At 48.8% G+C, this 139,680-nt stretch overlaps 4 protein-coding genes across 8 annotated transcripts; 2 read left to right on the plus strand and 2 right to left on the minus strand.

The window, feature by feature from the left end:
* Window positions 1–13,040: 13,040 nt before the first annotated feature.
* On the minus strand, window positions 13,041–33,954 carry AARS2 (alanyl-tRNA synthetase 2, mitochondrial). The gene is made up of 22 exons (XM_075412790.1): window positions 33,692–33,954; window positions 33,233–33,421; window positions 32,410–32,555; window positions 30,293–30,487; window positions 29,615–29,759; window positions 29,021–29,166; window positions 28,627–28,735; window positions 27,995–28,033; window positions 27,161–27,272; window positions 26,477–26,604; window positions 25,609–25,759; window positions 23,591–23,760; window positions 22,485–22,598; window positions 21,937–22,077; window positions 21,162–21,299; window positions 20,654–20,763; window positions 19,429–19,537; window positions 15,692–15,814; window positions 15,162–15,272; window positions 14,226–14,309; window positions 13,976–14,086; window positions 13,041–13,594 (listed from the first exon to the last, which is right to left on the minus strand). Exons 1-22 carry the CDS (start codon window positions 33,914–33,916, stop codon window positions 13,430–13,432), a joined length of 2,961 nt encoding a protein of 986 aa, XP_075268905.1. The 5' UTR covers window positions 33,917–33,954; the 3' UTR covers window positions 13,041–13,429.
* Window positions 33,955–34,090: 136 nt separating this feature from the next.
* Window positions 34,091–47,028, plus strand: RNF8 (ring finger protein 8). Its single transcript, XM_075412795.1, has 8 exons — window positions 34,091–34,270; window positions 37,245–37,373; window positions 38,894–39,634; window positions 40,784–40,846; window positions 41,686–41,775; window positions 42,884–42,991; window positions 43,603–43,807; window positions 45,692–47,028. The coding sequence occupies exons 1-8, from the start codon at window positions 34,181–34,183 to the stop codon at window positions 45,835–45,837; spliced, it is 1,572 nt and encodes a 523-aa protein (XP_075268910.1). The 5' UTR covers window positions 34,091–34,180; the 3' UTR covers window positions 45,838–47,028.
* Window positions 47,029–47,104: 76 nt separating this feature from the next.
* Window positions 47,105–77,942, plus strand: CMTR1 (cap methyltransferase 1). Of its 3 annotated transcripts, XM_075412791.1 has the most exons (25): window positions 47,105–47,376; window positions 47,749–48,146; window positions 50,279–50,413; window positions 53,777–53,919; window positions 56,281–56,439; window positions 57,809–57,901; window positions 58,614–58,685; window positions 59,338–59,432; window positions 59,537–59,609; window positions 59,823–60,021; window positions 62,471–62,589; window positions 62,846–62,942; window positions 64,177–64,309; window positions 64,853–65,032; window positions 65,453–65,509; window positions 66,429–66,486; window positions 67,145–67,213; window positions 67,388–67,519; window positions 68,662–68,784; window positions 69,487–69,578; window positions 70,216–70,284; window positions 71,726–71,773; window positions 72,364–72,476; window positions 73,026–73,134; window positions 74,924–77,942. In XM_075412791.1, the coding sequence occupies exons 2-25, from the start codon at window positions 48,134–48,136 to the stop codon at window positions 75,054–75,056; spliced, it is 2,514 nt and encodes an 837-aa protein (XP_075268906.1). In that variant the 5' UTR covers window positions 47,105–47,376; window positions 47,749–48,133; the 3' UTR covers window positions 75,057–77,942. The 3 variants fall into 3 exon arrangements, with proteins under 3 accessions (XP_075268906.1, XP_075268909.1, XP_075268908.1); XM_075412793.1 differs by lacking the exons at window positions 47,105–47,376; window positions 47,749–48,146 and adding an exon at window positions 49,050–49,179; XM_075412794.1 differs by lacking the exons at window positions 71,726–71,773; window positions 72,364–72,476; window positions 73,026–73,134; window positions 74,924–77,942 and adding an exon at window positions 70,688–71,708 and having other exon boundaries at window positions 47,105–48,146.
* A 432-nt stretch (window positions 77,943–78,374) lies between these two features.
* Window positions 78,375–91,710, minus strand: CCDC167 (coiled-coil domain containing 167). 3 transcript variants are annotated; one of them, XM_075412796.1, is made up of 4 exons: window positions 91,608–91,710; window positions 84,295–84,389; window positions 81,341–81,393; window positions 78,375–78,555 (listed from the first exon to the last, which is right to left on the minus strand). In XM_075412796.1, exons 1-4 carry the CDS (start codon window positions 91,644–91,646, stop codon window positions 78,389–78,391), a joined length of 354 nt encoding a protein of 117 aa, XP_075268911.1. In that variant the 5' UTR covers window positions 91,647–91,710; the 3' UTR covers window positions 78,375–78,388. The 3 variants fall into 3 exon arrangements, with proteins under 3 accessions (XP_075268911.1, XP_075268912.1, XP_075268913.1); XM_075412797.1 differs by having other exon boundaries at window positions 78,375–79,243; XM_075412798.1 differs by lacking the exon at window positions 91,608–91,710 and adding an exon at window positions 85,886–86,059.
* Window positions 91,711–139,680: the final 47,970 nt, after the last annotated feature.

Here is a 139,680-nt window from a genome sequence, read left to right on the forward strand (position 1 = left end):
CAGCAGTGGAACTGTGCTGGGTGTTGCTGGGACAGGGGCTGTGGCCAGGCAAGGCCCAGTGCCAGAGCAGGGGATGACAGTGCCCAGGCGCAGAAAGATGCCCTTCCCTCCTGCAGCCTGCTGTGCCCAGCCACCAAGACACCCTGCAGCCAAGCAGCTCTCCTCTTCTCTAATCTGCTTCTTGGTTTCTCCCTGGTGGGGTGGCACCAGCGCCAGCTGTCTCCTCGGGGACTGCACAAACACATCTGTTGAGGTTTTTGCCCACGGCAAGCAGCAGACTGTTCGCAGTGGCAGCTGGAAGTAGCAGGAGTGGAAGGGGAAAAAACCCACAACCCCTCTGTGCATGTGTCCACCTGGCCAGCTCTGCTAGTGCATCTCCTGCAGCCCCCTTTGTCCTCACGTTCTTCGGCAGCCAGGAGCCACCACACCCGTTGCCATTTGATTTGAGTCCTTTACGCCGTGTGGGGGGGCTTCTCGCCGATGCGCTCAGCGAGGCAACCCCCATCTGTCAGACGCGGTTGATCTCTCCGGGGGGAAGAGCTGCGGGCGCAGCTGAAGGTCAGGTTTGAGAGGAGGCAGACAGTGTTTGATGTCTGCCTGACACCGAAGGGATTCACTAGGGCAGGAGCAGAGAGGTTTGTCCTTGGTGCCGGTGGAGTCCTCTTGCAAAGGTGGCTTCTACCCTTTCAATGAGGAGCACAGAAAGTTGCCAAACCTGGGGGTACTCAGCAAATTGAGGATGCTGAGGAGCAAGGACTGGCTCCAAAGCCCTGTCTCCAGGCCCTCCTCTGCCTGGCTCCCTGCAGCTGCTGCTGGAAAACACTGCTTAAAAGCAGCTGGCATCTCCTGGAGTCCTGGGGGAAGCGGCGAAAGAAAGCGGCATCCTGGAAGGAGGAAAAAGCCCCCTGTGCAGCCAGCACTGAAGGACGGGGGAGCGGAGCGGGATGCTGCTGCTCCTCCCAGAGCTTTCCGCTCTTCCCGGGTCCCAGCAGGAACCGTGCAGCTGCTGACAGCTATTAACAGATGGGGAGAACGTTGTCTGTGTCTCCTACTGCTTCCCGGGATGAATGGTAATTACCCTTAATTAGGCTGGATTTGGTTCTACCTCCTACCTTCCAGCCCCCTTGCCTGCACTGGCAGGGAGAGACCGGCCAGCTCTCTGCGGGGAGCCGGGCTCAGCAGCGGGAGCGGAGGCTCACCCGTCTCCCTGGGACGTCCCGCGGGCCTTGCCCGTGGGTGCTGGGCACAGGAGAGGAGGCAGAGCCAGCCGGGGAGCTGCGGGAGCTCCTCTCTCCCTGGCCTTCCCAATGGCACACTGGAGCCCTGCGGAGGGGCGAGACGAATGACCCCACCAAAGCCTGAGGGTGCTGGTGGCTTGGACGCACTCTCTTTGAAATTAATTAAAGAAACAATACAGGGGAAGAAATAGTCAGGGGATCTGACTTGTCGTTATGGTTGGCATCCCTACCACCACTCATGGCACCAAGGTCTGTGAAGAGGGGCATTCTTCCTCCGCTGCTGGTGAAACCCAGTCCCAGGATACGCCTGGACTTGTCCCCCATCTCCCACAGGGCACAGCCCCGCTGCCCTGGAGTTAGTCAGGATACGACCTGCCCAACGGGGGTGGTTTTTTTCCTTCTTACACCACTCCACCTCTGGCCTGAACTCTGAAGCAGGAAGGCTTCTTTCACCCAGGTTACTTCAGATGCAAAAATAGCGTGGGAGGTGTTCTTCATCCACTGAGGCTGTGCCTCCCAGGAATCACACCACAAGAAGATGGAGGCAAAAGTGGGTGGCTGTTAAATCCTTCCTGTACATCCCAGACACCCTCTTCCCCGGTGTCTGCCCAAGATGCTTGGTAAGGCTGCGCTTTGCTAACCCCACCTCAGTGCCGTCCTGCCCACCTGAACAGCCACGGTGTCTCGACAAATCCTTGCTGCTCCCCCAGAACCTGGATTTGTCCCTGCTTGGTTCAGCTCAGCAGCTGGCAACAATTTCCACCGTGGGAACCCTTTTCTCCAGCGACCCTTGCTGCATGTAGTAGGGTGTGAGTAAAAGGGCAGACACGCTGCCTCATCCTGCCAAGCTGAAGCTCCCCAGGCAAGACAGTTCATTTGCCTCTTCTTATTGTTTAAATTTTTTTTTCCAGATCGTATGTTTTCTTGACCGAATCATAAGAACCTTCCTGCAGGCAGGATCTGTGCCCAGGGACCTCCTGGCTCCCGTCTGCAAACGCCCCTCTCCTTGCTGCTGGAGCCCCCTCTCCTTCCCTCTCTGCGAGATCCCTCCAACGTCAGCCGGCAGGCTCAGGTCCCTCTGCTGCCTCCCACTCAGCCCCTCGCCTTGCATCCAAATGCCAGATGGCACACGAGGAGCTGTGCCAGGCTCCCCTCCCTTTCTCGCCACACTTCGGTCTACGGAGAAGAGACGGAGAGCCAGCACAGCCAGATTTCAGGCTGCCGTGGTTGCCCCAGCTTCCCTGCTCTTCAGCCCCAGCCGCGGTGGGATTGGGTGGGAGGCGTTGGCAGAACCCCAGACCGAGGGGTGCCAGGGATGAGAGGACGGGCGCTGGAGCTCTCCCCTGTGCTAGAATTAATAAGCAACACCTAGGACATGACCACAGCTGCTGCCCCCTCCGTGCTCCCTCACCCCGCTTCCTTCCTTACTGGTTGGAAAATCTCCTGTTTGGCCGGGGCTGCTCCCTGCCGCTGGGTAACTGCCTGCAAAGGCAGCTGCAGGTCTGAAGGTCCGAGGGTTCAGCAAGCTGCTCTCGGGCAGGACAACCCCTCAGTGTCCCCTTATTGAAATGAGCAGGAGGAGGGGAAAAGCAGAGCAACCGTCCCGCCCGAAAGCGTGTCTTGGAGGCTGTGCGCAGCAGAAACGTCCTGTTTGTGGGCACTGCGGGGAGCACGGGGCTGTGTTTGGGCAGCAAAAGGAACTCAGGGAGGATTTGCTCGGATACTGCCAGTCTTTGTGCTTCAGACGGCTCAGAACCGGGTGGCCTCTTGAGCAACCCCTCCTTTCCTGGAGGGCTCTGACACTTTCTGCGGGCTCTTCTGGATGCCCAGGGATGGGCATCTCCATTAGCACTGCCTGAGCCCTAGGCTCTCCACTGTCACTACTGCGTCGCAGCAACCCCCATGGCTCCTGTCCCTGGAGCACGTGTCCCCTCACTGCCAGGTCGCTGCCACTCAGCTCCTTGGAGGGGACAGGGAAGACATCACCCTCAGCCCCTCAGAGTCCAGGAGGAGACATGCTCCAAAGCAGGGCTAGCTGCAGCAGGTCAGGCCTTGAAGGAGGCAGTTAATGTAACGCCGGTCGCTGAACACTGTTGATAGCCCTCCTCCTCTGCACTTCTACTCCTGTGAAGCGGGGTGCTGTCACGTCCTTGCCGAGGGTGCCAGCCGCCGCCAGTTCCCCTCGGCCACGCTGGCCACGCTCTCCCTGCTGCGGGGCTCTCCGGCGTGGACGGCGTCACCTCACCCGGCAAACCTGGCGGCGGGCACGAGAGCTGGCTGCATTTCACTTGGGGGAGGGAAACCAGCTAGTTAGTGACTTCTATTCCTGTCTGGGCTCGTTGCAGCCTTCGCGACATTCAGAGCAGGTGTGAAGCTTTTCCCTTCCCAGGCTGGGGATGAGAGTTAGTGGGAGGCTGTTTTTCAGCACTCTCATGGAGATGCTCTGTTGGTTTTTTGTGGTCTCTTTTTTCTCTGCTTTGCATTTTAGCTTGTGCCTCTGTGTCTTTCCCTTCCAAGCCCCAATTTCCATCTCTCCGTGCTGTGCTATATTTTGATAAATCCAAGGTGCTTGCAACAGGGGTAAGTGCCTTAGAGGGACACGGAGGGGATCAGGTCCTACAGCACAGGTGAGATTTTGAAAAGCCCAAGGCAGGCAGTGCAGCATCTTTCCCTCGTGTGGCCACCAGAAGGCAGCTCAGAGGTCCAGGGACTTTGTCATATTTGAAATGAGGCCATTGTCTGTTCTTGCCTTCTTTGCCTTCAAGGCCAGCTCGGCTGGGATACCCCTTGCAGAGGGACACCCGACACCCCTTGCAGGGGGCCACTCCTTCCCTTGAAGGCTGGGGATGCTCCCCAGAGCCTGACCCACAGAAAAGGGACAGCAGCAGGGAGGGGGTGAGCTCTTCCAGCACCCCTGAGCCAGCTGGGCTGTGTGTGGGCTGGGGAGGTGGGGGTACCTGGGGAGCCTTTTCTATCTCGCAGACTCTGGTGTCCCCCAGCAGCAGCTCTGTACATCCTGCACCGACAGTTGCAGGGTCCAGTGTGGGACAACTTGGAGGGCGGAGAGGGGGCCCTGTCCACCCCGTCGCACAAGGACAATGTCGGGGCGGTCGCCATGGCGGGAGTCGGATGCTGATGGGGTAGGACAGGCTGGGAGCTTGCGCGCCAAGGGCTGCTGAGTTGACACTGTCCTTTGGTGCCCTCTTCCCACCCCAGAGGAGCCCGGCTCTGACAGGGCTGGGGAGCTGCCAGCTGCCATCACCATCCTTCCAGAGCCACGCTCTCTGACAGATCCGCTCCCCGCCGCTGCTGTGCGCGGCTCCCGGGCTCTCCCCAGCCCTGCAGCGGGCTGCGGGGGCTCCGGCAGAGCCCCGTCCCCCTGCGCGTTCCCTTTCAGGGCCCGGCCGGTGGAGCAGGGGAGCCGAAGACATCGTGCTGCCTGCTGGGGGGAGCGGGGTGCACGCTGCCAAACCCCTCCGGCTGCAGCGATCTGCCACTGCTCGCCTGAGTGTCTCTGCCGTGTCCGGCGGCATCGCAGGCTGGCGCAGGGAGAACCACTGGGCTTCCCTCTTGTGCCCCATCACCGTGTCGGGATCACGCTGGCGAAGGGACCTGGGCTCAGCCCTGGCACACTGCAGGCTCTGCTCGCAGATGTCAAGCCGGGCTGCCTGGAAACCGCACGCTTGAGGGTCTGTTCAAGGGTCAGAGCTTGCCTGGTGCCTGCAGGGTCCCTCTGAACCCATGAGGAGTGACCCAGAGTGTTCCCAAGGACTTCTGCAGTGCCAGTGACGTGCCAAGCCTGGCTGCTGCCTCTGTGCCTGGCCTGTCCCCAGGTTAAGCCCTGTGGTGCTTCCTCCAGCCCAGCGTAAAGCCTTCCATCCCTGATTTATAAGCCCAACTGTAGCCCTCTACTGTAAGGCTCCAGCTCTGCCAGCTAGGGCCAACTCATCCCGCTTGGCTGGGCTTTTTGGCTGCACTGCCTGGTGGGTCTCTCCTTCTTCCATCTCCCTGGCTGGGTGCCCCGGGGCTCGGTGTCCAGGGTGATGCTGCTCCCCTGGGGCTGGAGGCTCCAGCCACAGAGCCCTCGCGTCCGGATTTGTCAGCACGGAGCCACCAGCGTGGGAGCTCCCCAGCCCTCAGATGTGGACAAGGGGGTCTCTTCTCCCTGCGCCTGTCTCTGGCAGGGAGCAGCGGTGCCCGTAGCGGGGATGCCCCAGACATCCCACCCCGTGCTGCTGCTGCGGGGCTGTAAGAGCCGGCAGCTCTCAGCTCGCTCTCAGGGTGACCAGCCCGCTGCAGGGAGCTCTCCTGGCTCTCCGGACCTCCGGTCCATTCCAGGTGGGTGATTCCTGTGTTTCCAACAAGGCAGGGGAAGAAAATTAAAAGCCCAAGTGAGCAACGCAGCCAGGCTGAGCCAGGAAGCATCAGAGCTGTCTCCGTCAACACGGCAGCCGAGGCAAGCAGGCAGGCAGGCGGCTTCTTAATTATTGATAGTGCTTATAAATAAATGCTGGGACAGGGAGGAGAAGGTTACAGCGGAGCACAGGAGTCGCTTCTGGGTGGGGGAAGGAACCTGAGAGCTCTGTTGTTTTAAAGGTCATTTACTTTTGCATCTCTTCCCCCCTTTCTCCATAAAACTCGGTGATATTTGAGTGGATGGATTATCTTCCTTGTGTGTCTTTCTTGGTCCTGCCTAACCGGGCCAGCTGGGAAGAGGAGGAGGAAGAGGAGGAGGGAGGAAAGGCACCCGCAAGTGGGGCCAGTGAGGGAAGGAAGGGGGAGGGAGGGAACGCCGTCTGAAATGTGGGACAAACAGGCAAACGAGGAGACAACAAAATTAGTAGAGCAGCAAATCCCAACCGGAGTGTAAATAATTTCACACCATGTGAAAAGAAGGTCTACATAGGCTCGTATTCATCTTCCCCTTCCCAGAGCTGAAGCCCAGGCAACCTCTGATGCAAAGCACGAGGGAAGTTTGTGAAACAAGGCTGGGCAAGGACTAGAAGGAGATGCAGGGATCTTGGTCAGGGACTTCAGTAGTAATCCAGTGTCTGCGGAGCCTCAGGGGCTTTCACAGCAGGCTCGGGGTGGAGCTTCTCAGGAAGAACAGGCTGGTGATGATAATCGCTCTGGAGCAGGGATGCCGCAGCCAGCTGAAAACACAGGAAAGGTTTTGGACTGGAATCGCAGCAGGACTTCAAGCTGACGGTCTGCATGGGAGTCTTAAGTGACTGTGGATGGTAGGACTTCACAACTTATTCTGAAGCCCTCAGCTTGCGAAAGCGACATACAGGCGCTGGGTGCAGTACGGACCCAGGTGAGGTGGAGCTCCTTCCACACTCCTCCACAGCAGACCCTGCATGACAGGGTCTCCTTCCACCCCCTCTCCAGTCTCAGGGGAGCCATTACCCGTGGTGGGCAGCAGCACCCCAATGCCTGGGACTGGTTGTGGGTGAAGCTTTGCCCACCCTCCCGCTGGGAGCCTGCTCTGGTTGCATGATGGCAGGGCGAGCGGCTCTGCTGTGCGCGGCAGATGCAGCAGCGCGTGGCTCTCTGGATGGTGGGTCTGGATGCAGAATGGGTAACACCATGACAGCCTCACTGGCACATGCTCGGTGCTGATATCCCTGGCCCCCAGCAGCCCCACTCTGGTAGACCAAGATCCAGAATGGCATAAATCAATCAAAATTCATCCGGTCAGTAGCAGGGTGCTCCTGATGGTGGTCAGGATGATGGTGGGGCTGGCAGTGGGGAGGATGGTGGGGGGGAGCGGGGCCCTTCTCCCAGCCCTGTGGGTTTTTCCGGCGCTTTCTGGAAGAGAGAGGAGCTCAGGTTGCAGCTGAGCAAATCGCATCTCTCAGCAAGCGGCAGGGAAACGCCAGCTGCAATCCAAGCTGGAGAGCTGACTGCAAGGCGCCAGCGCTCTGGTGCAGGGAACCGGCTGGCTGCGAAGGGCACGCAGCAAAGGTGAGCTGCTGGGATTCCCCGTGAAATGCCTCTCCTGCCTCCGCGGGCTCTCGGCACGCCGCTGCGGATGGCTTTCTGCTGTGGTGGGAGCATGGCTCCTTCCCCAGAAACGCTCCCCAGGAGCCGGGGACCCAGGGCTAGAGGGGTGATTCGACCATGGGGCTGCTCCTGCCCTGCCCACACGCCCTAGGTGCTGCCTGCCCCTCAGCTGAGTGTCTCTAGTGCAGAGCCATCCCCTCCTTCCCCAGGCAGCTGGCACGCAGAAGGTGAGCGGCAGCACCAGCTCAAGGTGGCCCTGAGCTGCTCCCGAGGGACGGGATGACCTGCCTCGCCACTGGTGCTCTGGGTCCGTGGTTCATCACCTCAGCCTTGTGCGTGCTGTGCAACAGCTGCTTGGCGTGTGGCTGCTCGGTGTGGGCGCTGCTCAGCGTGGGACTGCTCAGTGTGGTCGCTGCTTGGTGTGGGCACTGCTCAGCATGGGCACTGCTCGGCGTGGGTACCCGGCTGCTGTGGGAGCGGGGAGCCGATGTAGGCCATGGTGTGATGCTGAGAGCCTGCTGGTGTAACCCAGAAACCCACGCATAGGTGGATGTGTGGGTTTCTGGATTACACACGTGTACATATGTGACGTGACTAGCTCGGTGCTCACTATCACTATGCACCCAGAATCATAGAATGGTTTGGGTTGGAAGAGACCTTTAAAGGTCATCTAGCCCAACACCCCTGCAGTGAGGAGGGATGTCTTCAACTAGATCAGGTTGCTCAGAGCCCCAGCCTGACCTTGAAGGTTTCCAGGGATGGGGCATCTACCACCTCTCTGGGCAACCTGTTCCAGGGTTTCCAGGCGACGTGAGGGAAACCGCACCTGAAATGATGTGACGGAAGATCTGTGCAAGTGCGGCTGCGAATCCTTGCAGCGGCTGCTTGCGAGGGTGTCCCCGCACACATGGGATCTGCTGCTTCTACCTGCTGGTGGGTTGGTCCCCAGGTGTACCACACTTGGTTGTGAGCTAGGAGAGCACACACTGCACAAACTGCCCAGCGGAGGGGCAGCAAGGCAGGGACAGCAAGCAGCACAGCGATGTTGCTACAGGTGATTCGGGAGGAGCTCTAGTTCCTCAGAGCACAGCCCTTGTGGGGAGGCTGCGACGGCTAGTGGCAGAAAGCAGGGGTCCCAGCCACAGGGCTTTTCGCTGAGTCTTAGTGTCCCCGTTGTGAAATAAGGGATGGCTCATTGAAAAGTTTTGAGATCTAAGGAAGAAAAGGCCCAGACAGATGTTAGTTCTGCCCTGCTGGAGCTGAGATGCAGTTGGGGAAACTGAGGCACCCTGAAGGGATGTGCCTGCTGCTCTGCCTTCAGCAGAGGTGGCACGGCTGTTGCTGGTGAGCAGTACCAGCCCCTGGGAAGCCAGGGAAAGCTGAGGGCTGCTACCTCACAGAGGAGAGTTTACACAGAGAGCTGAGGACTGGCCAGGTCATCTCACCCATGGCTGATGCACCTCCCCTCCCCTTTCTTCTGAAGATTGCCTCTTGAACCAGCCCCAAGCTGCGCTCCCTCCCTGCAGGCCTTGGCTCGGGCATGCTGCGTTACATTCATCAGCTCCAGGAGATGCTCAGCTCCAGCCACGAGGGACCAAGCCCCATGGCTTTGAGCCTGTGGCTCAGCACATGTTCACCACCCTCCGCAGGGCTCGGCTCTGCTACCACCGCTGGGATCCCAGCACCTTCCTGGAGCGTGTCCCATGGGATCCAGGGTGCAGCACCCCAGGTCCCCACGGCAGCCAGACCCAGGGCTGGGGGTGACAGGGGCACCTAGGGCGAGCTGGGCTTCTCACCAGCGCTGTGTGCTAGCCTCTCGCATGGCAGCCCAGGCTATCAAAAGCAAAGCTCCTGAAGCAAAGCGGGCAAGAAGAGACAAGCAAGTACTTTCTGCTCCCCTTTTGCCGACGTCAGGTATTTGCTTGGGATTGGGGCTGGCAAACCCTGGCATTGCACGTGCCCTTAAGGGACCTCGGGGTCCATCTGGACTTACGGAGGTGTTGCCAACGTGACAGCACCTGCTCAGAGCAAAAAAACCCACCAGCTCTTTAATTAGTTTCCCGCTTCCTGCCGTCCCTTCTGCATGTGTGTGTTTGGAGTTGCAAACGTGTGCCCATGGTACTGCTCACACCTTAGGTCCCTGATGAATGGAACGTAGGCTGTGATTTTGGCCAGAGAACTGTATTTAAAACTCGTGTTTCTTTGCCCCAAGCCCTCCCAGCTGAGCATTGCTTCACCCGCAACTGAAACGCAGGGCGACCCAGGCAGAAACGTGGCAGCTACTGTGGCTGCAGCATGGGACCTGAATGCATTGTCCTTCTGCGGCCAGGAAAGGGGAGGACGGGACGTGAGGCTGTGCACTGGGCCTTTGCCAGGAGAACGGCAGGAAAGGCTCTCTCCTAGGATCAGTGATGGCCTGGCATGGCCACGGCTCAAACCCAGCATTCCTACTGCAGTAACCCCCTCCACCAGCCTGGGCGGACGCGGGCACCACAGACACCTGCACAAAACTACTCTCTGAATGAGAAAAAAGGATCTCCTACCAATTACAGAGCACATTTAGTGCTACTGAACTTCTGAGATCTAGTAAGATCACGACTTGGTTATGCTGTGACCTCACTGGTGACCCACTTAAATCCTTGCAAGCTCAGAAAGAGGAAAGGAAATACTGAGTTTTATGGCCAGAAATGCCAAGAGCAGCAAAGGAGGAGAAAGCAAACAGGCTCCAAGCTGGAAGGTGCCCTGGCTGAGGCAGGAGAAGAGCCAGTGCCATGGCAGCAGGCTGCAGCCCTGCTCGCTGACCAGGTGGTTTTTAACATTTATAGGAAGGCAGTGCAGGAGATAGAGCACCCCCAGCTGCTAGTGCTGCTGCAGATGCAGAGAAGGGGCCGCAGTTCCAGCCGGAGGTGCAGAAGGTGAGGAACATGGATACCAAATTGGTGTGGAGATGGTGTAGGACTGGCCTGATGGCACATGGTGCATGGCTGTTGCACAGCAACTCCCCCCAGCCTGAGCAGGTCTTTGGGCTGACCCTGCAGGTAGCTATGGCCATGGAGAATCTCGGAAGGGCTGTGCAGGTGGCCGAGTGCTCCCTGCTCAAAGATATGCAGCTACCACTTCCACAACTGTTTGATGAACTGTGGGACTCAGTCCTCAGCAGGCTCCTGCCACTCTAGGGTGCCTTCTAGAATGCCCAGCTGCAGAGGTCACCCGAGATACCCCCAGACCCCATGTAGGATGGCCAGACTGACAACCCTAGCCCCTGTTAGGGGCTCTGTGATCCTTGCTGGCTGTTATGTGTGCAGTGTAAGGCTATGGTGGACCTTTCTAATCACCTTCCACCATTGCTTGGCTAAGCTATAACTTCTGTCATGTAACCAACACCTTTGGGTTCCCCAGAGGGCCTGGAATTGGCTGCAGGATCTTCAAGCCTTCCCTTAACGCCCCTGCTTGTGGGGCTTACGTCTCACTCTAGGGCTGGGTCTGTCACCCTGAGAGCAGGGAGCTGCTTTTCCCATGGGACATGGGAGAAGAGCAGAGTTGGGGTGCTGAGCCATCAGGCCTTCGCTGCTCGCTCACCGCACAGCGCTGAGCCCGACAGCTCCGGCAGCAGAGATGGACCTCCTTCCAACGGCCCCAAAGGCCACCACTCTGGTTGCCTTTGCAGCAGCAGCCCTTGGCCCTTCACGAGAACGACGAGGGGGGCTCAAGTGCACCGTCAGTAAAGGCATTACCTTGAAGGTCAGCACACAGACCCCCACCCCTCAAGGGGCTGGGCAAAAGTTTCCAAGAGGTCAGTGGTTTTTAAGCTAAACAGTCAGGCAGGAGGGGGTTAATTTCTTAAGGCTGCTGCTGGCAAGCTCAGGCTCTGCTTTTGGAGCATGGTGCAGGAACAGCTTAACCTAGCATTCCTCTCCTCCTCCTCACACCTACTCTCCAACACTGAAAGGAGGCATCATCTCCTGCAGCAGCTATTAATACAGTAGCACAAAAGCACCCCGAAAAAGAGCTTTCCTAGTAAGACAGAGCACCCATTCCCATCCCTGCTCGTGGTACTGCTGTGGCCCAGGTGAAACTCAGGAGCTGTGCATCACCGGGCACTAACGCTGCTTTCAGCTGACGGCCCCCTGCGACCCCACGCACCCTCTCCAGCACCCTACCAGCCTCGGCACACGGTCCCCGATGGTGGATGTTCCAGGTCTCCCCTGTGCTCAGGTTCCTTGCAGAGATGTTATGAGCACCAGCACCATCTCTGCATCCAGAAATGGAAACAAATCTGAGACAGCACCAAGTTGCTCTGCTGCAACCAACGTATGGGAAGGCAGGCAGAGTGATGTCAGGAAGGGGCCTGTGCACCCCTCTGATGGCTGAGCTGTTGGCAGTAGGGGCAGATGCCCAGGGACCTTGGTTCATAGCACTGTTTGCAACAAGCCCTGCTTTAAGCTCTCTGGCTGGAAGTAGCATTTACTGAGTAAGGGCTGCAGTCCTGCCGCAACTGCAGCTGTCACTGCTTTGGGGGAGCACAGGAGGATAGGGGGAAGCACCACCAGCCCCTAAAGGCTCCCCACTCCTTCTGCCTCCAAGTCCTCATTTATATCAGGCACTTGGCCAAGCACAAAACCAGCTTCCTGGCACTTTGCAAAGGTGAGGAGCCTTAGGGACCACATACGAGACACTGGGCTGGACAGCCACTCAGGGAAGAAAACCTCTTGTCCTCTACTGATGCCTGTAAGTCCACCTCCCTTTCTCCCCCCAGGTGAGCTGCTTACTGGAGAGAAAGCAGAGGAGGCTTGGCTCACAGCAGCCATTCACCCGCTCACGCAGACAGCTAAGGAAAGTGGAGGAAGTCTCTCCTTAGCAGACTGGTCCACTCCCCACTACATCCTCTTCACCAGTCCTTACCTCTGTGACAGCCATTTCCTACTCCCCATCCATCACCACTGTGCTTCCATCCCTCCGCCCCCTCTCCCCAAAAGCATGCAGCTCCTCCACCTCCCTCCACACTGCCAGACAACCCTACCTGCTGGTGAAATCCATCCCTGTCAGGCTGCAGTTGTTGCTCACAGCGTGAAGCCTGCTTGCATCACTATCCTGTTGCACTTTCGCATCAGTTACCATTTGTGATCTCTCTTTATTTAGGTCAATACAGTAGCCAAAGCACCATTATTTCAGGTAAGAGCTCTAGACATCACTAACAATAAAGTCTAAAACATCTTTATGAGCTGAGTTTGCTGGATCTGCTAGCACTTGTGAAGAGCGGCCAGTTTAGAAGGGAGACCTGCTCACCTCAAGGCTAAGTGTTCAGCTGCAGGGAGTTCCACGCTGCAACACAGCAATAGTTCCTGTTCACCCCAACTCGCCAAATCCAGGGTGGTTTTTAGGTAGGTGCTGGTAAGAAGCCAGGAGGCAGTGCGAGAAAGGAGGAGTTACAAGGACGCGGCAGGAGGAAACAAGGCTAAGAATATTCATCCAAAGCAAAGAGGTAGAGGCTGGGATGATTTTGTTCCCTCCGTGCTTCAGTACCGAGGACTGGCTTTAGCACTACTCGTTGCACTGCCTAAAAGCCTAGGCTGAAAAAGCTCAGCCTGCAGGTGGGGACAGGACTTCTCTCCCCTTCTCTGAACTGTAGTAGCATTTTTAATCAGATGGGTGTCCTGAGCTCTGCAGTAGGACTGGGCTGGTTACAAGAGCACATGCTGGCTTGTGGGGCTGCAGGGACAGAATAAACCCCTTTGCCAGAACAGAGCCGCAGGGGAGGGGGAAGATGCAGCTAACAAGAAGCATCAGAGGATCAAACACTCTCTACCATTTAATGGCTTTAGGATAACACGGTACCATCTTCCCACGCTCTGACGGAGCCTCTGGGTGCTGGTCTTGTGGCAAGAACTGCACTGTTCCAAAAGCAGGATCTGCTGCTGCAACTGGTGCTTGCTGAAGCTCAATCCCCGGATCTCCACGCTGAGAACAGGCAGCGTCATTCTGGCAGTGGGATCAGGAGCGGGGTCTCTGCTGATCCCTGATGGCCAAAAGCCAAATGATCAATGCAGTGGTTGCAGCAATGTTCAGTGTGGGAGCGGCTAAACCTTCAGATCAGCAGAGTATAACACGTGCTCTGCATCAAGTGCCCACACAGCTTGCAGCTGGGCTGCACACAGCTGTCCTGCCACCAAGGCATCACAGTTACTTCAGAGTTTACTCTGAGCGAACTCCAGTGCAGTAGTCAGGGCTCCCTGCATGCCCTTGGCATTTCCACTGCCCTTAGCGACGACAGGAGAGCCTCCTGCCTTCCCTTCCATCTGCGTACAGACAGCCATGGCCCAGTCAGCAGCGGAGAACACCGGGAGGCAACTCTGCAGAAGAGACAGAGCAAAGTAATTCGGACTGTGGAGCACTCGGGAGGCAGAAAGGTAACAATGTTCTCTCCTCACCCAGACTGCGCCCTCACGAACCTGAGGCAGTCGTGACTGCGAGGATGGCAAAGGCTGAGCTCACATTTTAATGGCGTGTCCTGCCCCGCGGCAAACACGGCCTGGAGGATCCAGGGATATCTATGCCCAAAGACTGAAAGCATATCTGGTCCCAGTATGGTTATCTTGGGTCCTACCCCTGCATGGTTAACCACCAACACTGGGCAGAATCCCAGGAAAAGCCTCAGCTGGGACCTGCTGAGCAGTAGGTCCTGTTCCCCTTTGCAGGCAGGTTCCCTGCATCTCCACCAGGGTTTTGCTCACCTTGGACACCTGACAGGCACAGAGCACCTCACCAGAAGCCTGAGGGCTGAGCAGCAGGGCTGATGTGCCAGGAGACTTGTCACACAGCTGGTTCACTACCTTCATCAGGATCTAGGTGAGGCAGGGAGAAGAGGGGTCAGGCTACAGCAGAGGAGGCTGGCATGTAGCAGAAAACGTGCCCAGCAGCTCCCTCCTGCTGTATGCAGCACCTGAGGTACCGCTGAGCCAACAAGTAATGTGGATTACTCACAGAGAGGGAGTCAGCTGGGACGGTATCAATGATGACAGGTTGGTTGCAATGTTTTGCTAGCAGGTTTCGTGCCTTCTCTTCAGCCTGGAGGAGGAAACACACAGCACTTGAAGGGCTACAGGTGACACAGGGTGGGCTGGGCGGGGATATATGCATGCGACATACATACACAGGGAATGGAAGTGCTGCTCTGTGGGACAGAGGGGAGATGTATGGTAGCAGAAATCAAACTAAGACTGGTAGACTGAAATCTCCACATGGAGACCTGTACAGCCCTCCTTTCGCAAAAGCAAGCAGAGATGAACCCTGTCAAAAGTGACCGGACAGCCACCTGTTTGGTCCCTGCCTCTCTCCTGGAGCTACACACTGGCACCTGTCTCAGCAAGGCTCCTAGGGTGAGATGTTTTTAAGAAAAGGATAGCTCTTGCTGAGAATACCAAGTCACCAATAAGCATTTCCAAAGGGCTTTTAATGTAAATTGGCAGAACACAAATGCAGCGGGAAGCCACAGCAATATCCGTAAGGCTGGGAAAGGGGCTCTGCCCTACCGCTGTCTTACTGTACAACCTTGTAAAGCCCACCGTCAGGGGCATCTCACCTTCTCCATGTATAAACAGGGAGGTGATGCCTGCCTGCTGGTGCCTGCAAAAAATGCTGGTATGGGGCTCTCCATCCTCACAGGCAGATACACATGGGGATTCTGCAGGTGCCAAAAGCCCAGTCACTTCATTTGACATGATGGCCCTCATTAATGCCAGTGAAATCAACCCAACACAAGATTTGTGTTGCACCGTGTGGGATTGTACCCGCTTTCTTCTGCTTCCTAACAGGACCCTAGTGACTGAGTGGTTGTGAAGTGCGACAGACACCACGTCCACTGGTGTACGTCACACAGCTATCAGCAGGCTGCACATGAGTGTGGTGCTACCACAGTACCTGCTGCACCTCCAGCTTCTTGATGGCCGTGTTGGCTGTTCGCTGTAGTGCTTTGAGGATGGTTTGTAGTTGTTTTCTTTGCCACTGGGGCATTGCAATGCTAGCCACCACCTGCAAGACATTTTCCTGCATTAATGACACTGAATTGTACCTAGACACAAACTGCTAGTTGTCTGGGAGGTCAGGCTGGAGCCTGGCCTCTTCCCAAACCCTCCTGTACCCCTATGTGATCAGGCCAGCCAGTCACTGTGTCGCGTAGCTTTCTCTTTTCAGCTGGGCATCTAAAGCCTGAGGAAAAGCCTGTGAACCCTTTTTCACTGCTTTACCTTCCCCACCACTGCCTTCTCCCACATTCCATCTGGCAGCAGGTCATCTGCAACAGAGGTACCTAGACACTGGCAGAAATCTTTGTGACCAGAGGCAAGAGCAGGTAGCAACTTCCCCTTGCTGTTGACCACGGTAAGATGTTCTGTGCCTCAACTGTATAGCGCTCATGAGGAGATCTTTCTGTACAAGCATGTAATCCTTACTTTGGTCATCTGTCCCACTTCTTTGGAGAGGTTCTGCATCTCAGGAATGGAAGTGCTCCTCTGCTTCACTCGTAGGGAGAGAGAGTCCACTTCCATAGCCAAGCACTGGCCTACTTCCCGGGCCTGGAGAGACAAAGAAAATGCTTCAAATGCAGCAACAGAAAAAATGAGCAGAGATGGAGGAAGCAGGGAGGCAGTACGGTCATAAACACTGAAGTGCTGCTCAGGATCCAGTGGAAACACACCTACAGAGGCTTTAAGAACAACTGTCCCAAAGAGACTCTGAAAGAGAATGTTCCTCTCTCAATCTGCAACCAATGCTAGATGGTCACACCCAGGGGACCAAGCTGTCGAGCATTTATGTTTCCTCAGTATCTTGCACCAAATCATCAGGATTTCAATGAAAAAGAATAAGGAGCCCTGCTTACTTCTTAGTGCTCTTTTGTCATTAGCAAATGCAACCTTGAAACTACTGACTGACAAAAGAAACACCAAAACTAAAGAAACCTCATCAGCTGTTCAAGCACATTTCCTGAGTTCAGCTGATCTTAGTGTATTTCTTACTGCTTTCCCAAACACTAATGCTACTATTAATAAAAAAAGCTAATACAAGCTTTTTTCATCACTGACAATCCTTATGGTTTGGAGCGTTTTGTCTGTGCTGGATCTTTGTGTCCATGATGGCCCTGCAAGATTTTCGACCAGGACAGCAGAGAATATATACAAAAACATCACAGAATGGTAGGGGTTGGAAGGGACCTCTGTGGGTCATCTAGTCCAACCCTCCTGCCGAAGCAGGGTCACCTACAGCAGGCTGCACAGGACCGCATCCAGGCAGTTTTTGAATATCGCCAGAGAAGGAGACTCCACAACCCCTCTGGGCAGCCTGTTCCAGTACTCTGTCACCCTCAGAGTGAAGGAGTTCTTCCTCATGTTCAGACGGAACTTCCTATGCTTCCATTTGTGCCCGCTGTCCCTTGTCCTGTTGCTGGGCACTACTGAAAAGAGTCTGCCCTCATCCTCTTGACACCCACCCTTAAGATATTTATAAGCATTTATAAGGTCCCCTCTCGACCTTCTCTACTTCAGGCTGAACAAGCCCAGCTCCCTCAGCCTTTCCTTGTAGGAGAGATGCTCCAGTCCCCTCATTATCTTCATAGCCCTCTGCTGGACTCTCTCCAGTAGCTCCTCATCTTTCTTGAAGTGGGGAGCCCAGAACTGGACAGAGTACTCCACATGGGGCCTCACTAGGGCAAGGCAGAGGGGGAGGAGAACCTCCCTCGACCTACTGGCCACACTCAGCTTAACGCACCCCAGGATACCATCGGCCTTCTTGGCAACAAGGGCACACTGCTGGCTCATGGTTAACTTGCCCCCCAGGACTCCCAGGTCCCTGTCTGCAGAGCTGCTCTCCAGAAGGTCTGCCCCAAGCCTGTAATGGAGCATGGGGTTGTTCCTCCCCAGATGAAGGACCCTGCACTTGCCCTTGTTGAACTTCATCAGGTTCCTCTCTGCCCAACTCTCCAGCTTGTCCATGTCTCACAGAACAGCAGCACAGCCTTCTGGTGTATCAGCCACTCCTTCCAGTTTTCTGCCATCAGCAAACTTGCTGAGGGTACACTCTATCCCTTCATCTAGGTCACGGATGAGTAAGTTGAACATGACTGGGCTGAGTGCTGACCCCTGGGGAACTCAACTAGTTACAGGCCTTCAACTAGACTCTGCACTGCTGATGACAACCCTCTGAGCTCTGCGATTCAGCCAGTTCTCAGTCTACCTCACTGTCAACTCATCCAGCCCACACTTCCTGAGCTTCCCTAGGAGGATGTTACGGGAGACAGTGTCAAAAGCCTTGCTGAAGTCGAGGTAGACAACATCCACTGCTCTCCCCTCATCTACCCAGCCAGTCATACCATCATAGAAAGCTATCAGATTGGTCAAGCATGATTTCCTCTTGGTGAATCCATGTTGACTACTCCCAATAACCTTTGTTTCCTCCACTTGCCTAATGGTGACCTCCAGAATGAGCTGTTCCATCACCTTTCCAGGGATGGAGGTGAGGCTGACTGGCCTTCCTGGGTCCTCCTTCTTGCCCTTTTTGAAGGCTAGAGTGACACTGGCTTTCCTCCAGTCCTCTGGCACCTCTCCTGTTCTTCAGGACCTTTCAAAGATGGAGAGTGGCTCAGCAATGACATCTGCCAGCTCCCTCAGCACTCGTCCATGCATCCCATCGGGACCCATGGATTTGTGGATGTCCAGTTTGCTTAGATGATCTCTCACACAATCCCCCTCAACCAAGGAAAGGTCTTCCTTTCTCCAGGCTTCCTCTCTCACCTCCAGGGACTGGGATGCCTGAGGGCCAGCCTTGGCAGTAAAGACTGAAGCAAAGAAGGTACTCCATAACTCTGCCTTCTCTGTATTCTCTGTCACCAGGGCACCCACCTCATTCAGCAGCGGCCCCACATTTTCCTTAGTCTTCCGCTTGCTGTTGATGTACTTGAAGAAGCCCTTCTTGTTGTCTTTGACATCCCTTGCCAGATTTAACTCCAGGTGGACCTTAGCCTTCCTCATTGCTTCCCTGCATGCTCTGACAACGTTCCTGTATTCCTCCCAAGTGGCCTGTCCCTCTTTCCACATTCTATAGACCTTTCTCTTCCATCTGAGTTTCTCTAGAAGCTCCTTGCTCATCCACATAGGTCTCCTGCCTCTTTTGCTAGATTCCTTACTCATGGAGATGCACCAATCCTGAGCATGAAGTGATGCTTAAATAGCGACCAGCTCTCTTGGATCCCCCTGCTGACTAGAGCCCTAACCCACAGGATTCCTCCAAGTAGGTCCTTGAATAAAGATGTGGACAGTGAGGACTACTCTGCCTAGCTAGGATACACATCCCTTGTTTCAGGTCACTCCCTCATGTCTGCAGTCTCCCTTGTCCGATTAGCACATGCACACAGCTCCTTTCGGGGGCTCTCCAGGTCAGCACTTCCAGCAAAGCGTGCAGATGTGCCCCGCAGCTTTTCATTCCTCTGCACGAGGAAAAGTCTTGCTAGGGACACAGATGCACAGGGGACAGCTGGCCAAAAAGCAACAGATTTGCAGGGGTGGGCTTTGCCTTTAGTCTTCCCAGTTTCACTGACAGTGAGTCAGTCATTCTTCTGATTGCAGCCTTAAAGGAAGTGTGCAGGCTTGCAAGGCTGCTGACACTTCCAGATATTCAAAGGACAGAGCGACCTCATGGACGCAATAGTAGGTTGCTTACTTTTTATACAGACCCAGTCAGACCAGAACCACAGTTTAGCAGAAAACAGACTAAAGCAGCAAAAAGGCTGTAAGAATGAGGCCAGAGCCCTGTAATCATAAAGTGCAAATCCAACTGTGACAGGCAGGAGGTGAAACCAAAGCACAAAGGATCACACCTTTAAATACCTACCTGGAGATTGAAATTTATAGTCCAGAGGCTTCCTGACACTTTGTGCCAAGTTCTTATCTTGGAAAAGGAGGTCTGAGGTGAGGAACAAATACCAAGGAGACAGAAGACTAGGATGGGGGAGTGGAGGTGATTAGTGATGTATGGCAGCAGAATTGAGTCCAGGGGTGCAGGAGAAAACCAGATCAGGCACGGCAGGGAGGCTCCAGCCGAAGCATGGGGAAGCTAATTGTCTGTGCAGGAACCTACAAAGTCGGGTCCTTCTGGCATTGCCCTGACATGGCAGAAACCTCAGTTCTTCCTTTCTTACCTGTTTGGCTTGTCCCCCTGTCACTGCGATGACACGGCTAATCCCTTTAACAAGCTGACGCTCACTGATGATGGCCAGGTCTTCCACAGCTCCTGTTTGTAGAAGGTGCCTGCAAAGTCAGCAGAGAACAGGAAAGAAAACAAGCTGCTCTCTGGGAACAGAAATCAAGAAGCCTGCTTTCCTTTCAGACAAGTCTCAAGTCCAGCATTCCCTCCCCATTTCCAATAGCTTCAATCCTTTCCTACCCCTAAAAACCTGATGGCACCCTGTCAGGCAAGAAACAGCAGAGTTGAGGCTACTCCAGAGGAACCTCTGTGCTACCTGCCCAGCACGCTGCTGCCAAATGGCACATAGCAGCCAAGTTCTGCCTTGCTTTCCTCCCCTTTCCTTCACCAGTGGGATGAAGTGGGATTTTTCTCTTCTACTCAGCTACTACTGAACCTCGTAGAAAGCAATTTTTTCCTCCAACTCCACCACTCTCTTGTCAGGCCAGCTTAAAGACTGGTCAGTAGACTCTAGTCACAGGGCAGCTGTGCAACCACAGGGCAGCTATAACCTGCCCTTTCCTTCTTGGCTATTCAACAGTGGATATGAAAACTACAGTGTCTTATGTTCTGTTACCACAAATAATAATTTCAGACAGCTTCACAAGAATTTATCACCTCCACTCCCATGCAGTTTCTTGTCCCACTACTCACACAAAAATGAGCAAGTTTCTAGTCATGAAATCATTTTCAGCTGTATCTGCTCAAAGACCAATCTGTTCCTGGGTTTTTTTTGTGCCAGCACTGTCCTAATATTGATTAACTCTTCTACCCTCATTACTGCTAAAAGCAGAAGAGGACAAAGATAACTGATTAAAATAATCAGAGTGGTCTCAAGATCTCACAACTGTCTTAGAGTCTCCTTCTGGGTCCCCAGCCCGCCCACAACCTTAAAGCCAAAGCCCTGTAACTCCTGGTGTGACAGGCCACACCACTCTTTCCCACACTGCTGGTGCCCTGCAGCTTCAGGCTGGTTTCAGCAAGGAAAAATGCTTTGCATTTCACTGAAGTTTCCTCACCCTGGGACTTCCAAAGCTTTGTAAGTAGCCCATCCTGCCCTCACGAGATCTTTTCGGAGAGGAAACTTATTAGTACAGGGACAGGGAGTGGAGCTTGCAAGAATGTCTATCTCAGCCACCAGTGCCCACAAAAACACCTGACTGCAAGTCAAAGTCACTTACGTCCCACAGCAGAGCTCCACAGAGGTCTGCATTGCAGCCTCAGAGTCGCAGGTCAGCACACTCTCCACAGGGACCCCCAGGGACACTATCCTCACTGGATCTGGATACCCCTGACAGAGGAGACAGGGATCAGCAGCTAACACCACGGTCCTTCAGGGGCACTTACAGACTAACTGCATGGCTTCAGGTCTCTGCCTCACTTCTCCCCTATTCTAGAGTAGCTCCAAAGTCAGGGGCAGCACTGCTTCTCCCCTACAACCAGCCATGATGGGGAGAAAGGAACAATTGGGTGACTCTACAAGCTTTTGGTCCAAAGAAATTAGTAGGAAGCCTATGCATCACCAGCCTCCTCTTCTACAACACAGTGCTCCTGAGACCTCACCTCTGTCCTAGTTTCCTTCCTGAGTTTTGGGAGTCAATTCTTTTGCTGAAACCTGTTGTACCAACATCTCTTGTGACTCAAATGATTGCTGATAAAGAAGGCTCATAAAGATGTGCCCTGTCATACCTCATCAACTGCACGAAGTCCCTGAACTCTTCTTGCCAGTGTGAGGGGGACCTCAGCCATATGCACAACCTCATTTCGTTTGATCACATCCTGGACCACTTGCTCCACTTGCTGCAGCTGCTCCACAGTCACAGGGCCCTGAGGAAGTAAATCAAGCACCTTCAGGAGAAGCCTCCTGAAAAGTAGAGAGCAAAGGAGGGAGAACTGGGGCAGGGCGTCCCAGCAGCTCATCTTGGGTGCACCACTCTCCCCCCTGCATCTCATCTTCCCTACTTGGAAAACGGAGTTGTGAGAACCATGACCCTCCCATCCCCTCCTTCCACAAAGGATAAGGATTTTTGATCCAAGAGCACCAATCAAACTCTTCAAGAGAGATGCTGCAATGAGTGACAGGTTACCAGGGCCAGGGCTCAGCCTGACCCAACTGCTTTCACTTCCCAACCCCTCTCACCTGGATGACCAGCAGACATCAGACACGTGCCACAGCTGTCTCTGGTCAGAGATCCCTTTAGACTACTTGTCAGGCCCATGCCCATTAGCTTTGCTAAACCTTATCCTCCTGATCTCTACTCCTTCCTTGAGCACGCCCTCCTCAGAGTCAGGTCAATACAAAACCAAGCCAGTCACCTTGAGAGGGCCAAGTTTCATTGCCGAGATAAAATGTGACCCGACTCTAAAGGAAAGATTATGGTAAGAGGAGAAAAATCCCTGGAGAGAAGGCCAGTACTGGGATGCTGGTATTGCTGAGAACAAGAAAATAGAAGTCCAGAGTCACCTGGGCATCAAAGTCGAAGCGCAGCCGCTCTGCGGTCACATGGGACCCTCGCTGCTCCGTGTTGTCACCCAGGACATGGCGGAGCGCAAAGTTCAGCAGGTGGGTAGCGGTGTGGTTCGTCATGCAGGCCAGCCGCTGGGCCTGAAAGCACAGACAAGTTGGCAGGGAGTGCTGGTTCTCCACAGCTCAGGGAAGCAGGGGGTGGCATGAAGAGATATGGGAAAGGCCGCATGTGAGAGGATGGGAGAAGATGGAACGAAAAGCAATCGGAAGCATAGCTGTCAGGTTAATTTATGTCACAGAGCAGATCTAAATTCTTTTCCCACGGGATCACCTCTGTGAAACAGCAAAGGCTGGATACTTCTGGACAGACCAATGGCTTACAGAAGAGTACAGAGTGACTTGGGAGGCCTCCTTCCTACTGCACACCACAATGAAGAGCAGTCTCAGGAATACAAGAGACAAGGCTCTGCTGTGCCCAGATTACTCAGGACATCACAAGACTCTCAAAGCAAGGCTAGGAAAGGTTAAGAGCAGTGAGTTATCACCTCATCCACAAACAGCTGCACTTGGTCCCCAGCACTCAGAGTTTCCACAGCAGTGACCTCATGGATCACGTAACCACCAGAGAGATGAACTGACTTTACAGGGAAGAGCACATCCTGAGTAGAGAGAGACAGAAAGATGAGTTAGGACACAGGGAACATCCCAAGACCTGTGCTAGGTGTCTGCTTGATCCAGCTGGGAAACACATCCCCCATTGATCCCTAAAAGACAGGGATGGGGTGGGAAAAGCACAGACAAGCTTACTGCAGATGTAACCAGAGTGCCTCAGACCTGCCCTGCACCCAGCCACTAGCTGTGCAACACGTTGAGGCTGCCAGCTTGCAGTGGAGCAGCAGCAACACCACCCGTGGTGATGAATTTTCCTAACAAGGATGCTTGTCCACGAGAAAATGGACAGCAGGTGCCAAGGCACCTGCCTCAGGCATCCAAGGTGCCATTTCTGCCTCAGTGGGCTTGCAAGGGGAACTTGATCCCCTGCTTCAGCTTGGGGAGAAGTGCTGAGCACTGCACTATCACATTCTGCAAGGCTAAAAAGGCAGTATAAACGCCCAGGGGTGATTCTCCAGAGCTGGAGTGTGTGAGGGAGAAAAAGCTGTACCCCATGTAACTTCCTAGGAGAGTATCAAAGCTCTCCCTCTGCCAAGCTTGAAAGAACATGCTGCAGAGGTGGAAGTCTTCACTGATGAATTTGGGAGAGATAAAGAGTTTTTGCACTGTGTCTCAGGTTGGGCACTGCCCGCAGTCACCTAGGACTGGACAGAGATAAGTTACTCAGCTCTTAGACTCTCTGATCAGCAACTCCAGCTGGTGAGAGTGCAGCACATTGAATGGAGACCCAAGATGACTTCACAGTCTTCCCCAGCAAAAATAAATTACAAAGGGCTGAGAGAGACAACCAGTGCAGCAACTACACCTCCAAAGTTACTGCTGCTTCTCCCTCATCCTACCAACCCTGATGCAAAGCCAAGGGAACTGTCGAGAGTCAGCAGCTTGCAAATTAACACAGTAAACCAGTCCATCACTTGAGGAAGTCTGCCTGGCCTCAGTATCCACGGCTGCCTTGGGTTCAGGCAGCAAAGGGTCTTACCTGCTGTCCTAAGCGTGTCATGTAGCCTTGGTCAGAGGCTTGCCCGCCCTGCTCCGCATAGAAGTTAGTCCTGTCCAAGATGACACCACAGCATTGCCCTGCCCCAACCTCCTTCCGGAGAGACTGATCTTTGTATAGCATCAGGACAGTGGCCTGGCATGGGCTGAACTCTGTTGGGGAAGAAGATGGCAGCAATTAGCATATACACCCTGTCAGATTGCAACATGAAAGGAGGGGTCACTTCCTCATGCCAACCCTGCCAACACCCAGTCTATGCTGAAAGCTGGCATCTTCCTTCACCTCAATAGAAGAGAAACAGGTACTGGCAGAAAGGACAAAGAATCTGTCATTTAGAACTAAGTCACCCCTCACTTAGTGACAGACCTGCTGACTAGCAGGTAAGCAGGCATGGATGCCCAATCTGGCTCCACATGAGCCTAATACAACAAGCTGTGGCATGGACACATCTGCATCTTGCTACACTGCATGCTTGGCCAACCTGCTTGCCTTCTATGAAGAGATGACAGACTTGGTGGACAAGGGAAGACAGGGATGTCACCTTCCTTTGATGCAGCAAGCTTCCAACACACTCTCCTGTAGGCTCCTTGAAGCCAAATTCAGGCAATATGGACTGGACAGGTGGACGTTAAGGTGGGTATATAACTGACTGGGCAGCTGGCCCCATAGACAATTGCTCAACAGCTCAACGGTCAACTGACATTCAGCTACTAGTAGAGCTACTTGGCAGCTGATATTAGGGCCAACATCATTTAACATCTTCATTAATGACTACCCACAACAAGAGTGGATTGTATCTATATCCTGCTTGTGTATGGCAATGAATTGGTGGGGATTGGTTGATGCACTGAAGAGCAGGGCTGCTTTTCAGAGACATCTCAGCAGCCTGCAGAAATGGAGTGACAGAAATCTTGGGGTCCTCACGAGCAAGCTGAACACAAGTCATCAGGGTACCCTTCCAGCAAGGAAGGCTGACTGCCTGCTGGGCTGTATGAACATAAACATAGCCAGCAGGTTGAAGAAAGTGATTATTCACCCTTGTTTAGCATTTGTGAGACTACATCTAGAGTAGAGGAAACTCTGGTTGTACATAAAGATAAAAACCCCCAACTTTTCACATCGAGTGATAAAGAATGGGGAATAGAAAGGCTGTGAGATCTGTGTTCAAGACAATGAAAACTTAAATGGACAAGGCTCTGAGCAACCTGATCCAACTGTGAAGCTGATGCTCATTTGATCAAGAGATTGGACAGTCAGACATCCCCTCCAACCTGAATTATTCTGTGATTCAGAAATTGAGGAGGTGGGACAGTGCTAGCTTAGAGATTTCAGCCAATGTCACTGCTGGACTTTTTTCCTTCATTGTGCTCTTGCCATAGTATATATAGCTTGAATTGCCTCACCTTCTGCTTAGCGTGGGTTGTTACCAGCAACACTGGGTAAGAGGGAGCTGGCCGTACACAGCTATCTCTAATTATTTGTGACAGCCATATCACCTCTTACTCTCTGTGGTTTAGCTTTATGCTTTCCCTAGAGCATCAGCAACCCCAGCTACCCCAAATGACAAAAAGCCTGCACTGGCATCTAGTGGTCTGCCAAAGAAACAGCAAGTGCACCGTTTTGGACAACCACCTAAACCCTTTGCATAATTATTCTTCATTCTCCCTAACACTCACACCCAGCAGCCTAATTGCTGGGGACAGACTCATCTCCAGCAGGAATGAACAGTCCCTGCTTCACCACCGCACAGTAATACCAACCCACAGCTCACAGACTTGTCAGCAGCCCAGAGCCTTCCTAGTACACCAACAGCAGTAAGAAAAGCACCTACTTTGAGGTGAGGTGCCAGGCCAGAGAAAAGATGCGTCAGCAAGGTGGACAGGTTTGAACCACAAAGCACATGTTCTGCATGCATGAAGCTAGGCAGTAAAAGCAGTCTTGTGAGGAATTCCAGCACCCCCAGGCAGAGCTTGTCCTACAGATGGGACCTGGCCACTTACCATACTGCCCGTGCTGCCCAAGCGTGTAGGCGTACTTTGGGGAGTCATCAGTAGCAGGCACACTGTCGCGCTGCAGCTGAGCCAGCGAGTGTACATCAAGGCGCACGTTTGTGTCCTCCAGCTGTCCTGCCTGTGGGCCACCAGCCTTCCGCTGCAGCACGGCAAAGGCACAGTTAGATGGGACATACTGGGGGGTACTCAAGCTGATAACTGGAGCTATAAGGCTAGAACAACTTGCTCCACCTACCTGGTAAAGGCTTATTTAGATCCCAGCTAGGCTGATGCTAAACCAGTCCCATTCCTTCAGACCCCACAAGCACTCAATACCACCCAGTGCTAGCCCTGAGGCAGGCCATAAGCAACAGCTAACACAACCCTGCTGGCACAGCTCGCTGTGTAGCTGAGAAACTTCCAGGCCGTTAAAGCTCAGGAGAGCAAGGCCTTGAAACGATTACTGCACAGGGTCAGCAGTGCAAGGCTTCCAGCACTACAGAGACCAACAAGATTTTGTAAATTCTTCATAAATCACTTGCTGTTTGGGCTGCTCTGCTTTGTGTGAGGAGTTGAACTACATGACTGATAGAGGACACTCCCAACCTACATAACAGCCTCCATTGCAGCAAGTCAGCATCGTGAAACACTATTCTGATCTGAAGAGAATCACCAGCCAGTACTTCTCAGTCCCACACCCACAAGCAAAGGCATTGTGACCCCACTGCTGTTTCAGACCCACCTCCCCTTCAAGGAAAAGGCACATGGCCACGCAGTGCATCCAAAGAGCCTCTGCAGTAAAAGGAATTCTGCCTCCATGCTCACAGGAGAGAGGGAAGGCTCTGAATAATTCTGACAAGGCAGGTATCCCTCTCACCTTTGCATCCTCCATAACAAGTGCATTAAAAGCAGCTGAATCTAAATGGATTCCCTTTTCTTCAAGCATCAAGTCAATCAGATCCACAGGGAAGCCCAAATTCCCATAGAGAGACCAGGCTATTTCAGCTGTAGGACAAAGAGAAGGACATGAACTCTGTGTGAACACACAAACCAAAGGTATATCAAGATTTGCCTGGACGGGACCACTCGAGCATGTGCCTTGGTAACTGGATTCACCTCTGTTGTGTGCAACTGCACTGGCAACGGGCAAGTGAAGAGAAGCTGTGCACTTCCTGTATGGGACTGAGTATTAATGATGACCCACAGCACCACCCCTGCTAAAATTCAGTGCAGCACATCTAGACAGGCAGCTGAGCTGGTTGAGTCCTGAGATCCTTCTTTCAGCCATGTCTTGTAAGGGCCTAGCTAATCAGTCAATAAAGCAGCAGGGGAATGTTTCTGACCTTCCTGGTGCCTAATTTGTTGTGAGAACTAAGTACTAGAAAACAACTGCAATCTGGAGAAAGGAGTAACATCTGCTCCTCTGCCCAGGGCTAGAAGGTCACTGAAAACATGTGGGGGGGGAGGGGGGGGGGCAGGGGCAGACATCCACTAGTTTTGACTTGTGAGGACCTGGATCAAACCATCTCTAAGTCCAACTTGTCAGAGGAGGGAGACTCACCCGGGAAGTCTGTGGAGGGCTCTATCTGCCGCACTGTCCGCTCAATGATGCGCCTCCCACGCTCGAGGGAGGACAGAAAAGCGGCCTCATTCTCATTGACAATATCCATGATCTGCGCAAGGATCAGAAGAAGGGTTAGCCACAACAACTCAAGGAGTTCCTCAGCTCAGCCCTGCTCAAAGCAAATAAAGTAAGTGTCTAACAGGGATATTGCGTCTGACTGAACCAGCTTTTTTTTCTTTAAGTATCCATCGCAACACAGCTCTGATGCATTACTGAACAGCGCCATTGAGCCTCCCATCACCATTCCTGTCAAGGAAATATTGACCACCCACTTGGGGAAGGCTGGAGGCTGACAAATGCTCCCTGTCAGACATTCATGTCTGTCACCCAATTAAAATTGCATGGCTGGAAGAGTCAGAGAAATTGCTTGTCACAGTTGCTGTCAGCACAAGCAAGTCGGGACTAGCCTTAAATCACCAATCCACCTTGGACAAAGGATACCCAAGCTAGGACAGGCTGTACTTTTACTAAAAAAACACCCCTCCAGAGCTATCCTAGGATTTTTTAGAGCAATGGCTGCCTTATACCAGCAGAAACAGCCCCTGGTAAGGAGCTCCCACAAGGAACTCTGCGACAGATATTTCTTGTGCCCAAGATACAAACATGTTCCCAGCACATTGCAGCCCACCCATGAGAACATAGTTACAGAGGAGGCTATGCAAACTCCTCCAGCTAAGTCCCAAGGAAGGGCTGACTTCCACCCCTCAGACCAGTGCCTCACAAAGATAACGAAAGAGGGGATTTCTCTCCAGGGGATTCCACATTGCTCACCTGGTTTGCATTCTTCTTCAGCTCTGGATAGGCATCTCCCTGCGGAATGAGCCTCAGTTAGTGATAACATCCTCAGCATCTTCCTCAGGGAATCTCACAGCATGCCACAAGCATTACAGAGGTTTCTCAGGCAGAAGACTGAAGGAAGCCCCAGTGACAGCAGCACAGGGGGAGAATCACACGTGGGCTTACAGCTGCCATCTCCTTGCTGTCTCCCTGTGACCTGCCTCTGTTGCCCCTGCACAGCATCTCTTGGCAAACACGTCCATTCACAACAGGAAGCAAGTGTTGTCTTTTAGGATGCTGTTAGTACTCACAGGGACCAATTTCAGACGGCTTTAATCAGATACGACAGCTCGGAAGCCACTGCCCTCAGGAAACAACAACGTGCACTTACACGCTCACTTGTGCTGACTGTACTGCTGATCACACTAGCTCCCATGCCCTCCCATCACAAGTGATCAGGAGACAAGAGATCTTTTTACCGCTGTCACACAGAGCACCAGATACACCCTCCTGGAGCTCATTTACTTCCAAGACTGTCTCCTGATAGAGTACAGAAAAGGGATGTGGGGCTGAATAGTGCATGTGTGATACTCTTTTTCACCCCCACTGCAGCAGTTTTTACTCACCAGCACTTCCACTACGGTGGGTACCAAGGAGGCCAGGAGCTCAGGTGGAGCATGAAGAACTTCAGAGCAAAAGCGGACAGCCCTGCGCAGGATCCGACGCAGCACCAGTCTGAAAGCAGGGCAGGATTCCCCAGGCAGCCACGTGAGCACCCCTGCCCAGCTCCCACATCTCCTCTGGCCTGATCCATTGACACAGGCCAGCCACTCCCCACACTCTACACCCATCTAAGGATAAGCCTGCAGATCAGGACCTCCTCCAGGCTCTCACCTTCCTGCCTCCCCAAAGCTCATGCACTCCCTATCTTGGGCTCACACCAGAACCTCTGCCCTGCCTGTCCATATTCCTTTCTAGACCTAACTCCCTCCACCCCACGTCATTTCTTCATGTCCTTACTCTGCTCCGGAGAAGCCTGGGTAGATGCCATCAGCGATGCACACGCACAAGGTGCGCACATGATCTGCCACCACACGGTAGGCCATATTCACACGCCCAATGTCAGCATCCCCGACCAGACCTTGGTATCTGGGCCCCCCGCAGCCCTAAAAGAGAAAGGAAGGAACTAGATCAGAAGAAATTAATGGCTGCAGAAGGAAAAGTTTCAATGCAAGAGGCAGTCAGCTACACTTGACTTCATGCTTCTCAACTGCTTCTGAACCTTGTGCATCTAAGATGTACTCATTAAATGCTTCCAGAGCATTATATACCAAGACTTCCATACCTAAGACAGGTCAGCCAGTGCCCTGGTACTGAGGAATTTAAGAAACTTTGGAGGAAAAACAGATCAGCAGTGCTGATACCCCAGTGGATTTCCAACCTGGAATTCTCCCCAGTTTCCCTAGAATGCAGCTCTGGACCTGGCTGGACATACCTCCTGTCTCAAAATACCACACAATGATGTGCAGAAAAGGCTGCACTGTGCTACCAGACAAGCAGTCTGCATTCAAGGAGCTTTTGCTTAGCTGTGACTTTGAGTGGAAGCACCGTCACCTTGTGAATGGCATCCAAGATGGGAGTGAAGAGATCTGTGTCATAGTTGGAGCGTTTATTCTGCAGAACTGTTACCAGCCTTTCCAGACCCATTCCTGTATCCACGTGGTGCTGTGGCAAGGGAAGCAGATTCCCCTCCACCTCTCTGCCAGACAGTCAGTAAAAATAAAAGGCAAAAGACAAAGAAGGGTCAGTTCAGAGGCAAAGAAAAGGAGCAAGTGACTCAAAGAGGATGGGAGAGTAACAGGGGATGGAAACAGTGGGTGACCCAACAAAAGGAAGCTCAGGGACAATACTAAGAGCAGCCTGCCTCAGCACCATCAGGCAGTCAGGATCTGACTGTCAGATAGTCAGGGTAGACTGTAACGCAGGGAAGAACGTCCTTCCTGAACAGGGGCCCAAGGCTGCCTTCTTCTGCAGGTTCATCCGTGCTGCTGTAGACCTCAAGAGGCCTCTGGGACGCAGCAGTGATGGAGAATAGGCAGCAGGGCTTGAAGGAGGACAGGACAAATAAAGCAATGGGGATCAAGAGCCACAGTGGACACATCTCCACAGCTTCTTCCTTGCTCCTGCACTGCCATCTCCTGGAAAGCCGTGAGATGTCTGGGAATATACAGGTACGATTTTGGAGTCAGACAAGGGGGAAAAGCTCTGGAGTCCAGACCAGATGCCTGGTACCTGCTATACTGCATGAAGACCAGGTTCCAGACCTCCACTACATCAGGGCTGCCCTGGTTCACCAGTGCCGCAGCATTTCTGCCACCGCCCACGTGGTCATAGTGGATCTCTGTGCAGGGACCACAGGGACCTGTGTCCCCCATCTCCCAGAAGTTGTCCTTCAATGGAAAAGGAAGCACGTGACTGGCAGGCACCCTGGAAAGGCAAACAACAGAGGTAGCAGCGCAGGGGCACACACACAAAGCACGTGCTAGCCTAGATCACAGAGAAAGTTGGAGGGGAGGAATCCTTTCTACCTACTGCAAACTCAACCATCAAACACATTAGGATTCCTTTGCTTCTGTTCACACACAATTACTCTCCTCAGCAGGAACAAGCTGGACCACACCAGACACGATCCCACTCACTGCCCAGAATGGCTGGCAAACTCCGTCTGGCTCCTGCTGACAGAGACAGGCTCTCTGCTGGGTCTGTGGAGCTGGCTTCCTCCCTGGAGGGAATTCCAGCAGAGCCAAGACCTGATCACAGCAGACAAGGCTGAACACCAACAGTAGCACAGAGCTGGCTGCCTCAGGTCCAAAGCCCACATACAGCCCGGAACAAGCTCCCAAAGCACAGCACTGCTCTCTGCAACTGTTTTATCTTCACGCTGAAGCAGTCATTGCTAGCTTTCAGAGGAGAATGTACTGCAGCACCTGTCAGCCTTTCCTCATAGGAGAGAGTTGGGGCTGTTCAGCCTGGAGAAGAGAAGGTTGTGGGAAGACCTTACAGCAGCCTTCCAATACCTGAAGGGGGCCTATAGCAAAGATGGGGAAAATATTTTCAGGAGGGCCTGTTGTGATAAGACAGGGAGCAATGGCTTTAAACCAAGGGAGGGTAGATTTAGGCTAGATGTAAGGAAGAAATTTTTTACCATGAGGGTAGTGAAAAACTGGAACAGGTTGCCCAGAGAGGTAGTGGAGGCCCTGTGATAGAGGGGATTGTAAGAAATGTGAAACTATAACAAAAAGCCTTAATGTTTTCTAGTTTTTAGTAGTCTTTAGTACCGTAACTTGTATTTCTGCATGCATAGTGATCTAACGATGTAACTGTTACACTAATCCCTGTTTTCTCATTAAGGAATGTAGTGGAAGGACATGGGCACAAGCTATCACTTAGTCGTTAGACAAAATACTTAAGTGAAACAAAAGTGGTCTCGGTTCTCAGCAAATAATTGGGATAATTGTGGGATAAAAGAGACTCCTAAATAATTCTACTCCAGACAGCTTGGCCTTGGGAGGGCAAATGCGCTAAGCTACAGAGATAAGGAGGCACCAAGAGAGCAACAAGACCGGAGCAAAACACCCTGAAGGACATGATATACGTGATCCTGGAACTGAGTTTGCGCAGAAACAAATGTCAATCAGTGAACAGCGTGATGAAGAGGAGGGGCCTTCATCTTGGGACCCCCGAAGACCACCCAAAGATGCTAACAGACATGCATGAAAGATATTTACATATGCTAATTAGTTCCTAGAAATATAATGAATATTCACGTGTGTGATTGTATTTAACCTGAAGCAACAGGGTCTCTGGTGCGCACGTTTGGAGGAGAAATCCCCCGTGTGCCCAGCGCCGCAATAAAGAATCCCTGCTGAACAGTATGCGTTGTACTGTTAGGTTTTTCCTACCGGATCTTTGAATCACCTGTCCCTGGAAACATTCAAGTCCAGGTTGGACAGGGCTCTGAGCAACCTGATCTAGTTGAAGATGTCCCTGCTCATTGCAGGGGGGTTGGACTAGATGGCCTCTAGTCCCATCTAAAGGTCCCTTCCAACCCACAGCATTCTATGATTCTGCTCTCCACAGCCCATGAGGGAGAGGAAGTAAAAGAACCTTCACACGTTTCATCCAGGCCAGCCAATCTTAGGCACAGAGCCCCCCAGATTGAGAAACAGCTTAAAGGTCAAGCGCCCCAGAGCACTCGGAGCCCAGCTGACTGTTAGCAGCTCAAACAGACCAGAAATTAAATGAGTTTAAAACACAACTTTTAGTCCCTACGTCTGATTCCCATCAACTAAAAAGCAAATGGGAGACAATGGAGAGTGAAATGTCAGCACCTCTTCTCTAACACTTACCCCAGCCGGAGCCATACGTCCCTGCACTCCTCATCTGCGCTCAGCCCCAGGGAGGCGTCTCCGCCAAAATAGGTGACATAGAGACGATCTCTGGGGATCTCGTAGACTTCTGTCAAGAGCTCCCAGGCCATGCTACACGCTTCCTCCTGAACAGGCAGGAAAATAAACAAAACACAGTAATCCAGGATGCAGAGCAATGCAGGAAGGCTCCTTAGAATGGGAATCAAATACCAAAGAAGTTCATTTCAGCTGCTCTCTCCCTTTCCAGTTTTAAGGTGCATTACAAAGAGCAGGACAAGGATCAGGCGAGTGGAACAGCTCACTGCTGCTGTGGAAAACTGACACTCCTAAATTGTTGGGAGACTCTCAGGCTCACAGCATGGTCTACTATGCTACACATGCTTACAAGCAGAGCTACACAGATTATTTCCTTTCCAAGGAAAAAAATGTATTCACTAGCAAAACAACTAGCATCTTTTACCCTTCTTCCCTTTTAAAACTTTCTAGTAACAAGCATCAAATGAACTGGAAACCTCTCTTCACCATACTAAATGGTTGACACTGGCATCCACACAAAGAACTTTGACTCCTACCTGTGGTTCACAGCTTTGAACACTTCTGTGAGTCTGCGGGGCACATTTAGTGATTCAGCACACCAGCTGACTACCTCTGCTCCGGGCCACAGAGCTTCCAGGACATAATTTGGAGCTTACCAAAATGCCTTCTGCAGACAGTCCTATGGCACCAGAGCACAGAACTATGGCACAGCTCTGAAAGAAAGGCAGCATTTCCCCCTGGAAAAGGCTCACTCCTATTGCCTCACCTTAAAGTAATCCCCAAAGGACCAGTTCCCCAGCATCTCGAAGAAGGTGTGATGGTGAGTATCTCGACCCACATCCTCCAAGTCGTTGTGCTTCCCTCCCGCACGCACGCACTTCTGGCTGTTCACCACCCGCCGGTGCCCCGCCAGCTCGCTCCGGGGGTGCGCCGTGCCCAGGAAAACGGGCTTGAACTGCAAACCAAGGCAGAGACGTCCGCTGTTGCTAGATGTCCACCAGACCGGGGGGTGCTGCGCCTGGGGCTCCCCAAACACAGAAACGGCTCCGAGAGGCGACCGGGAGGGCAGCGGCACTGCAAGCCCCTGCTGGAGCCCGCCCCGCTACCGGAGACCTCCATGAAGGGGCTCACCCAGGGGCCCGGGGCCGCCTCCCCCCAGGGGGGACACAGGCCACAGGCGGGGGAGAGCCGGAGCCGTGGGCCGGCCGCAGCCGTGAGGGAGCACCTGATTCATGCCCGCGTTGACGAAGAGCAGGCTCGGGTCGCCGCGGGGCCGCACCGGGGCCGAGGGCAGGCGGCGGTGGCCGTGGCGCTCCTCGAAGAAGCGGAGGAAGGCAGCGCGGACCTGCCCCGCCGGCGGGCAGCCGGCACCCCCGCGGCGGGGGCTGCACTGCCATCGCCACGGCACCGCCAGCAGCACCCGCCCCCGCACCCGCCCGGCCGCCGCCATCACGGCCGAGGGCAGAAGGCGGCGCGGAGGCTTCCGGGAGGGGCGGGGAGAAAGGCGGCGGCCGGAGGGGCCGACGGGATAGCGGAGGACCGCCGCGGGGCCTGGCTGCGGAGGAGGGCGACCCTTCCCGGCTCATAGAGCGCATGCGCAGTCTCCCTCGCGCTCTGGGTTCGATTAGCCGGCCCGCTGGGCAGTGCGCGGCCGTTACGCCGTCTCTCGCCTCAAGAGAGCGATTGCTCCCGCCTGTCGCGGCGGACGGACGCCATGGCGGCGCGGGGGGCCTCCCGCCTGGCCTGGTGCCTCCGCCGGGTCGGGGCCAGCGGCGACTGGCTCCTGCTGGAGGCCGGCACGCAGGTGAGAGCCGCGCCGGGCCCCGCCGAGGGGGCGGGCGGCCCAGGCACCGCCATCGGGACCGCCCGCGGCGGGGAGCCGTTACCGGCACCGCTCGGCCCGAGCCCCGCCGCGACCTGCTCCGCCCTGGGCCCTCGGCGCGCTTCGCTTCTGTAACGCACTTCCCGGGAGGGGAGAGCCCCGCGCCGGTTTACGAGGAGCGGCTGCTGATTGCTGCTGGGAGGGCCTGGCGGGGCAGTGCCCGGGCAGGGCGGGGGAGCCCGGTGCGCCGGGTTGCGAGCCTCGCCTAGCGGGTGCTCGTGTTTCCGTAGCAGCGACGGTAACGGGGGGTGAGGGGGTGGGGGGGTGGCGGTGCTCCTCCGCCTAATTAAGGTGACGCTTGGGTGAGGTGAGTGGCTAATACATATGTATGGGAGTTTTGTGGCTAAATTTGTTCAGGTGTAAAAGAGCTCGTGTCTGATATCTGTTCCAGCAGCGTTTCGACACGGTGCAGGGATAACCCCCGTTCGGGGGCGGTGGTTTCTAACGGAAGAGCCCCCCCTTGGGTCCTCGTAGGAGCTACTGAGGAGGTACTGGAGAGAGTCCAGTGGAGGGCTGTGAGGATGATGAGGGGACTGGAGCATCTCTCCTATGAGGAAAGGCTGAGGGAGCTGGGCTTGTTTAACCTGAAGAAGAGAAGGCTGCGAGGGGGCCTTATAAATGCTTATAAATATCTGAAGGGTGGATGTCAGGAGGATGGGGCCAGACTCTTTTCAGTGGTGTCCAGTGACAGGACAAGGGGCAACGGGCGCAAACTGAAGCACAGGAAGTTCCATCTGAACGTGAGGAAGAGCTTCTTTAGTTTGAGGGTGATGGAGCACTGGAACAGGCTGCCCAGGGAGGTTGTGGAGTCTCCTTCTCTGGAGATATTCAAGACCCGCCTGGACGCAGTCCTGTGCAGCCTGCTGTAGGTGACCCTGCTTTGGCAGAGGGGTTGGACTAGATGACCCACAGAGGTCCCTTCCAACCCCGAACATTCTATGATTCTGTGCCCTTTGGCATGGCAGGCGAGGCTGCAGCCCTGTCAGAGGATTGCTGTGCTAGTGGTTGAAATCAGACAGATGTTTGGCTTTGCGCTGTACCTGGTTCTTTTGGGCTTACACATTGCAAAAGGTAACTCTCTTCGCTCGTCTTCTGATGCCAGGCAGCTTTTCAAGCAGGCGTATAGTTCCGTTACTCTCCCGTCAGCGATTTGAAGCCAGGAGGTGTGCAGGTACGCTCAGCGACAGGCTTCAGTTAGTACAGCTGCGAAACATGCAGCCAGGGCTCTGCTAATTGTGCAGAGAATCTTGTTCAAGATGTTACTGCTCCGATCGCCGGCACAGCGTGACAGTCCTTGTCGCAGGCAAGGGGGCAGCTGCCGGCTCCCCGGTGCTGCAGGCCGCAGTCCCACACGTTAGCACAGACTGCTCTTGCTGGGGCTCTAAATGTCGGTGCCAGGCTGCACTGCTGCGGCGGGGTGACGTGCTGCAGGCTGCCCTGCTGCTGCCGGCAGCAGCGAACAGTAATGTCTCAGCCCCCTGCCACAGTTTGCTTGATGAACTGGATCAAGGGAGGGGGTTTGTGCCCAGCCCCACTCAGTCTCGCTTGCCTTGGTGCGTGAGGCTGCGCAGATGTGTGACCGGGCACTGGTAACGGTTCACATGGGTTAGGAATTTCTGTGGCAGCTGTAGGGACAAGTGCAAAGCTGAGTCTGTAACTGAATCTGCCTGAGCCTCTGTCTACTACTTGCATTACATATGCAATCCATGTTGACACAACACTAACATGTGTGAAGCGTTTAAGAGGTAGGGATCAAACGTGGTGAAATTTGCTTTCGTGGCAGTAGTTTGCTTCCTTGCATTTAGTCGTGACAAGGGAGTCTGGGTTCTGGCTTTCAACTCAAGCTGAGACCTGCTCAGGTAACGTGCAGTGAATCAACTTTTCCTGATTGCAGCAACTTGCTATCTTGTCGGAACTGGGAAGGTGGGATGCGAATGAGTTGGGATTACGGAGAAGGACAACTGCATGGATCCAGTGCAGCCTTAGATGAAGGCTGCCCAATAATATGATAAGCTGACTGAGAACTCGTGCAATGTGCAGATGAATAAAAAAAGTGTGTAAGATTATCAAATCTTGCAAAGGAGGCAGTGGAGGGAGGGAAAGCAGACCTGTGCTTTAAATGACAGCAATTAGATCAGATTTAATAAGATACTGTGAAATGGTACAATTAAATTATGTCCCTTCTTCCAGAAGATGCTATTAGAGTCTAATCAGATTATGTAGATCACTTTCACTATTGGTTCTGAACTGCACATAGCTTAGTTTCTGAGCCTTAAGATTGGTTCTGTGATTTACAAAAGTATTGCACATTTAGGGCACTCTTACATGTGCATTTTTTTGACAACAATTTTCTGGGCTGTTTTTTCCTGCATCTTTCCAGTTCTTAGACAGCTGAAGAGATGCAACCAGCGAAAGAATGGCATTAGGAAGTGATCTAGTGGAAGATGTCCCTGCTCATGGCAGGAGGGTTGGAACCAGATGATCTTTAAGGTCCCTTCCAACCCAAACCATTCTATGATTCTATCTTGAGACCTAGCCACAATTGTACTGGTTTGGAGAAATGGCGTTTAGTTAGATAATGACTGAGGTGGGACATGGATGGATTGAGAGTGGCTTTGAGCAGCTTTGCTGCCGAGAAAGGTTTCCATGAAACCAAAGCTGTAACCTGCCTTAGAGCAATCAGATTTTCCTCAGTGGGAGAGAAAGAGAATACTTCAAACTCTGTAGGTTTTCATTTGTTTAAATGCAGAAAAAAAAAAAATATTATCGCAAACTCTTTGGAAATAGCTAGAAGATGCTAATCTGGATGGATTTCTGCCATAGTTAAGTTGAAATGACATAAACTGAATTTACCATGCCATTGCTGATTGCAGTTACTAAACTATTTTATTTTTAGGTAACTGTAGGCCGAGGATTAGACCTCACGTACCAGCTGCTGTCAAAAACCTGTCCCTTGATGATCTCTCGCAAGCACTGTGTTTTCCAGCAAAATGCAGAAGGGCAGTGGACTGTCAAGGACAACAAGGTACAGAAACTAATTAAAGACGTTGTACTTTGAGATTCACTGAAGAGAGTGCCCTGTTTGGGCTCAAGCAATGAATGGGCTATGATGGTATAAGCGTGATAGAAGGTCCATGGGAATGTGTCTTGCCTGTTGCACACTTCCAGCAGGAAGCTTCAGTCTGCTGCAGGTGGGATGCAAACCTGGTTGCTTTCTGTTTGTAGATTCGTCTCTTGGTTTACCATTTTTCAGACAATTGTAGTCTCACCAAGGGGGCTTTGCCATCTGTGAACCTGTTTTGTGTTGCTTTCTTTAAAAAAAAAAAAAAAAAAAAAAAAGGAAAATGTTCTTGTACTGCTAATGAAAGGATAAATTGATACTCCTTATTGTGTTGACACAATTGCTTTAATTGTAATCAACTACAAGAAGTATCTATTGTTAGAAAAAATGTGCTTCATGTTATGTTCAAATGAATTTCATCTGGAAGTCCTCTTCAGCTGATTAGAAGAAAGTGTTGAGATTGGAGTCCTCAGCTGGGTCTCAGTTTGACTACAGTAATCTGTTTTTTCTGTCATGATCTCTCCACTTTCTCATTCAGGTCGAAAACTAAAATCAGTAACTTGCTTTAAAACAGCACGGTCAGAACAAAAATATTCATCGTGTTGTGCAGATTTGAAGTATCCTTGGATGCTTGGGTCAACAGCAGATTAGTCGGAAAGGAACTGAGCAGCTATTAAAAATGCATCGCTCTTAAACAAATCTCTGTTGCAGTACTTGTATAGACTTGAAAACTTCGAGTTTTTGCAAGATTGGAAGCATCTATGGTAGATTAGCTACTGACACTTCCTCTGTGTTAGCACTGGTACCATTTTGTCAAGTTGTTTTGTTGAATCTCTCTGAGATGCATCAGTTGTTAATGATTCTGCAGTTCACCTTGAGCACAACTCAGTGTTGCTGTTTTTCAAAACAATTTCTTGAGCTAGCGTCGAATCTAAAAGCCCTTTTTTCCCCTTTGAACATTATCTCTGGAAGAGCATTTTCCTTCTTGTTTATATTCTACCTGTATTTATGGAGAACTGTCTCTTTAAGCAGTATAAGCTTTTTCTTTTCTAGTTTATTGTTGAATTTCAGGTAATTTTCAAGAATAATTACTGCAATCTTCTATGTTCTTGACAATGATCGGTTGCGGAGTCTTTTCTTGTTAGTTCTTACTTCTGAAGCTTTTGGGGAGTTTTTTTCTTCTTAGAGTTCATTCTTTTCCTTCTGCACAAGTGCATATACTCATGTTGCTCCTAGTGCTTGTACACGAGATCTGTAATGCAGGAATAATGCATGGTAAATAATATAATGCAATAACTGTAACGAATGGGACACTAAACCAACATATAAGCCAATAAATTGGATATTGCAAGGTTTATTTAAAGAGGTGACTTTTTCTGAGTGCAACACTGAAGAGGTTGGATATGTTTACAGTTGCCAGAAATAACTTGCAGAGGACTCTGTAACTGCATATTAAATTTTGCTGATTCTCTGTTCATTTGCAGAGTCTAAATGGAGTCTGGCTTAACAAACAACGCCTGGATCCCTCAAAAGCCTATCCTATCGCTGAAGGAGACCGTATCCAGTTGGGAGTGCCTTTGGAAAACAAAGAGACTGCTGAATATGAGTATGAAGTAATTAAAGAGGAATGGGAGAAAATCAGACCCTTTTTAGCCCAAAGGAATGACCTGGGGAAAGCTAAGAGCTCAAGAACTAAACGTAAATTTAGTTTGGAGGAATCGGAGACATCTGGAGCAGAAGGCCCTTCAAACTCCAGATCCAAAAGAGACAGAGTGTCCTGTGACAATGAACCTTCGGGTAAATTGTGGGGAAGGGTAGAAGAGGCCAAACAGTTGACAGAGAAGATGGATGTCAAGCTGCCTTCTCCTGGACCAAGTGAGGAGGATAGTGGTCCGGTGCGTAGTAGCCCTGTGCCCTCCCAGAAAGCCGTGTCTGTCCCCCATAAGGAGCAGAAAGGCTCTGGTCTTGCACAGTCATGGACTGGCTTGGAAATGCTGAGGAAAACTCTAGTAGATATAATGAAGTTGAAGATCAAAGTGCAAGAGAAGCAGACGGCAGTTTTGACTGTGAAGGAGAAGCGCAGGAAGTGTGCTCAGAAGGAGATCCTGGCAATGGAGCAGGAGCTGCGAGAGTTGCAGGACCAGCTGTGCCAGGAACAAGAGCGTCATCAGCAGCAGGTGGAAGAGCTGGAGAGGAAGTTCTCTAAAGAGCAGCAGAAGCTAGAGGTATAACGGTGGTAATCTTTTTGGCCTGTGTCTTTGTTTTTATGGAATACCTACTATAAGACACTGATCCAAAATAAAATCTTGGACCATACAGTAACACAAACACTGTTTGTGTGAATTACTCCTGTTAAAATTGTCATGGAAGTATTTCACTTCCAGGCAAGAGTACCAAAAGAAAGTGCAGAAGCAGAAAGGATTGGGCTACATGAGGAATTAGGAAGAAGGCACAAAATAAAATATATGTTTGTTGGTTTTTTTACAAACAGGTTAATTACAGCAAGGTAGTAAAGCGTTTCAGTTAGAACAGCATGTTTTAAAAAAAAAAAAAATCAAAAATCTCTGCCTGATCTCCTGTGGTTACAGAGAGGACAAGCTGAAAAGTGTACACCTTAAGTGAGAATTTCTCTCTAGTGTGTGGGTGAATTAATATCCAATTTGCATGGCAAATCCATACCCTTTCCAAGCAAGTGAATTATTGAATGCCTTAATCCCTGGAGGGATACTTTTTTTTTCGTACTTCCAAAAAACCCTTTCTTGTAATCTGTAAGTGTCTTCAAGCAATATGTGTATGTTAAGTAGCTTTTTTAGACAACAAACTGAAGTCTTTCTATTTGAGTTTGCTCAAAATCTGGTTTAAAGGAAGTAGGAATTCATCTTGGAGTGAGTTTGATAATTTATCAGTTGCTTCCTTTAAAGCCTGCTACTAATAGCAAGATACCTTTATCAGAAGTACAGAAAATCTGGAGTTGTGTGCTTGGGCATGAGGGGAAGTTCAGCTGGAGCTTTAGGTATGTCTGACCTCTTTGAATGTGCTCAGAGATAAAGTTGCAGCTTTCTGTCATGTTTAAACTGTTGCTGACCTCTTTGCTGCTACGAACGTGCCGGCGCCTTTACAGCTAGAATAACGTGGAGGTGTTCCAAGTATGTAACTGTAAATGATACACCCATTTTAACTCTTCACAGTAAATGATAGCTCTGATTTCTGTCGTACATGTGTAACATCAGAGTGGGATATCTCAGGGTTTGCTGAAAACCAGTGTTGTTTCTTTAAGCATGTTCTCTTAAGAGAATGTGCAAAGTAGTCATTTTCTGTCCCTTGCTTGCTTCAAGTGTTTTTTTGTTTGCTTTTTTATTTTCTTTGCCCCCCAGGGAGTAAAGTGGCAACATGGGGAAGAGAATCTGAAGGAGCAGCTGGCCCAGGTCCTGCAAGAGGCAAGTAGTTAGGAGTCTAGGTTTGGTCTAACAGTGTAACTTGGATATTTAAATTTTTCTTACTGCTGTGGCCTCTTGGTAGAAGATGAGGACTTTGCATTAGGTGCAGATTGGATGATCTTCATCTACAGAACAAATTTCTGTCGGAAAGTGGCAGACCTCGCTTTGTGGGAGTCCCTGTTTGCCAGCAAATATTGTGAGAATATGCACTGAGATTGAAAGCATGAAGTAGCTGCAATGATTTTTTTTTTTTTTTTAATTTGAATTTGCTGCTTTGGCTGGTGGGCTTTTTTTGTGAGACCTGTCTGCTGGGTATCTGTTTTGAGGAGGTTGTTTTGACAATTTTAAGCAGATTTAAAAAAAAGGAAATCGCTTGTGGTTAGGGATGTTTTTGAGAGAGATTGCTGCACACTTAGGTTTCCTAGGCTTTTTCCGAAAGGTCTTTCCTTTTGGAAAGCTAATCTGAAAACAGGGTCAGGTAACACTGCATATAGTGACAGGTTTTTGTGATCCTCATGTGTCAAATAACCTGTGATACTCAAATATCTCAGATGCACTCAAAATGGTGACTGCAAAACCTAAATGAAATGAAAGACTAACCTGGGAGAGGGAATAAGAAGTGCCATGGCATTGGGAAGGTCAGAAATAATTGTCATTACATTCCAATTTTAAGTTAAGGCTAAACTTCCTTAACACTACAATTTATATAGACATGTGCTGCTCTTTTAGGAGGGGATTGGGAGAAATGAGTATGCTAAACCTCGTGATTATGGCTATGTATATGTAATAGGCTAGCTGATAATGTCACTCTTACAATTTCTGGGATGGTATTGTTACAGCATCATGCTTTGATGGAAGAACTGAGTCGCAGTAAAAAAGATTTTGAGGAGATAATTCGAGCCAAGAATAAAGAATTGGAAGAAACCAAGGTAAGGGATAACTGAATTCTCAGTTTTATTTGTAAGTGAAACATGATATGCTGCAGCAGAGGAAATAGGTCTAGGCTATACTTTGCCTCCCGTAGTGAAGAACTCCTGTATTTTGAGGCGGCAGCTGTTTCCAGGATTTGGGGAGTAGTGTTGAACAGTCAATATTAGATCTTTTGCAATCATAAAGAAAGCCCAGAGCACCTGAACTGTGTGTTGTGCAGGAGAAGTGGGCCCCTGCCACCCTTTCTTGAAAGAAAAAAAAAAAAAAAAAAAAGAAATGAAAGGAAAAAAAATTGTGTTTGAAAAGTGAGGTGCTTCATTTTCAGTTAGAGTGCATTAAAGTAAATGTGTAGTGTTCCAGCAGTCCTACAAGGGAGTGTAGGCCTGAAACAACATGGAATTTGAATAATGAGATAAACCACATTTTTTCCTGCCCTTGTCACAAGGTGACGAGTGGAAATTAATTAAGGAGAACCTTTCCTGTGTCTTACTCTTGGAAATTCTCACATTGTCTGCGTTTGGTTGTTTCTTTTATGTTTTTCTTATGTCGTCTTTGCAACTCTGTTGCCGTTTCAAGTATAGCTTCAAATACAAGAATTTCTTTGTTAGTTTTAGAAGACAGAGCAGGTACCTAGGAGCCTAATTTAACTCCAAACAAAAAAAAAAAAGCATTGGGCAGTTAAATGCAAGTAAAGGTTTTAAATTCTTATGCTTCCTTTTTTTAAAACTTGAGTTGTTTTGTCTGTTGGATGTTTTGCTCTGTTGTCTTAAGCCAAACTCATGCTACGAAGAGGTTGAAGGAGATTCTGGAACGATTGATCCAGCTGGTAGTTTCTTTAGGCTGAAGGGTATTTTGGTAACAGCTGCTCTTCTTGCTTGTAAGTTCTCTGCAGTGGGTGGGGAATATTCTCTATACTGCTGTGACTACAAAGAGGAGAGAGGATACAGATCCTGGTACATGATAGACACAGGCTTGACATGTGGAGGCTTGCAGTTGTATGATTTTCTACTTGCACTACCTTCCCCTGCACATGCAGTTCCTGCCAATGCTATATTGAGTAAAACCTTGTTCTTTGTTGATACGTGACCATATGTACTTTTCCACTAGGAGGAGAAGGAAAAGGTGAGAGCCCAAAAAGAAGAGGTGTTGAATCAGATGAATGATGTGTTGGAGAATGAGTTGCAGTGCACCATCTGTTCTGAGCACTTCATCGAGGTATGTTTAAACTGGTATGGGTTTGCCAGTAGACTTGAGAAGCTTTCCCTGGTTCTGTTAAAGCAATAGTCAAGCTTATTTCTTTACTTCGCTAGTTTAACAGTCCCAACAGACACACAGTGAATTGTGGGTAAGGGTTGGTGTAGAAACCCATTCTTTCTGCCCTAACTATTCTGGGCAGCAAGTTCAGCTTTAATGCCTGTACCTGCATAGAGATGAGTGCTTAATCCTAGCATGCATATAGCCTTGCAGCAGTTTTGGGTATTTTTGAATGGGTGCTCTGAGCTGCTGCTGACACCCTGCTTGGGGAAGAATCAGTTTGTAATGGACTTTGGTTTTAAGTTGACTAGGGTTGATCTGCTTCAGGTTTATATATAGGAAGTAAACTTGTTTAACTTGTAAAACTTGTCTGCACTCTGGGATGGGAGTTAAACCCCCTAAAAAGGGGTTACACACAAAAACTCAAGCCTAAAGAAAAGGGACTTTGGGCTTCTCCTCATCCCTTCCCTTATAGGAAGTGTTCATCTAATGTTTTTTGGGTTCAGCGTTTTTTTCATGACAGTGCTTGTGTAAGCATGCTCTGATAAGTAACATTCCCTTAAATTCCGCAGGCAGTCACTCTGAACTGTGCGCACAGCTTCTGCTCCTACTGTATCAACGAGTGGACGAAACGTAAAGTGGAGTGCCCGATCTGCAGGCAGGAGATCCAATCAAAAACACGCTCTCTGGTGCTGGATAACTGCATTGACAGGATGGTAGAAAAACTGGATGTGGAAATGAAAGAGCATCGCCTGACCCTTATCAGACAGCGGAAAGGTGAGAGGTGGGTGGATGTGGCATGATAAGTACAATCTCTCATTCCATCTATTTTGTACAACTTAGTTTTGCACCTATATACCAAGGAGATGCTCAGGGAATGAATGCAGCAGAAACACTAGAAAATTAAGATACGTTGTGTAACTAGCTTTACTGCACAGTGAAATAAAAGGAATAAAATGTTTGGAAAATGACTTTGGTATAAATTCTTCACTCGAATGGGACAAGTTAACCATGCTAAAGGTTGTGCTGTTTCAAAGACATCACTAAATAAAAGCAAAACTACATAGAACGGACCTTGAAAAATTTACCAGGCACCTTTTGATTAAACTATTGACTACATCATTGCAAAAACTCAGCAGAGCAGTGCCCGGTGAGAAACTCTGAATTCTCTTCTGCATGCTAGATTTGTGTATGAAATCTCTGAAGGGAACGTTGTTATGCCATGGAAGTGTATGGCTGAAGAGGCTGTTGCTCTGCCATGTGAATTTTTGTGGAATTAAAGCCACTGTGGCTTAAATACGTAACTTCTCGTCTAGTGGTAGCTAAAAGACTGTGCGTGACAGTGATGGCTTTAAGTAAAACTGCAGTGTGGGGTATTCCTATTCTGCTTCCCTCTTCCAAATTTGTTTCTAGAGCACTTGACACTGGTATCTAGGTGCAGAAATGTAGAATTCTCTTCCTCCTACCCCTTAAGAAATCTCTGTTGCTGTGTTCCCTTAAGTAATTGTCTTGTTTTCCCCTCATAGAGGTGAGTGCATGGTCTTTCATTCTGCAATGTGTCAAGCCTTTTACCTAATGAAAGGTGCTTTTGAGACGTTTCAGATTCTGCATGGTGACATAGAATGACATTGCTAAGCAGTGTTATTTCAAACCTCAAATTACCACTTATTGAACCAACTCGGTCTAATTCCCTTAGGAAATGCTGCAGTGCTCAGAGGCTGCCCAGCTCGACTTTGTGAGTTGCTTTCACCTCTGCAGAACTGACATTGCTCTCGTGTAATACACGCGTTTGCGGAGTACGCCATAGCACAATTGAAGCATCTCATCAGGTAGCTAATGGTGATTAGATGAAGTGGTGCTTTCTTGGAGCCCACTTCATCTCCATATGGTGAAACAGTGGTCTTCCTGCTTGTTGGAGCAAAGAGGAAGTAAGCTCATAGCCTACCTTCACATGTGATAGATCCTATAATTATATAAAACCACTATTAGTAGGAAATAGTTTAGCTTCACTGTGACATGCTTCAGGAGGAAGCATGAACTGTTTCTGTGCGGTCTTTTTATTCAGTGATGGAAACATCTTGATTGAGATGGAGATAGCCATGTGTTTAGTTACACATGAATTCCTAAGAAGAAATCAGCTGAAAGGGAAATAATGATGCAAGTGGCACCTGAGAAGCTCAGTCAGAGCTCCCCAAGAAGCCTTTCCAAGAGCCTTAGTATAACGGGCACCAGCAGGACAGGTTGCACTCTTAAGTGCAGGGAGGTTTTGATGGGGCCAGAAGTGTCCTGAAGAGCCATTACTTGTTTGAGCGCTCCTTACCACATTTTGTTCCTTCACTTTGTTACCTGGCAAGGTGCTGTAATAGTTAGCCACTTCCATTGCCAGTTGTGTGCCAGTGAAGGCATGCAGAATGTCTCCTCCACATGTGTGCTAGCTTAACAGGAAAAGGCATATAGGAGACTTAAGAAAACAAACAAAAAAGCCCTGTGATCTTTTAATGCAGAAAATTGAAAAGAAAAAGGGCTATGCCCTGCAGCTTGAAAGACCTGTTACAAACTGACAGCAAGAGGCTGCAGCTTCTGAAGAGAACTAGTAATTTAGTAGCGTTTGTGGGTATAGTGGTCCCTGTTAACTCTTGTATCTGTGTGTTTTGAATGCAGAGAAACGGAATGCATTGGTGAAACCAGCCACGGACAATGACAGCAACGTCATCTCTTCCATCTACTCCATCTTGTCGATGAACAGTTGTGACAGTGAGGACTCTGAGGAGGATTCTTACTATGATGGAAGCTACTACATTATTTAAAAACTATTACTGCAGGCTCGTGTGCCTGTGTGCTGCCCAGAACCAAGCTGATGGTGTTTGGTTGACTACTGCTGGATGAGAGGACTGGACATCTGGAAGGAGAGACTCTATGAAGAGGCTGCAGCTGAGAACTAGCAGCATTTGGAAGAAGGACCTTATTTTTTAAATGAATGTGCAGAAGCTTGATCTCTAAAACAAAATTGGGATTGTGAGAGAACAAACTGCTGTTATGCTAGATGGCTGACATACAAAACCTAGGCTTCCATGATCGCTTGTGACCTACTCGGTGTAATGTAATAGTTTGTATGCATCACTGCCCTTTCCTTAGTGAATGACATGTTTAAATGTGTACATCAGCTTCCGTTGTGTCGGGCAGTGGAAGGAATGGCCCAAGCTATTTGAGAACTTGGCCACCCCCACCAACAGGCACAGAGGAATATCAGGAAAAAGTGCCAATGTGGGTTTTCCTCGTGAATTCCATGTGGCAGCTAGAGTCATCTCAGGCCTCTGGCAGTAAAGGTAACAAAGGGTGGGTTGTGGACCCTGTCAGCTTGAAGTGCTTAAATGCATTGTAGGCTGAGCTGCTGGCCATCCGTTAGCTCCGTTGATGTTAGTCATTTTCTGTTAGATAGGGATAGAGAAGATTAAATCTTCCAGAATTCCTTAGCTAGTGCTCTTTTCATATAGTATATTTGGTTTGTCCCCTCCTCAGGCTTTTGCATAAAGGGTTTTAGAATTGGGAAGCAGCGCATCCAGAAGTTATTAGTGACGACTTCAGAAATACACAGTTCTTGTCAGCAGCAGAGAGGAATCTCTGCCTCTTCAGAAGTGCTGCTATCTGGATTAGTGAAATGTGCTGTTGGCAGGGTGGGAAAGCAGCATCTGTAGGCAACCACAAGGCACAGAAGGAAGCATTTAGTTTTACTGTTTACAAAACACTGCTGTTGAGCCGTGGGTTGTACTACCCTCACAGCAAATCATCCCGAAGAGACTGAGCAAGTCTTGCTTTCCATTTTCAGTGGCATATGATTTTGGCTTAGCTGTTACATGGAAAGGACTGTTTTACACTGTGAGAAGAGGATGGGAGAAGCCCTTCTCATCTGTAATATTTCTTTGGCTATTTGTATGTACTTTCTTGTTTCTATGTTTATTTTGTTTAAGGAGGAAAATATAAATCCATTTCTGCATTAATCTTCCTTGGTACAACCACTGAGATGAATCTCCCTCTCCTAAGCGTCTTAGATTTTTTTTTTTTTTTTTTTGAGAAAACACAAACTATCTAATGACTTTGCTTCATGTTTTGATAGCTGTAAGTGGTGTGACTGAAGTTATTTGAAAGACTTGTGTATTCAGAAATCGGTAAAAGTCAACCAAACTCTTCAAGCCTGTGGCTACCCGAATGGTAATTTAGTAGAGGCAATCATACCTCTTATCTTCTTCCACTGAAGAAAGGTCCCATTATAAAGGTGCATGAATGATGCTGTCCTGAGAAAGTGGTGCATTCTGACAGATTTGCTTGAGAGGACTTAAACAGGGGAGGTAAGTCTGATCTGTGGGACAGGCAACTTAAATCTTAGTGTAAGGTTTATCTTGTGAAGGAGCAATTATCTTGAGTTCCTCTTTCCCTTTTAATGGTCACTTTCTGTGTGGGCTCTCGAAACTTTCTTTTGTGAATATGTGCTCTCTAGGACATCTGAGAAAGGAGGGTTCCTCAAAATGCTGACATTGGAATAGGCATTCACGATGAAGAGGAGTAGGAGGAAAATACTCTGGTTACCTAGGACTGCAAATTCTTTTACTGCATTTCTCTTCTATGTTGTTGTGCTTTTTTTGCTCATTTCATTTTGCTAAATATTGAGCTTCTGGAAAAGATGCCCACATTTCTAATACTGTGCTCTCTTTTGGTCTAAGGTCTTGGATCCTTCTACTTGATTGTATGTCTGAGCATTCACTCACAGATGTCATGCCCTGAACCATTATCTGTCTTGGGATGGCACCAAGCACCTCCAGTCTGGCATCTGGGATTTAGGTTACATCTCTGAGCTGGTCACAGTTGGTACAGAGCAGGCTTGCTGCAGGTTCGAGACCTGCTGCTATCTGTTATGTGGTGCGATAATCAAGCACTTTAAGAGGAAGATTTTGTTTACCAACATCAGCAGGAATAACTGGGAAGGAGTGCTGATGGATTATGGAATGGGACCATCAGCAGAGGGACGACGCGCTGTTTAACTCCTGCAGATGCGTGGATTCCAAGATCGGTCTGACAAAAGCTTTTCTCTTGCACATGTGATCGACCATGTTAGCGCTTGGTGAGCCTTGGCACCAACTGTCATGTAAATTTGCAGAGCATGTAACAAGTGATTTAATAATCCAGCCTTCTCCCCCTCCCCCCAAGTTAAGTGTGTTTTTCTAAAGATACACTCTGTCTAGTCAACACTCTGCTTCCTGCCTGTATTCCTTCTTCCCTCCTGCCAGTCCCTTTTGCTGTAACTTCACATGTCTAGGCACGTACCTTATAGCGACTAGGTAATCACAAGCTGCTGTTCCCAAATAGTATGTTCCTGTCCCTTGGTGCTACGGTGTTCATTCTGGGGTTTAAGATTAAGCATTCCTGCCTGTGTCCAGTGCACTGTGCCCCTGGATTTCAAGCTTAATGTGAGTTATAAAGCAGTTCAATTAGTGCCTGAAGTCCTCGTGCCAGACCATCTATGGACAGGTGTTAGGCTTTTATTGTGTGGAAAGCTCTCTCATCGCTGGCCTTACAAAACCTGTTCTGGGTGACAGAGCTGCCGTCGGGCCTGGCGCTGAGCCGGCCGTACGCTTCCCTGCGGGCAGGCAGTTCCGTAAGAACCCGGCACCGGCCGTAGGAGCAATGCGGCTTCCAGGGCCCGGCCGGGCCGGGAGCGGGGTGCGGTTTCACTGTGTTTTCAGCCCTGTGCACCCCTACCTCAGCTCTGCCGGGAAGGACTGCGGCCGCCGGATACCTGCTTCCGCGCAGAGCCGGGCCTGCCCCGCAGCGCTCAGGGCAGAGCGGGGCGGCCCGGGCTGGGCCCGGTGCCTGCCGGCCGCCACGCCGCGGCGTTGCGTAGCGGAGAGGGGATCGCCGGGCCCGCGTGCGGGTTGAGGCTGCCCGCGGCGCGCCTGCGGGAAGGGGCCCCTCGGTGCCGGCGCGGGCGGCGCGTCACTGCCGCGCGCCGGCGGGCTGGGGAGGACCCGCGGGGGCGGCACCTCCGAGCGGGGAAACGAAACCGGCGGTGGCGGCGCAGGAAAGGGCCCGCCCCGCCCGGCCCTCGGCAGACGGAGCCGGAGCTGCCCGCCGACCCCGCTCCTCCTCCTCCTGCCGTGAGTCCCGCCCGGTGCGGCCGAGCCCGGCTCCCGGCGCGCGTCTCCCACGGCCTCGGGGCGGGCGGGCGGGCGCGGGGACCGTTAGCGGGGCGGGATCGCGAGAGAGAGCGAGAGCGAGCGGCGGCAGCGGGACGGTGTCCGGGCCGCGGAGCCGTGGGCGGTTTTGCGGTGGGGGTCGTGGGGCTGGGTCGGGGAATCGGCTCGTGGTGCCCTGCGTGCGTTTGTGGAGACCGGTGTGATAACGGAGGGGCTCGGTGCGTGACCTGGGGGGTCTTTTCTAGCCCAGAGTTCCCCTGTAGAATAATAAAGGCCGATGAGGTTTCATCGCTTTTTGCCAATAGCAGGGGAGTTCAGGGAGCGCTCCGAATACCCGTGCCGTTCAGATTTCACCCGCTTTCCTGTGCCTCGGTCCTTGTCCTCTGCAGGCCTTCCCAGCTAGCTTCTGTTAGCTCTGTCTGAAGCGTTAGTCCGTTCTCTGCATTTATACGAAGTTTATCGGCCTCATCCAGAAGCTGGATATCTTGCCAGTGATGCCTGGTGAAAAACACAAACACCCCCCAACCTGAGCACGCGTATTTAATAAAGATCTGCTGCGGAAGTCATGTAGGAAAGCTCTTTTAGTAATTGACGTTTGCAGAGGTGAGGTCAGAGGTGCTCTGAGTCTCTTGTGAAAATAGGTTCCACCTTGCGTGTTCTCCATTAGATTTATTTCATCTCCTGATTTTTTTGGTGTGTTTGGGTAAAATGAATCTTTGATCCAGTAGTATGTCATATATTATCTAAGTGCTGACATCCGGGTTATCTTCACCTACTAGCATGTAATGGTAAGTAGGATGCAGAAAAGATTTGAAATTCAAGTAATCAGTAATAGGGAAGCTTCTGCATAGATTTTGTGTTTATTTAGTTAGGCTAACTATTAAAAAAGGAGGTTTAAAAGAAGCCAGTACTTCTACCTAGAGCAAACTGAAGTTGAGAACCATAATACTGGGTAGTCCATAAAACGATCTGTGCCGCCATGCTGCTGTGCCTTACCCTTTGGCATGCAGGAGAGAGTTAATTTGCTTAAAGTTTACCAAGTGTGGTCGTTTTCTTTCAGCAAAAATGAAGAGAAGGACAGAGCCTGAATTTAGCAGCCCCCAAAAGAAGCAGAAGAAGAGGGTAGAAGACTTGGGATTAACCCTCAGTTCTACTTCAGATGATGAAACTCAATTTAGTAATCATACTACTCAAGGTAAGGTTGGAGATAAGGTATATGCTGCAGCAAGGAATGTGAATAATTACTAGGAATTGAGCCCGTGTCTCCTAAATCATAATGGATAGCCTGAACTCCAAGGACATAGTCTCTCTTTAGGAGAAAAACTACCTTATTTCTGTTCATAAACTTGGATTCGTGTGAATTTTTTTAAGCTTTTTTAAAATCTCATGTGAACAGTTTGGTCTGGGAATTGTATGAATTCAGACACAGAAAATAGAACTTGAGGTAAATGACAAGTGCATGGTCCAAAGCTGTAAAGATTCTTGTAGTATACAAGCAGCATTAACCTTTTCAGCCTCAGCAGTTATTTCTCTTTTGGAAACTTTCAGTAGTGAGGAGTTGTGGGCGTTGTGCCATAAAGAAACATCATAATCCCTCTTGTTTAAAAAATAAAAATAAAAACCACCGTACTCTTATCACATTTTTGGAGATGGGGGAAATTGAGATGAATACAAAGGGCGGGTTGATTGGGACTCCTGCACTGTAGCACCCTCTCTTTTACTGGTTTGGTGTGATTTTTTTGGGGAAGGGGGATCTGTGAGAGCTCACAGGTGTTTGGTGTGAGATGTTTTGAGTTAACTAAATTAATTGACTACTTTTTTTCAAGTCAGACTGGAGTTTCTCACCTGGAGCTTGGGGTATACCTAAGATGAGGGGAGTGTCCTACCTAATCGGTATCGCTGTTGCGGGGTGCTTTAAACTCTCTCAGTACGGTACTTCAGGTTGCCTCATGGTCATGCCTGCTACTTCTGAGTCTTGGGATTTGCTGTGGTTGTAAAGTGTTGGTGAGAGAGGGTCTGAACACATAAAGAAGCATCCGTCTTGTGAAAACGGGGGGGAAGGTGTATGGAAGATGAGCGGGTCAGTCTGGGAGTAGTCGCAGTGACAGGGTATGGTGTGTGTACCTGCCTGGCGAGGCTGGAGCTGAGTGAGGAGGTTAGAGGTGCAGGGTGTGAGAGCTGGGGGAGGGAATGCTGTGTGCATTCTCAGGGCTGAGCTGAAAAATTCCAACCAACGTTTTTTTCATCCTTTTTTCCCCCCTTTTGATTATTGAGTTCATATATGGTTCAAAATAGTCTGTGAGTCTTAATGTTTAGGAAATGAGGTGATACAGTTCAAGGACAACATTTTGGATAGGGTTAATTGTTCAGAGTCTGTTACACCCGTTGTGGTTTCCAGTGAAAGAAAGAAGGTTGGAAGAGAGAAGTGATTTGAGATCTGATCTCAGCTGAGCACGGCCTAGCAAATGTTAAAAGCAAGAAGAGTTGTGCAGGGACTTTCTTGAGATTTATGTAGCAGTAACTGTATTTGAGGCACATCATGAGCCTCTGGAAAATAAGACACAGCTCCAAAGCAGGCAGCAAAGTTAATTGAAGCTGTGTATTAGAGAAGTCAAAAGCAGTAACTGACGCTAAAGCAAAGTCCTTTGTGATCCTCCTCGTATCTGACAACTCTCTGAAGGAAAGAGAAGCATAGCTTGTGTGACAGACGTTTGAAAATCAAGATGGGTATATAATGTTGCAAACACAAGTTAAATCATAGCCTTCCATGTCTTGAGCTGGAAGCCACAAAGGTTGATGCTGTAAAACTCCGGCATAGTAGTTATGTGGGGACACAACTCCTGAATCTTAAAAGCTGATAGTTCTGCAGCAAGGATTGAGCACACCTTGGAAGGGTTTTAACTACAGCCGTATATTTCATTTTCACTTTGCTTTCTTGTAATGGTGTTCCTTTACTACTTCTCCAGTTGTTTCCTGCTATTTCACTGATGCTTTATTTTCCGTAACAGGAAAATACAGAGATCTGTGAGTTGGGAGAGTAATAATCTGTGTTTTTTCTTAAATCAGCAAAACGTAAGAGAATTTCAATCCTTCTTTCTAGGTGATTGTGTATTTTTTTTAACACTTCTATGGAGCTAAATAATTCATTTTTAAAGTGATAAACAGACAAGATTAACTGCTAACAGCAGTTTTCTGCATTATCTCAGGGCAATTTACTTAGTTCAACTTCTAGTTTTATGAAGTAGCACAGAGTGATTTCTAGCACTCGGCAAAAAAGGAGGCTTGAGAGGCAGAGGTCCAATGAAGAGCATGGCTGTGCTTGCTGATGATTGCTGCTCCAGTAGCCTGTGTGGCCTGCCCCACAGCATTAACTTTAGGGTGACTGATGTGGGGCTAGGCAATTTCAGCAAGGAAATTTGTGCCATTGCTTCGTCCTGGCAGTGATGTTTCCACAGCAGAAGCAGAAGGACTTGGTGGGTTGTAGGGCCTCCCTTGCTACCCACCTGGTGCAGAGCAGGCTGCGGGACGAATGAGATGACTGCCACGATTCCTGCCCAGATCCCAGTTACATCCAGCCCAAAGCAAACGGGTTTAGGCATCTTGCAACTGTAGAGCCACAACGAGGACTGTACAGCTCGTACAGGCTAGGTTCTTCCCAAGCAGATCCCAGGGTGGGACTGGGCATAGACAGAGCTTTGTTGTTTCGTGCCCGTGAAGGCTCTGCTGCATCAGTTTCAGGTGACTTTCAAGTGACGAAAGTTTGAGTGGCTGCTGTGTATGGTGGTACATAGTACCGTGATGGGACCATTCACTTGTTTAACTTCTTCCTCAAACCTTCGTCTCTGTCAGGGTTTTTTTAAACTAGATTGGTGTCTTCTGATGATATCTTTCACTTGGGTTTGTATGCATCTGAAAAATTGTCTCATTTGCTACAGTGAACTTATGGACCCTCGCAACTGAGGTGGGTCGTGGGGTCAAACTGAAGTTTAATATGGGGACTAAGGGATTCAAATCTTCTTTCTGCGGTGTTGACCATTTGGTAGATGCTTATGTACGCGGTGTGGATATTTGTTTTAGGAATGTGTTTATACCTGTAGTTAGGTAGGAAACTGAGGAAAATCCAGTATGTCTTATCAAGGTGTCAGTAACTGTCATTATTCTTGGGATAGAATCTCTGTGGACTTTCTCAGCTCCTCAGCATCGTTGCAAAGGTCAGGCACACCACAGTGTACTATTGTAGCCATGCTGTGGCCTGCTCTGCTGCTGGAGTGGGGTTTACTTGGCCCTTTGCGGGGCCTGGAATCCGTTGGCTGGGAGAGGCTCAGTGTGTCCCAGAGACAAAGGGGCAGATAACCAGGTGTTGGTTCCACAGGGTGTTTTGTATTACCCCTGTGTGCTTCCTGTAGCACATCTGCGATACTGAAGTGTCCTCTCTATGTGTGTGTTGAGAGGATTTATCGAGTCATATTGTATAGTACTTAATGTGATTACTGAGATGTCTTCCGTTTTCTTTTTATTTTCATACTCACTGTTCTCACTTTTTTATTATTGTTTTCAGAGTCTTCCAGTAGCAGCAGTGGGTCTGACAGTGAGAACGATGAAAAAAGACCAGTCTTCAGCAATGAGTTTAAACAAGACTCTCTTGTGGAGGGTACTTCATCTCGCTACTCAATGTATAACAGTGTCTCCCAAAAGCTCATGGTAGGTCAAAACAGCTTTGGACCGAACTATTAAGACCTCATGAGAGCAAAGTGGAAAGACCAGTCTCTTTTAAGAGATCTTGATTCTGATACTCTTTGTAGCAGGGTTTTCTGCTTCTCTGAGTCAGCTACTGAGCAACTGGGGGAGGCTGAGAGAGCTTGGTTGAAGGGGATCTGTTAAAAAAGAAAGATGTTTCATTGTCAAGGCCTGGGAGCAGGAAGGTGAATGTGAAGGGAAGGATCTCTGGGTCAGGCAGCTTGCTGAGCTTGGAAGAAAAGAGTCCCACCATGTGTTATTTTGCAATGCTTGGGTTAACCAATACCTTGTAAGAAAGACCTTAACAAATTCTGTGATTGACATTAATTTGGTTGGTCTTGGAGGCTGGCTGGCATACCCTTGTAGAATTATTACCTTAATTATTAAGGTATGTCTTTTTCTTTCAAGCAGTGTCAGTTTGCTTTACGCAGGGCCAGAAGTTTCTTGGAAAGGCCAGGAGTTGTGAACGATAGTGACTGTGATAACTAAACTTTGAAGGTGATTGCCAGCCCCTTGATTGCACAGTGTTAGTGTGGGGAAGAAAGTACTTTTAAGAAGTTCTAAGAAAATGGTTGACTGTTTCTTTCTCATGGTAGTCCCAAACTCAGCAACTTGTTCCTGGCAATAATAGGCTGAAGAGGAGTATCTTTCGGTGCACAGTGTTACACTTATTTCTTGATGCAAACTTCACCACTGTGGTATCGCGAGCATCTCATAATCCTGAAAGAATTTCCATTCTTGATGACAGAGAAACAAAAATATTGTTTCCAAGGGCAGTAGAGAAGATGAGATCTGTAGTTGTGTATTACTTGAAATGTGACAGGAAGTTTGGGACTTGATGGGGGACTGAATTTGGGTCTCCTTTTGTTCTGTGCTGCTGCTGTACTCACAGGAGCAGGGGTCAGCAATCTTTCCATGGTGGTGGGCCAGCTTGTACCTGCCTTTGCCAAGCTAGAAGTTCAGTCGTCTTCTAGAAGCTGGGAAGTGCTAGCTGCTACTAGGAGTGAGAACAGGGAGATACGGCCTCTCAAGGAGGTGGAATGCTGCTGACCAGCAGGATCATACCCCTACATGAAAAAAGAACCTTCAGCTCTTGCTGAATTCAAAACTTGGTGCGATCCAGAGGCTGAGAGTTGCTGATTGTGCCTCCCTGTAGATAAATCCTGTTGCTGGTAATTTAGAAACTATCCACGTGCATTTTTGGCACTGGGCTGCAGTTTGCTGGTTCTAGCACAAGACTGTCTTTCACTTGGAGAGTTCTTACCTAAGCCAGCTGGAATGTGTGCTTTCAATCACCTCAGTACAGGAGCTTTTACTGCGGAATTTCTGAGGCTTTCATTTGTAAAGCCTCATAAATTTGAATATAAAGATTGATGTAGTATCAAGTCTGGTTGAACGATCTGGTAGGATTAGGTAAGCAAAACGAAAATAGTCCTCGATTAGTAGATGTTCAAAATTCTGTCCTCAGAAAACCAGTATGTAACAGGGTCAGTGGCTGTCACATTTGGTGTAGGTATTTCAAGGTCTGATTCAGAGCCAGGTAGCCAAGGCATAACACCATGTACCTTTGTATGAAACCTGTCAGATGTATTGTGTTGTTTCTCATACAGATTGGTAATAACATTTTTGTTGCTTCTCACAGGAAGGAGTATATGGATAACATTCGTTCAAAGGGAAACTTAAAGTCTTTTATTTACTTACTGTCTTGTAGATGCATACTGGAGGGAGTGAAATTGACTGCATTCGTGGTTTTTGTTGTTGTTCTCTTGTTGCTAAAATTTGTGAAGAGAAAAGCCTGAAAAACTAGCAGTTAATGAACATATTTCTTTTAACCTAAGAGACGGGAATGTATCTTAGGAGCAGTGCGTCTTGCATTGCTCCTCTGAGTTTTAGGTGAAGTTTTAACTGATGCTTGAAATGTATGTGAGTGCTTGTTCACAACAAAAAATATTGTCACAGCATGAATTTTTTCCTGTGCCAGCATCTTTTGTTTTATGAACCTTCCATGCTTACTGAACACTGTGATGAATGGCTCCAGGCTCCTCACTACTACTCCCTCTGCGCAGGCTGTTCCTACATTACTGAACCTTTTGTAATTTGCTGTTGTTTCAGACATCATTCTTTGGATCTGTTTTTCTTGTGTCTTGCCTCAGTGGAGTGAACTCAGTATGAAGTCCTGAAAGCCACAACGGAGCTTAAAAATGCTTAATGTCTTCAAGTCACTTCGGGGTGATATGCCATTTTCCTTGCTAGTCTTTGTCCTCAGTAGTAGTACATACGCTAAAGTTCAGTTGGCTCAGTGTGCTCCCTTTGCTTTTTTTGTAGGCCAAGATGGGCTTCCGGGAAGGAGAAGGTCTGGGAAAATATGGCCAAGGCAGGAAGGATATTGTTGAGGCCTCCAGTCAGAAGGGTAGGAGAGGCTTTGGGCTGACCCTCAAAGGATTTGATGGGGAGCTCAATATTGATTGGCAGGATGAGCCAGAGGTAAGTACTTCCTGTTTTGAATCCCTTTTCTGTTGCTGTGTTCAGGATTTGCCCTCTGGAAATAATGTTGAGTGTTGTCTGATACAACTGGCTACCATGAAGTGGCTCTGTTGGGTAGACCCAGTCCTTATTTTGTCCCAGAACAGCATGGCAAAAGTTGTTTTCCGTCGCATGTGTTAGTGTTCTGGTGTTAAATTGGTTTCAGATGGATTGTTGCTCTGGTCTGTAGGATTTATTTCTGAGTTTTCAGTAGTGAATATGATCGAAAATTTTTATCAAGCTCTTTTGGGTTTGCCATTTTTATTTTGTGTATCATTTTTCATGCCTGTGTAGGTGATATTTTTTAAAAAAATCTTTCCTGGGTGTGTTTAATAGTCTCAAATAAAGTGCTCAGATGATCTGTTCCTGTGTCTTTCAAGCTTTTCAACAGGGAAGAACACTGGGAAATAGAAATAGATGTTGTCAGGAAAGTAAAGCCCAGTTTTGATATGATTTGGTGCAAAACGGCTGTTGTATGTTTGTATTTAAAAACTAAAAAACAAATCACAACACTGAATCCTAGGGATCTGGCAGCTGGAGAGTAAGCCAGAAGGTCTCAGCCATTGTTAGTCAAAGGCAGGGAAACTTGTCATGTATGGCGCATGTTATAGTACTTTGCTCTCCATTCTTTGAAATGTTTTCTGCAGTTGATATCAGAGGTTATTCCTTGAGAGCTACAAATTTGAGACTTGTTCTGTAGGCTCATTGGTTTGGGTCTCATTTTCCAGTGTGTTTCTACAGCTCACAGCAGTTAAGTGTTACGTGTGATTAACCCATGTGGATGATACTACTCTAATAAATAAGAAGGTTAGTAGGTCTTAGCAGCCTCTCTTTGTGGAGGAGTAGCATCACTTTGATCTTAACTGCTGTAACAATTCCTTCTGAAGATTGTAAAAATTGTTCAAAGCCTCAATTAAGTTTTGAAATGAGGGAGTCTTTCAGAAAGAACTGGGAGAAAGAAGGTGTAAAGCGCCATCGGGAAGTGTGGCTTTTTGGCAACTGCCTCTTTTGCAGTGTCTCTTAAAACGTAACTTGAGAGTACTAGGCTTTTGCTTTGTCCTGATCATTTATCAGACTCTAATGAGAAGAAACTAGTGTGGGATTTTTTTGAGGCAGAGGGGTTGTTTGTTTATTTGGTGTTTTTTTTTTAATTCTAAATCCAAACAAGTAAGACATGTTTTAGTCTGGGAGAAAAAACCTCTGTTGTTGGCCCTAAAGTCATGTTATACGCCCTTATGCTAGTATTGGGAGGCAAACTTTTGGGAGCAATCGATTGTTATATTTGGCTAGCAAAAACATCTTTGGCTCTTCCCATGTCTTGTGTTTGCAGCCCAGTGCCTATGAAGAGGTGGACTGGTGCCTCGAGTGTACAACGGAAATCCCTGATGCCCAGGAGCTGAAGGAGTGGATGACTGTGGGGAAGGTAATTTTTTAGATTTCAGTACTTACCAGTCTAGGATGACGCAGGACTACTCGGCCTGAAACAATTGCCTTGTCAAGGAGCTGTAGAATAACCTAGGCTGAAGGGAACCTCTGGAGATTGCTGGTGCACCTTCCTGCTTAGAGCAGGTCCAACTCCATCAGATTGCTCCAGGCCTTGATTGGTTGAGTTTTGAGTATCTACAAGGATGGAAATTTCACAGCCTGTTCAGGCATCTGTTTCAGTGTTTGGTAACCCAGCTGACAAAAGAAAACTTCCACATGGCTAACTAATTGTGTTGCAGCTTGTGTCCATTGTTTCTGGTCCTAGCACTGTCCATCTCTAAGTGTCTGTATCAGTCTTCTCTATTTCCTGCCATTAGGTACTTGTAGACAGCAATAGTATCTCCCTTTCTCTGTTCTGTACAAACGGTTCTCCCTTGTCGTACACCAGGTGCTTCTGCACCCTTGTCATCTTGGTGGCCCTTTTGCTGGGCTGGCTGCAATGTCTGTTGTGTACTGGAGAGGGCTAAACTGAATGCAGTATTCCACATGTGATCTCAAGGTCCTAACGGGAGAATAATTCCTCAGCCTGCTGGCTACGCTTTTGCTAATACAGCCTAGTATGTGTTGGCAGCCTTCATCCATTACTGGTTGCATTCTGAAATGACTGATACCATGTTTGCTAATTTCTATCTGTTCTCGTCCTGTTCCAGAGGAAGATGATGATTGAAGATGAAACAGAGTTCTGTAGTGAAGAGCTTTTGCGTAATGTCCTGCAGTGCAAGGTGAGTCCTCCTCTTCAGAGAGGAACTGAAGTTTTGGGGAAGCAAGTGAAATAGATAATTGAAGAGGATTGAGTAGTTCACTTAGGTGACTGGCAAGAGCTCAGAATGTCCTCTTCCACCTGCGTGCCACTGGTATGACTTAGCGTCCTGGTTGTTACTGTCTGTTCAGCAACCTGTTTTGCACATCGGCCTTCAAAGAGGTGAATGAAAACATTCGCCATTTCTTAGTCCAGCTGAAAGGCTGAAGACTTGAATAAGCTAAGGAAATCAGCTCCCTTTCTTCTCTTGTGTGTTCCATCTTCCTGCCTAGATTTCATCATGCCCTTGTAAGTTGCAGGAGAGTGTGAGTGTGTGTGTACGTGTGAGGGAAACACCTTAGGCTGGGACTGCTTTTGAGGTGGCTAACCTCATTATCAGGCTCTGGGGCTATCAGTACAGAATTCTTCAGTGTCGCTACATTTGATTAAGAACTGGCGTGGCTTAGAAGAATAGTGAATATCATGTGGCAGATAAACATTCTGTACTGGTGAGCCAAACCCTGCACAGAGTTTGCTGTCAAAGGAGAGAGAACCATGAGGACAGGAAATGCTCATGCCTGCCTATCCCTCAAGCCTGTGCCAGGTCCAGCTCAATTTTGTTTCTGTTTGTGCAGAGTGTATTTGATGAGCTGGATGGAGAAGAAATGCGTCGAGCCCGGACAAGGTCTAACCCCTATGAAATGATCCGTGGAGTTTTCTTCTTGAACAGGTTTGCAGAACTTCTGATAGTGTAGCCCCTTTCCCATTTATGTCCACTTCTAGCCTTGGGAGCCAAGGTTGAAACTTAATAGGTCCCTATTTATATGTTCACAGGGCTGCAATGAAGATGGCAAATATGGACCATGTCTTCGACTACATGTTTACAAACCCTAAGGACTTCCATGGGGTGAGGGCCTCTACTTAACTTTCAAACAGCAGTGCTTTATCAGAAAGTGGAGAAGGTGGGGAGAAAGGAGAATCTTTAGGGAAGAATTCTAGCTGGGAAAACAGGTGCTTGAAAGAGGCTTCTCTGACTGAGTAGTGCAGTTTATGGTGTACCTGGTTTGACTGATGGGAGCTGTTACTGGGTCAGTAGAATTTCCTCAGTTTCCTTTTGCAGAGGCCCTTGATAAAGGAGCGAGATGCAGAGCTGCTCTACTTTGCTGATGTGTGTGCTGGCCCCGGAGGCTTCTCTGAGTATGTCTTGTGGAGGAGGAAGTGGCATGCGAAAGGATTTGGCATGACCTTGAAAGGACCAAATGATTTTAAACTAGAGGACTTCTATTCTGCTTCTAGTGAGCTCTTTGAACCTTATTATGGTATGTAGTGCATGCGTGAGCGTTACCTGATGTTTTTGCTTGTGCTGCAGGCTCCGTATCAGGAGCAGGGCTGGTATTGATACCAGCATGGGGATCTGAGAGAAGCCTGTTTGTAGGGAACCGCTTTGCAAAGTAGAAGGGGGCTGTCATCTGAGCAAGGGGTGGAGATTGGTGAGCTTGTGTATAAAGTCACATTTCTGCATTTATTCCCAGCCTGCCCTGGGAATGTGTGTCCTTGAGTGCTTTGCTTGTCTGAAAATAGTAGAGTGCTTTAAGAACATTTGACAATATTTCCCCACTTCACTGATGTCAGCCTGAAACACAGTGAGTGAGATGACTTCTCACAGAATCACAGGATGGTTTGGGTTGGAAGGGACATTACAGATCATCTCATTCCACCCCCCCTGCCGTGGGCAGGGACACCTTCCACTAGACCAGGTTGCTCACAGCCCCATCCAGCCTGGCCTTGAACACTGCTAGAGAGGGGGCATCCGCAGCTTCTCTGGGCAATCTGTTCCAGTGCCTCACCACCCTCACAGTAAAGAATTTCTTCCTTATATCTAATATAAACCTACCCTCTTTCAGTTTAAAACCATTATCCCTCATCCTGTCACTACTCTCTTTGACAAAGAGTTCCTCCCTATCTTTCCTGTAGGCCTGCTTTAAGTCCTGCTGTAAGGCCTCCCCAGGGCCTTCTCTTCTGTAGGGTAAACAACCTTGCTCTCTCATCCTGCCCTCACAGGGGAGGTGCTCCAGCCCCCTGTCTTTCCCAAAGATCTGTTAGCAGAGCCGGAGATACAAACTTACTTGCCTGACTGGCAGTGTGCTTCTGTATCAGACCTCCCTAGCTCTGTTTTGACAGTTGATTGTGGGCTCTTAGTATAAGATATATAAACCAGATTTGGGCTAGATGCTGCAACTGAATCACTGACTAAATGAGCTGCTTAATCCAAAGAGGTTTAAGCTAACAGGCTTTACCTTTCTTTGAGACAGATTAAGCAGGTGTACACAGACAATTGCTGCATCTCACCTCATGGATGGTAACTTGTTAAGCTTGCTGATATGTTTGAGCTCTCTTATCTATCTGCATAGCCTCTAGGAACGGGAAGGGGGAAGGGAAATACAAGGCTTGCTAGTATTCCTGCTTCGTATTTCAGACTGTAGAAAGGAAACTGCAGTGGGACTGTCTTGTAGAGAAGAGGGTTTGCTTTTCTGTTGTTGTGCTTCCTTCCCCCCCCCACTCTGACTCTTGTTGACTGCCACTTCTGACACCTGAGCTTGAACTCTTAGAGAATGGTTAGCGCTTGAGGATTAGATCTGTTAAAGAGAAGGTTCATGGCAAGGGCAGCAAGGCAGACAAACACATTGCTCTAACGGTTGCAGCATTTGGATCTTCATAACTCACTGCAGACTGGTGTTCTCATGGAGAGAAGGAGATACCTGGAGAAATGAATAGCCCAATGACTTTGATGCATTAACTTGATCCCTTTCTGTCTGTTCCGCTATAAAGTCTAGTGAGATGTGTACAAACTCTCTTCCAGTGATGTGAAGGAAGTAGACTGCTGTGATATCTGTGTTGTGAAGAATGGTAAATTCTAACATCACTTCACTTACTGACAGGATGATTGATGAGGAATTTAGTTATCGAAGTGCTACTATGCATCCTGATCTCTGCTGCTTTCTAGTCCTCCAGTTCAGTTAATAGAAGCTGTAGTTAGAGAAGATTTATAGGGACTAATACCAAGTAGAAGTTCAGGCTTCTTCAAAGTCAGAATTGGTGAGCTCTAGAATACAGCTTTGATTAGATTTCTGGAACACCAACTGGGGGGACAATGTACCTCTATTTAAAATAGAGCCATATGGGAAAACTACGAACATTCATGCACAAACCCTATTTCCCTTTCCCTACTTCCTTTATAAATTTGTTCACGGGGGTTTTTTTGGGGTTGCTTTTTTAAATTCCAGATGACATTGTGTTTCTTTGGAATGATTTGAATTCTTAGTAGAAGGTTGCCAATGCGCAATGTAAATAATGTTGTCTTGTCTGTCAAAACATGTTATTAACAGTTGAGGTGTGCAGTGAACCTTACATTTTTAGTAGGTTCAGGTATGTGTCCTTCCTACTTGGATGGGAATATTATATTGTCATGTAGTCAGTTCTCATCTCAGGAGAGATGTTTTGTGTTTTGCTGAGGCTAATGTACAACTCATCTTTTGAGCATGGTTATTATATGGCTTTGTTTAGCCCTGACCACACAATCTGAATAATTTTCCTAAATTAACAAGCATCTCAGTGGTGAACAAGGGAATGTGTTAATGTTTTTTCGCCTGTCAAGGTCTATGTAATTTCTGACTAAATGTTGATTGAATACAGTAGATCACCTGCACATACTGATCTTTTGTCTGTACTTGCAAACATGTTAGTAATTATCTCCTCTTTTTCCCTTAGGGGAGGGAGGGATTGATGGAGATGGAGACATCACTCGCCCAGAGAACATTACTGCTTTCCGGAATTTTGTTTTGGACAATACTGATCACAAGGGGGTGCATTTCTTAATGGCTGATGGGGTTGGTTCATTTTTTTTTCTTCCCGCACTGATGATCAAAACTGATACCTCAGTCTCCCTATAGTAGGATATTTGTCATGTGTCCATAGTTACAATGTGAAATTCTTCAAGGCTTGCTGTTAAAATTCCTGGTGGCAGTGGTTTTTTTTATGTTAAAGAAACAGAAGTTGTCACAAGTCTATGATTTAGCTGTACAGAATCCTTTGCTTGACCAACAGATTTGTGGAGATATTAATCATATGCTATGTACTTTGCAGGGTTTCTCAGTGGAGGGTCAGGAGAATCTGCAAGAAATCCTAAGCAAACAGCTCATGCTTTGCCAGTTCCTTACAGCACTGTCCATTGTCCGGACAGGTATGTTTTATCCATTAATCTTCTTCCTCCTTCTCTAAGGTGTGGGTGGCTTTGTGGAAGGATGCTGTACAATTTTATTAATATGTCATGAAGGCTGCTCTGCAGTGAGGCTAAACTGCACAGAATTGAGTGTGTATGCATACATTCTGAGATGGTCATCACAAAGTGAAGAGAACTGGGGCAGGAAAACAATCTATGTCTATTTTGTTTTTAATTAAAAGCATGGTGTAAAATGCATTAGTTTAAAGCTCTTACAACGTGTAATGTTATGTAGTTGTCTTGGGCTAAGATCACTAGTGTGATAACTGGACAGTGTATCTGAGTTCTATGGTAATAGCTGGACCAGCTGCTTCCTAAGTATTCTAGTGAGCTGGTTAGAACAGAGAATGGTGTTCATCCAGTTCATCCTCCCTCTAACTTGTGGCTTTTCTCCCTTAAATTTGCTGTCTTTGTGATCAGAACGAGATGATGTCTCATGTTTTCTTAGCCGTACTTCATTGTTCCCAAACGATGGACGTTACAGCTGTACCTGGTGTTGATGACTCTTCTGCTGAGTTTAGTCATCATTTGGCACTAACCTAGAAGATAGGAGCGCTCATTATGTTATCATTTATCTTGTGCCCTGTGTTTAGAAGTACCTGAGGCAGTGATCTACTTAGCAATAGTCTCAAATGTAATATGGTGAAAGGAGCAACCTTCTTTAAGCCTTTCCTGTCTGGGTAGATATAGCTCTGTAAAACTGACTGCCTTTTGCTTGGGGAAATTCAAAATCTTGCTTGAAGGCAAGGGACGACATAAAGTCTTTTCTTTCTAGATGGTGAGTTATGCTGTTTAGGTAATATCTGTTTTTTCCTGTAGCCTGAAGTTTCTTACTGCACGTATTGGAGCTCCTCTTCTGTTGAGGCTTTTGCATAGCATGCTACCATGCCGCAGGGCATGGTTTGGGCCTGGAAGGGGAGGATGAGGGGTGGACAGCGTGTGTTTGCTCTTGAGACGGCACACATACTGGTTTGATCCTGGTCAGGGAAATGCTTTTTCTTTTTGCTGCAGAGACATGGGGAAGATGCTTCATGGAGCCCCATTGGCCCACTTAATGGAAGTGTTTTAGATGCTGTTCGTTGTACAGAACCACTTGTATCATTTCTGCAGAAGAGAAAGTTACTGAGGTGTCTTGTATCTCCTTGTTTCCTTATAATCTGCTGGTATCGGTGTGCTTCCTCTCTTTTTTTTCCAGGAGGACATTTTGTCTGCAAGACCTTTGACCTGTTTACTCCGTTCAGCGTGGGGCTTGTTTATCTGTTGTATTGCTGCTTTGAGCGAGTGTGCATCTTCAAACCTGTGACCAGCCGCCCTGCTAACTCAGAGAGGTGAGATTCTTGAGCATGAGGGACTACTAAGGAAACTTTGTCCTCTAAATACAGTGATAGATGGGTTTGGGTAAGTCTAGTGGAAGCTCTGTGACCTCACTCAATTGGCAACTGTCTTGGAGGAAGAAACATTTTAGATCCTTAGCAAATTATGATGTTTTGCAAGGTAAAGAAGGTATTTGCCAAATTACCTTTCTAGGGAGAAGGCAGTGGAACAAAATTCTGTTTTGCATGAAACTACAGTTCCGGTGAAGCTAGAGCATATTATGTGTGTTACCATTGTATCTGTCAAGTTTAGCAGAATTTATTTACTACTTGAGGTAGATCTGTGGGGTTTTTCAGTAGGGTTGAGTTTCCCAGTCTTTCCAGAGAGTAGAAAATGATGTGTAATGACTTTGTGATAGGTGAGATTGTACCTTCCTAGGGATACCCAGGAGGAAAGAAATACTGGGATTTAGGGAACTGTCCAAACAATGGGAAAGTGGTGGGAAAGTTGACTGTGGAAGAACTGAACCCACATGACCTCTTTGCCTTGCTCTGCAGGTATGTGATATGCAAAGGATTAAAGCTAGGGATTGATGATGTGCGGGACTATCTCTTCACGGTGAACATTAGGCTCAACCAGCTGCGCAACTCTGATGTGGATGTGAATCTTGTTGTCCCATTGAATGTGATCAAAGGCGACCAGGATTTCTACGATTACATTGTCCAATCCAATGAAAAGTGAGTGCCCATGGGCAATGAGGGCTGCTGGCTGTAGGCAGGTTAGCCAGTGTGGCTTTCAGTTGTTGCTTTTTGCACACATGGAGGTACTTTTTGATGCTGCTACACTGCTCTGCTTTGGCTCCCCGAGAGGCTTAAGCAGACCAGAGGGACCCTGTGGAGAGAGAGAGAGAGGAATGCTCTATACTGTTAGTGGCTGTTTGGCCTCTGAGTACTGTGTAGAAGGGAAAGGAGGCTACTGCCTAGTTCTTTCCAGTGGTCTTCCTGTCACTTTGAATCATGTTGGCAATGATCCATCACAGCTCTGAAGATTAGACTGGCTTCCTCCTGTTGTCCCAGCATTCCTCCTTGCTTTGAACAGTAGCACAATCTTGGTGGTGATTAACTTGCTCCATGACTGAAACTGGTCCTCTCTTTCAGCCACTGCAAAGTTCAGATAAAGGCTCTAGCCAAAATTCGTGCCTTTGTTCAAGACACGTGAGTATATTCCTCTGGCTGTTGGTGAGGCCTGAATTAACCTGCTATAAATGAATTGCTTTGACCTTCTTTAATGTGTTCTTGATTTGAGCTGGTACTTGGCTTGGCCTTTGGAGCCAGGAAAGTGATTAGTGCTTGTAGGTAGCTCAGTTTGTGTCTCTGCTTGAGTTATTTGCAGAAATGTGTGGGTAGCTGGATGAGTCCTGAAAGTTGATGGTCCATTGTCACCCTTATTGAGAAGGCTGCTATGCATTGCATGATTTCCGGTTACCACAAGTGGGCCTGCTTCTTAGCAGGAATGTAAGCAGAAAAGTAACTCCCAGCTGTGTAGTTCAATTCTACAGTGACCGTCTAAGTTGGTTGTGGTTTGTAGCTCTTCATTTTCCAGGGGCAATTCAGAAGCACAGAAGTTGCGTACCTAGAATTACGTAAAGCTTATGGTGTGAATTTCTTGTGTAAAACTAAAGCTGTTGCAATGTATAGTTGTTTCCCTGGCATGACTTTTCTGTTCAGGTGTCATTGAGAGAGAATATGTAGTAGAAAATTGAGTGAGTCTGGTAGCCAGGAATTATCTAAGAGTTTATCTTAACATTGACACTGTTCTTTGTGTGGCCTTCAGGTCTTCATCTAACACATGACTTCTTGAAAATATTGATGCCTAATGGTACTTTCACGGGGTGGAGTTGTGGCTGCTAATCAGTAGTGCAGACCATGAAATAACGCTAAACAAGGGGATTGGGAATGTGTGGAGGGTGGGGAAGGAAGGCAGCATCGTCTTTTGCGTAACCTGTTGAGGAACAGTGCATGTTTGTCATTCCCAAGCCAGACACTGAAAGATGCAGGTTTTATAGGGCTAGGACATGTAATGCTGCAAAAGCAAGGAAGGGTTACCATCTAACAGTCTGCTGTCTTTCTCTAGGACACTGATTGAGCCACGGCAGGCTGAAATCCGAAAGGAGTGTCTCCAGCTATGGGGGGTAAGTAAACTGCCAAGCAGGGAGGTAGTGAAGGTGTTGCTGCTGTGGTGAAACAAGAATGGAGCCGCAGTACTGACAGGACTCTCTAGCCAGAGGTTTAATATGTTGTCTTGTGGGAAAGTCAGAGACCATTTCAAGCTGTTTATGTAAGTGAACAGGATGTTTCTCATTCATTATGTGTGTGGCTTAACTGAGCAGGCTTCTTTGCTGCAGTTCAGAATATTTCATAGCACACAGAGTAAACTCAGCACCTAGTTCCCCAGCAGCAGAGCTCTCCAAAAGGTCTTGTTTTATGAGTCTGCAGTTTCTCTTTCCTGAGCTTTTGACTGCACTGGGGTTGTAGATATGGCAGTCAGTTTCACGGGTTAATTGTGTATCTTCCATGAAACAGTATTTTGCTGAAACGTGCCTGAAATCAAAGATTTGGCATGAAACTTTTTGAAGTTGCCTGTTGTTTCCTATGAGAAGTGGTATACCTACATTAAATTTACAAAACACGTGAGACTTTTTATTTGCCAGATGACCTCTCCAGCAACTGGAATCCCAAGAGCAGGAGCTTCAGGGGGCAGGATGTTCTGTCATGTATTGAAACCAGAAAGATTCCTATGAACTTGCCAAAGAATAACACTTATTATCAATCATTTGGATTTGTTTTCAGATTCCTGATCAGGCTCGTGTTGCTCCTTCGTCTTCAGATCCCAAGTCCAAGTTCTTTGAGTTGATCCAGGTGAGACCTTACTCAGAAGCTTGTTCCAAGTCCTTTCATACAAATAGACATTTTCTCCGTAGGAGTTAAAAGATGAAGAAGCTAGTCCTGGATTATTGTTTCATGTAGAAGTTGCATTTACCTACCTGTTGAGGCATTGTGTCTAATTTGCCTTTTCCATACTTTGCTCTTTAGGGTACAGACATTGATACATTCAGTTACAAACCCACTCCTCTGAATTCCAGTACGCTGGAGAAAATCCACCAAGTGTTAGATTACCGGTGTATGGTGTCTGGAAGTGACCAGAAGTTCCTTTTGGGGCTAGGGGTAAGTGCTGAGAACAATCTGGGAGTTTTGCTGGTTCATTTCAACGCTACTGTTCTGCCTTGCAATCTCATCCCATCCTTTCCTGTCCTCAAAGGCTAGAAAGGATCCCCATCAGTAGTCCCTCCCTCTGCTAGTTATTTTATGCTTCTTTCTCCTGACTGCACTGCTTTTCACACTAATTAACCCTGGTTTTGTACTCGCAGCCTACACAGAGACCTGTACTCTTGCCAATGTCACTAATTATCTTCACTGTCCTTTTAAAGGTGTTCTATTTCTGGTTCTTTGTGCGGATATGAAAAGTCACTGGCAGATTAGAATTGGTGGTTTTGTTTCTTTGATGTAGAATCGCAGAATCACAGAGTGTTAGGGGTTGGAAGGGACCTCTGGGATCATCTAGTCCAACCCCCCTGCTGAAGCAGGGTCACCTACAGCAGGCTGCACAGGACCGCGTCCAGGCAGGTTTTGAATATCTCCAGAGAAGGAGACTCCACAGCCCCTGTGGGCAGCCTGTTCCAGTGCTCCATCACCCTCAAACTAAAGAAGTTCTTCCTCATGTTCAGCTGGAACTTCCTAGGCTTCAGTTTGTGCCCGTTGCTGCTTGTCCTGTCGCTGGGCACCACTGAAAAGAGTCTGGCCCCATCCTCTTGACATCCCTTAAGATATTTATGAGAATTTATAAGGTCCCCTCTCAGTCTTCTCTTATTTAGGCTAAACAAGCCCAGCTCCCTCAGCCTTTCCTTGTAGGAGAGATGTTCCAGAACCCTGATAGTCTTCGTAGCCCTCTGCTGGACTCTCTCCAGTAGCTCCTCATCTTTCTTGAAGTGGGGAGCCCAGAACTGGATGCAGTCCTCCAGATGGGGCCTCACCAGGGCAGAGTAGAGGGGGAGGAGAACCTCCCTTGACGTGCTGGCCACACTCTTCTTAATGCACCCCAGGATACCCTTGGCCTTCTTGGCAACAAGGGCACACTGCTGGCTCATGGTTATATGGTTCTTCCTTAAAACTTCTGTAAAAGAAACCACCTGTGACAGCCTAGGACAAAAAGATTCTCTGAGGGCTGCTATGCAGTTAGTCAGAGGTCTCTCCTCCACCCTTGTCCTCATGAAGTTTTGGCTGAATCTGTCTCTGCCTTCTACACACAGAAATCGCAGATCTACACCTGGGATGGTCGCCAGTCAGATCGCTGGACAAAGCTGGATTTGAAAACTGAGCTGCCACGAGATACCCTTCTCTCTGTGGAGATTGTTCATGAGCTGAAAGGAGAGGTAGGAGGCTCTTCTCTGCCTTACCAAGTGGCTGCAAATATGAGCAGTTTTGCCTATTCTCCGTAAGGTACTGCAGAATAAATGTTCCATCTGTGGCAGGTGCAAGATCTTTTGTATATGATCTTTAGAGAAACTATTTTGAATTAAATTCCTTCTTTCTGTCCAGTGCTAGAGATATGAGCTTTAAACATTATTTTGAAAACACTTGGGACCTGACATGCTGCTGTTGTCCTATGTGCAGCAGCAGATGACGTTGCCAACATGACTTAATGTGTTCTGTGGCTCTTTGGGTACGTAACTGCGCAGTAGTGATTGCAGGCATTGGGGAAAAGATTCTAATGGTGTATTCACAGTGTAAGATACTGCTGCCTGGGACTTTGCGTGTCCTCTGGCACCTCAGCTGGGGATGCCATAGCGCACTGGGCTTTGTGCTGTGGTTCTGGATAGGACACAGAGAGCTGGTGATGGCAGCTGTGGTCCTGCCCTCTCCCTTCCCTGAGACAGAACCGTGTAGTTGAGATACACCAGTTCGTGGAGGACAGGATGTTACTGTACAATGAGCAGCAAGGAATTTGTGTACTTCTAATATCTGGAAAGGTGCTTTCTGGCTAAAAGAGAATGATGTCCTGTCAGAAACCAGGCTATAAATCAAAGCTGAAATAGCAGCGGTCTGAGTAGTAAATCTCTCTATGCCCTCCCTAGGGGAAAGCCCAGCGAAAAATCAGTGCCATCCACATCCTTGATGTCTTGGTGCTGAACGGCAATGACGTTCGAAAGCAGCATTTCAACCAGAGGTATGTAGTGTCTGGAGAAGCTTGTTTCTTGTACATGAATAGGAGTGACTGGGAAACAGTGTTCACCCTAAAAGCAGAATGCTGAGCATAGGGAGACAAGTGCATTCATCTGAAACACTGCTGGGTGCAGTAAGGATGGACTGTGGATGAACCTGCTCTGAAGTGACGTGCGTGTAGCCTTTTTTCCAGCTGTATCCTCTCTGGAAGGAGGCAGGTCTAGCTTCTTGCTTAGTCTGGGGTGAGTCGGACACAGTCTGGGTAAACTGAGCATTCTGGGAATATGAATGAGCATAGCTGATAACTGGCTGCAGGAGAAGGAATGAGCCCCTCTGTTTCCTTAGGGGCATGATGTCTCTACCAATCCTGCTTTCCTGCTGATACATCAGTGCGTTCAGCAGCATGTGGGCTTGTAGAGAAGGCTATGGAGACCCATTCCTAATGGATAATAGCCAGTATCACTGGGCACTGAACTGGGATGGCAGGGTGAAAAAAGTGTTGCTCAGTACCCATTTGGCTAGCAGTGGTGGCAGTCTGCATGTACTGAAGTGTCTAATCAGTTATTCTGCTGAAACTGTTACCTGCCTGCTGCGTCAAAGATCTTGCTAAATTGCTGGTTTTTCCTGATGTCTTCATTCAGGATTCAGCTGGCGGAGAAGTTTGTCAAAGCTGTTTCTAAGCCTAGCCGGCCAGATATGAACCCCATCCGGTGAGCGATGACTCTTCCCCTCAGCCTGGCGTGCTTTGGTTTCAGTGTGTTGGAGGATGAAGATAAGGAGCTGAAGGAGAGTTAAATTTCAAGCTGAAATTCGTAGTTTTGTTACGCTCAATGGAAAGAGGCTAAAAGCCCTTTTACTACCTAACATAAAAGGTTGATAGTGGAGCAGTTGTACCCTCCTTTCACATATCGGACAGTCATGTTTTCATCATAGGTGCACTGGCTGGTGCCAATTTCAAATATGTGCTACAGTAGGTCTAGCACCCAGTTAGCTCAATCATTGCAAAGACTTCTGCGTCCTTGTCTGCCCAAAGGGTCAGCAGCGGAACAGAAATGCTGGCTGTTAGTACATAAATGAAGTGCTGACCAGCATTTGTAATCTCCACATGGTTAGCCCAAGGAGAAGGCTGAAGTTATGATCTCAAGAAAGTTCCTGGCAAAGGCTTTCAGCTTTGGTTGCCTCCTGACCTTCTATTTCATAAATTCTGCTACGGTGAAGCATAAGAGCATCATTGTGCTGCGTATCAGACAGGTATTGTGGACAAAAAAGCTTCTGTTTCAGACACTTGAAGTGCTGTGATATTGTGAGAGAAGCTGGAGAAAGCTTGATGTCTTAATGATAGATAATGAGTGGATCTCAGTTAAACTCAAGACAATCAGACAATTGCAGTAACTGGAGGAGTGCAAAGCGCTGGGGAGGGCTGAAGGTGCGGCGAGAAGGAGGGCTGTACAAATGAGTTGTAGAGTGGTCCTTTGCTGCTCCTGTGAAAAGGTGTTCAGACTCTGCTGTTTGGAGCCTGGTGCGTGTAGCAGTTTGTTGGAAATGGGTGGTTGGGATGTCTGATCAGTGCTTTTGAAAGTTTCCAGTTGTCTTTCTGTGTCTTGGAACAACAAAGCAGTTTGACATAATGATAGAATGATGATTCCAAATCATCTTTACAGATTGTCAAAAAAAAAAAAAAAAAAAAAGCTGGTTTTACCTCAGGGTAACTAAGGAGTTTGTGGTGTCTTTGAGCATAACAGTGAAGATCAGGCAGTTTAGTTTTACTGCAAGGCTAGCATACTGAGGCTAGAACCTGCCTGGGGCTGACCTTGGTGAATTTACCTCACTGGAAGACAAAAGCACCCAACTTTCACTGTTATTCCTCTTCTGTGTACTGACCCTGAGGTAAAAATGCACAACCTCCTTGGTGAGGGCGCTCGTATGCTACTTACAGCAACCCAGCTGTGAGCATGCAGGTTGTCAGGTGTTCCCAAGCCAGACAAAATAAGGCACTGGGGCATAAGACTGAGGAGAAAGGTGAACCTCAGTCATGCCTGACCATCTCACGCTGTACGAAACTGTTTGGCTGTTCCCTGTAGCTGGCGTAGAAAAACAGGACAGTTTAAATTTTTTAATCACGTTTTTGTCTTGCTGATGCTCTTCCCCCAGAGTGAAGGAAGTGTACAGATTGGAGGAGATGGAGAAGATTTTTGTGAGGTGAGTGACTAGCACAAATGAGCGACTTCAGGGCCCACTGAGGTTATCAGCCAGCAATGCTCAGTAATGGGAGGGCTGTGCTGATCTGTGCTTGAGGAGTCCTGGAGAAAAAGCTGCTGGAGCTCATGCAGCTGGTGGCTGCTGTTTCTGGGGTGCTGCTGACACAGAGCATCATCGTGCTGAGTTCTGACGCTGCAGACGTGGCCAACGTGCTTTACAGTGGTAGGAGTAGCAACAGTGCTCGAGTTTGTGTGCAGAAGCGTCAGTGGCTTCTCAGTGGCTTGAAAGATGAAGAGTTCATACCTGAAATGGGAACCCCGTTTGGATGAAGAGTGGTAGATTATCGCACATCCTTCATTGCAACACTTGATTTGCTACCTGATCTAGACAGCTTTGGCTGGTTTCTCTAGCCACGTGGGGAAGGCAAGAGACTGAATTCTCCAGGATGTGATGATTTGTCTTGTCGTGTGCAGTGCTGTCAGTTTTCACCATGACACTCTGGGGAGGGTCTGCAGGTGGCACATTGTGTGCAAGGGGACAGTAAAGGAAGAAACAGGGCATCTCTATCACTGCCTTCTCTCCACATTCAGGTTAGAGATGAAAATCATCAAGAGTTCAGGGGGAATACCCCGGCTATCCTACACTGGCCGAGACGACCGGCACTTTGTGCCCACAGGACTCTACATTGTACGGACTGTGAATGGTAGGAAGAGACAGTCCCTGCTCTTATTTAACTTTTCTTTGTATCTTCAAGTAAAATGTATTGACCAGGCTCACTCCAGTTGTAAATTGGTAAAACATTAATGGGAGTATTGCAATAGCTAGAGTTTAACTGTTTGCTTGTAAGGAGGCTAGCTTGGATTTGGATAAAGTTTAGGGTATTTATATGATAGGTTTTTCTGTTGTGGGTTGATTAGCTGTTGTGTGGGTAATTCCATTTATTTACATGACTGATGACTTTCTTTTTTAACAAAGTAATTTTTCATCAAGAAGATATTTTTCAGAGTAATAGTACACGGAAATATCCTATTTGGAATGTCAACTTTTAAATGCAGGGGGAAGGGAGTTTTCTCAGTGAATAGAGAACAGCTTGGGCAGCGGGTCTTCTTGGCAGAGGGAAGAAAAAAGGAGTAAAAGAGGGACCACAATTTCCTTATAGATTCCTCTTCTCTGCTTGCACTATGTGTATATTTATGCTGTGCTTTTTTTCCCCTTTCCATTTTCTGTCTGATCCCTGTGACTCTTCTGCAAGATCCCTGGACAATGGCATACAGCAAAAACTCCAAGAGGAAATTCTTCTTCAACAAAATGACCAAGCAAGCGACATACAACCTCCCTTCGGAATCCATCGCACCCTTTCAGTGAGTACAAGCCAGAGCTGAGGCCATGGAAGGACAGCTGCGTGCGAGTTTGTGTGTGCGCATCTGGCTATTTGGAAGGGAGTTTTCGGGCGTGCTGTGCTCTGTTCTTGCAGTCGTTTGCAGTGCAAGCGCTGTTTGGTCACCAGCAGGGCGTGCTGCAGAAGCTGGCACCTTCTCAGACGTTTAGGAAATGGCTGATCTGGATTCGTGCAATCAATTGCTATGAATAACACACATCTCGCAACTTTGTTCCCCTGTCTGCAGCCGCGTACAAGTTACTGAACCTCCCTGCACACAGGGGAATGGAAATTGAGCCCAGCAACTGTAATTCGCTGCATCTCTGTATTTTAAGATGCTTGCTGGAGGTTGCTAATTTAAAAGCAAATCCCAGGTCATTTAGCCCAGGCTCTGCAATAAGCTGTAGGTAGCTGGGAGCTGTTTAAAGAAAGAGTAAGAGAGAAAAGCAGCCACTCCTTGGGGAAGGATGGAATGGCTTGTCATTACGTAGTCATTAGCCCTGTGGCTGCTGAACCGCGTCTGTATCTATGCAGTACTAGGCTAAGGCCTCGTCTTAGGTACAGCAAATCCAGAGTCTGTGTGACACCTCGAGGATCATGGGTGGAGATGTTCTGCACACCCTTGCCCTCAGGTAGTCTCAGGAGATGCCCTCCACCACCAATACCAAGGACTCTGCCTCTGAGTGACAGCTTGATATGAAGTAGGGCTCCTGAGTTTCTCACTTTGAATCTCCTTACCTACCTTAACAGCAGTGCTCTTAAGAATCCTTAAGGTTTTCTTAACCAGCTAAATGGAAGCACGGGCTTAAAACTCTAAAGGTAGAGGCACACAATGCTTTTTCCCTCCATGTGTCAGGATGGAGTTAGTTTTGCTGATGTACTCAGAAGCAGGCCAGCGTGAACCTGCGTGAATGGTTGAGGAGGTGGAGGGAGGCTCGAGAGGGACTCCAGAAGGGATGTGTTGTATTGTGGTTAGTGAGTACTAATGTGTCTAATTAGCCATTGACATGTGCTCTTGTCGCTGTGCTAGTACTGCTTTGTTAGAACAGTAGCACTAAATAAGCTATGAATATTAAGTGTCAGTAATTGTACGAAATGAAAGGCTGCTGTGTCAGCAGTAATTAGCAGCTCTGTTTTCATTATGGTTGGGACTGTGTTGATGCGGTGAGGGAAGGCTGTGCTTGGTGGACGGAGTGAGAGATGGTGTTGCAGGACCAGAACTCTCAGCAGCCGAGTGGAGCTGGGTTATTTCACACGAGGGGAAAGAGGGGATGATCCTGGCCGCTTCGATACAGCGTGAAGTGCTGTTCTTTTGCAAAGCTCCATAGGACAGCTATTACTGATTCTAGTAGTCTTGAGTGATTAGATTGCTGCTTGCTGCTGCTGGCAGACTTTCTAAATTCTTCATTAAGGCCCTTCCATTGCCTGCAATGACAGTTTCATCCTCTCAAAAACTTGGGGGAGGTAGGTTTTCCCTAACGACCTGTCTCCTTCCAGCAAATACTGAACTGAATCTTGAGTGAAGCTAGAATGAACAATTTTGTTTCCGTGGAAGTCTCTTAGGCTTGGAAGCTGCTGTACCTTAAGGGCTGTGGAGTTTGTAAGGTGAATGAACGCACTGGTCTTTCTCTAAGGTACCCCTTAGACAGAATCTCTCTGAGTGGCTCCCATCTCAAGGGCAACTGTCTCTGTAGTGCACTTTGTGGCTAGGATGACAATGCTTTCCTTCCCTTCCCCTGCCAAACTAATCTTGCTCTCCTCTCTGCCCACAGCGTCTGCCATTACAGCCGCCTCTTCTGGGAGTGGGGGGAAGGTGTCAAAGTGCACGACTCTCAGAAAAGGCAAGATCCAGAGAAGCTATCAAAGGAGGATGTCCTGTCTTTCATCCAAGCACGCTACCCCTAATGCTTTTCACTTGAGGGGTGCAGGGGGGACTGAGCCCAGCTTGGATTCTTCAGGGACTGATGAGACTGGGGAGGCTGCACAACTTCTATCCTGGTCTTCTCCAGAGCCGATTTCCTGGAGGTGATCTAACCAGCGGGTGGTATGCAGAAGGTGCAGGACAAGGCTCTACCCTGGCAGTGTATAGAAGAGTACGGCCCAGGTAGCGTCTGCTGCTGGAGTACCTGTGGTGACTCCTGGAGCCAAGGCCAAATGCCCTTTTTGTCCTGCCCTACTGCATGCATGAGGCCAAGGGGCTGGCAGCTTTCTTGGCTCCTGTTCAAACATTCAGCTAAGTTTGTGGAGCTCTGTGTGTGCCAGAACTCTCCAGGCTTGTGCTTCCCTGGCACTGTGGGAAGGAGCAGAGATGTCTTGGTGGCAGAGCCAGGCAGCAGCATGTTGAAGCAGCCCTGCATTGTTCCTGGCAGCTATCTGTCTCCTCGGCCTTGTCAAAGGCCCACGCTACCCAGCAGAGGGTGTTAACTCATTGGGGAATGCTAGCTTTGGGATGCAAGTATGTATTATTGTTGGTGTCTCCAACACTTCTGCTTATCAAGGCACTTGGCAGGCCACTGGCAATTCCCATGTGATGGTATCCTCTTGGACAAAGGCCAGCGCAGGTGATGAGCAGAGTTCCTGGCACAGATTTGATGTGCTCAGTGCCAGGGGTTTCTCAGACCTCTAGAAGCTGCTGTGACAAGGCATTCCCGTCTCCAGGTCAGTGACTGATTCTGAGCCAGCAGCCTGGCGTTAATTTGTGAACGTCTCTGTGCCTCATGGTACTTCTGAGACCAAGGTGCTTTGATTCTTGGTACTCGATGCTATTACCCAGATTTTCAGCGAGGAAAGCGGATGTGGGAGGGAAGACACAGGAAGGCTGGAACGCTGGAGGTCTTTGGAGGAAATCAGGGGAATATCTGACTTTTAGTTAAAAAAAACCCCAGAGCTTCAGTGAAAAGAGATCGTGACTTTGACCATCTTGGTTAAGCAGAAGATAACCTGTCCCCTGACTATGCCCACTGGAAAGGTTACCAGACTTTCCTTTTTAAATGTCAGAATGGGCTTTGAAACCCTCCATGTCTCATTTGGCCCTAGAGCTGCATCTGGGGTAGGCCCAGAGCTGTGTAACTCTCAGCATGGTATTTGTGTGTCAACAGACTTCTCCGTGCACTTCTGTGCTGGGCTCAAAGTTGTCTTCTGTTGCATGTTTTACCTTCACTTCTGGCTTCCATGGCACTTTTGCCAGGTCTTCCACATAAATCACAAGATAACACACAGTTGACTGCTTTTGGCCAAGCAGCAAAATTGCCCTTTTTTTTTGGTTCTTGGCTTGTTTTTAAATAGATTGGCAAGTGGGAGGAAACCGATTTACGGGTTGTCTGAACTGTGCCTTAAAGAAAGCTATAGTTCTCCTAGAATCTATAGCAGTTGTTTAGATTCTTGTTTCTTTCTCTCCACACACATATGTACGATTTGAACAAGCTTTATGTAGCACGACATGGAAATTTTCACTTGTAGGTGTCTAGGTGAATGGATGCCCTGCATCCCACCTGAAGAAGCCAGAACAAGGATGGCATGTTGTAGAAGTCCCATCTCCATCCTTTAAGGCCCAGCATCACGTGTAGGTTTGGTGCTAATTCTCGGCACACAGTTGAATGTCATTCTACAAGTAGGCTGTGCTTTCTGAGCCTGGAGTGCTTCCATGTCTTCACAAGCAAATCGTCTCCATATACCCATGTATTAATTCTCTACAGTTTGGTATAACTGAACTTAGCAGCTGCAACTCTTTGCACCGGAGAAAATTATATGCAGGCTCAGTCGCTGCAGAACCACCCCCCCGGCTAAAGGAGCAGCACAGAAGTTGGCATGGTCAGTTGGTCAATGGAAACCAGAGGAGGCAAAGCTCAGGAGTGGATGGGAGTTTAGCTTACAAATAGGTAGCCCCGAATATTGTGCAGGGCAGCTGTTGTGTTTCTTCTCAAGCTCTGACCAAAAGTGAAGTGGGTCACAGCTGCTTTTTCCCCATTTGTGACTATTAGTCCCCAGACACAGTTAGGTTACCAAGGCAGCTGAGGGACTGCATGCTCTTAATGCACCTTCTGGCTCACGTGTAGACCTGCTCTGCTCTCAAGCATCAGTAAAACATGTATGAAAGAAATGGTGGCCCTTTTCCCCAAAGAACAAGAGGCCTGTCACTGGCAGTTTTGTTCTGGCAAAGGCGCTTCCATGAGGCATGAGGAGGAATCTCTCCTGGTGGGCAATAAAGAACCTCCAGCTGTGTGGTTTCCAGGCCTGGGTGCAGCTGGCTTTTTAAATGAACCAGTAACTTGTGGTGTTTCTTTGGACTGCCTTGAGGCTGTTCCAGTGCCAGCAAAGCATGCTGTTCCCTTTGCCGGGCTTCTTTGCTAAGTGTTGTGTTCTCCACTCAAGGCTTTGGTCTTCTGCAGGCTGGCAGACAGAAGTGTGACTAGGAAGCCTCTGAGGGTGCAAAAAAAAAAACAACCCCAAAACTGGTTAGCCTACAGGCTAGCTTTTATGAACAGATACTTTGTTTACCCAGTTGCCTCCAGCTCCTCCCCATTTTAATTTGCTTTTATTTTTGATGCACTGAACCTTGATTCTGAATCCCCCTTCAAGAAGGCAAGCATGAGCCACCATGCTACTTGCTTCCCTGCTGCAGGGTAAACATGGGAGGGATTACATGGGGAAGTGGGGCGAGAACAGTCTTGCTGAAGGAAATGTTTATGTACATTAATTGCACAATGTATTGTTATTAGGCTATGTATCATTTTGTGTTGACTTCTCTGCTTTCATTGTCTCTATTACCAATACAGCCCCTTTAGTTGACAACAGTGCTTGTTTACTTTGCTTCCCACAAAATCCTGGCCAGCAGTGTGTTGGCGTGGCGACAGAGAAATGCCTTGCACAGTTAAATTTTCAAGACAGTCCCCTTTTAAAGGCTTTCCTGGCAAGCCAGAGCATGCTCTGGGCTACCTAGTGTATATTACTGGCTCAGAAAGGGGCCTACAAGGTATGGTCTCCAGCACTTCTCTGCAGCATGCTAGGCTGTGTTTACACACAAAGGAAGCACTCAAGTAGATTCCAGGCCACAACAGACCAATAACCCACTGCTGACACCTTGCTGACCAGGGATGTTAAGTGCCTAACCCACTTGGGGCTTACCATGGTGCAATGTGTGCCAGCAAGGGGCTGGTAGGATGAGAATAAAGCAGTGGCTGAGAGGCATGTTACAAAACAGGCAGAAAAAACAGGAAGTCACACACAGTCAAATTATTTTATTTAAAGCCCTGCAGAAGCACTTCATCCCTGGGAGTTGGTAATAAATTCTCTTCTGCAGTGTTGATTCTCAGAGGCACAAAATGGCTACCGAGCTCTGATGCACTGAAGATGTAGGGTAGACCTTCTGAAAGCCCAAGCACCCAGATCTCAAGTTGGATGCCACCTGCTTGTGGAAAAACAGATACCTACCTCCCATCTGTTTCTGTGGGGGTAGGATTCCTTTGGTCCTGCAGGTCAGTGTGGAGGAGGAAACATCTTTGTTTAGCTTTGCTCTGGGGACCTGTGGAGTCTTTAGGTCACAATCCCCAAGTTACCCTTTGATTCAAAGAGCTTGGTGTCCCCTCAACTTATGGCTGAGTCACAACAACCAAAAAGGGGGTGTGTATTCTGACTGGGCTGGGCAGAGAACGGTTCTCTGCAACCACAGAAGTCCTTGAACTTCAAAAGGGAGAACGTATTGCCTTCCTGCATCAGGCTGGATGGTCCTGACAGCATATTGGGTAAGACAGCACCTCCTTGAGCTCTGCTTGACCCGATTTCCAATGGCAAGTGTGCTGTGATGTCTGGTTTGTCTCCTGTCCCCCTCAATTCTCAGAGAAAAAGCTTCCCTACAAGGCTTGGAGAGGATAAACAAGAACAGCAATTTGAAATGCTGATCCTCACGCTTAGGGGAGGCACACTGGTGAGAGGAGGAAGAGCTCCTTGCAGTAGAGTCATTTGGTCAGCAGGGAGAATTCTTCAGTGCAATCACATCGTCCAGCAGGCGTAAATAAGAGCAATCAGCAACCCCATGGCCACAGCAAGGGCAGCATTCTTGCGATTTTCCTTACGAAGCACACTCAGTTCTTTCTCTGGGAAACAAACATAAGCCTTGCCTGTGAACATTCTCTGTGTTGCAGCTGTATTTCCTTTCAAAACTGTCTTAAAAGCACAGTGCTACCTTGGCCACTGGCAGCTCTCTTGGGACCAGTATGCAAAGGTGCTAATCATAAGATGTGCTGAACAGGAAGTAAACTAGCAGGAACCCTTTCATTGCTGACTCTCATCATGTCAATCTCAGTAGCTGTGCTTGGGAATACTTCAATGCCAGGCCAGTTCCCTACTAAGGACAGAATGGGTCATTAGAATATCTGCTTGTTACCTAAGAGAATGAAGAAGACAGGGTGGAGAGCTATCTCTACTATCTGCTAGACATAACAGCCTGGTACCTTTTCCTAGTGCTTAAATTTACTTAAATACAACTGTGGCCACCATTGTTGCAGAATCTGGGTTTCCTTGTGTCCCAGAAGGATGAGTGTGGAACAGGTCTGAGCCTGGACACTCATTCTGTTGGGGTCTGTACCTTTTTAGAGATAGGTCACTTTCCCTGGCCCTCGTTTACAAAAGAAGAAACACAGATGCAGAGGGAGGAAGGAAGTGGCTACTAAGAGTATGGACTCCTACTGATCTCCATTTCTGTTCCATTCCCTTTACCAAAGACGAGAACCCCATTCTCACTGACTCTGTTCCACAAGACTTTGCTGGATGGTATAGGCAAGAAGTGAGGCCTACAGCATGACACACTGCATGACCGACCAGCAATAATTATTTTGCAGGGCAAGGTTGGGTGCAGACTGTTTCCAGCTGCAGTGACTGCGCAGGTTACTGCCTCCACAGCTTGCACTAGTACCCTCCAGCAGGAATGCCCTGGTGCTGCACGTTCCCAAACTGGTGCTGCTATCGAGACGGGCTTTTAGTTGTTCCTTCTGCCCCCATTCTTCGCGTGGTACAAACGTTCTCATGCAACCACAAAGCAAGCTGCTTGAATGTGCAAGGCTACAGAGGAGGTGGTAGGGGCAGGAAGTCACATAACCCCAAGCACAGCAGTGCCAGCTTGAACTGCTGAAGCAATGCCATCGTCAGCAACTGCAGTGCATGGCTTCCTGTGTCAGCTAGAATAAGCAGAGATTTAATCAGAGGCTATAGCAGTTATCTAAAAAGACTGTGTGCACTGTCTGTTCTGTTCCAGGAAGAGCAGCCATCACCATTAGGTGAGGCTGTTGCTGCTGTCTGAGCAGCCTGTCAGACTGCTCTGTTGATGCTAGCAGTGATGGCAGCGTCTTCTGCTGTCCCTAGTGGTAGGCCCTTAGGGAACAGCTTTGAATCTGTTCAAAATAACTATTGGTCTTCTGGAAGCAGTCCTTTAACGTGAGTTAGAATTATAAATTTGCTGGCCAGACCTTGGCTATCAACTCTCCAGGCCTAGAAGAACACTTCTGCTTCCTTCCCTTGTGTGAGATCTGGTGCTTGCACTGCTGTGGAGTGCTATCAAGCAGCCAACACTGATCAACACCAGGAGCCTGACGACATGCAAAGTTGCATCCCCAGCGGAATGGAAGTGCTGTCAAACGTGCAGTAGCTCAGAGGGACTCTCATTTTAACTGTCTACAGCAGGACTAGCAGCAAGGAAAGACTCTGGTTCTTTGGAATTGAAGGTAGCACATCAGTGTGAACCCCTATGCTTGTGTGCTGAATGGCCCCAGAAACAGATGCAGTGACAACCTTCCCCAAGGAAAGTATACTTTGCTACACTCCAGACAACACTTGCAAGTTTGCCTAGCAAGCCTCTATTAAAAAAGAAAAAAAAGAGGGGAGAATGTTCAAAGCACTTTAAGTCAATCTGTTGGCTAAGATTATCTAAAGACTGGTAATTTGAGGTATGTGAAAGGGACATCTTTCACTCCTCATTAGCTAATGCTTATTTTTTTTCCCCTATGATAGCCTAGCTCAAGCGGGAGGGTCTAGACTCCTATGATAATATGCTGACCAGATTTCCCTCAGTCTAGTTCCCTTTGGTTGAGCCTAAATTCAAAGGCAGAAGTCAGAGGTGGCAGGAGCTTGAAGACAAAGTTAAGCTGCAGCACTGATCCCATCCAGCCCAGAGGGACCATTTTTAATGAAGCTCTTACCGTAGTTGTCAGCTTTGGTCATTAGTAAGTTTCTCTCTCTCTCCAGTGACTTTCTGTAATGAGAAGAGGAGTTCATTACCTGCGAGGCACAACACAGCCTATTTCTTTGCTTATATGATGGAAGAGAGACTGTCCCACTGCTGGGGATATCTGCTCACAGAACGAGCCCCTCACCCTTCACTGTGGAGAGGTGACAGTTTAGAAACCCCCAGCTGTGCAAGAGAAGAGATGCAACAGTTTTAGATTATTTTTTCCTTCCCCCAAACTGCTTCATATCTCTCTTTTCAGGATAGTGTCAGTGTACGCAGGCTAGAAAAGGGGCTGTGTGGCAGAGCACCCTGTATTCTATTCCCCCAGGTGGGGTAGGAAGTTCTGCCGCAGCTACGGGATGGGGCAGGGTCCCTACAAGCTCTCTGCAGGATCCTGCCCCTCCAGCACATCTGGCTCAGTGCTGGAATGCTAGTTCTCACTAACTGAAGGTGGGATCCCTCTGTCAGACGTATCCAAGCTACACAAATTGGTCAACTCAAGGAAACAAGCTGAATCCAAGCCCAGTAACAACCAGTTAAACAACCTGTTATTAGACTGAAGACTCAGGGTAATAACAATAAAGAGTAAGTCAGGCCAAGCCAGCCCTTGTCCTAAACTGCATAAGATGATTAATTAAGATACAGTTCAAAATATAAAAGCAAAACAAATTGCCTGCAAGCAGCATTGTTTCCTTTATGGCAGTGAGGGCACGGTCACTGCTTTTAGACTGTGTGCATATAAATAAACATGCACTAACAAATTATCTCCTGGTTCAGAGCAGACAGAAAAGGCAGTAAGTGTAACAGAGTTTGTTGTTCCCCTTGGGGCAGAGCAAGAACCTGTAGGAGGAAAGAGATCCAAATCTATGTGTACAGCTAGTTAAGTAAGGGATGGCAAGAAAGCAAGCTACGTCAGAGGAGCAGGAGAGGAAAGGGCTCTTAAAGGCAACTGGGGAGAGGCAATGTGGAGTGCAGCCAGGAAGAAGTGAGAAGACAGATTTACCAACATGACTGAGCTGCTACTTAGAAACTCGCCTTGTGAAGAGAGTCAAGGGAAGAGGCTTTGAGAATGAGACATGAAGAAACCATGACAACTGAACTTCAAAATGGGAAAGCAGAGCTCTCCTTTTGTGTACTACTCACTGAATCAATAATTTTGATCATAGTACATTCCTCCAGGGTTTTTGGAATGGTCTGGATTTGGACAACAGAACTTCTATCTCCATACAAGTTGTAAAATTCAGAAAAGGCTCCAGGAGTCCCTAATCTTAATTCTTTGTTCTAGGCCCTATATTTCAGAGAGAAATCAGACAGATATATTTCATCCTGTTAAGGTACCACAACTGTAGGTTTGGTTGTTGGACACCTCAGTAGCAGATAAAGAATACAGACAGTAAACACAAGAATAATAATATAGGCCTAGATGAAGGACTGGTGAGATGAGGAGCTAGAGAGATGAGGGACAGGAGGAGACAGGACCCTGTCCAAATATGGGTGGGGATATAAAACCTCAGTAAAGGAGAAGGAAAGAGAGAGAGGCTGGCTCAAGGGATGGCAGACAGAGCAAAATAACTGAGTGGAAAGGAGGAACAAAGAAGATAACCTGAGGCTGGTAAATATCGGTCTGAAGATGCCACCACTGCTAGGATCACTTCTAACTGGGTTCTGTAGGACAGTACTGTAAAGCAGACACCGGGACCAACAGGGCTGCTGCCTGGGCCTACAATTGAGCTTCCTAGCCCTTTTGCTAGGGGCAGAGCAGTAAGACGCTGGTGACTGGAAGAATGCCCTCAAGCAGCCAGATCTGAGAATCAACTGGGAGATCTAGGATCTCTTGCTTCACACTCTAGAGAAATAGCAGGTTCTGTCTGTGACTGCTACAAAATCCAGGTCAAAGTACTTGCTTGAGTCTCAGATCTAGAAGCGTACAGTTGCTGCTTCTATGTCAGCAACAGATTTCAGCGGAATCTTCCCTCTTTCTTTCCTAAGGAAAGCCAGTGTGTCGCTGCATTCCTACGCATTTGCCACACAGGCACAGATAGAGTCACTTCCCTCAGCCCCTTTCCCAGTTGCATCCCAGCCTGGTTTGGCCCTCAGTAGTAGCTGCTGCACATCTCCCCTGACTGAACTTGGGCAGCTTCAGCAAGGCTTGAGTAGCAGCGTGCAGTGAACCTTTGCCAGACTTACAGAGCTGTTTCCTAGCAGGCCAGGAGCCAGCCCTGCAAATGAACCGGCAACTTTTGGGCACTGCTTGGCTGGTTGCAGTGCAGGTTGGAGACTGAGGCTGTGGATAAGATAAAACTTTCTCCATATATCACTGAACTTCTCACCTTGGCACATTCCCAAGAAAGCTCCAAGCTAGGGAAAGAGAGTCTTGTCATGGGAAACCACACTGAGCAACGAGGCTGGTGAAGGGTCTAGAGAACAAGTCTTATGAGGGGCGGCTGAGGGAACTGGGATTGTTTAGTCTGGAGAAGAGGAGGCTGAGGGGAGACCTTATCGCTATCTACAACTACCTGAAAGGAAGTTGTAGTAAGGCGAGTGTTGGTCTCTTCTCCCAACTAACTAGCGATAGGACGAGAGGACATGGATTCAAGTTGCATCAGGGGAGGTTCAGATTGGATATTAGGAAAAATTTCTCTACTAAAAGAGTTGTGAAGCATTGGAACAGGCGGCCCAGGGAAGTGGTGGAGTCACTGTCCCTGGAGATGTTCAAAAAATGTGCAGATGTGGCACTTCAGGACATGGTTTAGCAGGCAAGGTGGTGATGGGTTGACGGTTGGGCTTGATGATCTTCAAGGTCTTTTCCAACCTTAATGATTCCATGATTCCCATCCCTCCAAGAGCCCCTGCTCAGTACTACAGCAGGATGACAGCTAGCTAAAGTGCACAGCCACAGCTGTGAACAGAGGCAGTCATCAATACCTTCCTTCAGGGCTGAGCTTCTCCCTGCGCAGTTTAAGATCCACCTCCTCCATGCTCTGTCTGCAGCGCGCCAGCTTCTCCTCCAGTCCATCAATCTGAAAAACATCACACCAGTCACCATTACTCCCTCTCCCAGCTAAAACGGATCCATCCCCACTCAGACGGGAAGGGTGGCAGCTCAGCCACTCCACCTCCTTCCTCCCCAAATCAAGGGAGGAACAGTCCCAGCTCTGTGTTGAGGTCGCAGCACAGACAGCCCATCGCCTCCCAGATCAGCCTGTATTGTACCCCAGGCAATTGTGACATTGTAATCCCAGACACAGCCAAGCCAGCTCTAACACCCCCACTCGTGTGGCTGGCCAGCACATTTTTTCTAAGATCTGGTCCTGTTCTAGCCTGTTCTAGTTTCTTTGCATGTGGGCCCACAAGCAAAGATGTGATCTAAGGCATCTTTATGCAATTAGAAGAGGATAAAATGAGAGAGAGTGGCCTTGGCCAAAACCTGAGGGACAAAGTCTTGATTTAGTCCTGTGAACAGATGCAGTACTTCATGGGACATGACTGCAAAGCGCCCTCAGTTGCCTGCTTGGGTGAAGAGGGGACAAAGGGGAAACACTGGTACCTACTGCCTCATTTACCCAACTAAATCTACAACAGCAACAGCAGTCTGCACAGTATGCTCAAAAGAGCATTCACCACCACCTCCACCCTGCTTGCGTGCCTTCAACCTGCACCTAGTTCTGGCAGCAACATGTTCCCATGCAGAAAAACACTGGTCATCTCTTTGTGTCTCCTCGTCAGGTTTCCTAACAGCTGCCCTCTGTGTCTTCCTGTAGAGGGGAGTAACTCTGGGTAAGTACAAGAGGATCTACTTGCACGCAAACAGATTTCCCAGGAAGGAATCCTACCACAGACGACAGTTCTCCTGGGAATCATTCCTCTTCTCTACCTGCAACCAGAGTGTAGACATCTTTAGGAAAACTTTGTCTTTCAGGCTTGCTTCCAGCAGGGAATCAGTGGGACTAATCAGATATTACGAACACAACATCCTCGCCCCCCAAAAAATGGCCTTGGTGCCCTAAGGTAGCAATGACCTCTCTTTTTAGCTTAGTGCAACACTCTTGCTGTGTATGATTCTCCAAGCAAGACCAAGGCTGGCTAGATCGCTGGCAGCATGGCCCCTCCATAGTGGCAGCCTTCACAAACCAGAAGCAAAGAAGCAGCACAGTCCCAGGTAAAGTGCCAAGGTGGAAAGAGACACCAGCTGCCTGGACACCAGCGTCAGAGGTGATCCAGAGCACAAAGGCTCCCATAAACAGTGATATGGGAAACAAAATCAAAGGTAGTGATCCCTAATTATTGCTGCTTTGGGGATCAGCTCCATCCTGAGCTCATTAGCAGTCTCACACCTTCTGCTCAGGAAAGCAGGCAAGCATTATAAAGATGCAGGATGGGAGAAGAGGCTTGCTGTAAAGGGGAGAACAAAGCAGACTGCAAAGCAGCCAGTCAGCTGAACAGTCTCACTGCAAGGAGCACAGTAGAGCTGGGGAGGGGGCCACATATAACAAAGGCTCAAATCTTTGCATCTTACCAGATAGCAGTTTCAAAGTCCCCTGTTGTTAGGCAACTCTGCTGGGGCTGTTGAGACGCCAAGCTCCCCAGAGGCACCTGCACAGCCTCCCCTGAGCCCAAGGTGAGCACCAAGGCACATCACCTGATCCCAGAGCACAGGGAATGGCGCTTCTGCATTCGGCAATGCTTGGATTTGTCTGGACAGAGACACAGGTATTTTTGAAGTATGTTAGCTGAAAATGCATTTGGTCAAGGCAAAGATAATTGCCCTCCTCCATATCCAGCTGTGCCAGTTAAGAATGTTAACTCCAGCTGCTCATCACTATTGGTCATCCACTACAGCTCAGTCAACAGGATGCATTACCCCAGCCTGCTTCAGGGCCAGCCAAGGGCTTCAGCCAAGTCAGCTCTGACCACCCTTATAAGCAAGTTAATTTAATGGCAGCGTGCAGCAGAGTGGAGGTGGGGTGTCCGTCCAGTCCAATTCAAGAATGGCCATCTCCCTCACCAGTTCCTACTGTTTGCAAATGACTGTGTCTCTGTTCCCTTATTGGTCGGAAACCCTCATATACACACACGGCAAGAGGCACTTCAGCATGTGTCACACGGCTCCTCCTTAGCCAGTAAACTTATTACAGTGCACCATGCCTTCTCTGGAAACACGTTTAAAAATCATGTTAAATAATACAACTTAATAAGAGCTTTGGTTAGTCAGCTGCCAACCCCACTACTGTATTATCCACGTCACTGCACTTCCTATCCTCTCCCCCAGAACTGCTCCTCCTGCTAAGTTTGCAGTTGCTCTCACTAGTACATTCTCTGCCCACACTTCTGTCTTTTCATGAGGCATAACAGGAGGATATTCTGCCCAACTCTGCCAGTGCTTTTATTTCTGCTGACTAAAAATCTCCAGATTCCACATAATACTTTAAAAGTTGCAACTGGTTTTACTGCTCTTAAATCAAAACCAAAGTTTGAGTCCCCTGCTGGAGAGCAATAATTTGCTAATAAACCACATGCTCTAGAACTGCACCATCAGCTTTGCTGAGCTGGGGCCACAAGGGACAGAAAATAACCAAAAAAAAAAAAGCAAGGAAGGAAGAAGAGATTGCTGAATGAACAAAATATTTTTCCTCCAGAATCGCACTATTTCTGTTTTTCAGGCTAGTCTGGGACATTAGGGATTGTAAGGAAGGATGAGAGTGACGATTCCCAGATGTTATTCATTCACCGTGCCTCAGTTTCCCTATTTGTAAATTAGGACAATACTATCTGGCTCATTTACACAAGAGGCCTCAGACACCGACCCAAACTACAGGCACAGCACTGTGCTGATGTCAGTGCTATTGCCTCACTTGGGATCTAGGTCTGTTCATGTAAGCTAGGAGTCTCTCAGCAGCTCAGCCATCCAAGTAACTCTTCACTGCAGGACAAAGGAAAAAGAGAAATAGAAAATAAGCACAGAGAGAAATCAGAGCAATGCCTGGGAATTACTGATTACTCTCTGGGCTGCTGAGCTAACTCCCAGGGGGGCCGTAGCCTGTAAAGCTGTAGCACAATAGAACCTGTAGAGCTTTGGCATAATTCCCTGTAGCAGCTCTCTAGGAGAGCAATCCTAGAAGCAGGTGCATACCTGAGCATGTTGTGGATAGAGAGCTCTCCTTCCTACTGACTGACACATGAGAAGGTTAGTTGGGGTATGTACCTGAGCCTACTGGAGGCCCGTATGAAAAAGAGATCCAAGCTCACATAGCTGAACCATCACTGCACTGCCACTAAAAAGATACGCCAGTCTGAAATCTCAGCACAGTGGCTTTTACATTGCAAAGACAAATCCTTGCTCCTCCTGACTCTCCTCTCCCTGAAGGGGATCCTCTGGGACAGAGCTGAAGTGCAGCATGCAGAAAGCTCACACGACAACTCCTCAGGTTCACAGGGCCTGTAGCAGGGACACAGGACTTCACTTACAGCAACATCTTCAAGTAGTGTCAGTTAAAAGGGGCAAGTGAAACAGGTGCTTCACATCCAGGCAGCAGCTTGGGGCACACAGAGCTGCCCTTCTGCTCCCCAGGAGCCACTCCTGAAAGTAAAGTCCCAGCAGCTTTGGACACACACAGGGATGTAAGACCAGATGCCTCTTTTGCTCCACAAGGTATGACAAGGCATTGAGCCATTTTTGTTGAATTCTGGCAACACTTCGCTTGCAATCTGGAGACCTTTTTAAACCAGAGAGACCTGGAGTGGATTTCAATCCCAACTGACTTACATGCTTATTACAAATCTCGTTTGTTGGGACCATCTTGGGCAGGGAGCCAAAAATGGCTCACATAAAGGCAGAGACAAAGAGAGAAGAGAGAAAGAAGCAGCTTTGCTTACAGAGTTGAGCTGGATCCCTTTTAATACATTTTGTAATGAATTAATAAAAGCTCTCTTTCCAGCAGAAAGGCTAAAAGCGCTTTTCAAGAACTGGCATCCACCCTCTGCTTTTATGAATTCCCTAATTAAGATACTGGCAAAGAGCCATATCACACATACGTCGACATCCAACAGCGTTAGGTAATGAGGTTTTCGTCTTCTGACCCTCATAAAACAGATCAAAGCCAACTGAAGAGGTGGGGGCAAAGAAAAAAAAAAACACCTTCCCCAAGCAGTCTTCTCATGCCTTGTCACCTGCCAGCACACTTGAGCAGTTCTTTTCACAGAAGAATTAGTGGTTCCTGCATCCACAAATTTGGCTGGATTATTAAAATCAGTCCAGCAGAGACAAGTTTCGTTTAAATTCAAATGTTAACTCACAGTTTATGGACACACTTTCATTTTCACCACGCTCTTGGAATCATTTTGCATGCTGGCAAATCATTTCGCAGATGCTGTGCCCACAGTGTACCTGGAAATATTTACCAGGCAAGTGACGACACAACAGAGGATGATCCACCAGCAAAGTCTAATATAAGTCCTGCAGATCAACCCTCTGATTTGGTAAAGCAGAAAGGGCTGGATCCTACCTGCAACTCCTCCTTCAGCCTTGCAGCGGCCATCCAGTTAGCCCTCCCATGCTCCCTCAGCTCAGACCAGCTGTTTTGCAGCACAGCACACAGATGTGACCACATGGCACCACCCACAGCTTTTTGAAAAATCGTCTAACAGCTTTACTGAGTAAAAGTTATGTTGGCCTCTTCCCTATCCTTTGTGCTCTTGCACAGACACTGACCCAGCCACTGCCTTGTCAGAAGCAGCAACACATGTAACAATACTTTCTCCAATGACACGCTCAATGTTTTGCAGCTCAGACGCTGCCTAACCACAGGGTGTTGTTCTCTTATGCGCTTAACAGTCCCATTTTTTTGCTTCCGTGAATTTTTGTTTAGCTGCTGTCCGAGCCCAAAGTATATTTTTAAGGGCTACAACATCCTCTGGCAAGGAGTTTCACACAGCACAGCCACAAGTTATGGAAAGAACCAAGCCCTCCTGTTTGTTCTGAGCTTGTCAGCTGCTAGTTTCATTTGATAGCCCTGATTTTGTATTGATAGTGCACGTTCGTTCTTTGTTTAAAATCACAAATAGCATACAGAGGATACAGACCTATACTGGGTCCCCTCGCAGTCATGTTTTCAAGCTTAAAAGGACCTGGTATGCTTACTTGTTTCTTGCATAGAAGTTCCCCACACCTTTGATCATCCTTGTCACTCTCGTAAGCTCATTCCATTTTCACTATTTTGCTACAAAATGGACCAGTCTTCCCATTTTCTTCATGGGTTTCATCAAGAAAATTCTGTGCAGCTCAGTACTGACAAGGGGGCTGCCTGTCAAGAGACTACAGAGCTACACGAAAGAAGTGGCATGAGTTTAAACCACCACCACATTATGGAGACACATTTGTATCAGTTTAAACCAGGTCCTATCAATTACACCTGCAATTTGTAAGCACAGGCTAATCTGATATGTATCCATATAGAAAATTGCATTCATTGAGCATCATGACTTCAGTTAAACAAGCATAACTCTGCCTAGATTAGGGCTTCCAAACCTACCCATGAATCATGTCATATTAAGACTCATTTAGAAAGTTTTCTTTACAATCGTTAACAGCTCAGAAAGTAATAGTGAACCAAATGAAAGTTTAAATTATGAAATCAGTAACTTGGTTGTCACACATTTCTGACACCTGAAACACAGCCCTCCCCTCTTCTGTCTTAAAGAGATTTTGTTTTCTTCCTCCCTAGTTTCTATTCAGTACCTTTCTCATCACTGCAAGGGGGAAGGATTTTATCTTTTACTAGTATCTTTGCACTGAGAGGTTAAGTTTTCATCTATAACACACCGAAGAAGAGTAGTTCTACAATCCCCTTCAAAAGTAGCGTGTTCTGTCATGACAACTTCTAAAAAAAGAAAAGAAATAATCTAAAGATACCACAAGTCCCCAAACACTGTGCAAGAATTTGCTATCAGTCCCTTTTAATTCTGTGACCAGCAGGTCCCGGCCATGCTCACCCTTTTTACCACCTCTCTTTTTGTAAGGTAGATCCTACCTTCTCAACTCTCCTTTTCTGTCACATCTCAAACAACCACCACCAAAAATTCATTATTTCAACTCTCACTGCCAGGCCCACTGAAGAGAAGCTTGGACAGTCAGCACACTCCCCTCTAAACTCCCTTTGGTGGTTATATTTGGGTTAGAGTGCCCAGCAATGTCTATTTCTCTGACGAAAGCCTAATTAGATGAAACAGACCAGAAAACTACTATAAACTGAATTCTCATTCATATGACACAGTAGGATGCTCACCTTTACATTACCGGCTGATGAATCACATATGACAAGCCCCAAGCCCCTGGCCTTCCCACCCGAGCTATCTCGGTCTGCTGTGCATTTGCTCATCTGAAAGACTTCAGGACAGAGAGGTGACCAGTGGGATTCACTGGACCAGTTCTACCTCATTTCAGCCACTTGTTAGGAAGGTTCAGGCTTTTGCTGCCCTCAGAGTATTCACAACCCACCAATTTGAACTATGGACTCTCCACGCCCTCCTCCAAGTCAGTCCAGACAACACTGTTCAGTGCAGGAACCAGAATGAAGTATGCTTCAGAGAGACCTTAACTAACATGCCTCATTTTGGTAATACAAACATAAAGCTTAAACAAAGCTTATGAGCAGCCCTCTTGCCGCTCAGTGGACTACAAAACACCCCAGTGAAACAATAAAAAGGCAGCTTTACAAGGCACGCATACTCTTAAAAAAAAGTCTTTTCTTCTTGCTGCGACTCACAGGCACCTCACGTGCTGGTGTATCGCTGGGTCCCTCACAAACAGCAGCCTGTGCCCAGCACGCTGCTGGCTTCCACCGCCACAGGCAGGCCGGGCTGCGCACAGACTCGCTAGCTCGGGGCAAGGCCTTGCCACAGCCCCTTCCGCAGGCCCGCGCGCTTACCGCCTCTCCCCGCACACACTCGAAGGCGCAGCAGGAGCAAAGGTCAAAACACCATCGCTCTGTCGAAGGCCTGGGACGGAGGGCAGGGGACGGCCAGCATGGGCGCTCCCACCTCAGCCTCCTCTCCTACCATCGCGTGTTAAGATGGCGGCCAGACCCAGCACCAGCGCAGCACAGCCTGGTCGAAGCTCTGTCCCGGAGCCCCCACTGCCCCGGCCCTCCCCGACACCCGCCGCTCTCCAGGGAAACGCTGCTTCAGCGGTGACCGCCTCGCCCGGCCGTACCCGGACCGCCGCCGCCGCCGCCCCTCCTCACCTCCCGGGCCACGCTGAGCCCCTCTCGCCTCCGGCCCATGGTCCCCGGCCCGTCCGCAGCCGCGCACGCGCAGCCCGCCGCCCCGCGCCACCGCCCAAGCGCGGCCGCGTCCGCGCGGCTGCCGCCATCTTGGTGAGGGGCGGCGCTGTGGGGCGGCCGCCATCTCGGGGAGGGCGCTGCGGCCGGGGAGGGTGGCGGCGGCGGCTCTGGCCGTGCGAGCCCGTGTTGGCGTGGTTGGAACAGAGCTGAGGACGTACCGCGGGACGGCCTATAGCAGCCAGAACAGTGCTTGTTGCTTTGTGCCGGCGCTGCTCGCAGCCATCTCTGCCCGTTCGGGTGGTGGTGGGTGAGGGATGGCTGGGGAAGGACCGGCAAGCCGGGAAGCCGAGGTGGGACTTCTCCGTCCCTCTCGGATCTGCCTTGTCCTGCCTCACCATCCCTCAGAGACCGCTGCTCCCTCGGGGTGGGTGTTGGCGGGCGTTTCCAGCGTGCTGTCTGGCCGGGAATGCCCTCTGGGCCTGTCAGAGGCCAGATCCGGACTGAGCAGTTGGTTTTCCCCCAAGGGGAACCAGCTTGATGCCCTTCGAGCTTCTGCACTGCTTGGGCTGCTTCAGCCCAGCTCCTGTGTTGCTGGGGATCAGGGCTCACCTAGGAATAAGGCAATCTCAGAAAAGCAAGGTGCCAACAGGACTGCTGTTTTGCTGTGTGTTGCCGTCACTGAGAACTTCAGGTTGTCCTTGAGGCTTCCTTCCCAAACACTAGCTTTATGCTAAAGCAGCTGCAGGACAAGCCAGCTGTTTGATCTACCAGGAGATAGCACTTTGTGCGCTAGCCACTTCCTTGCAAGATGCTAATCACAATGTTACATATGCATGGAAGCTTTTGTCCTGACCCAAGCAGGCTTTTTATGAAACACTGCTATCTTACATTAAAAAAAAAAGAAGCAAGAAACACCACTGAAATGCATCTGTCTTCAGGGTAGGACATGACTGTGACATGACAGAGCTATTTGCTGACTGAAGAATGGAAGGTTGGGCGGCAGCAGCATTTATTATACACACAGACTGAATTTTCATTTTGGCTAAATATCCTCTGCTAACTGAAACTTTGCTAGGATGGCAAGAGTGCAGATGCCTGTCATAGAAAGAGTGATAATACTAATACCTAATTTGTGTGTTTCACTTTTCTTTCAAAAAACCCCCTACATTTTTACTACAGGAAGTAGCACATATTGGTAACAGCATCAGTCTCATTTTCATCAGTCTTCATTTTGGTAACAGCATCAGTCTCACTTTTTCTCTGGAGAAAATGAGGGATAGCTATATTTTTCTCTGCTCTATCTGGTATTTGACTCTACACTACAGAGCCTCCACTGCTGAACTCAAAGGAGCCAGAACTCCTGCCTCCAAAGTGAGACACAGATAACCATTTACGAGGCAGAAGCAGCTCGGTCAGAAGGCAGTAAAGAAGCTGAGTAGGACCCAGCCAGCAGCGCTGGCAAAGCACAGCACCAGGGGGAGAGAGAAAATGAAGAAGCAGGAGAATGTTATTTTTTCCCTTCTTAGACAGAAGACTTGCTTGGTGAGTGTAAATACAATCTTAAAATGCATAGAGGTTTGAAGAAAACCCATCTGTTATGGTTTGCAATGGGATGAAATAACCGTCAGTCCAGCAGAAAGCATTTTCTCCTTCATAAAGGTGAGTATTGATTCAGGAGACGACTGTCAGTTCTCACATATGTCCCACAGAGGGACATACATACACTATTTTGTGGGCAGACGAGTGTGACCTTTGTTGTCACATCTTCTGGGAAAACAGAAGAAGGGAACTGGTTCTTCCCTCACAAGCAAGGCACCATTCCCACTACTGCAAGCAGCAGTTTTCATTTCACGTGTTACTCCTCCTGGCCCTCCTGAATCCATCAAGCTGATAACCTCATTATGCCTGTCACCTGGTCTTGAGTCTCCTGATTCTGCCCTCAGCTGGCACCCTCTTTTCAGCCTTTCCTGTGTTACATCTTCATTTCCTTTGTATTGTCATTCAGGTCATCTACGCACTGACACAAGAAAGAAAAACTGTTCCTTTTCCTCAGCATATTTATAAATTTTCCATCTTGAAACCTGAAGAACAGATCTGGAAGTTTTTCATATGCAGTGACATCAGCTTCTGTATTTTAGAATATCCACAGACATGAGCATGAATTTGAACTACTCCATATGAAGTGACTGCTGACTGGCCACAAGCATATGTAAGCTGGAAATCAGAAGCTTCTAGCTGTGAGAGCAATCAGATTATGGAACACACCTCCTGCCAGAAGGGTGAGAGGAAAAGAATGAAATAGTTTTTAGCAAGCTCTTGAATGGGATGTTCTAGCACAAAGCCTGTAAGAGGAAAGCACAGGATATGGTGACATAAGGGTGAACACCAAATAACATATCCAGTAATGAGACTGGTTAAGGCCCTGGTGAGACCCTGCTCAGGGTCTCTGATTAGGCTGTCCTTACTGCGTTGGGGGTCACATCCCGGCAGCCAAAATGAGTGATGAAGTACATTAGAAACTAAAAATTACACAAGTGTCAGCCTGAAAGGAACATTGAGAAGTCACTCCATCTACATGCCCAGAGGCAGGATCAGGTACACTGATGCCACCCAAGCAGGTGTTTGCCTTATCTGCCCTTAACTCACACCAGGGATGCTGCCACCTCCTCAGTACCTGTTACACTGCTGATTGACTGCTCAAGCTGGGAACCTTTCCCTCCTCTTTACAACCTAATTGAGCTTGTTGCATCTTGACCTGGTCTCAGGTGACACCAGAAATGATTGATCAGCACCTTTCTTATAACAAGCTTACATATGTGAGGTTCATTATCATATCCCCTCTTCTGTTTACTCCCTGCTAGACTCTATCCTTTTCTTTCGATGCTATGCATTTTGCACCTCCTATACTGTTTGTTACCTTCCTACAGTCTAAACCTAGACTAAGCCTCCCTTACTGAGTGTCTCTAACTTGAGGGTATTGAGGAAGCAAAAAATTACTTCCCTAATCTTATAGGCAGTGTGCCCTAGTATGAAATTTGCCTTTTTACGCAGTTCCGTCACAATGGCGATTCATATTTGGTTCACAGTCTCTGTAACTCCTCAATCTGTTTCCGAAGTGCTGTGGTCTAGCCAGCTGTTCCCTGTTTCTTTACAGGTGCATTTATTTTTTTTCCCCTTCTCAGTGCAGTTTTTTGCACCAGTTTTATGGAATTTTAGCTGGCTGATTGTGAGCTGTTTCTCTAGTTTGTCAAGACCATTCTTCTCCTATCCTGCCTCCAGCCTTGCAAGCTCTTCCAGACTTGGGGCCAGCTATGTATTATAAATATACTTTATTTCATCATCTAAGTCATTGAGGAAACTAGTTGATGGGTCTGGCCAGGCACCCCTGAGACTGATCTCTGTAAGTCCTCCTTGTCTGACTGCAAACTACTGATAACTACTTTCAGAGCGCATACGTGTGAGAAATGTCATACAGGCTTGGTTCAAAATGCCTTACTACACATCAAGAGAGCCTGTGTTGCTGCACCTGCTCTCTCCACTATTCCAGTTATTGTGACAAAGAAAGTTGACTGGTCTGACATGATTTGTTCTTGGCTTTAGCTCTGCTGGCTTTTTCTTATCACCTGATTATCTTTAAGTGATAACAAATTGATTATTTAATAATTTGTTCCACATTCATTGAGGAGATGGAAAGGTAATGACTAAGGGTTGAGGAATCAACATTTTTTGAGAAGGTTTAGGGACACTTGCTGATTTTTATCAGGGCAGTGCTGACTTTGAGGGTAATTTAATGGAACAGACATTAAGTCTTCACTAGTAATTAAGTCTTTACTAGTAAATTAAACAACGTCAGGAAATGTTCCCAGAATACAAACTCAATCATCAGTATTAAGTGTCAGCACACCCCTGGCACAGTTTGGCTTTGTCCCAGTAGGGCTGTCCCAGACAATTTCCAGGCATGATTTGGGAGTCATCATAGGCAGAGGACTGTTCCCAGTAGGCTTTTGTATGAGCTCACGCTGTTTCAGAGGTGAAAAGAGTTTAATAATATGGATGTTAACCATTCAGTGCTAGTTTGCAGGATCTATCTAGGAGAGTGTTCCTGGGCACTCCTGATTTACTGCCTTCCTACCTCATTTTGCCTGCTCCATCTGCAAGATTCACTGTGCTTTGTAAGCACAAATGAATCAGTCCTCTGACAAGTCCGAGAGGAAGCTGAGGCCAGACATCTCACTTTATAGATGTGAAGTGTGAGGCAGTATCTGATCCAATCTCTGCAGTGAGTAGTTGTGCTAGCACTGGATTCAGGGGCCTGACCTCTTATCCGTGGCTATACCATGGGCAACAGTCCTCCGTCCCCCAAGCATGTCCTTCCCCAGCTTGTCAGGCAATGCCTCATGAGGGATGAGAGAGCAGGTGACCTTCCAGGGACATTCTGAGAACAGGTTTCCCCAACATGATGGGTGTACAACTCTAGCCATGTCTTCTCTCCCCTCCCAGCCCTGCTGTGCCAAATGCAGCTGGTCACTGGGATCACAGGAGGAAGTCATTGCCTCATGTCAAGGGAGAAGCCTGTCTGCAGGGGAAAGCTGAGGTGACAGCAGTCAGGGCAAGTCTTCCTCTGTTAGTACACTTGCACCTGTGAAGAGATGGAGGGAAGCATCTTGCTGCTGAGGACAGCCAAGGATGGGCCACTCCCAGCACAAAGGAATAAGCAGTAAATGTCACCAGGGGCAGAGTTTGTGTGCTGACCTCCTGGAGGAAGAAAAAACTGAGGGCAAGGGAGGCAAACAGTAAGCTGAGAGGTGCTGTGAGCTAGAACTGACCTTTGGAGCTTTGTTTTTCTCCAATTTCTTTCCTACAGGACCAACACACAAATTCCCTCCTTTCTCCCCAAGCCCTGTAACCAGGGATGAAATTGCATCTTTGTGGTGATGACAAATTTTGGTGCAGACGTGTCTGCCCCTAGGAGGGACATATGCAGCATTAAACGCCACCAGGAAACAGAAGAGTAGCAGAAAACACTGTCAGACTTCTACAGGCTGAAAGATGCTCCTGAAGGGTGAGGTGTTTTTTTCCTCTGGGAATTTAAATATAGAAAAGCCAATGGACTGCATCTTCAGTTTGTGTGCATCATGTTCTCTGCTCCCACCTTGACGGGCTCCACACAGATTCTGGGAACAGCTTGAGTTGATAGGATTAATTAAATTAAATTAATCAAAACAACCTATCCGGAGACAAAACTGGCATTGGTGAAATGCAGAGTTGAGCCAAGAAGGGATTCTGTAGCCAGGGCTGGTGCCTGCCCTTGTCAATAGATTCTGTTTGGATGAAATCCCGTGTCCTACATGGCTCGGTCAAACATGAGGGACAGAGTTGTGTGCCTCATGCAAGATCATGGCTGTCCATGCAGATCAGTAATTGCAGTGGGAACAGATGGAGTCCTGCTTTTCACAGAGCCAGGCACAGCGTGTAATCATAGATCTCGCTTTGATGCTGAATGAAGCTGAACTCCAAATCGTGCTGTGTTAGTCTGGAGGATGTGGGAGAAATGGACCTTTTAGAGATCATAGGGACCCATGAGTCCAGTGGGTGCATCCCACTCTGCAAACCTGGGAGCAGGGGTACAGATTTCCCCAAATCAGTTACTGAGAATTGGAGACTCCCCTCTGTTTTTTCGTCTGCCAATTCCCCCAGGATGTGTCAGCCCAAGTCTTATTATGCAGGTGCCAGTTTGGAGGCATTTTTTGGCCTGTCCTGGCCACTTACATCCTTTGCTTTATGAAAGCATTGCTGTCCTCCTATGAACACACTGCATCACCTTGAGGATCTAAAAAGCTGTATGGGCATAGTTCCTATCTACTGTGCAAGGATAAGAGTAGAGTTACAAGAAGAAATGTCTGATGGAGTGTGAAATGCTCAGATATATTGTGGGGATGGGCCCCTTATAAATATCTAAGAACAGAGAGAGAGACCCAAGCAGCTTTATGAAGTGCTGTGTTATTGGGGCCACAACCCCATGGCCAAGTTTATTCTGCAGCCAGCAGAGGTGCATCCATCACAGAGACGGGTGCCGTGGTGCAGAGGCAGTACAGGGTCCTGCTGGTTGCCTGGGAAGTCACGGGGAGCTATGAATTTTAGAGCATGGCTGAGTGGAACAGCATGCCCTGCTTTTAACATTTGGCAAGTATCAGGAGAGGGAAAATGCGGCCATCGCTGTTCTCAAAGACAAGTTTGCTTCTGACCTGCCTGTGGGGTCTTGGAAGGTCCCTAGAGGAGACCCACCTGGGCTTCCATGCCACTTCAAAATGGGGTGACTGGCTTTATAGCCATGTTTTTAACTTGGGGTCCCTCAGCTACATTCAGAAGAGCCTAAGCCCCTTCTTGGAGGTCTATCCCCTTGAGCAGGCTCCAGGGAGCAAGAAAGTATTTACTTGGCAAATAGGCCGCAGAGATTTAGGGTGGTGAGTTTGGCCTGGAGAGGCAGAACTCACCCATGCATCTGTGCCGGCATCAGAGGCAGCAACTGCATTTCTGGTCCTGTGCTGGGCAACTGGTTTCTAGCTCAGTCATCTGGTGACTAGTCTCTATTCCTGCCCCAGTCACCCTGTTTTCACCTGGTCTGCCTCCTTTGCCTGGCAGTCGTTAGGAGTTAATGGGCCAGTGCCTGATTCTCTTCTGTTTCCATCTTGATGTTCCCACTCAATTTATGCCCGTGTAGGATTCCCCATCTCCTTGTCCCAGGGGTATTAATATCTCCAGTTTTGGTTGATGGTGCTGTGAAAGTCATGAGGAAGCTGAACCACAATTGCTGTTTGTTAAAAGCACCATGTTCTCCATCCAGATCCCATGGGGAACTTGTTCTACAAGGTTCCAGGTGCTGTTGGAGTAGCGAGGTGCTTGAGGATTTGACAGCATTGCTGGCAGAGGCGGGAGAAGGCAAACCCGTGCCTCCTCCTACACCATCTCTTCTGCAGGCCTGTCATGTGGCAAGCAGGCTGCTGAGTGCCGTGGCCGATCCAAACAGAGCTGTCACTTGTTATGAGAGAGGACAGCCATGTAAATGTATTCCCTGGCTCAGACACCTTGCTGCGAAGTCAGGCTGAGTCCGTCCCCGTCTGCAGGGATGGTGAGGGACTCACCCTTTAATGCGTCCTGTGGTTTTCTGGATGGCAGAATGCTCCTTGAAGAGGAAATGCCTAGTATTTATGCTAAGCGCTGTCCTTCACAGTCACCCTCCTGCTTCAAAGTCCCTCTTGTTTAGCTGGGTGCTCGCTGCTTGTGGGCAGGCCCCCATGTTCCTAGTAGGAGGTGGCTGACCCTTTGCTTCTCATTTCCCCTGGGCAATGGGAGATAGGCTTGTGAGGACAGGGAATGCTTGGGGCTCCCCGGGAAGGGAGAAGAAAGGAGTTTGCTTCTACACCAAGATGTCTGCAAGTGGGAGGTGACAGCCTTCTGCATCCCTGCATGCTCTTGTATTGTTTAGGTAGAAAAAGAGTGATTATATCCTTCCAGGTCTCTGCTGAGCTGCAAGGGAATATGCGTCTTGCTGCCTCTGATCGAGCGGCTACTAGAGAGTCTGAAAATAGTATTATTTCTCCTGCTATCATTTCTGCCTCCTCAGATGACTTCCTGAGTGATTGGCGAAGACAAATCCTCCAGAAATTGGAATCTGGCAAGGAGTTTGAATGCCCCCAAGACTGAGATGGCCAAACAACTGAAATCAGACAGATAGACAGTCACACACATCATTAGCCACTAGGCTGCATGTGAAATGAATTGAGATTTCCTGAGCTGGGATCCAGCTGGTGCCCTAACGAAGACTTCCCTTCATTTTTGCAAGCAGACAATAAAAAACAACCCAGATACACCCCCAGCTCCCCCAGGCATTTCTGTTATATAAGTAGTCCGGGTCTTGATCAGTGTTTCTTTGATTATCTCTGTGCGCCCACATAAATATATCGTGTGTGCGTACACACGAAATCCATCTATTTATCCACCCCACAAACCATTTTGCTGGGAGACAGCATGGTCTCCTGAATCTTTTATTGCTCTGCTTAGGTTGGAAACAATCCAAGGGTCAAACACTGTGCTGTGTCTCCAGTCACCTTGCCAGTCAGCGCAGAGCATGGGTCTCTGATACTTTCTGAATCTCTGATCACCCACAGGGCGCTAAATTACAGCTATTACACTGCAATTCGCTGTACAATTTTATTCTTTGATACACTACCTGCCTTTGTCTGTCTGCATAGCAGTGAGAGTGGTATGCATTATTTACCAGGCTAAGTACACTGCTGCTGCTAGTGTTGGGGAAAAAAGAGAACTGGAACAGACTTGAAATATAAAAAGATGGCACAAATACAGCTTCCTGAGAAACAGTTTTGCGGTTATATAAAACTTTTTGAGATTTTGCAGTCCTTTTTCCTCCCTGCACAGGGGTGTGTCTGCGGCCTCCCAGGGCTCTTCAGGAAGAATAGAGGTACTGGAGCAGATGGCGAGTCCAGTCTGGCCTGTGCCCTTGCTTCAGTACGACCCCATGCCAAGCACTGTGCCTGACGGGGGAGGAGAATGAAAGACACATGGTGAAGGGAGCAGGATGCCGCTCCTCTCCTCATGGGGTTCTCCATGGCCTTAATAGGTCTATGTTCCTACTATTTCAGCCAGAAATCCTTCTGGGCACCAAGAAGCCATTCCTATGTTACTTCAGTTGATATATTCCAGCCTTTCTCCAACCTAACCATGGTCTGTGTTCCCTCTACATTGTCCCTTGAACCCTGAACCTACTGGGGCAGGGATTTGGGGAATAAAATCAATTCCAGAAGATTTTCCTTTAGTGCAGAGATGGTCAAAAAATATTACAGTCCTCTATTTGCCACCCTGAGAAAGGCAGGCAATAGCTGGGCTTCGCTGCCCTGTGTTGGCCACTGTGTCCTTTGGGCTTCCTTCTAGAGCAAGGCTCTGTCTGCAAGGCAGCTTTTGGAGCGTGCCCCAGCAGAGCTGGCTGGGTGATGCTGTCCCCGGTTGACCTGTGGAGAGGCAGCTCCGTGCTTCTCTGCAGTGTAGGCAGCTGGTGGAGGTGCCAAGGCAGAGCCAGCTGAATCCGGGCAGGAGTGAGTGGCAGAGCCAAGGCCAGCTCAGAGAGGGAACGCCTGGGAGAAGCAGGGTTACCGCTTCTGTCTGGTGAGAGGAGGTGGGATGTGCATGGTAATCGAGTTGTTGCTTTTGCACCTGAATGCCTTGCAGATGTTCCCCTCACTTCCCTCTCGTCAATGGCAGCAACAGTCAGACCAGCTTGCTGTAGCTCCGGTTTAGGTACTACTCAGAGCAATAGTCAGACAGCACCTCATCCATCAGGTCGTGAGTACGCTGGGTGCTCATCCCACATGGAGAATGAAAGCAGCTGTGCACAAGCTGTCTGTAGACAGAGCTGAGCAGAGTCACGCACGCTGACCAGCTCCTGGTCTTTTATTTGTTGAGATAAGCTGCAGCCAAAGTGGTTTTAAATCTAGTCTGTGGTCAGGAAAATGTTTGCTCACTGGCTGAATGTCATGAGGCAAATGTAGATGGGAGAGAGAACTGGGGCTCTGATCATTGCAGAGCTGGTTGAAGTGGCATTGGCCTGTACTGCGGCAGTCGGTGCTCTGATTGTTTCCACTCTCCCCAGTGTTTGGAGCCCTTGTTCACTTTCTCTCCATCTGCTTTCTGTCTGAGCTGGGCCCATTATTGCTCAGCAATACGAAGTAGATTGCAGGTTGCTTTCTCCATTCGGCCCCCAAAGCAGTCCTTACAGGAGATGGATTTCTGATTGAAATCCTCCCTGTCAATTGCTGCTGGGATTCTTCCGACACAGCAGGAAGACACTTCTTGTGAAATTACTAGCAAGAGAGGTCTGTGTTTCCATGAGGCTCAGGCTCCCACTTCTTTCCTTTTCCTGGCAATGCAACACTGTCCCGGTTTCAGAGATACTTTGCACCCCCTTCAGCTTTTGCAAGCCCCTGAAGGGGGAGCATCAGAGCAGCCTGCGGAGGAGTGACCCCAACAAGCAAGACTGTGGGTGGTGCTTCTCTAGGTAGGCTTCTTCCTGAAATCAGTGCTGAGAACTGAGTATTTTCCCTTTCCTGCAAAGGTGAAACAGCTCTGGGTGAAACCTGAAGACTGTGTTTCTGGCACACAAAGCATGACCGTCTTCCTGTCCCTCATGGGGAGCTGGGCTCAGGCCACTGGCTGTGGGGTGTGCTGGACAATGTTGCCCTTCCTTGGGCCTGAGCAGTCCTGACTATAAGAGCAGAACTGAACCTGCACTCGATGAGATGCTTACAGGGTCTCTGACCTTGCTGAGACCCCATTCCAGCTCTCCCCTTATAGCCAGCCTCTCAGCATTGCTTCATGGTTGACAGTGTATTTTTTTTAGCTCAGTCAAACTGCGTTCAATTATGGGATCCCCTAGGAGGTCGGGTGAACCTGTGCATACAGTTTAAACACAGTTTAAAAACTGGATGGGGTCCCCTGTACAAGCTGTGCCGGGAGGATGCAGGAGCATCCTTTTTGTTGCTGGTTCTGGAGGCTGCTCTGACAGAGCAATGTGGATACAGACCAAGAGACTTTTTAGCTCAGCAGGGAAGTGGTTCAGGCACAGTCTGATGTGCTTCTGCCTTGTTTCAAGGGTTACACCTCAACCATCAGGATGTTGGTGTGAAAGGGGAGTCCCCTTTGCTACAAGGTTTTCCTTCTGTGGACAGCAGAGACTGTGGCAATGTGAAGCAGGCTAATAGCCTTATTACCTTTTTCTCGCAGATTGTCTGGCTGATTAATGTAAAGATGTTAAATGTTAGCACCATTTTCTGCATTCTGTCCTTCACCTGATCTTCTCTACTTGTGTCTCAGACCTGAGAAAATGTTTAAATGTCCAAAAGCTCATCTGTCTTTTCCAGCTACAGCAGTTGGAAAAATGATTCTCCTGCCTCACACTTCAAGGATGAAGCAGCTGCCCTGGTTGGGCTCATTCCTCTCCCAGGAAGAATATGACCACTCCATGTTCCCCTGATGGCTCTGAACCTGGGACAGCTTGCATGTCGCTGGGATGAGGCCAGATACAGCTGGCTGTGCTGCTCTGGGCTGTGTCTCACAGCCATCACCTTGGCTGTGAGCATGGTGTTGGCAGGCAGGAGGGACACCATGGCATGGAAGGAAGAAGTAGGGGAAAGAGGCTGCAGCACAAGGCATGGACTTTCTTTTCTAATTTGGGATTTGAACTGTGTGTGACACATGCAGGTGGGATTTGAATGCTTTTTGATGACTTTATGAAAGGACTCCGCTGTTCCCAGATTTCGCAACCTGGAGAAAGAAGGAAATTAGCCAGACTACATAGCTCCAGATGCCAATTGCCAGTCCTTGAAATGACATCAAGTGTATTGCTTCAGAGATGCTGTCAGCGTTTGGAAGAGGCTGGAGAAGTGCCATGAAAGAAAAGAAGAAATCTGTAGGGGAAACAAATAGACAGACAGAGCCGTTTTCTGTACCAGCTGCTGCTAAAAATGACAAACATGGCTGAGCCATATTTTGCTCTCAGGTGGAGAGTACTCAGGTGTTTTCCACACATGTTCATCTCTACAGTTTGGCTCAAAGGGGAGTGCTTTGTCTCGGTTGACATGCAACCCAGCAAACACCATGTCTCACTGACCTCACTTGCACTGGCAAATGCTCTTTTGAGGGCTTTATGGATAAACTGACCTGTACCTTACTGGAACATGTTGAGACCTGGAGCACCAGTCTCTGATGTATTAAGATTGCTGTAAATTCCCTTAATGAAGGAGGACTCGGGCTGGGACTGGAGACATTGAAATACCATGAAAATTTTAGTTCTGGAGCACTCCCACACAGGGATGCTCTCCTGCCACTCTGCTCCTGTGAGGTTGGTTGCTTCCCATGCAGGGAAATTTGCAGATGGAGGTAATTTGGGTCCTTCCCTGAACAAGCATGCCATTGCCCTGCTTCACTCTTTGGGCTCTGGAAGTCTCTGCCAGCAGCAGAGCTTGCAGTGGATTAGAGACAAGGAGCCTGGGAAGAGATCCCTGTTCTCCTGGGATTTCCCACATGCAGATCCATAGGAGTGCACTGAAGGCAGCACTTTCTCCTGCAGGCTGTCCCGACTTTGGGCAGTCCTGGCAGCTGACAGCTTTGTCCAAGTGCTCTGCGTCCAGTGGTGCCCAGTATGTGGGCAAGAAAGAGATGATGTGATGGTCAGTCCAGCTTGTGGTAGCCCTAACTCCTTGTTGAGCCTGTCTGCTTTTCCCTGGAAGCTCTGAGGGACTGTGCAGTGTAGTGAAGCATGCGGGTGAACTGAAGTCAGGGTGAAACAGTGGGGCAGGGGTAGCTGTGGCTGCAGACCCTGTGGCTCTGTGCTGCCCTGCCATGGGTGCAGAGGGTCCCTGGGGAGCAGAGGGTGCTGCAGAGCCTAGCTGCAGGAGGAGTCCCCATCACCCAGCCCAGGCTGCGTTGCCCTGGAGGAGCCTAGGGTATGGCTGGGACCTACTGTGTTCTTGTCTCTGCCGAGGGAAACGCGTTTTCCCCAGCAGGCATATGTTTGGCATATGAAGGCAGCAGGCACGCCAGCTGAGGTAAGACCCACTCCGTGAACCGTCAGCATTGAGGCAACGCTCCTTCCAACTCCAAATGTGCTCAGCAGGAGACCTGACTTTTAAATTAGCAAGAGCAATTTTTTTATGACTTCTCTTGCAGTCCCAGAGTGGCTGCCAGCCCTGCAAGCAGCAGGGACCCAAAGCTGCCATCTGAAAGCCCTGACAATGGGGAACTGGCAACAGAAACACTCTGGATGAGCTGCTTGGACAAGCCCTCAGAGCCATTCAATTTGGTGACTGATATTAGCTAATTTCTGCCTCCCTTTGCAGTTTATTGTTAGGAATCTGAAAGCAGACACCTCACCCCTTTGAAATGTTTCCTGGCTCTCCCCCTCCAGCCTCCATCTCCTGTCACCAGCATCCCAGGCACCTCCAGGGAAATGAACAGAAAAGCTATGAGTGACAGGTCCACAGGCCTTGGAAAGAGAGCAAACACCAGGAGTTCAGTTCAGAGGAAAACATCCCAAATAGCAGCGCTCCAGGAACACAGATGTGGGCTATACCTGCTATGAAAGCAAAATTTACTCATCAGGACAGTACTTGCAGTTCACAAGGAGCCAACACCTCATTAATTTTCTGCTGTGTGTAAAATAAAGCTGTTAATGATATTTAGTCCTTCTTTTGCACCTTCCCTTTGAGGAGCTTGAAAGCATTTTACAGACACTAATTAGTAAAGGGTTGCAGCTCCTTGGAAACACAGCAAAAAAAAATCAGTCTTTTATACCTGGGGAAACAGAGGCACAAAGGCAATGCATTTCCTTCATGATGCCAGGAGAGCATGAAGCAGCAGATGAATAGGTTGGAGGCACTGGGATTCTCTCCCCGTGTCCTCTGTTGTGGCTGGAGAAGGGAGGGAAAACAACCAACTCTGTTTGGTCAGGTGAGGCTGATGTGGGAGCGCAGGCGGCACAGGGTGATCAGCAGCCAGCTCCCGAGACATTGTCTTTCCCAGAGTTTGTAGGGGCAGCTTGCAGGACTGTAGGAAATCCTGACCCTTGCCATCTGCCTCTCTCAGCTTGAGCTGCAGTAGCTCTGGCTGCCCTTCTCTGGCATAAAGCTGGAAGCAGAGAAGAGTAAAAATGTTTTGTCTATTGAAAGACAGGTGAAGTGAGTACCTGCCAGAATGCTTTGAAAGCTCCTCTGCTGAGCATCGAAGTAGGAAAGGGGAGTGGGGAAGAGAAGAATACCCTCTGTCATTGGATGGCTGGTGCCTTGCTAGAATTAGTACTTACTTTGTGCAAGCTCTTCTCTTTTCACAGTCGACTTGGGACTTACCAACATGCCTTTGTTTGCTGGGCTGCAAACCCAGTACATTCAACAGCAGACTGTTCCCCCCAGTCCTGCCCAGCAAAGACACCAAATGGAGTGCTTTTAATTGGCAGAGGGCTGGGAGCAGGGATATGCTCTCCAGGTGACCAGGCACCAGGATTCAGGGAAGGTGGGGTGCGTCCGAGGTGGGTTTGACTCCCTGCCTGTGCTTCACCATGGCTGTGAGAGGAATGTGTAGAAGGGAGGCAGGCAGTGACTCTTTTGTGGCCACTCTGGAGGTTGCTCTTTCAGAGCTCTACAGTTGTAGATGGTGATTTGTAGGCCAGACAAACCAGTAGCTCATTCCACCTGCATAAAACAGGCCGTAGGACTTCATGCTGGTCCCTTGTATCACGCCCAGCTGCTGGGACAGACACACACATTAGCCATCAAAGCATGCTCCCTTCGCTCCGCTCCACTGAGCTGTGTTCCTCACTGCCCCCTGGGAGGATTTGTGTCTCCTGTGAAAATGTTCCCAGCATTGGGTTCTTGGCTTCCTCACCTCCGCAGTGACAGGCTCGGTGTTTTCCACCTGCCCTTTTGCTGAGCACTGCTTCCACAGGACCTGTTCTCCAGGGGCTCTGCTGGGGTAGTTGCCCTGAGACCTAGCGTAAGCTCTGCTGTGAAGGACAGTGGGGTTTTGGTCACAGGTGGGAGACTGAAAGTTATTTGCTTTACCTTTTCCCAGTCTTATCTAAGTTCAGTAAAGCAAACTTTTCATGCAATGAAAAAGCTAGTTGTCTGCTTTATTCAGGTGAGAAGAGATTCAGGTCTTCCAGCTTCTCTTGGAAGGGTCCATTTTCTATTAAGCAAAATATTTGTCAGCTAATGTTATTAAGGCCTGGTGAATGCATGGCAGCTTCTGTGTGAAATGAGTTTGGCAAGCTTATTTCACATCCTAGGGTGTAGGTATAGGTGTCAGAAACCAGGGGCTGTGTGTTGCTTGGCTGTGAGCAGCAAAGAATCCAGCAGCCTTTACGATCTGAGGCCTTAAGAACTGGAGCCAGATCCACTTGAAAGCAAGGCAGAGGGAGGGAAACCAGCAATGTTCTTCCTCAGCTTCTCTGGAGACAAATCACAAGCTTTCTGGAGGTTTCAGATGGCTGCCTTTGTCTGAGGCAATGCAAGAAGGCCCAAGAAGAGTCATTTCAAGGTCTGACAGGCTCAGTCTGTAAGCAGTGCAAAAGCACCATGCCTTTGCTACCCATTTTAGAAAGGCTGAATGACTAAGGGTTAATTGCTGATGAAAAGCCTCCCCCAGGTAGCTCTTACCCTAATGTGGCAACAGCATGTCTGCAATATCCTCTGATCCATTAAAGCCTTATCTGAAGTTCTTTATTCATCTTCTAAAATCCCTTTAATTCACGTCTTCCCAGAAGACGATCAACCCTCTTCTGACTTCATCCTACTTAGCTGTGTACATAATCGCCTATAGTAATCCACAAAAACAGCTGTGATACCTTGCTGCTTGGGTTATAAAAAATCCACTATAGGAAGAATATTTTTATCTCTTTCTTCCTGTTTCTTTAGACAGATTAATAATTTTCTCCGTTTATCACAACCCCCATGGGTGTTGGACTGTTCCCTCTGCCTGGTATATACTGTACCGTTCTTTGATGCTAAGTTCAGCATCTCTTCCAATATTTTAATAGCACTCCATCACAAACAGTAGATTTTTATTTGCTTTGCATTCTGCTCTTAGTTCCTTCCTTCCCCCCTCTGCCTCTAGTATCATATAGGTTTGATTTGTTCCCTATTGGTGACCCTGTGAAGTGACTTGGTGTATCCCTCAGCAATACATGGGAGCAAGGGCTGCTGGGTGCAGTTGTGCTTGGTGCATGAGAGTGAGCAAGCATCTGCCACTCACTTGCACTTGCAAAGATGGGTTGATTGGTACCTCACCTAGAAGCATCTGGCCCCACAGAGCCCAGGATTAGGTACCTTGTCTTTGTGGTAGGGAGAGAGAAGGTCACAGCTAACCCAGCCTTCCTCTGGGACTTGTACTTCCACTTGAGCCTCTGCAATCCTCCCCTGAGAGCAGGAAGCAATGCCCAAAACACAGCTTCTCCTCACACTGGCATTCCACTTCTCACTTGTCCAGTGCAAGAACCAGGACCTCATCAAACCATGCTGACAGCTAGAAGGTTCAAAAGAGGAAGCATCTGTTCTTCACAAGTCATGTAGCTAAGTGGTAGCAGTCCTTGCCACAGGATGATATGTGTGCTTAAACCTTATTTATGTTCAAGGGGAAGTTGGATAGGTTCATGGAGAAGTAATCCAAATTATTTTACTAAATATACAGAAACTAAGGTAATTGGTTTGATGGGCTTTGGTGTGACTGAGCCAGCCTCAGGGAGTTTCTTACACACCTCATCCCGTGGGGGAAATGATTTGAACTCCCAGTGGTGTTCATGGGGAGTTAAGCCCAAACCTCACAGGAGCCACCAAGCTGAACACCGGAGCTGGTGGCAATAGGTCATTGCCCCGTCCTTCTCCAGGGGCAAAGGTAGAAGGCACACTTGGGCTTGCCATGCCTTGGCTGTGCCTCTTACCTGCTGAGCAGAGCTATGGCATTGCAAGGAAGGTAGCAGCACTGTTCCCCTGGCTGTGCTTTTCACGGTGACTGGCTCCGGCAGCATGCTCTGAAAAGGCCTAGCAGCGGGAAGGAGGCAGGTGGAGGGTTGCCTGGTTGATGTATTGCAATGCTCTTAGCTGCTCATGGAGCAATAATTGTAGCTTACAGGCTCTGCAGAGATGTTTTAAAGATCTGCATTTTGTAGTCATACGTGCTCCTTGATTCACATGATAATTTTTCAGTTCCGAATGGAGAAGGTATTCACCCAGCTGCTTCCTTGGTGTGCTGGGCTGCCTAGGTAATCTTAATGAAATAGTTTGCATTCTTGGGATAGAAGATGGTCCACAGAGGCAAGACCTGACATGTGATCATCCCTAGGCAGGGAAAGATGGCCTTAGCCTGAAGGCCTAGGATATCCGAGCTACAGATGTTGTCTATCTGGACTGAGCTACAGATGTCATCTGTCTGGAATGCTGTTAGGCCTTTGACACAGTCTCTCAAAACATTCTTCTCTCTAAATTGGGGAGATATAGATTTGATGGGCAGACTGTTCGGTGGATGAGGAATTGATTGGATGGCCGCTTCCAGAGGGGAGTGGTCAACAGCTCAATGTCCAGATGGAGGTTAGTGGCAAGCAGTGTCCCTCATGGATCCATACTGGGACCTGTACTGTTTAAATTCTTCATCAGTGATGTAGACAGTGGGATCGAGTGCACCCTCAGCAAGTTTGCAGATGATGTCAAGTGGATTGGTGCAGTTGACACACCTGAGGAACAGGATGCCATCCAGAGGGACCTGGACCAGCTCGAAAAGTGGGCCTGTGTGAACATCATGAGGTTCAACAAGGCCAAGTGAAAGGTCCTGCACCTGGGTTGGGGCAACCGCTGGTATCAATACAGGCTGGAGGATGAAGGGGTTGAGAGCAGCCCTGACGAGAAGGACTTGGGGGTACTGGTGGATGGAAAGCTGGATATGAGCCAACAAACTGCATTCACAGCCCAGAAGGCGAACCTTATCCTGGGCTGCATCAAAAGAAGTGTGGCCAGCAGGTCGAGGGAGGTGATTCTGTCCCTCTACTCTGCTCTGGTGAGACCTCACCTGGAGTCCTGTATTCAGCTCTGGAGCCCTCAGCACAGGAAGGACATGGAGCTGCTGGAACGGGTCCAGAAGAGGGCCACAAAAATGATCAGAGGGCTGGAACACCTCTCCTGTGAGGACAGGCTGAGAGAGTTGGGGTTGTTCAGCCTGGAGAAGAGAAGGCTCTGGGGACACCTTATTGCAGCCTTTCAGTGCTTAAAGGGGGCTTATAAGAAAGACGGGGGCAGGCTTTTTAGTAGGGCCTGTTGCAGTAGGACAAGGGTTAATTTCTTTAAAGTAAAAGAGAGTAGATTTACACTAGATGTAAGGAAGAAATTTTTTACAGTGAGGATGGTGAAACACTGGAACAGTTTGCCCAGAGAGGTGGTAGATGCCCCATCCCTGGAAACTTTCTATGTCTGTATGATCTATTACAACTCTTCTCTTTGGGATAGATGGTGAACCACATCCCTCTGCCACTCTCATTCCTTCTGGAAAGAAAGGATAAGGCAACATGTCTCACATGGAACCATCAATGCTGGTCTCAGGGAGCAGTGGTAAATGTGGCTGAGCTCTTCTGAGAGATGGTGAATACTAAGTGCAATATGGCATAGAAACAAGTCCAGTCTCCTCTGTTAAATCTATTAAAGAGTCATTAGCACTGAAGTATTTACTCTGCAGCTTCAGATAACTGAAGTTATTTTATAATTTGGGCTTTCCTGTGAAAATGCTAAAGGTATGAGCGAGGTCAAGACGGCTGAAAACTGGCCACCTCTTCTGTCAAGAAGGGATACTTTAGTCAGATTTGCAAGAGGTAAAGCAACAGCCTCATCTGGCAGAAAGCAGGATGAATTCTCCTTTCCTCCAGAGGCATCAAGCTTCTTAGTCCTTGGGAACTGGCAGATGGCTGAACAATGCAGAGATCGAAATGAAAAACAATTAAAATTCCTTCTACCAGAATGCTGGAATTATCATATGAGAGTGTCTCTGCCGTCTCTCAGCCTGGTATCTGTCCTCTTTCTCTTCCCAGCACCAAGGGTTGCAGAGAAGGATGTGGCAACTGCCGTGGTGGGCATCCTTAGGCTAGAACAAAGCACATGCCCAGGAGACATCTCACTCGCCTCCTAGTCAAGCAGCAGAGGTCCTACACTGGGCCGGGAGGAGTTAAAAACCCTTCCAAAGACATTTTATTCTGTCAAGTGTAAAGGTGGTTATTTTCATTATTCATATCAATGGCTTTTCCTGTTCTGAATGCTGCTAAGCCTCTGTCCTCGGTAAAATCCCGTGGCAGTGAACTTCACAGGTTAATTGTTCATTGTGTGAAAATAGTCTCTCCTTTATCAGTTCAAAATGCATTGCCTTTCACACTAATTTCATGTCCTCTGTTCAGGTACTATTGGGCAGTCTATGTGAGGGAATGATTTACTTCTGCCCATCCAGATGTTATTTTGTACCTATTTTTTTCTGTCCCTTGTATTCATCTTCATTCTATATTACTCTGCCTCAGTCTCCCTATCTCTCCTAATTCAGAAGGCTCTACTGGCTTCTGATCGTTTTTGATATACTCTCTGTTCATACTGTGCTGTTTTGGAGGAAGAGCTGCCATAGTCAAACCGTAAAGATGGGACTCATCCCTGTGTGTCCCAGACTTCAATCCTGCAGAATCAAATAGGGCTGCACTGGCGTGGCACGATGACAGAGCAAGGACAGGCCATAATCAGGCTTCTGTTCTTTGTGTCTCATCCTTTATGCACCCAGATGTTGTGTTGACCTTGGCGACACATAGTCCAGGTGGCATTGGCTTTATGGACACCCTTTGGGGTGCCACATCTGGCAAGGAAAGGTGTGCTTCCTACCAGCATTCCTTGCTGTGCCACACTCGCTTCTGTCATTAGAGTCCTGCGTCATCACAGCTGTGGTCCTCCAACACATCACAAAGCAGAAGGCAGCTCCAAAATGAAGTCAGCTTCAAAGTCATGTTGCTGTAAAGTCTTCTTTTTTTTTGGTTGAGTTTCCTTTTATCTGTGTTTTAAAAATGGTTATCAAATGCAGCTTCCAGCTTTCTTTTCCATAGTCATGTGGTTTGAAAATCTATAGGGAGAAGGCAAGCTGAGATGCTCAGGAAATAGCGTGCCTCCAGGAAGTGAGGATTTGAGATTCCCTCATTTCCTAGCCATTAAATAGTATAAGATTTATGGAAGAAGATGAAGAACGATAACACAGGCTCAACTGGCTTTCCACAGTTTCCACCAGGACTGATAAACACAGACTTTCTTGTGATCTGAAGAGGTGGCAAAGGTACTCTTGTAATAGAGCTACATAAAGAGAGGAGGAGATAGCTAAAGTCTTCTTGCCTCTGTGATCACTTGTTAATCCTATTACCCATATAGGTGCTGCTGCATTTGAAATCCCTTGCCAGATTGACCACTTGCTTGTATTTTAGCAGTTCTTTGAACCTGTTTTTGATCTTCAATAGCTCCTTACATCTTGCTTTTGACTGCTTTGCTTTCAAATGGTGCCAGTCAGCGTGAGCAGTGTGGATGGAGGCTTTTTGAAAGTCCAAATAAACCACCTCACTTTTCCTTTGTCTGCTGTTTTGCTGACATGTACAAAGCATCCTAGTAGATGTGTGAGGCATGAATACTTTTGCTGAAGCAGTGTTGGTTTGTTCCTGTTATATCGCCACTGTCATCTAGATGTTTTATTCTTTGTGCTTTAATTATCTTTTCAGCTAATTTGCCTAGTTGAGAGTAAGGCTCATTGGTCTGTAATTCCCAGGATCACCACTAATGCCAATTTTAAAGATAGATATGCCTTTACTGCCCTCTAATCCTCCTTCAATACCGTAGCTTATTTTAATGAAATATCATAAGAATTAGAAGACCTGGATAAACCACTGGGGCTCTGTGCCTTTGTGATCCATGGATGCATTAAGTTGTTCCTGCACCTGTTCTCTCAGCCTCTCAGTGCTCTGCAATCCCTTTTCCATTTTGCCTGACAAGAGTGATTCTGGACTGTCCTCATCTTTATACTCCCCTGTCCCCCAAATGTGTGCTGAGGAGAGAGCACCTTCTTTCCCTACAGTGTCTTTCCTCATTCTAGCAGTCCCTTGCAGTTGGCTTTTGGCAATTCTTCCTGCTCCTGGCAGTGCCTTGAACAGAGATGTCCCAGCTGTTTTGATCCACGGACCGACAGTTGTGGTTCCCCAGTGCTGGTACAGACCAGCACCCACCTCGAGATGTAAGGCCTCAGATGGCCAATGTGCACTCCTTACTCCTCTTTACCTCCCCAAGGCTGGCATGAAGGCTGTGAAGGGAAACTGCCTTGTTGCAAAGCTAATTTCTTCAAGACTGAGTCTCTGCTATCACTTTTGTGGTGCTCTGGAGAGGCTTTTGGGGCTAGCATTTCCCCAGGTCAGCTCCCTCACAGCAGCAGAACTGCTGCAGGCTGGTGCCTAGGCAGGACCTGCATTTCAGTCAGTGGGAGCAAAGGGGGGATAAATTGCATGAAATCACTTTCTGAGTCTGCAGGCTGCTGCCGTCTTGTTTCTTGCTTCCTTCAGTAGTGCTGGGATTGCATGAGATGAGGAGAAGAGCCCCAGGGAAGAAAAGGTCTTCAGCGTTTGAAGACTGCAGGGTTTGGTGGCTAAATCAGGTGGGGGGCTGAAGAGTTTGCTGGGGATCTAAGCCAGGGGAAATGCTGTGCTGTGAGTGCTGGAGGGGTAAGACAGAAGTCTTTCCTGTTGGAGGCATGAGATGCTCCATGGTACCTCCAAGCCCAGGTGCAAGAGGTGGAAGAAGCTTTGCGTGGGCTACATCAGGGGCTTGCACAAGAGTCTATTGTTGTCTAGCTTCCCTCAGCACCACAAAGAGGGTGACACATGCTGAGGGCCTTACAAATGACTTTACGGGTGAATAAAGCCTGGGGCAGATCAGTTATTAAAACTAGATCCTGTATGAGGCATAAAAGGAGACAGGTACATTGCCTTTTCCTTCACCTCCTCCCATGCTGAACTGCTCTTTTCAACTCGGATTGATTTATCTACATAAGAATGACATTTAAGGGCAATCTGTTTACATTTGGTACATAGCAATTTATAATCCATATCTACACCTTGTTTAATCCTGCTGCTCTAAAGCAAGTCTCTTTATCATCAGCTGGAAGGCTCAGTAAGTGAAATGATACATCTTTGCTCATTAAAAACACAACTCCCCTTCTCTGTGATGAGTATGTAGCATAAAACATTTTAGCATCCCATTTGCTTTTCATTTTCTCATGCTCACTATCTGTCAAATGAGTCTTTTGCCTCTTAATATACTGATTTTGTATGTGTATGCATCTGCCTTTCAACAGCCTGCTCCATTCCTGTACGCTGCTACATCTGAAATCCAGTGGTGGTTTCTAAACAGTGACTCAGATGACCCCCAGATGAATTTTCTCCTACATTTCCTGGTAAGGTCACCCCTAGGAACTTTAATATATGTGTCTGAGACCTCTTAGTATGACATTAAAAGATATACTCTGTCTTGCTGGCACAAGATAAGCTGTGGTGGCTAATCACACATCTAAATCACACCATGATCATCAGCAGTGTCACAGCTGACTACCTCTGCGTCCAAATCTATCTGAAGATGGGGCAAACATGGTTTAACAACGTCATTTGCAGTGCTCCACAGGAGGCAACCAGCTCATCCAGCTTGGACTGCCTAATGTTTAGGGGTGGGATCAAGAAGGCACCAAATGTTTGGTGTGGAGTAAGGGCTCAGTGCTCCCATGTTAGCCAGCAGAGATGGAGTCAAGGCAGCCAGCACAGTCTGGAGGGCAACACAGCTCCCCAGAGGGAAATGCTGTGCAGTGAGCCTGCATTGGCAAAGGTGGGATTTAGTTGCCAAAATACAGGTGCCTTGTGCTGTTTGAGACACCTTGCGGCATCCAGGGGGTTCACACTGGACCCACAACCCCCTGAGGAGCAGCCCAGAGAGGCTGGGAGTCTGCAGAGACATCATAGCAGAGTGGTGAATGGATTAACTATGTGGGAAACATGTTACCTTGGTCTCTTGTGATGGGTTCAGCCTGATTTTGAGATGCAAAAAAGATTATTAAAATCAAGTATTAAGTGGTTTGTAGTCATTGATACTATGACAGTAGGCATCAATATAACCTCAGGGTCCAAACTCAGACAGTGGTATCTGAACATCCTCACCCTTCTGCATGATGTCAAATTGGTTTAGATGTGGAGACGACAAGGTTCAAAAAATTTGTACAGGGCTGTCAAACTTAAAAATGCAAGTCCTTATGAATGCCATTAGAAATGCCCATTTTTGTAAGCACTGAACAAGCATCAGAATCTGCTTCTTTGCTCAACAGGATTTCTGGTACAGAGTGGGGGAAAAAAAACCATAAAATAAAGGCAAGTTTTGATATCCCCAGCAGAGAGCCAGATATCTCTTTATACCCATCCACCTAATGCCTGCCTGCACACAGTCAGTGTCCTGAGGACATGTACTGATGACACAACTTCTGGAGAGCTGGATTATTGCACAGATACTTTCTGAAGTTTTTTTCTGTGTGTGCATAGAAAATAATCTGGCAGCAGCAGCATGTAAGAAACCTGCCTGGGTAGCTAAGGGACAAATGAGGACAACGTGTTTAATTTTAACTGTCGATGCTACATGCTGTCCTCATTTGTTTCTCAGCCAAGATACTAGCATGTTTTTCTCTTAATTTGATCTACTACTCCTAACCCACTTTATTTCTAGCACAACCTTTCACCACAACAGTTACCCATCTGCCAGCTGACCAACCTTTCTTAATGCAGGGAATAAAATAAGTCCCTCTGTGCTGGAGCTCCCGAAAGCCCTAGACCAAACCTGTGGGTGATGCCTGTAGGAGAAGCAGTCCTGGTGCCACCTGGGAGAGTCTCTGAGCATCCTGCACCTGCCAGGCATCAGCCACCAAGGGCTGCCCCCTTCTCATTCCCAGCCTGGCCCTTCTCAATTTGCTTTCTGGCTAGAGACAGCTGTATTAAACTATCAGCATGTTCTTGCTCTTTAGATGGCCAGCTGAGAGCATCAGGTACCAGACAGCTGAGCAATCACATCAGAGTGGAAGCCGACTTCAAATACTGGATGTGGTCACTTTAGGAAGCATGGGTAATTTGCATTTCTAAACACCGAAAGGCTTGCATGCAAATGACAAGCAGCTGGCATGGAGCTTTGATACATCCTTCAAACTGTGAGTAGCACCCGACTAGAGATTAGCAAAGGTAGTATCTCTAGTTAATAAGAGCAATAAATGTGCTCTGGGCAGGTACATGGTGGTGTCTGACCTCAGCAATATTTAAAGCTTTTCAGCAACTTGTGAAGGATGGACAAATTAGCAGAGGTAAGTGGAAAAGGTCATACAGTGAAACCAGAGTTTTGCCCTGGGCAGATCGTAGCAGAGTAATCTGATATCTTTGAGAAGGCAACTGGTTTTCTAGATGAAAGAGATACAGGAGACCTGTTTATGCTTCAAATACATTTTTGGTAGGATGCCACTGAGAAACCTGTGGAGCTGAAGTATTTGGAGATCAGTAGAGCTGACAATTAGGGGAAAAAACAGGCTTAAGAGGAAATGACAGCAGAATGTGTACACAAGAGTGTACTGACCAGGCTTCAGGATCTGGTGGTGTTTCTTAGGATTAATCTTAGGACTGATCTAATATTTTCATTAATGGAAGCATAGGTGTCCTCTGGTAGAATTTGATATTCACACAACGGTGGGAGACATCAGCAGGACAGAAGGGGATCAGAATTTCATGCAGCAGAAATTGGGTCACTTTGAAGACTGGAATAATAGAGAGGTAATAAGGTCTGATACTACAAAATGCAGTGTCTGAAGGTCTGAGAAACTTCTTATGAAAAGCTTGGCTGTAAGCTGGGGGTCCATGTCTTTGAAACAGTTGGGAAGATAGAGATCCTGGGGAAGCTACTGCATCATATTGGCTGGCAAAAATGACGACTTGTTGCTCATCAGCGTGTACAAATACCTGAAGAGAGGGTACAAAGAAGGCAGAGCCAGGCTCTTTTCAGTGGTGCTCAGTGGCAGGACAAGAGGCAATGTGCACAAACTGAAACATAGGTGGTTCTTGCACATCAGGAAACACTTTTTCAATGTGAGGGTGACCAAGCAGTGGCATAGGTTGCCCAGAGAGGTGGTGGAGTCTCCATCCTTGGAAATATTCAGAAGCTGTCTGAACACAGTCCAGGATCACTGGCTCTGGGTGGCCGTGCTTGAGCAAGGGGGTTGGACAAGATGACTTTCAGAGGTGCCTTCCAACCTCCATGTTTCTGTGATTCTGTGTGAAAATGATACGGCCAGGAGAAAGGCAATTGCCAGTCCTCTCAAATAAGGTATTTCCTGCAAAGAATGGCAATTGCTACTGCCATCAGAAGGTCTGCTTACGAATAAAAGTAGGCTGGAAAAAGGCTCTGTGAGCACTGGAAAGCAGTGAGGTTCTGCAGTATTTTCTTAGCAGATGTAATGGGGAGAAAAAAGCTCCAGTGGGGTTTAAGAAGGAACTTGTCGACGTATAAGAGGAATACGGTCATTTGATTGCCAGAGGGAGTAGGGGATTGGGCTCAGGTATTTCAGTTGCAACCCTGTATTTTTAAACTGCCAGGAAGGACAAATTCACCTTTTAGGGTATTTCTCCAAACCTGAAGCTTGAAAGAGTGTCCCTTGGCATAAGCAGGTCAGTGTTATGTTTTATATTCTTTCCCTTTCCAGATCATCATTTTTAAGCCCTGGCGGAAAGTTCACCTCTTCCTGTTGGCTTCCTAAATTGGGAAAAATACAGACATAGCAGACTTATAATACAATCTTCCATGCTTTTCTAGGTTGCTGTAAGTCTAGGTTTGGGGAAATCAAATGTGTCACTATAATTGGCCTGAGCTGCCTCCCTGATGCTCCCTGCCAGAGATTTGTGCAGTATTTCCTGTTATCAGAGGGTTATCTTTTCCCGTAATATACCAAATATCTTTAACAGTACTCTCTGGGAAAATGTCTCCGTTCAGCAGTTTCACACCTCTGGGCAACCTGCTAAGAAATGCAGCACTCTGTTGGCATGAGCAGTGAGCTAAAGTGAACATTATACACACTGCACTGGGAAATGTTTGTCTGCCTGCTCTGAATTTTCCTGCTCTGGCATGGTGGCTTACACCCTTCATGGGTCGCTTTGCTTCCACCTTTGCTCTCCTGGAGTTGTCACTAGCCTGCCTGGGGAGGAGGCTGGCGGGGAGAGAGGTAGAGGTGTGCAGGTGCTGCATCACTTGGAGGTGAGAGGAGCTGGGGAGAGGAGACCCTAGGACATCTCTGTGAGCTGACTCCCACGTGTGGGCTCTGTTGTCCCTCCCTCTGCTTGCTGTGCCTCTGTATATGCCTGGCATGGACATTGGCGTGTGCCTTGCAGTGCAAAGCTGCCTGAGCACCAGCCAGCTCGCTGCAGGACTCAGAGCACTACGGAGCTGAGGTTTCCAAGAGAGAAGCTGATTCCAGACAGGTCTGGACATGCACACCCCAACCTCTGCCATGAACCCTAGGCCAGCCACTGCAGCCAAACTCTTACTGCTGGAAGATTATAAACACAGGAGGGAGAGAGAGGAAATTCAGGTACCTTCATCCAGGCAAGGATTTGATCAGTGCATCCTAATGCTCAGCCCCGCACTCATGTGCTGGTCAATGTTGCATCTTACTTCAGGTTAATGGAGGAGCTGTGGCGTAGGGTTAACTGCAAGCCATAGGGAACAAAACAGTGATGTATCTGTCAGCTGAGAAAGATAATTTCTTTTGTTTTTTCCTTTGGTACAGAGCTGTGTATTTTACTGACAGCTTCAGCTGTAAAAGAGCAACAGAAAGGTGTTTGTACTGGGAGACAATAATCCGTGACACGCTGGGGATGTGTGCTACTCCGCTCTCTGTGTCGTAGATAACAGCAATGTCACAGTGCATCTCCTCAGCCGAACAACAACACCACCACAGCAGCAACCCAAATGCTGCAGCTCAGGGTAATGATGCCACTGCACTTGCGGCTATCACTTAGAGATCTTCTTCTTTCTCTGAATGTGCTGCGTGTGTTCAGCTTTCCCGGTTGTGGTACACAGTCAGGTCAGCTTACAGAGCCTGAGATGTTGGCTTTTAGTTCAGCTTTCTAGTGCTGCTGGGAACACTCAGAATCTGAAAAATGAGAAAGGATCCTGTTTGCATCGCTCCTGCTGCTAACAGCATTTTGTGGCTATGGCCAGAGTTTCACCTGGCCAGGGTCACATTGGGTGAAAGACGCAGCACCTGGGAGCCTCCGTTGCAGCCGGTGCTCAGAGCCTTCTTCAGCCTTGCCTTGCTCTAGGACTCCCATCAAAGCTGGGGCTGAAGCCAAAAGCTTTCTAGGTGAGAAGGATGGTGGGATCAGCCTGGGATGCTGCTACATCTCCTAACTTAGCCCAGAAGTGACTTAACTGGAGAGCAAAGGTTCACCCGTGTGCCCCGAGGCTCACTGGTGCCCACCAGAGCAACACCAACGGCAGTGCCTGCGCTTCTCATGTGCAGGTGAATTGTGTTTCACTGGACCAGGTCTGGAGCTTGTCTGTGCCCTCAGTTAGCTGTAGCCCACAGCTGGTCCAGGCTTGCCCACTATCTGCACTATAAACTCCAGCTTGGGCCAGGAGATTGCCCCAGCATAGGCAACAGGCTGTTATTGTATGCTGGATAAATTGAACACGGACTGGGTCAAGCCTGGGTACAAGGGATGTCCCAAGCTTGGTACCTCCCACAGACATTGCAGGTCTAAACTACCAGCAGCACCGTGGACAAAAGCATGTGGATCATAGAGCACTAAGGGCTTGTGACCTTCACAAACCTTGTATTTCTTCTCTCACAGTGTGTAATACAGACTGACTGAAGTGGGACAAATGTCCCCAGGAATAGGTAATAACTTCAGGTTTATTTCTGTCACCCTTGGAAGAGTCCAGCACTGCCCAGTGCCAAGAACTGGTTACACTGAGCCCATCGGTTCTTCTTTTTTCGTGGAAGCAGGCTGAGCTGCTGCTTCTTAAGACTTAGGAGATTGTAGAGAATATTTCAAGGCTTATTGCACCAAAGCCTCCCGCACTTCAGAGCTTCGATACACATAATATGGAAACAAACCCAAGTTTCGCCTTTTCTAATTACTGCTCAGTGCTTGAGATGTCTCTCACATTTCTGGCTGCCATGGAAAGGTGGTGATGTGGAAAACTGATGTATATTAAAAGAGCGCTGATTTGGCTCCCTGTTGCTGCTGGCTCTGCTTCTCTCCGTAGAGCCTGCAGTACACCCTGAATTTCTGTAGATGTTGCTGCATGCCTACAGTCTCCCAGCAAGGCTTTTCACAGAGGAAAGCCCACAAATCCAGGACATCTGGAGGAGGCTGCACTCTCAGAGGGACTTCTCTTTCCTCCCTGGACTCAAAAAGCAAAGATACAGGTGTGGAAGCTGATCTCCGCTGTCTGCCAGCGAGTCTTGAGGAACCAGCTAGCTAGGGTGGTTTGGGATGGGTGCTGAAAGGTCACTGTGACTAAACCTGGTGGAGTTATGAGTTTGTTGAAAATGGTTGCTGACCTCACATGGGGGCAGCGTGTCTGTGGTCTGAAAACTTAGCTATTCCTAATGTCATCCTTCCATCTTGGGGAATCAAAGGGTTTGCAGGTATTGCACTCCCCAGTGTCTCCCATAGCATCCCACAAGTCTGAGCCTGGCCTTCCCTCAGTGTGTACCCACCCTCTTGGGTTACAGGAGCCTGCTAGTTCCGAAGCAGGAGGTCTGGGGGCAGAGGCCTTAGACTGCTGTGGCCTCTGCGAAGTAATCTGCAGTTACCAGCTGAAATTCTTGGTGCGCAAGCCCACGCGCTCTCTGCGACAGGTCCTGCCCTGGGGATAACAGTTGAAGCCAGGTTACAGATTGATGTGACTGCTCTTGATTGAAGGCGGGTAGGCAGGGATCAGCTGGGTCCCAGGAACCCGGAGTAAATCCCAGCAGATGGGAAATACTCCTTGTGACAGATGCAAGACCTTGGAAACAAGGGACTTTCAAAGATGATTATCCTGAGATGTGATCTGTGCCAGGCACACACAAAGTGACCAGAGAGACTCTTCCATCAGTGTTCTCAATGCCACGTGTCATTGGGCTCCTTAGCTGCACAGGACGGACAGAGTGGAGGGGGGGAAAGGAAAGGGAGCGGGGCAGCAGGCTGCAGCCAGGGAGGGAGTCAGGCTGCTTGCACAGCTAGTCTCCCTCCTACCACCTACCAGAAGCAATGCACTGGGTAATGGTGATGGTGGGGCTCTGCCTCCTGCTTTCTCCATGCCCCTCCCAGATAAGTCCCCCTTGTTTAATTAATACAAGTCGCTGATCTGCAAACACAGGAGAAATTTCTCATAGGAAAAATTACTTACTCTGGTTTAAGAAACCAGAGAAAGAAAGGTGATGATGGGTTTAAAGAAACAGCCCTGACTGCCTGAAAAACACACAGCCCGAGCAGGAACAGAAGACTGACATATTCATGTCAGACCTGACCAGGATCTACTGGGGCTGATCAACACTACCTGATAAGCTTGGAACATGTGTTTGGCATGTTGTTTATAGGTATTGTTTCTTTTCAACACTTATGTCCTGAAATGAAGAGTACAGTGTTTTGGAGAAGCTTGCAAGTCACTGATTGTCACTGTCCTGGAGCAGAGACAGAGCTGTGAGACCTGAGCTGAGGCTGATGGTGCTCAGAATAATCAGAGGCAGGTGCAATGGGGATGGTGCTATAAGACTATGGCACTGTCCCAAAATGGTGGAGTCAAAGGTCTTAGCATGTAAGTGAAGTATCTGGCAAAGGTCAGGATGGAGGGGATAGCCCTCCTCACTTGTACCTCTATGTGTCAAAGCAGCTGAGCTTGACTGCAGCAGGGAGTATCAATATGTTGAAGGGAGTGCAAATGCTAACAAGCCCAAAGGAGTTGGTAGTGCTACCCGCAGCAAGCACGGCGTGGGAGAAATGCACCCCTCTGCCTTCCTCTGTGCAGTTGTCTCAATGTTCCCTGCCAGTGTCATAAGTCGTGGATGTCCTGAAGAGTACAGCGAGGACTGCGGGTTTAAAGACTGGGGTGCCCAAGAGGAGAACCTGGCCGGTTTGGTAAAGTTATGATTTCTGCCTCAACTCAAACCTCAGAGCAGAGGGATTTTTGTTTGTCCTTCCTGCACCAGCCTTGCAAGAGTGTGTGGCTCCTGCGGACACCAAAGTGTGGGAGCAACCAGCAGAGCAGAGCTGATAGTGTGCATGTGAGCGGCAGCTGCTGTGGAGGAGGCACAGCAGGGTGTTTATGCCCTGCAGGTGTATGGGATCCAGCCAAACACCCATGCAGCTCAGCATCCCAGTGACTGGTGATGCGTGCTTGGGGAGAGTGCAAGAGATTAAATGTGCAGTGCAGCTTCTCCAAAATACTCACCCAGCTCCCAGAAATCTGCAGCTCAGGGACTCTCTCACCAGGGCTGCTTGGTTAAGCCATCAATGGGTTTGTCTTCCTTGTCTTTGGTCTACTGCCTTTTGAATCTATGTTGATGCTGAACATCCCACACTGTGGCAAGGAGTCCCACAGCTTAATGAAGCATTGCATGAAGAACCAACATTTCTTGTTTGCTTTGGACCAGCCACTTCCTACATACATTTGATGCTACCCCAACTAGTTCTGTTATCGGAAGAGACAGCAAACATCTCTGGCTTTGGAAAATACACTGAAATCTGCCCAGTTCGACCTAGGCCCTGGTGAGTCTAAGGGCAGACTTAGGCTGATTTCAGCTTTCCAGGCTGTGGATTGCCCATCACTTTTAGGATTTGAAAGTTATCTGGTCTCAGATGTCACCCTATGGCTTCATCTTTAGCAAAGTGAGGGCAACCTCACAGGTACACCTCCTCTCCTGAAATGCCAGACCAGAGTCAAGGCACAAGCTGCTCAGGGGGTTCTTGTTCTTCAGGCAGAGCTCGACACAGGGCTAGGTGAGACCCCATCTGAGCTGGTCTCCTGGTGTCACAGCCCCCCGTGCCCCTGTGGCCTCCTTGCTCTGCTGGCACCTGGCAAAGAGGTAGGATCCCTGGCTGGCTGTGCCACTCACGGGGCCTGAATACCTCACCCCAGAATGGGGATGAGGCAGACATAAGCCCACTCACCCCCACGTGTGCATCAGAGGAGAGATAAGGTGGTCAGCTGACAGCACTGAGCTGCTTTCTGAAGGGCTGCGGGCGGGTGGAAAGCACCTGTGCCCTGTTCGGCAAGCAGCAGAGGTGGCAGTTTGTCTGCCCTGAGGTCTCATGTCCTGTGAGCATTAGCCCTGCACACAAAATGAGGCTGCTTTACATGCCGGCGGGAGACAGTATGGCCTTAAGCAACACAATCACCTCTTTCCCTGCTTTCAGCTGCCTTGCTCCCCTCTGCGCCCCTGTGAGGGGCTGGGAGCAGAGCCCGGGAATGCGGAACCTCGGGCTGGGGAGCCCTTGGCCATGAGATCTGCAGATTTGAAGTGGCTGAACTTCTTGCCCAGCTCCTTCGGATCAGCAATTCTCTTTCCTACCAACAGTCACAGCACTGAAACGGTAACACAGCTACTGGAGCAGCTGGGCAACATATCCTGACCCCGTGCAAGGACAGGGCTTTCAGCTGGGCCATCATCTCCCCTCCCTGTGCCGGTACCCAGAGGGGCAGTGGGTACTCGGCAGCACTGCCAAGGCGGACGCTTTGACCTGGCTATCCGCCCAGTGGTTTGGGTGCCAAGATCTGGCACCCCTCTTTGGGAGTGGTGCTCTGGTGTGCCCATTCACACCTCAGGGACAGGGAAAGGTGACCCGGTCCCTCTCCCTGGCTGGTCTGTGAGATGACGCTTCAGCATGGGGACCACTGATGCACAGGACACCGGGTCATTCACCCCCTTCTTTCCTCTTCCCTGCCTTGTATTTCAGGGCCTCCATTCACTCTCTCTGGTCATTCATGCCCCTACCCCAACATGTTGTCTTAGAAGTTGCCCCTTATTTTGTATAGTCCCTTGCTTCAGAGGGGTGCACTGGGGAGTGAAGGAAGAGGGGGAGCAGCCATGGAGGGCACGGGTACCAGCATCGGTTGGGCTGCTAAGTAAGCAGGTCTTGGGGGGAAAAGTGGTGGAATTCGATTTTTTTTTTCTTTTTTTTAAAGAATACCTTAGGCCTTCTAAATCCTGCTCAGATATCTGCTTTGTCAAAGGCCAGCCCTGCCTCCCAGAGTCTGCTCCCTTTTGTTTGTGCTTCTGAGCAATCTGCTCCTACACATGTTAAGAAGCAGTTAGTGAGTGACTAAAACAAAGCCTCAGAAAAGGAATAACCTAAGGATTTAATAAACTGCAAACGAAATTATATAAAAAAATTTCCCAGGCAGTTGAGTTTTCAGTGATTAAGAAAATACAATTTCCTGTAATTAAATCTTAACAAGAAATGTTATTGAAAACACTCTGTCCTGGCTTTTGTAATAATTGCCCATTCCCCCAGAACAGTAAACAGAATTAGAGTCTGCAACACACACTGTAATCCATGTGTCATTTTGATCAAATTTGCCTTAATAACTTTATCTGGAGAGAAAAGTTGAATCACGGTGTCTGAAATGGAAACCCCTGCATGGCAAATGTGACATGTGGCTGCTGCTGGGGCTGGGGCAGGGGACAGTCAGGGTGGAGGGGGTGCTGGCAGCAGCCGGAGGTGGGTGACGCTGGCAGGGCTGCCCTCTCCTTGCACGGGCTCCCTCCATGGCTGCTGCTGCACCCTAAGCCCTGGGGGTTAACAGGCTTGGTGCTCATCTCTGTGTCGCAGGCCACATACCCCACTCGTGGCTCTACGTGGTTTCAGCCCCTTCCCACATGGTCTCTCATGTCTGGTGAAGCCCTCCTGGTGCTCCCTTTCACACGATGTTTGACGGCACTGCCGCCACCTGCATTTTAGTGCTGGGTCTGGGCTTTGTGCTGACATGTCTCTGTCCTTGGCTCCTTGGGTCCTGCTGCTGGGGGCTCGGCCTGTGCAGCTGCTGCAGCCTCATCTGTGCTGCTCTACCCTCCTTCCCTCTGCCTGCCCGTGGCTACAGCCCACTGTGTTGTTTCTGCCCGTGCCCTCTTGCAGCAGCAGCTCCCTGCTGCTGTCCCTCAGCTCTCCTTCCCCTCTCAGGCTCCCCAGCACTCGCCCAGCACAGGCTGGCCCTGGCTGAAGGCAGAAGGGAGGTTTTTCTCCCTGCCCAGTTGCTCTCTCCAGCGTGACGAAGCCTCTCCACCTCTCCCCAGCATGGCTGGCAAGGGGTTGTGCATTTCACCTCCGATCCTCTCCAAGACCTCCTCCCCAACTGCTGGGGTGGGAATAAAAGTTGAGCGGAGCACAACGTGGAGAGCGCTGGCACATCCTTCTCGGGCAGTGGAGACTAACCAGGGACTCTGACAGCCAGCTAACAATTTCCAGCCTAACCTGAAATCTGTCTGACAGGAGCTGGGCAGCCCACTCACCTGGGGCGTCATTTTTAAAGCCGGTAATTGGCTGTCGCTGTTGTGTCAGGCCACGGCACTCGCCCTCTGGCAAAGCCTGGGACATGGGTGGGGAGCGTACTTGCACAGAGGGTGAAGGTTTCTCACGTGTGCCAGGGTGGATACAGGGAGAGATGGGGCAGCAGCTGCTCACACTGGGCAGGGCTGCCCGGGATGCTTCTGCTCTACATCTTGCAGCATTGTGGAAAAATAAAGCCCTTGCTATGAACAGACACTGTCTGCAGCCAGTGTGAAAGGGGAAAGGATCTTGTGAGCAGCTTTGCTGCAGAAACCTGCTGGCAGATTTTTCTAGGAAGGGCAGAGGTGGAAAGCGATGGTCTGATACCGAAGGGAGGGATGTGGGCTTGGATTTGAGGTGGTCTTGCTTCAGATACTGTTCCTAGCCACAGGAAGGGGCTGGTTTCTCTTGGAAATGTTGTCCAGATGTGTTACAGGGCTGCAGAGCCTCTGCCAGCAGTGGCAGAGCGTGACACTGAACAAAATCTGGATCCACTCTCTGCAGGGACTTCTGACATTTCAGTGGTTGCTTACATCACCAGGTGGAGGTGAAATGTAGAAACTGGGGAGATGTGAGGGAAGTGGAGAAGCGTTTGAACTACTATGCTATATTTTGTCAAAAGCCAAACATCTGGATATGCTGTACAATTCTGCACACTAGGATATTGCATTTTCCCAGCCAGCTTCACTGCCGCTTTGAGCTGTAGTTTGAGAACCTGCTGTCCTTGTTCTTCTCTAGTGATCCAGCTAGATGTACCCCAACCCTTGTGCCTCCAGGGAGACCCTGTAACCCATGGCGGCTCTCCTTGTTGCATTGCAGGGGATATAGGCCAACCCAAGCAGAGAGGACTTGGCTTCTCGAGTAGAATCTGAACCTGAACTATGAACCCCACATGGCTCTGTACTTACAAGCAATGTGGGTTCAAGCCGGAAAGACCTAATGAACCAATTGTGCTCCATCTCCTGGCCCTGTCAGTAGGTACCTGGCTGTGAGGAGAGGACAGATGCTGCCAAGGTGATGCTGGCCAGCCAGCATGGCAAATAGGAGAAAGATAGAAGGCCTGCCCCTCTCTCTCTGTCTCTCTCTCTCCAGTCTTCCTTTTTCTACTGTTACATCAATCCACCCATCTCTCTCTAGCAGAGGAATACCCATTACACTGTTTGGTGGTAGCATCTCCCTCTCTGAGTAGTGTTTCTGCAGGGGCAATAATCACAGTATCAAGGCATCACCTGCGTACACAAAAAAGTGCTCAGAAAGTGCTCTCCACCTGTGAAATATGGTGATGAACCCTTTTCTAGCTCTGAAAACCCCCAGACAAACATACGGCAGATGCTGTCTCTCTAAACAATGGCTTCTTGCAGAAACTGAGTTACTGGCTGTGTGGGATCCAGCGGTCCCACCACCCTGCAGAAGCCGTGCACTCCCTCTGGGCTCAGTCCTGCATTATTGCAGGGAGGTGGCAGGGCAGACTCCGCAGCCCACATATACTCCATCAATGCATTTTGCTAGCCAATTTCTTATCTGTCAGAGTCTAAAATGCCTGCTGCTGTCAGAGTGTTTGAACAAACTGCCAAATCCTCGCTCCGTGTCACACTGCTGGCATCTGTTGCTTGTTCTGGCAATAAACCAGTTTATACTGTCACGATCCAGCCCAATGGTTCTCCTGAGTCTGTGCAGGATGGCTTGGGAAGCCAGTTTCCTTTTTTGTAAGGTTTTTATTAAAAACAACATTGGAGAGAGGAGTTTCTGTGCTGAGATGGTGGAAGCAGTCGGGGATTGTTTTTTTTATAGCACATAGTGTAGATGGTAGTTTATCTGTGTTCTTCCTGCAGGGGATGGCCTTAATTCTTCTTTTCCTTCCGCATGTGTAAATGAGGAGTCTTTTTAGTGGAGTTACCCTGCTGTGAAGCAGGTGTAAACGAGAGGAAAATCAAGCCCCATCCAAAAAAAATGGCAAAGATAAGGTCTTGGGAGCATGTCGGAGATCGCTGCTTCAGTAGGTACTTGAGGAATAGTCTCTGTCAACCCAGACAGCGAATAGAAACCAGGTTTAAATAAAAACTTCCTTATCTATTCAGTGGAACGCAAGGCTACGGTAGGGCTAGGCTTCAAATAGCAGGGCAGACTCTGTGGGAATATGCTTACCTCTCAGGGGAGGGCTTGGTGTGACCAAGCAGCTCTGATGAGAAACCCTGGGATCCTGAGGCTGGTTTGAGTGCAAAATGGCATTTGAAGACAGGCAGCTCTGAACCTGCCAGCAAAGGAAAATTATTTCCAAAGAAAGTCTCATGAGTGAATCAGACACGCTGCTTTGACACTGAGCTTCTTGCGGCATCTCAGCTCCTGAAATCTGCTGCGGGTTGAGTTTCATCTTTGCAGGGTCCACAGCAGCGTTTTGAGCTGTAAACCCTGCAGTGTGTGGAGGGATGTCGCAGACCCTTGTCTGGAAGTTGGGGTACAGGTGTCTGGGAAAAGTTTGTTAGGGTCAGAGTCAGTGTGGGGTCCTCCCTGCTGTTACCCGCTAGAAGTCCAGCTCAGGGGGATGAGATACTCCTGGTGTTTCACCTTGTGCCTCTTGTCTTTTGGAAGCCTGGCCTTATTTCCCACTGGGAAGAGAAGTGATTGGAAGCCCATCTAGCTCCAGCCACTGGAGTACAAGGGTTTATCTGAGCAAAAGAAGCAGAAGGCATACACCTGGACCACAGGCAGTACTCCAGGAAACCCCTGGATGGGTTATGAAAGCTTGAAGGGTAGCACTGAGACCTCTTGTAGGACTGACAAGGAAGGCAGCTACTATGCCTTGTGCACACTGTGCCTTTGCTGGAGAACCCTAATGCTCACCTGCTACCCTGGGCTACCAAGCCCAGCACCCCTGCCATTACTAAACAGCACAGTGGCCTTTTAGACACTGATCCAAAAATCTTGCCCATGTAGTGAACGTTGTTTTGGAGACACACCTCTAAGAGATGTAAGACAGACCAGAGCTGTGCTGATACAAAGCTGTGGCATCAGAGGTGTTCATCCATCAGGAGACTGTGTCACTGATTTCTGCGCTGAGGATGTTTAAACAGCACTGCTGTGGTCCTGCCCAGCAGCGTGCAGGCTTCCCACCCCACCTCTTCCCCTGACCCCGCAAACAGCCAGAGCCTGAGCTCACTTGGCTTGTGCCTTGTCTCCACACTTCAGCATCCGTTGCTTCTCTTTCTTCTAGGAGACTCAGTCCCCTCTCTCCTCCACCTCCTCTCAGGAGGGAGTAGTATGACATGGTTAAAAGTAGAAGGCTGGAGGGAAAGGTGGCTTTTCTGTAGTAGCAGATACAAAGAAGAAAACCTAAAGAGATCGTGTGCTTGGCTCAGTTTCATTAAGGTGTTTAGCTTTCATCTTATGACAGGTGTTGAGTTAAGTCACTGAGGTCATGTTTTATAGTCATTAAAAAAAATGAAAAGAAAAAAAGAGAGATCGTAAGCCATTTTCAGGAATTCCCCTCCCTTTGTGTTACTGCGAAATTTTTATTATCTTGCTCTTCACTTTGCACTGATCTGTGGACATTAAAACTGAGACCTTAAGCTAAAGATCATGTCCTAATTTGGCATCACCATTGCATAGTAATACAGCTCCACTGGCACTTATTGCAAACCTTGAATTCTCCTTCTAATCCTGCACTGGCTGTAGGGGCAGCAGAGCTCCCTGCTTTGGCTGTGGCTCTTTTGAACATCATCCACTGGATCATTCCCTGTCCTAGGAGGCCGTGCAATCAAAATGACATTCTTCAAAGTCAGCATGTCCTGCATATGTATGCATGCAATTAGTAACCTTCCTACCCTCTTGAATTTTTGGTATCAACCCTTCCTTCCCTTTGAAAACGACTCAAGCACGATCCCCCCTGTGGCTTTTATCATCCATCTGAGGCCCAGAGATCCTACAGAGTCAGAAGGAATGTGAAAATACCTGTTTTGCTCGAAGTGGACTCAAAGCAGTAAAGATCTGTGGGACTTTGAAACTGAGGAACAGCTTGCCAGATGGTGTTAAGCTGCCAGAGTTTATATGGGTCCAAAAAGAGACTGGAAACAGAGGCAGCTCCCAGTGAGTACCTGTGCTTGTCCTTGTCCCTGTCACCCCTTCTTTCTGGCTGATGGGCGGGCTGAGCAGACGCACAAGCCCACAGACACACAAAACCGATGTGTGCACCCGTGCCCTGCTTCTCCATCCTGGCTGGAGGGGCAAGTACATTCCTGCATAGGGGTGGGGAGAGCAGGCAGGTGCACAAATATGTAGAATTGCTGCTGGTCATTGTTGCAGCACGCATTTTCTAGAAGCCACAGACAGCCTTTAAAGCACAAATGTGCCTGTCTGCTTCTGTTCATTTGAATTTTGCCTGGCTGTTTTTTGAAGGCTTTGAAAGGGCTCTGAGTTTGTACTGTGTTATGCATGTTCAATAATGCATTTCCTGCTCACAATGTTTAAATTGTTATCTTCGTTGTTATTTATTAAAACATCTCCAAGAACGTCTGGACATTCATGGCTCTGCATCTCAAGTGGTTCATTAAAACACCCACTTTCCCTGTCAGAAACTCCACTCTTGCATTGTATTCTGATCTCCACCACTGAGTGGGTGAGAGGCCCCATGTAAGGTGGGATAAAATCTTTATCCCACTGCACATCCACGGGACAGGGTGTCTGCGCAGTCTCTTGCGGATGGATGTGAGTGTATATTTTCAGTCCTCCCCTCTTGGTTATGCATGAGCCAGCTCTCCACTACTGTTAACCCCTGCTAGTAAGGCGCTGAGCTGCAGCTGTCCTGCCCCTGTCTCCTCAGCATGGCTTAGGAATTTAAGTGTCACACCTTGATAATCCAGCCGTGTGGCTTCTGGATTAGACCTGGCTAGTTCCAAGCTCAGAAGATGGGCAGGCAAAGCTGGCAGGCAGAGTCTGCACTGGTACCAGCAATAATCATGATGGAAAGCTCAGGTAAGAGCGAAGATAGTGTTTGCAAACCCAGGAAAAACGTGCTATTTTCAGTCAGCACTCCCCTCTGTTTGGCACTTGTGAGATTGCATCTGGAGTACCAGGTCCAGTTTGGAGCTCCTTGAGAAAAGATACCAATAAACTGGAATGAGCCAAGAGGAGGGACATTGGGATAGTTGGGGGCTGGAGCACCTGACATGCAAGATGAGTCTGGAGAAGTGGGGAGCTGTTTGCTCAGCTATCAAAAGAGCCATTGCAAATAGGACGGAGCCAAGTTTTTCTCAGAGGTGCACAGCAAAGGACGGGGAACACATATCACTCCAAGGGAAATTCTGATCAGGCGTAAAGGAAAGAATGATTGTCCTCGTGAGAGTGGTCAAGTGCTGGAACATGTGCCCGGAGAGTCTGTGGTGTCTCCATCCTGGAGATATTCACAGGAGGCTGTAGTGGGTGACTTCCAGAGGTTTCCACCCTGAATTCTTACCTGGTTATAGCTGTCTTGATTATTGCTGGCATTGATTGCAGGCAACATTTCGTAACCAGCCATTCCCCTAACAGTCCCTCTCCTGATCTCCAGACAGACTGTGCTCCTCAAGCTATACCTTTTGCCTCCTGCCACCCTTACACAAAGCACAAACGATCAAGGAAGACGTTTCTTCCTTCCTAGTGCCCAGCCTTGCCAGCAGGCTTCCCTGCCTAAATTTTGGTCTCCTGAATGCGAACTCCACCTTGCTGTGTTGCAGGTAGGACCTTCCTCACCCCAGCCAGGTGTCCCACAAGGAGCTTTGTGGGTCTGGGACTCAGGTCAGAGAGTTCCCCAAAATCTCTGGAGGAATGACAGTGCCACTAGATTTTGGCTTGTTCCCTCTGTCCTCCACTTCAGGAGCGAGCAGCATCAAATAAAGCCAGCGGGAGACGGGCTTGAAAGAAGCAAAACCAGACATCTCTTCCCAAAAGAGGTAATTAGTCTGCCTCACTCTTTGCTGCAGGATGTTATGCTAAAGTTTCCATTAAGTCCTAACGAGGAAAACCTACAGGTAGTTACTAAGAATGAAGAAACTGCCTCTGTTTGAGGAAGTCTCTGTGTTGAAAATAAGTGGAGAGGAAAGGGATTAAGAGTGAGTTTTGTATATGCCTGCCCTGCTCTGCTGTGGCCGCTGTCAGGGACAGGACCCCGGGATCCTGTGGGATCCTGTACAGGTGTTCTTGTGGCAGGAATGGCATCTTCCGCATCGCAAAACTCACTCCATTGCAAAATGGCTAACAAAAGACCTACCAACCATCTTCTGCAGACAATTAGCTAAGATAACGAGCAGCCTGGGTTCTGTGTTTCTTGGGAGAGTGTGCCACTTGCATTCCCAGGCAGCTGTGCAGTCTCTTGCTCTTACCTGGTCAGTAGGTACCTCAGATTTTGGAGGAAAGTGACATTTGACTATACCTGTGCAAATAAGCACTGCTTTGGTTTGCTACAGGACCAGCAGCATTAAAAAAACCCAAAACCACAACTGGGGGTCACTGTGAAATTCCTTATTTTTCAGTTTCTTGCTGAAATGAAAAGCAGAAAAATCATTGCGTGTTGAGTAAATGACTCAGTTTGAAAGCAAATGTTCTGCTTAGGGATCTAAAAAAAAAGGTCTAATGGGCTATTAGAAATCTGTAAAAATAAATGGTTATTTCAACAAGAAAACCTGAAACAGCCAATTCAGAAAATGTTGAAGTGGAACATTTGAACTTCTCGGTTTTCTTCCCCTCAGTTGAAATAATTTGCTGATTTTTGCAGTGATCCATGACTTGGCCTGGTCAACCCAAAAATGTATCTTTCAGAGAGAAACAGTGACCCTGAAAATAGGCTCCTTCTCCTGTTCAGGACCACCCCTAAAATGTGCTCCTGCTCCTGCCACGCTGATTTTCAATTGCTGCAGCTGCACTGCTGTCCTTGCTGCTAATCGGCTCTCCAGCATATCCCTGAGACGCTACTTCCCTGGTGAAGGTCTTCTAAAACAAAAAGCTGTCGCAGGGCTGTCTGCCTCATTTCAGCCTTACTCTCCTCAAGGGTCTTTCTCACTTTGCTTCTGAAATGACTGTGTGGCTTTAGATATGCTTTCAGCTGTCTGACATGCAGCACTTGCCACGCTCCCTGCCTTGCTGCCTGGTGTGGAAAGTGGCACTGCAAATAAAGCAAGAGCAGCAAGCATTACAAAAGCCTTGTGGAGGCCCATGTTGTGTTGTTTAGGATGGATTATGTTGTGTGCATCGTCTGGCCAGAGGTCCAAGGTTCCCATGGTGCTCATGTAGACCCCCAGGATGGCTTCACATAGCTGAGCTCAGCTGCTTTAAGAGAGGACAGTGTGGATGTTGAGCATTTATTTTTAATCTTGCAGTGCTAGGTGGCTACAATTATAAGGAGCAGTGGGGCGCCGTGGATTTGGAGGTTCACTCAACAGCGGCACATTTCAAGCACAGGTGAGAGCGCTGGGTATGTCCATGCAATCATGGTAGCTCAGGGCTTAGCTCTGCATGCCAGCTCAAGCTCCTTGGTTGCCCGCACTGAGTCCTGCACCTTAAACTTGAAGTCTGCACGTGGATGGCGTGGACACAGCCAGCTCGAGCCCGTGATGGGGTGAAGCTGGGCCTCACTTGGTGGATGGGGGGAGATAAGCCAGGGCAGAGCAAGATTTTGCATGCTCTGCTGCAGATGGATTGCATGTCCTTGGGAAAGTAATTTCCCCCATCTGTGTCTCGGCTCCATCTCCTGCGAGCGGAGTGCGGGGAGGGTAAACCATTTCCCTGGGGGCTGCGAGGCTGAATTCATTAGTGTCCGCGAGGAGTACAGCGATGTCGGCGGGGAAGGCTCTGGGGAGCGCAGGGTGGTGATTAGTCACTTGTAAACACCCCCCCACGCTCACAGGGATCCAGGCGCTCGCTAAACCAAGTTCCAGTCAAGCAGAGTCACTTCTCTCAGCTGCGCTTCCTCTCAGCCCCCTCTTGCCTCCCAGAGCTGAATGCAAAATTAACACATTTATCACACGCCGTCTGAAAAAAAGAGAGAGATCAGTTTAGAACAAGCTGTATTTGCAAACATCTGAGCCCAAAATAATGCAAACAAACAGTTGCATGACAACTCTGCCGTTGCTTTTCATCCAAAGCCCTTTGCTAGGATGGAGCATGCTGCCCCCTTCCCTTGTGTTTTGCTGTCCTCTGACAGGTGATGCAAACCACTTCCACACTTGAACCTCCAGTTGTTCCAGCAAAAGCTGTTTAAGGGGCACCGAATAGGATCTCAGCCAATGACCCGTGAACATCACTGTCTGCCCCAGCGCCCTCACCTGCTGCATGGTTCTTCCCATGGTGGTTTTCTTTACATGGCACGGCTGGGGTGTCCTTGGTGCTCTGATCCTCAGGAGAAGATAATTTCTTCCACAGCGGACTCCCTCTTCCAAACAACTGGAAGAAGCTGAGACTGGCTGCGCTGCCAGGCTGAGAGAGACACTTTCCTGTAGGAAAAACCAGAACAAGATTTTACCACATTTCCTAATAACAATCAGAAAAAGTGATGGCTCTGGAGGTGAACCCCCCACCTTTGTGAAGCATGCACAGTGCGACAGGAACAAGCTCCTCTTCCGAAATGGCACTGCCAGTGCATCTAGCCATGCCCTCCAGAAGTCTGGTGGGGATGAGGAGCTACCTGAGCTACCATGGCCTTTGGAGCTCCCATCCAACTTTGTCAAGAGGCTCTGCTTCCCAGCATGTGTTGTGGTGGGGTTGGTTTTGCTGTGGTGTGGGTCTGCCCTGTGGGGCTGAGGCCCGGTGGGCCTGTATGGGAGAAACTCCTTGTATGGAGATGTCAGGGGATCTGCGCCTGTGTGAGGGAAGGCGATGCCCTAGGAGGGGAGGAGACCTGTGAGCTGACTTGGTGGACAGTCTGTTAGACCCAGTTCCCTGCTGAAACTGACCCATGCAGAGAGCCAACACTGGAAGGATCACTCTCAATCAGGTTATTTGTACGGGTAGGAATAGGTGTTAAGGTGTGGAGGCAAGCAGGGATAGCTGTTTATTTTTAATATATGCCAAGCCTTCAGAGCCAACTCCCTTTGCCATGCTTCTTTCTCAGTTCTCCCTTTGTCCCACCCTCCCTCTTGTTGTCACTGTCACAGGCTGGCAAGGATGATGGATGAAAGTCCTTAAAAGCAGCTGGTTTCACATTTCATCATTGTCACATAACTTGCTTTCCTCTTTGCCTCAAACCGCTTCTGCTGCCAGAAATGCCCTTGGCATCCCAAAGTGTGCTCTTCCCTCACCAGCGCCCAGCCAGGGATGGCCCATTGGAGTCAGGTGCCTCTGTAGATTTGCAGAGCCCTCAGATGTCGTGAGAGGAGGGATTCATCACAGCCCTCTGCTTCTGACAGCTGGAGATGACGGTGTTGACTTTCATAGAATCATAGAATCACTTAGGTTGGAGGAGACCGTCAAGATCATCGAGTCCAACCATTAAGCTAACACTGCCAATTCCACCACTAAACCATGTCCTTAAGCTCCACATCTGTACGTCTTTTAAATACCTGCAGGAACGGTGCCTCAACCACTTCCCTGGGCAGCCTGTTCCAATGTTTTACAACTCTTTCAATGAAGAAATTTTTCCTAACATCCAGTCAAAATATCCCCTAGTGCAACTTGAGGCCGTTTCCACTTGTCCTATTGCCTGTAACTTGGGAGAAGAGACCCACAGCCACCTTGCTACAACCTCCTTTCAGGTAGTTTTAAGAGAGTCATAAGGTCTCCCCTCAGCCTCCTCTTCAGACTGAACAACCCCAGTTCCCTCAGCCACTCCTCATAAGACTTGTGTTCTAGCCCCTTCACCAGCCTCGTTGCTCTTCTTTGGACACACTCCAGCAACTCAATGCCCTTCTTGTAGTGAGGGGCCCAAAACCGAACACGATGTTCTTTGTGGGATGAAGGGGTGATCTGAGTGTGGCAGGGATGTCTACGCAGAGGTGACCGAATGGCTCTGATGAGAGAGGGAAGGGAGCCAGGCTGGGAGACCCTGGTGGCCCAAGGACATGTGGGAACACCTTTGGGACCTCTATGTCTTGTGCAGCTCAGCCTCCTGCAGCTGCCTGCTGGGTAGCTCTGCTCTGTTCATGGGAAGGGGTGGCAGCTGTGCTCCTGGCGCAGCAGGTAGGAAGGTGACACCTTTGGAGGTAGGCACTGGGTGTCTTTGGTCACCTGTGACAACAGAGAGGGTTCCAGTCACTGACAGTGGCCCCCTTGATGTAGGGGGATGAGGAAAGCAAGTCCCACAGGGACTGCAGTGCTGGCTCACCTAGTGCCAATGAATAAGCTCACCACATCTCCCCATCATCTCTGTGTGCCTGGGCATGGCCAGATCTTGTCCTGCTTCCCCTGCGCTGGCAGGCTCAGGTCCAAACCGTGCCTCCCAGACAAGCCCTGATCCTCAGGAGTGATCTGGGCAGGAACTAAGTAGCAAATATTTCCACTGTTGCTTCTCAGGTTTCCTCTGCTTGCAGTGCAAGCAGGCGAAAAGCTAGGTTGCAACCCCCCTCGCAGACAGCGGTGATTGAATGCCTGAGGAGGGGAGGGGAGGGGAGGGAAAGGAGGAGAAGAAAAGAACAGATTGAATAAAAAGAACCCTAAAGTAAAATAAGAATCAGTGGGAAGCAAGAGAAGACATTGTAAATCAAATCCTGCAAAAGGAGGCAGAGAGCAAATACTTCAGCCAGGTCTGAGCCACCACCAGTTATTTATTCAGATAACATATTATTAGTGAGGAGAGACACTCACATCTGATATATATCTCCCAGTCCCAGAGAAATATGAAAAGGCAGCTGGCTCTGCTCCTATCAGAACCATTCCAGATGTTTTCAGCTGGTGTCAGACATGCTGCTTGGCATGACAAAGCAAAGCGAAAAAAAAATAAAGAGAGAAGGATGGGAAAAGGAATGTCATCATCTTATTTTTAAAACACAAAAGGAAGAAAAAATCATGGCTTCCCATATTAAATATTTCCCCCGGCAGCCCGTGGTGTAGTTGTCATTAATAGCTGAAACAGCAAGAGAGATAGCAGAACACAGGGCTCCTATATGCCGTTGTTAATCAAGAACTAATTGGTAGTTTAGACATTCTTAAATTATTGTGGGGAACATTTCAAAAGTGTCAAGAGCCCAAGATCCGTTCTCGGAAGTGCCTCCCAAATCCGCTTTCAGCGTCTGAGTCATTTAGAAGCTTTTGAAAATTTTTACCTGAACGGTCACAGCTGAGATTGGAGCATAAATTTTGGTGCCAGGCGCTGCAGCACGTGGCAGTGGCCGTGCCCCGAAGGCTTTGATGGAGGTGACGGAAGGTGCAGGAGGAAGTGCAGTCACCCTGTTCTACAGCTGGGGGAAGAAGTTATGCAGGCCTTGAGGGCAGCGCCTATATTGCGCTGTTAGATAATTCTGGAGACAACCCCGGCTGGTGTGTGTCCCCGCGCTAGCTGCGAGCGTGCTGCCCCACCGGCCCTCGCAGCGTGCCTCTCGGGTGACACTTGCTGACTCCCGCTGGCACCTCCAGGCTCCTGCCAGGCCACAGCTGCTCCTTTTGCGCTTCGGGGATTAGCCAGCCTGCTGTGAACCCGTGAGGGCTCTCGGGTGATGAGCAGGGAAGGTGTCGAGCGAGGTAATGCCTTACCTGCGGAGCTCAGCTAGTCTGTGGTTAGCACTGTCTGCGGGGAGGGGAGGCTGGAAGCTGTCGCAAGACCACGCTTTCTGCCTTTCATCGGGAGAAAGGAGGAGTAAGCTGCGAGAGGAGCATCGAAGATAAACACAAGCAGTATTGAGAAGAGGCAAACATGGAGCTTGGATGCAGTCGGAGACAGTTACCATAGTTACTCCCCATCCCTGCAAGGAGGGAGGCTCAGGCAGCTGCCCACTGCTTTGGCACAAAGAGCAATGGTCCAGGGGTGCTGCTGGCAGTGTGAGGCAGCTCTGGGGTGGGAGGGACATCAGGCTGCCTGCCTGGGCTTAACTGCCTAGCTGTTCTGACCTGGGCAAGGAAAATGTCCCTGCCACCCTAGAGCAGCAGCCCTGAGGTGGTGGGACGCAGTCGGGCATGCAGGAAGGGAGGATTTGGCTAAGGGATGGGCAAAGCTGCAAGTATGCAAAGAGCACCCAGAGAGTGGCTGTGGACTTAGTTGGGCTGCTTGGGGTGTAGATGTGGGCTTGGGAAGCTGAGAGGAGAAGAGGGCTTCCCTTGAGATTCCTGGTTTGGCATCAGGTCAGGATTTCCGGGATAACTGACATCTCCTAGTCCAGATCGGGAACTGAGCTTAGATCTCTGCAGGACCACTGGAAGAGGTGCATGGAGGATCCCATAAACTGTTCACCCATCTTGATTATGCAGATTGTCTCTCTGCTCTTGGGGTCCCTTGTCCCAAAGAAAACAGCCAAACTTGGGCTATGCTTTGGGCCATCAATGGAATGGCACAGAGAACACTTCACCTGCACTCAGCATGAGCCTGAGCTCCGGAAAAGCCAGATGGAAACTTGAGCCATGACACTGGATGACTATGGAGAAAGGGCAGTAATTATTCCCTGGCAAGAAAAGGCCTTGGGGTTGCTCAGCTGACGTGCAGTGGTACCTCCTTGGGCACTGACTGGCTGTTCCTCTCAGAAAGAGTGAGAAGGTGAGAGACATTTACACACAAGCAAGAGATAAGCAGCCTACAAAATGAACCACAAGGCCCTGGAAGTTACCTTTTCAGCTCCAGCCCACCAACGGCCACCTGCAGCACACCAGCTTGGGGCTTGTCTCCTGATGGGCAGCCCCAGCACCAGGTAGACCCGCTCGCACTGGCTGCCGGCAGTAGCACTGCTGCTTCCCTTGGTGCCGGGCTTGCCTCAGACCACGGTCTGCTGGGTGCCTTGGTGCAAAAGGGCTGCGTTGAGCTCAAAGCCAGAAAGCTTGTGGGCACAGAGATCCGATGCAGGGGTAGCCAGAGAAGCTTTTGGCTGGGGACGGTGCCAGGCAGCCCTGTCCCCAGGGAAGGGGGTCAGCGTGGCACACTGGCTCCCAGGGCTCAGGATCCTCTGGAGGCTGTAGCTGAGATCTGGGTATCGGCTGGCTGGGAGTGTAACCATGGCAGCAGGAGCTTCTGCATTGCAACATGGCTTGGGGACACTTAAAAAAAAAGAAAAAAAGACAAAAAGAAAAGGAAAAAAATTAGAAATTCTAATAATTATATAAGCTTACTGGCAGATCAGGTTTGCCGAATGCCTTTCACCTAGGCAGGGCCCACCCCTGGGCACCAGCTGAAGATGTGATTTCTAGAGGAAGCCAAGCATGTGCTCTGGGAAATCAGGTCGTGAGCGTTCAGCTGGAGCCATGGAAGGGGCTCCGCTGGCTCCTGTGCTCCTGCAAGCTCTCATTACACTAATAGGGAGCACGGGGCAGAGACATGGGTGCCGGCACCCTTGCTGTGTGCTTAATAAAGTGCCTGAAGCTCCTCTATGTATTTTTATTAAAAAAGTGTCAGTGCCTCAGTGAAAGGCAGGGGGGAATGACTAAATTGCTGTTAAGCGACATGTTGAGACATGAAATCAAGCGGAGCGCTACATTTTTAAATTAGTTTTTGACAGTTCTTTCCCCAGTGTCTCACCAGGCTGCAGCTCCTGAGAATGTGTCCCCTCCCTCTCCCGTCCCCACTGCAGCCCCCTCGGCTGGGATCCGCAGTGCCAATTTCTCCTGTTGCGGAGGTGGGACGGCCACGCTGCCTGATGGACCTTGTGGCCCTGGAAGATTAGGTACCTGGTGAGAGCTCAGGAAAGCACAGTGCGTACATCAACATGTGTGGGGGCTCCTCTGGGCTTCAGCAGCTCACGTGAAGCTGCTGCAGTAGTAGTCCATGCGGCAGGATCTGCTGAGTGAGTGGCCCGTGCCTGCTTCACCCCGATAAGCAGCTCATGCTGGGGTGATGGACTCTCCCTAGGACTGTCTCCCAGAGGCTGGGTGTGATGATCATGCCAAACTCCTGCTTGACCTAAGTAAGTGACTTGATGATGATCCTGAGTTTCATGGCACGTGGTCATCCCTTTGCCAAAATCAACTCTTGTTCTGTGCTTACAGACCAGACCCACGCCCAGCTGCCCATCCCTTGCCCCAGCCACATTTTGCCATGCCCTTTCTCTCCTGCACTGCAGCAGAGGCTGAGGTGAGGGATGGGGTGTTGCTGGCAGGGGGAGACTCTTCTGGCAGTACTGTAAGCCAGGTGAAGCTGCATGTCTGGAGAGGCAGACTTGATCATGCTGCTCAGCACTTGCTGGAGGACCCCCCACCCCTCAACAGAGATTGAGCAAGGGGTGAAAGGATTCAGCCCAAAATCCCAGGTCTTGGATTGCTTCAGCACATCTGGGATTTTCACATGAGTGATTTAGTGCAGAAAAAATGGCTGCACAAATTATGAGTTGGGGTTAGGAGCCTCGTTCACTATGATGGGGAAGACTGCAGCGATGGAGTGGGTAAGGGTGGGGGAACAAAGGGAAGTTCAGGGAGAAGCTGGGACCTGCACAACGCGCTGGATGCCCTCAGGGTCACTCTGTCCCTCCTTCCCCAGCCTGGCACGCTGCAGGGGCTCTGGCGATGTCAGTGCAGGGCTTGCATGTGAAGGGTAGGGTTGTGAGCGGAGGGGCTGTGCTGCTCTGATGTTGCAAGTGCGTGCGGGGCGATGTGCTGGTGCCCGGGGCGCAGGAGGGCGTCTGCTGCCAGATCTGCTAGCTCATGGAGGGGCAGAAAGGGGCAAGGCCAGCAAAAGGAGGCAGGCACTTGCCGGGGAGCAGTGGGTCAGCAAGGGAGGTCTCAGGAGTGAGCAAAGACACTGAG

The sequence above is a fragment of the Opisthocomus hoazin genome, chromosome 2, assembly GCF_030867145.1.
Source record: "Opisthocomus hoazin isolate bOpiHoa1 chromosome 2, bOpiHoa1.hap1, whole genome shotgun sequence".
Taxonomy (NCBI): domain Eukaryota; kingdom Metazoa; phylum Chordata; class Aves; order Opisthocomiformes; family Opisthocomidae; genus Opisthocomus; species Opisthocomus hoazin.

Excerpts from the sequence above, each read along its gene's own strand:
- AARS2 (XM_075412790.1), bottom strand. The coding sequence starts at position 33,916 with ATGGCGGCGGCCGGGCGGGTGCGGGGGCGGGTGCTGCTGGCGGTGCCG. Across the intron at positions 27,273-27,994 it reads TGAAGAAGAATGCAAACCAG|ATCATGGATATTGTCAATGA; the intron begins GTGAGCAATGTG and ends ATCCTTGCGCAG. Across the intron at positions 15,273-15,691 it reads AAGTGGGACAGATGACCAAA|GTGGTGGCTAGCATTGCAAT; the intron begins GTAAGGATTACA and ends AATGTCTTGCAG.
- RNF8 (XM_075412795.1), top strand. The coding sequence starts at position 34,181 with ATGGCGGCGCGGGGGGCCTCCCGCCTGGCCTGGTGCCTCCGCCGGGTC. Across the intron at positions 40,847-41,685 it reads TGGCCCAGGTCCTGCAAGAG|CATCATGCTTTGATGGAAGA; the intron begins GCAAGTAGTTAG and ends GTATTGTTACAG. Across the intron at positions 42,992-43,602 it reads GTTCTGAGCACTTCATCGAG|GCAGTCACTCTGAACTGTGC; the intron begins GTATGTTTAAAC and ends TAAATTCCGCAG.
- CMTR1 (XM_075412791.1), top strand. Across the intron at positions 53,920-56,280 it reads GTGTCTCCCAAAAGCTCATG|GCCAAGATGGGCTTCCGGGA; the intron begins GTAGGTCAAAAC and ends CTTTTTTTGTAG. Across the intron at positions 57,902-58,613 it reads AGTGGATGACTGTGGGGAAG|AGGAAGATGATGATTGAAGA; the intron begins GTAATTTTTTAG and ends GTCCTGTTCCAG.
- CCDC167 (XM_075412796.1), bottom strand. The coding sequence starts at position 91,646 with ATGGGCCGGAGGCGAGAGGGGCTCAGCGTGGCCCGGGAG. Across the intron at positions 84,390-91,607 it reads GGCTCAGCGTGGCCCGGGAG|ATTGATGGACTGGAGGAGAA; the intron begins GTGAGGAGGGGC and ends GATGTTTTTCAG. Across the intron at positions 81,394-84,294 it reads AAGCTCAGCCCTGAAGGAAG|AAAGTCACTGGAGAGAGAGA; the intron begins GTATTGATGACT and ends TTCTCATTACAG.